The following is a 122,576-nucleotide window of genomic DNA, read 5'->3' as shown; positions in this document are numbered from 1 at the left end:
TTAGCACGGAATTATGTTTAATATATTTTCCTGTTTAACTGGAGTTCTCCCTGACCGGAGAACTGACTGATAAGGATTCATCAGCAGGAATTCACCAGTAGAAGTCGCCAATAGAAATCATTATAGTTTGGAACAGACCACTGCAAGAGAGAGGATTCGATTATATTTCTACCTGTTTAGAGAACATGTTAAGTTAAACTTCTAAGTTTAGTAACATGTTAAGAAGATAAAGATAAAGATCCGAGCTGAATCTACGTGTCAGTCAGAGGTTCCTGGGCATGATTCTGGCGTGTGTCTGTATGGAGTTTGCACGCGTTTGTGTGATTTTGCACTGGGATGCTCTGGTTTGCTTCCAAAGACACACTGGCTAGATTTTTTAGGAGTTTAAACTAATAGATTATGAGTTTAAATTAAAAAATAAAAAAATGAAAATGAAAACAGTAATTTAATGGCATAAAAGACAAGTACTGGAGCCATAGCCCACAAGTCTATCGTGAAATATTTGTGTTTTGTGTAGAAGACGGTCAGCAAACATGGATTGTAACAGCTGAGAAATTATACAGTACACTGCTGTAACAGTAGAACCAGGAGAACGAATCGGTCAGAATACAAAGAATGAAGAGCAGAGTTCAGAACAGAGAAGAAATATTTGTCCTTCCTAATGTACAGCATATCTGAACAATTCTTCTAATCTGTGCTAGTTGGTGCATTCAATAGTTATCTTAAATATACTCAAACTGTTCTATCTTGGCAGTGTCTAATATACATCCTCCTTAAGCTGTTGAACTCCTGCTGCTGAAACATTCCGGTCTGAAGCTCTATATTCCCAAGGGGGGTTCTTGGGAATAGTCCGTATGGACTCAGAAGAGGTTGGCATCGTGGTGGCGCAGTTGTTAGCATTGCTGCCTCACAGCGCTGGGGACTTGGTGTCACAATCATAATCCCTCCTCTTAAGGGCGCTCCTGTTCTTTCCTATTTTTCTAATTACGTGCACCTGCCCCTCCTCATTTAAACCGGGCGTTCTCCCTGCTCCGGTCCGCCTACCAGCAAGTCGCCCTACTGTACGTCCGCGGCTGTGAGTTATCTCTGTTACATACACCTTCCACACTACTAAAATTATAGGCAACTTTACAACTATACGATTTACAGTTTGAGATTTGCTTAACAGTGCCACCGCGTGGAAAACTACTAAAACACGCAGTGCCGTCTCGTGTGAAACATGTGTAAGTACAACTAATGGGCTGTTCTTAGCTAACATCATACGAATTGGCAGGATTAACTGGATTCAACCATGAATAATGCAAGTTCTGATTTAATCAGGTGTGCTAGGCATGGGGAATAGTTTATCTTCCAAGGTTTTTGAAAAATAACAATTGGGGAAACGGCAGAACGTCTAGATTTGCTTAAAGGTGTAGGACTAAGTTTAAAAATGTTTTACCTTCCGTCTCATTTACATAAATAACATCCTAAAATGCAACATGTAAGAAACTTGTGAAAGCAAGTGATGGGATAGTTGACAGTGTTATAGAAAGTGAAATCAGGATCAGCAGCTGATTAGCATTATTGTGTAGTCTGTTATGGACACATTGCGTGAATGTGTTACACTGTTGAGTGGGGAGCCGAAGTATTAACTGGCTTGAGAATTGCATTGGGGATTACCACAGTTTCTGAAAAGGCCTGGAATCGAAGCTCAACCGGGTAGCCAGAGCAACCATGAGAGACAGCCGTCGGTAAATGTCTGTCTTCCTCCACAGAATCTCCAGGTTCAATTTGTGTGAACATCCCATTATGAAAAACAGAATCCTCAGGCCAAACAGACTGTACTTGTGTACTGCATGACCGGGGTTTGTGATTGCTTTTGCTAGAACTAGTTGGATTTGCCATATATAGAGGTAAAGAAAAAGATTTTAAAAAATAAGAAAGTTAGAAAAAAGCAGGGGGACATTCAATTCCAGCAAACCAGCAAGACCTGTGGTCAGACTGTGTGTGTAAGCCCACAACACAATGCTTAGGGTGAGGCTTGGGCACACTTACTGTATGTACTGGGACGTTTGCATGCGCAGCAAACCAAAGACAAAACCAGCAGCAGCTGGGCAGTCGGGAGAATCCCTGTGAATGTCGACCCCTTATTCCAGAGGAGGTGGGAGGAAAGCCACATGCACTGTCCACTCACGAAGGACTGCGGGAATTGGAGCCAGGATACTTTGAGGCTGTGAGGCAGGTGTGTAACTGTTGTCAATTTAGAAATATGTATGTGATAAGTGAACAAAGCACTTGATTTGTCAGGTTCTCTAAGTCCAGCAGGGGGAGCTGGAGCACCAGAAAGAGTCACACTCCTCTTTAGCCTCTCTTGTGCTGTAGGCTGTGCAGCCATGAACACAGTGCAATATACCTGTCGAACTAAAGCATATAACACTGCTTCTTGGCACTTTCCTCCCACTGGGGAAAAATAATCACAGTTTCAGGTGAAGAAAATGTTCATCACTGAACCCTGGATATTCTCCATCTGTACTGTACAGTGCGCTGTGACAGTAGAGAGATTTGCATCAAACAGGCTGATATCAGGTACTGTTCTCAACACAAGGTTTTCCTTAATGTGTCAATTCACATTACTGGTTATTTCTTTGTCTTCTGTTTTTGAAACGCAAACAGCCAGGAATCCGTGTTCTGATCCTGAGGGGCTGGCGGCACTAGACCCGCTGGAGTCCTGGAGCTCCACACTCCTGCTGGGTTCTGCTCTCTTTACACTCTCGGCGTAAACGCAACTGAGGAGCTTTTGAGAGATGGACATTTGAAGTTACTTCTGAAACCCCAGCAGTGAGAAGGCCACCTCCAAAATGTTTTCTAGCTAAAAACAATGAAAGAATTCATATGAATTGGGCAGTTTGGTAAGATGGAATATTATTAGGCTAACTAAGAGTTCTACTATGCAATTGTGTTCTTCAGTTGGAACGAAAGCCAACAGGCATAGGATTGTCCAAAGGGTGTCTGGCACCCGAGCTGGATGGCCCTGCATTGTGGGGCTGCAGTGGTAGGGCCACAGTTTCGGGAGCCGCAGTCTGCAGGAACATTGAAAACTATCCAATGTGTGGTACAGAACATCTGGCATGAGAAGAATGAATCAGAGGGCCTCAATTGCTAAAGATTGTTAAGCATTGAGCTCCACCTAATCCAATGATATTCCTACGGCTAAAATTTCAAGAACCTCTTGTGAGTCAGGACCACTGTGCTACTCAACCTGTGGCCACTCCAACCCACCCTATCGCATGATTCCACTGCATGCAGGTCCTACATTAATTAGCATTAAAGACCAACATTCATGATACAGCAGTTTCTCATTTCTATATAAGACATGGGAATATAGGACTGATCAATTCAGGAACTGGTTGTGTAGGAGGTTTGCAGTGAGCTGCAAGCTGAGTAGTCCTGGTGTGATGGTGGAGTCCGAATGTTGAGGAGGCACAGGAAGGTGGTCGGAGGTGGACATCTGAAGGGCCACAGATGAGAGAGGAGCAACTGGCCCATTACATTCTCTATAGTCCAATAGCCAGTAATGGTTGAACTGGGTATGCAATTCCCTTGAAGAGGAAAGGGCCAATTTAGAGCAGCCTACTGCTCCAGGTGGCCTGAAACCTTACAGGGAATAAGTGCTTTTCTGATGGGTGGATAGATGGGTGTCTGGGTGGTAGTTGTCACAGTTCAGCAAATATTGAAAAAATGAGAAGGGGGACCATTATCTGTGAAGATGCATTTCAAGACCTTCTCAATACTAAAGAAGTGAACAGACCACTACACCACACAGAAATATCCAATGATGATTTCAACTGAGCCACACAGTAAGTCAGGGGTTTTAAGTCTTTCTGAGATGCACGCCCTCCCCCCGTTTGTCTAAGTTTGAACTTGCGTCCCCCCAACCAAAAACCCATCGAGAAAACAATGCGAACACCCGCGCCACACTCACTCACACATTATAATTGATATTGTGTACATGCATGCATTTCAGCGCCTTTCATTAATTTGCTTTAACACTTTAACGCTCACCGCTGTTGTTAGCTTTAGCAGTATGCCACCGGTCCATTTTTAAGTTTGTAATCGTGGTATAAGGCGAAGTCTAAATTCTGCTGTAGCCTTCGCCAACGAGAATAGACGGCAGGTAGCCTGCTCAGCCAGGGACATGAGCCAGATTGCAACACCCCCCTCTTGTGGATAAATAATGAATTGCTATTAACGACTGAAACAACATGTTCGCTGCAGTTGTTTCATTCTACGTGCGTGTTTGCGCCTAAATGTCTCGTAATCGCCCCACAGGTTGAAAAGCCCTGCAGTAGGAGATGATATATCACGGTCATATCTGACGTTGTCTCTTAGTGGGATGATTGTTTTGATTTCCTGTCATCCTAACAGAGTGAAAGCATGGTGTTTATAAAGGGGACCAGTGGTATTCATTAAGAAGTTTACCAGCATTTGGATGGGGTCTGCAGCACGTATTAGGAACATGCCACAGATTTGACTAGATCTAACGTTTAGTCATGACACTCGCAACAGCTATCTGTTGTGAAACCTACCCTACAATGAGAAATGCATATTTTACTGTGTTCTGTCCTGAATCTGCTCTCTTGTCACTTCCTGGCAGATAACTACAGCCCCTATAACCTTTGCAGATCTTATAGGCAGTGCACTGTTTGCAATTGAAGAGCTTTAAATAAATTTAAGAAATGTATGCATTTGTATCATATAGCATAATAATCATGCCTAGAAAAGTAAATGATGGGAGGTTTCCAAGGAAAACCAGGTTGCAGCAGAAAGCTGGGGAGGGGGAACAGCAGGGGGTGGTGATCCTCACAGTGGACTAGAATTTCCATTTCTAACGCCTCAGTATGACCATAAGGAGCCCTGTGCTGCAGGACCGTTAAAATGTGCATGGTACCTTTCAAAGGGCAAGTACGTTAACTCTAGTCTGCTAAGTCCAACCTCATGTTGCATAACCTGACCTCCTTTAATTGCTTCCCCTGTCTCTCTTAAAAGTTCCTCCTTAATTGGATTGGCGAAGCAACATTTCACTGTCTCATCTGATCTGCTGTGTAATGAGGCCACTGGCTCATAATGTCATGTATTACCCTAGGCAGGTGCTGGACGTATGTGGTAGATCAATGGTGTCGTATTCCATTCTATTTGGAACAAGTAATAGGTTTATTCCATGCTGAAAAAAAGTAGAAAGAGAACACAACGTTTCGGCCGTGGAGCCTTCTTCAGGTGTGAGAGAGACAGGGCAGTAGGCAAAGGTAAAGTAGCGGGAGAACAAAGGTTGAGAGGGAGGAGGAGTGAGAGGCGGGAGCAGGGGACAGAAAGAGAGGCCAATCAAGAGGTGTGAAGTCAGAATGGGTGCAGAGAGGTGTGAAATGAAACTTCTAATGAATGGAGAAAATTTAAAAGAACAGTAATCTGTCGTTAAGGGAAGGGAGAATGTGTGATCCTAGCTGCAGAATAATTTTAGTTTCGGTGGTCTTTCTGATGTATGAGTTCGGAAAACTGTCTTTGAGAACACAGACGGAGAGATTAGAGTGGTCGTGGCCGTCAGAGGTGAAATGAGAAACAATGGGCTTGGTGAGATCTTTAATCTTCACAGCCCTGACGTGTTCTCTGAAGCGGTCTCCGAGTCTCCTTCCTGTTTCCCCAATGTAGATGGCTGGGCATTTACTGCAAGAGATACAGTAAATAAGGTTGCTGGAGGTACAAGATGCTGTCTGGGTGATCCGGAATTGTCCTGAGGGGCCTTGAATGAGTGTGGTGGTGGCTGTGTACTTGCAGGTGATACAGCGAGAAGTATCCATTCTATTATACTTGTACTTGAATTTTATTGCCATATGTAACTGGTACTGGTACAATGGAATTCTTACTTACAGAAAGTCTCTCGATTGTAAAACAAGTGTAAATAACAAAAAATCCACCTATCTATCCACCCATCCAGAAGCATCTAACTGCTTCTGCCCATACAGGGGTGCAGGGGAGGCAGAACCTATCCTGGCAAGCAATGGGCACAGTACAGCCTGAATGAGATGGCAATCTATCACAGAAAGCACACACACTCTCATAAAGGGAATTAACCGACCAGTATGTCTGTGGGGGACTGTGCGGTGAAACTGGAACACCCGGCAGAAAATGACACGAACCTGGAGAGAACATGCAAACTCCAAACAGATAGCATGCCAGGAATCAAACCCAGAGCCCTAATCCTGTGTGAAGCATTAATGGCGACCACGGGGCTGCACATATTCTATTCCATTTAATAACAAACTCAATGTACTGTATAATCCATTATAAAGTCAACTTTCTGATTCTACTGGAAGATTAATTCAAAATCGCAGTCATATGAATAAATGCAAACTGACAGTGTTTGGACAGCTTCATCTCCATGCTCTAGAACATTATAAAAACTAACTAGGAGAGAGGAGGCTTTATTTCAGCCTGTCATTGGCCCAAAATGACATCAGAGGTTTTAATTGAATGAGTCCTTCTCATGCATGTTCTTTCTCTGTAGGTCATTTTGGGAATCCATCAGCTGCAACAGCAGTTGTTTCTGTTACAAGCCAATTTCCAAACACAGAAGCTGTAATAAACCTACGTGCATAAAGACACAAGTGAAGGGACTGAAGTGGAGTTATAGCTTTGGGATGGAAAATTCTTCTGTAAGAAGGAGATGTGAAACAATATAAAGAGTACCTGTTTTGCAGACTGTTCAAATATGTATTAATTTATAATAATGGGATCTTGGAATTAAATAGGTGCGTTCTTGGAGAACTTGTACTTAACTGAACAACTAAAAAATTTTGAATGCCTAAAGATGCTTTATATTTAGCTTTTGCAATCTCCAGCTTTGTTCCTTTTTGTTTTTTTATATAACTTAAAACTGGAACTAACTTATGGTGTTAGTTATGCTGTTTTTTTTTAAAAAAAAAAACCACAATGCTGACAGGGCAAATTTCCACTTCACTTATTAACTACCTTGTAAGCCTTCAAAATAAGGAATGGCCTGTTAGAAATGAAGTACTGTAGATGTTACTGCATTAAAAAATGAAGAAACTGCACAATGTGTTCAAAAATTGTATTCCAGTCTCCTCTCAGATCTGGGTTAATATTTGGTCCATCTGAACTTGACAACTTTTACAGTGATGGAACTTTTGAGGATGGTGACCACAAAATTACAGTTTGAATTTCTGCTTTTCAGTTATTGTAACATTAGTAGAAAACGTTAATTGCTAAATTCCTGTTAGTCAACAGGAAATTGCCCCTCGCTGTTTATTATTTGTTCTGACCGCCAGAAAATCAAGAGGAATTCTGTGGATAGAGGCGTTGTAATCACGGCCGTTTCTCTTCTTTCTCTGCTCTAATAAGGTTTCAGACAGGTGGAGTCCAGGCGGATTAGTGTACATGAATATAGTTTCCAAGGTAGAACCTGAGTGTTTACGTGAAGATTAATTTTTAACAAGCCCTTCATGACATTAATCTCTATAGATTGCGCAATGTGCAGCTCACGCAATATGTGGTTGGCGTGTTGACAATATCTTATTGTCTTGTATCCCTATGAATCCAACAGCGGGCAGCTTTTCACACCACTGTCACAGAGATGGGCTTTAAAGCCAGACCTCAAGACCTAAGTCCAGTCTAAATTACAACAGACCACCAAGCTGTTGTAAGCAGCTGAACACTCCGAGATGGCAGATCGTCCCCAGAGAAGATGACAAAGCTGGACTGAATTGTGTACCTGAATTCGTGGCACTAAAGGAGCAGTATGGAAGACAATAGTCCCACTTGCTGTCAGGGAGCTTGAGAGTTGCAATTAGTCAGGGAGCTGGAACTGTTTGTAACTTAATGTGAAGACGAGCATCAGAGTGCATTGCTATTATGTTTACTTTATTGTTAATGTAATATTATTACTGCTGCCTATTAGCTTAACAGGTGCTATATAAATGGATAATGCAATGAAGAAAATACAATAAATCAATAAGTAACAATATAATGACAGTATAATTAAGAGTGCTTTTCAAGACAAACCAGCAGGTAAAGTATATCACCCTGCATCTCACAACTGGTGGCCCACTGAAGCTAAGCAGGTGTGAGCCTGGTCAGTACCTGGATGGGAGACCTCCTGGAAAGCTATGGTTGCTGCTGGAAGAGGTGTTAGAGGGGCCTGTAGGGGGTGCTCACCCTGCAGTCTGTGTGGGTCCTAATGCACCAGTTTAATGATGGGGACACTATACTGTAAACAGGGGCTGTCCTTTGGATGAGAAGTAAAACCAAGGTCTTGACTCTCTTTGGTCATTATAAAATCCCAGGGTGTTTCTCAAAAAGAGTAGTGTCCTTATTATCTTCTGATTATCTTCATCTGTGAATTGGCTTCATCAGTCTGTTTGCCTCCCCAGCTGATAGCTGGTGTGTGGGGAGGGTACTGGCAAACTGTGGCTACTGTTACATCATCCAGGTGGGGGCTGGATGTTGGTGGTGGAGGAGGGGAGTCCCCATTACCTGTAAAACACTTTGAGTGGAGTGTCCAGAAAAGCACTATATATGTAAGGAATTATTATTATAACGTGCTCAAAGCACTTCACAACAGCACACATGGTAATGCACAAAATGGGAGTAAAAGGGGATTGAGCATTGAAAGTGATTTCACGGCAATAGTGACAGAGCAAAGTGTGGAGCCTGAATTAGCAGATCTTGGATTAGGTGCTGGATTATAAAAAAATCTCAAGACATTGTGGAGCATCTCAATTTTGCAGGGATCCAGTCTGATTTACAGAGGACGAGAGTCCTGTGCTGCTGAAGATTGCTCTTAGCACACAAACCACAGAAAGTCTGGCATGCTGAGAGCTCTTCCTTACCTGAGACTCCAGTAAGTCAAGTGGTCAGGTACTGCACAGCTCTGACATGTGTAGACAGGACATCCCACCACAGAGGGGGAAGGTTAGAGCAGGAAGGGGTTTGAAGAGAGGGTGAGCACAAGACATGGCCAATCTCCCAGTAGAGAAGGACCTACTTGGTGCAAAAAAGCACTTTTACCTATACAAACTTAATTGTCTAACTTTTACATCTAAAAAACATGAAAATTGTTACAATCATAGTAGAATACAAATGGTTATTAAAGATAAAATACAAAAATCTATCTACATACATTAGCGTGGGTACTGCATTTTTCCTTTTTCACACACTTAATTTAATAAGAATTTCACAATGTGCTTTAAAGACCTTACCAGGCCTTTCCTATTTCTACGACGCACAGAAGCTTTTCTTGGCTCGGTATACAACACTTTGAAGAAAATGTTCAACAGAGGAGCCACTGGTCTGTCCAAATATTTTGTTAGGTACACAAGGACATTTTAGGTGCTTTTCCCCTCATGGTTAACCTGCCATTTCTTTTACAAATAGCTTAATAAGCAAAATAATTGATTAACAAAACTGAATCATTAGTAAAAAGAGAAGAGCAAATTGAACGTTTCAATGTTCCTGCAAAAGATTACTGGAACTTCGTACTGTGTGGGTCTTAACAGGGCTATGAAAATGGTATGTGAAAAGAAAAGTAAATCAAATGTTTCTTAATCAAATCCCATTCTGGCAAATTGCCTCAGATTATGTTGTCTATAAATTACAGTAATCTTACAGTACATGCATGATGTAGGTCAGCTGCACCCTAGTTTTGTGGGGGGCAGTAGGGGTTTTTAAGCAAGTCAGATCTGATGTTCCTGCTTGATTTCTCTTACCGTGCTGTGTCTTGGAAGACATCCTGCTTCATCTGTCACACCACTGTAAGCAAGGGGCAAGCACTGAGGGCTTGTGCCATGTGTTAAAAACAGCCCATCTCCCTTGGGAGCAGGCAGAGAGATCCTTCGAGAGGCAGGCGAAACAAGTGTTGAATAAAAGATCGCTGACGCTGTTTACTGTGAGAGTGACGACCAGAAAGAATTTGCTCTTACTGGATCAACAGCTGTAAAGTAACACAACTGTCTTAAAACTCTTTACCTATACAGATCTCATCCAAAAACAGAAAACAAAGTGAACTTTGAAGCGGAGAGATCACATTTTAAATAGCTTTTCTCTAGAGAGGAACACTTGATCAATGTAAGTCTGCCTCGTGTTTCCTCAGATGTGTAAATTAGTGTGGTCTGTCTTCTTGTGTGTGTGTTTTACATCATACTGTTTCTATTTATGTTCAGTCTTAGCCACTTTTCTATTTCTACCTCTTTTCTATTTTATATAGTTCTATTTCACCTCTTTGGTAAAATGTCAGTTTCTGAATATACTGTAGACTGTATATCCAACTCATTTTAATACTTTCCCTTGTTGTGGGGAGTGGGGAAAAATAGTACCACAAGAAAGAACAATCGTTGAAAATAGGCCAAGTGAGATAACCAGGCAAAAATCAAATTGTTTACAGCTCTTTTGGGCAGTCTTTCTCATTGACATGGCACTGTCAGCTTCTTGAAAGTGAAGAAGAAGAATAGTTTTATAAATTTATTGGGGAAAAAAGTAATATCAAGAATAATGTTTTAGCACTTTGAGACTCTTCAGTGAGGGAATTTGAATCATTCACAAAAAGAAAACAGTGTGTCCCTGTTTTTTAATTGTAAAATGTAGTTGTTAATCTATTACTTTTACCTAGTTCCTTTAATTATTAGTTTTTCTTTAAAACTAGTTTTCTTTTTAATTTAACTGTGGATGCTCTTTGGGTTAATGCTCAATACTGTGGTACAAACCCAACTAGGTTTTTGTTCATCAGAGGATATTTTTTATGAAGATGGTGGTAACGGGTTTTTAAATCCCTGTTGTTTCAGATATACAGGAATGAAATTATCTGAGCACACAATCAGACAGGAACACACATCAGCATGTGGAACAATGTCCTATTGTTTTGGTAGAACAACTGACTGACATGTACAGTGTTTCCTTAAAGCACAGTGTCCTGACAGAATAAACTAGGCAACAATAACCTACTATTTCACTGAAAGCGAGTTTCCACACACAGGAGCCACTGTTTGGTTGTGTTGTCCTGTGTGCCGGATGTGGTGGGGTATCAATCAGTCCCTGTATAACACCTTGGTCCAGGTACTGCCTGGTGGGGAGCTGCCTGCTCTTCCACTGCTAAGGACTTGCTTTCCCTCGTTCCCTGTCCGGATTCTCACAAGTGTGCTCTAAGGGGGCTCGTGTCTGCATTCTGTGGAATGTGTGGCACAGGTTCAATGGCTTAATTCCTTTTCCACTCCACCGGTGTGTGGCGCAATGTACGTCGGCCGGAGAAGGCCATCGATGGGAGAGTGGCAGGGGGTTGTCCTGTGAAATAGTGAGGTTACTGGGCAGCAGTTAAATAACCAAACCAGATCTGTTTTTCCCCCATATTAAATGCCTTATTGGACCCAGCTGGCCACTGGCTGTGCTGCTTCAATTGCATCCTTGGCAGTCAATGCCACTGCCCTTAAACTGGTTTTGTCCATCCGTTTGACCAGTCAAGGGCTTGAGCAATGACTCACAGTTGCCTCATTTAAATGAGACTGCTTCATGGCCTCTGGTAAAGGTAAAATAATCATTAATGTTAACTGTGCTTGTCACTCAAACCACCCTGTAGTTTCCACTGGCAAGTGAAGGGAGGAGCAGTTCTGGTGTTTTCAGCACTGTTCATCCTATTCCGGAAAATATGTCTGCGACCTGTTTTTTCATTATGTTTCTCTTCCTTTGACGGGTTACTGTTCTTTTATGGAAGCTCTATTTTTCAGTGATTATTAAAATAAAACAAAGATAAGGATGATTGCAGATGGGAAATGTCGCTAATCTAACAAAGTTCGAGACGATACTTCCTTGTGGGGTTGTCAGTTCAAGGTTTTGCCAACGAAGAGATAAAACAATAAAGATAAGCCAACCACAGAATGAAAGGGAAAGAAGAAATGCAGTTACTTGATTTTGGGGAAAAAAAGGAAAGTGAAATAGATTAACTAATTAATAGTAATTATGTTATTGAATTATTTATTGAACCTTATTTAATAGTAATTATTTTATTAAGTCAATGATTGCAGCTGGTTTCCTGTCAGTGGATGAACTAGTGATAATGTGTGTTTACAAAGACAAGTTTAAATGGGACATCAAAGTTAAGAAAGGTGGGAAGAGGTCAGTGGAAAGTTATTTAAAACCAGCATTTGTCTGCAACGTTTGTCTGCAGACTGTGAATTGTCCAGGATGTAGAGAACAGAGAAAACAATAGGACTGGCAAATCCATGAAGGAACTGTGAAGAGACCATACAGAAAAACCACTGTGTGAAAAGATTTATAAAGTCAAATGCAGCAACCAACAATGAGAACCAATATCTTATCACTTTGGGTATGAACATTTATTTCTCACACCCTGTGAAAGTCTAGGTATTATAAACATCTAGGTGCTATAAAAGTCTAGGTATTATAAACATCTACAGTGGGTGCTGTAAAAGTCTAGATACTACAAGAGTCTTGGTACTGTAAAAGTCTTGGTACTATAAGAGTCTAGGTATTGTAATATGCAATAAATATACAAAAAATCAATATGTTTATTTTTACTTAATACATTAAAATAATGTTAGTATCTAAAATGTATTCTGATTCCAGAGCACAGACCCCAGCTCTGTCAAGAGGGGAAATCTGAATGTATGCACTATGCACTGTGAAAGCATCTTCAATTTCTTCAGTTTGCAATGCATGGAGTCCACCAGACAACACTGAAATGTGCAATAACTGAAAGGAAGCTGACCATCGAGTGTTCTGAAAATAAAATTCTTAGAAAAATATGTTGAAATGCACACAGCATTTCAACATTCTGGAATTGCAAACTTGAAGGTCCCTCCTGAACAGAGCCCAGGCTTTACTAAAAACATGCCTGTTTACACAAGACACTTCCTTCTTGGTTCATTTTAATATAGAAAAGTGCTATTTTTAGAAATTATTTAGAAATTTTAGATTCCATTGTGAGACATTGTTGCATTCGTACGTTCTGAGCCCATGAATAATGTATGATATAGGAAAAACATGGGAAATGTGCACAAATGTTCACATTTTTCAGTATATGAAGGAAGCAGACACCTTTGTTTAATATTTTTATTAAAGACGTCAATAGTTCAAAGTCCCTTAATTCCTTTGACTTTCACTAATTCAGCTGTTTTTTTTGTCTTCACGTTTTAATCCCTAAAATCAATAACAGTAGATTAAACTTTATTTAGGTACAGTTGATAACATATATGCACAGAGAGTGTTGTTCATAATAACTTCCCACAATTAACAGCAAGTTTAGCAACAAAAAGGTAAATGGTTCTGATAAAAGATTAGATTACTTTAATGAAATATAATTTTTATTGCTTAACTTATTACTCATACATTGTAGTACTGCTTTCTTTCATTAAGTAAAGTGGGGAATGACTTTTAGCACACATACTGTATGCAGAAAGAATAAGTATTTTCCAAAATATCTAATAAACTAGTTGTTTCTTCCACTGTTTTGTGTTTTTTTACAGTAATTGTGTTATCGGTATGGAGCAGCTGCAACAAATTTATACCAAATTTAGACTTGTAAATCTGCCAAGTTTCACTGCAATCTTTTTGGAACTCAGCCCCAAGATTTCTGACCTGGTCTCATTCCAGCTCACATGTAACTCCTGTCATGAGCCCCCTGCACTGGCAACCCACTGAATTTCACATGCACACGTACTGTACAGGGGTTCATGTGCAGTAATGCTTAGGGCAGCATTATGCTTTCAAATCTTGCATGGGTACCGCAGTACTTTTGGAATCTGATTTTTCTTTTCTCTTGCTACAGCTCTGTCCTCAATCACATTCATGTTTGAACTTAGTAGAATCCATTTAGCCATCATCTCCCACCTTGATCTCTATATACCTTCAGACAATACTCACGGGGTTTGATTAGTTATGTTGCCTGAAGTGAATCAGATGAAATTCCTGAAATGGAAAACCATGCTATTGCAAATTTCTGTAAGCGCTTTGGCGATGTGTAATAGTTTGTTTATTAATTACTACCCTTATGCCCCACAGGAGGTCTCTGTTCTCCTGATCTCGTTTAAGGACACTTGTGGAACGGTTTAACAGCTGAACCACCCTGGACAAGCTCTGTTTGGTTGTTTGGTTGGTTGTTTAGTAGGTGGGTTGTTTAAATAATTGGAATCACTACTTGATTTTCCATTTCATACCCTCCCAATTCAACAATTAACAATTGGTAGTAATTGGATATTGGCTTAAACACTTTGAGCAGAATCTGTACTAATGGGGGAATGATGCGTCTCCCACAGAAATTAAAACCTGTTGACAGATCTGCCGTAAATTACAGTATTGGCAAAAAAAATGTGAACTGCCTGGGTGGGTCTATATTCTCATATTTTATACCTGAAATGTAATTATGTGTTTTCATGAAAGTCATAATAAAATATGAGGATAACCTGATTACATTTATAACTTTAAGACATAAGATATGTTTGAATCGTGAAATTAACAAACTGATCCAACGGTAAATATCAGTAAAGACTTCTGTATGACAGGACATACACCTTAAACAAAACCACACTCTCCTGAGCCAGTCAGTAGAGTTCTTCACTCAGCTGCCCAGTTTCCAGTTCTACACAAAAACACGATATCTTTTCTTTGTGTTCTTGTCACGGCAGCGTGTGGGGTGTCCTTTGTTGGGATATGAACTGCATACTTTGGGTGAAATGTGAACTTTGGGTGAAATGGTCTGTGTCTGTCTCAAGGCAATGGGTTTAATTGCATGTCCTCCTCCTGTACACAGCCGATTAAAACATGCAGGGCAATTTCTGGGATGAAATGTATCTGACAAAGCTCCTGATTTTTCTGCTCAGTCCATTGTTATTAATAAAACATCAATTCAATAGTTGGCAAAGAACCTGTCTTGGAGATTCCTTCAGGGAATTAACACTGGAATGGAATTAACACTGTATACCCTGAGTATCATGATCAGATCTGGTTACAAGAAAAAGAACGAAACAACCAGCGTCGCATCTCCCCCTAGAGGAACTGTATTTGACTGCTAAGACACTGAATTTTTTCAGCAGCGCTGATGCAGTAGCATTGTCCGGACAGAAGAAAGATCATGCAGTATCAGAGGAAATCAACAGACATAAGAGATCAGCAACTAACATGAGCAAGCTGAAGAAATGTTTACTGCACCAATGACTACAAAGACACAATGTTGTGCATTTGTGTTCTCTTTCGTTACTGCAGTTTCCTTATAGTATGGAGAAAAGCCTAAAATGAAATTAAATTGAACTTTTACACATGCGCAGTTATAATCTGTTTTTCTTGGCTGCTTCTGGAGCCAGATCAAACACTACTATAAAATGGAATAACTTTAAAAAGCAATATATTCTTCCTCACTGACAATCTATAGTTATTTAATGGCCACCCTGAGTCTTGCTGGAGTGATCTTTGAGTCATTTTGCTAATCAAACTGGAAAATAGGATTGGATGTATACAACTCCAAATTAATTTTTCAATTTTACAGCCATGCACAGAAATATCAGCTATGCCAAGGCTAATATTTCTGTGGGTTGCTTTTAGCTATGCAGAATGTTATGAGAAATAACAGCAGTTTAGCAATTTCACTGCCAAGGTTGTAACAGTGGATTGTAAAACCAAGTGTCACTAGATTTGAGATAAGGATGCAAAACATCAGTTCAAACTATCTGACATCACAGAATAAAATATTAACTACACAGTTTGGGGTGGTATTTTTGTGCTCAAGAGAATGATTCAAGTAAGGAAGGAGGAAATATTGTTTTCAATAAGCAATGCACGACTCTCTTAAAGGGGGCTGTTTATGTACAGTACCAAGTCAATGTTTTCCTACACAGGGGGAGGGGCCACTAGACAGCATAAATAAAATGATGCTCTTCAGGAAGTTCTGCAGAGAGGGTCTTCAGGAGTGCAGGTAATGTATTCTTTTAGCTACATCTAACTGTATGTTATAACATGTTATCTGCTGAAGCTTAACTTGCATTTTATTTTACACCTGTGTGTTTGTGTAATATTGTGTTTTCCCCCCCTCACAGACAGGAAGACATCAACACAGTTTCAGCATATGTTTAGGCTTCCTTTTTTCAGAATGTATTTTGACAGCATATTTAGATTGGTGGGGGCACTGTTTTCTTGCAGCTGAGGATAAGAAAGTATTTTTAAAAACTGTTCTTATTTCCATAGAAAGGGATTCAGAATTTGAATCTGAGGTTGTTAACTTTCATTCAGGCTTCCTGATGATCAGGCTATGTGATTGGAGATCTTTGTTAACGAGATCTCTTGTGACATTAAACTCTGTTAGACTGTCACTCTTCGAAAGTAACATCCAGGTCAATGGTCTTCAGCTCTGGAGAGTGGCCAGTACTTCACAGATGAAGGTGCATAGCCGTGTTGAATCAAAGGCGGGAAATCACATTAATCGTTACTAACTAAACTGGCAATACTTTCAATTAAGTGAATGAGAGGTGAAGTGAAATAAAAAACTGAAGATCATTTTAGCTTTCTGGGAAAACGGGTAGTGATTCCTGATTTTAGTATTCGTTAAAAAAAATAGGTTGAGTGCAAACTCTATTTCAATCAGTGATAAACCATCATTCTGCTTTTCCTACAGTGTTTGACTGACACTGTACAAGCTGCTGCCTAGCGTTTATCCTCTCAATGATGAGCGGTTTCATCACTAACCACTAATTGTGGAGGAATAGTTCTTAACTAGTAATAAAAGCTGTCAAAAATTAAGCCCCCTCTGCAGCTGTATGACAGCCGAGCGAGTCTCGATTGTGTCTCTTCGGCAGCGGATCTGTAACTGGTTCTGTAATAACACCTCTCCTCTCCTTGTCTTGTGTGTTATAGAAATGTTTTCCATTTCGTGTCTGCTTGTTCTGGCGGTTTGGCTGACTGGCGTCGAGAACTCTTCTACTGGTGAGTGAATCACGAAAACAGAAATCATCTTGCAAAAAACAACGACACTACGCAGGTTTTTAGCTTTGATTTCTTTACAAGGTTATAATATTTTGCTTTCTCCTTTTGTGGTGATCTTCCCCAACTTGTTTCTGAAATAAACACAAAACTTTGGCTTTACTTTAAAAACCCTTGATACTTCATCTCATTTAATGATTAAGAAATGGTTTGTGAATTCTGCCCTGTAACCAAACCAGAACGGCAAACGTAGAAAATACCAATCCCCCCCAAAATACAAGCTGGTATCATCTTCTTTCAGAGTCGCGTCTTGATCGCGCTTTCATCAAGAGGGCTGTAGAAGATGCCATTCGCACTGTCGACGCCGCCTATAAGTATTCGCGAGAAGCGTAAGTGAAACGTAAACCGATCAATTTTCTTTCCTGAAGTAACAAATCCCATCCCAGCAAAAACTCCCACTCCCGCCAGAACAGCGTGAACAGCTCCAAGCCTTAACGACAAAGGCGTTGGAAACTCCGTAGAACTGCAGCCCAGTACTGGATCTCCAGTCGCTGCCGGAGGAACAGAGAGTGACCTTTGTTGTATAATGTCTCATAACACTGTTTTTGATGTAGATATTTTACTAATTATTATTGCTTTGGCAACGCTGTTATTCGTCGGCATTACCAACAGTGGTGCTTTTTTAAAACAAAAAGAATTTGAATTGAGATACACCAGGCGTTTTTAAAAAATATTACGCCTAGAACTAGAATTGCCAGTGGCAGCGAACCCCAACTCGGCACTGAAAAATTCGCTTTTAATTAGAAGACGCAATGTAGGGGGATCCTTTTCTTAGAAAACGAGCTTAGCTCCGCGACTGTCCGGATGTAACGGACGGCACATTCCTGAAAAGCCCTCCAAGACCGGCTTGAGAATCGACTCATAACAAAAAAGAAAAATTCTTACATGTCGAAATTATGTTTTACGGCTTCTAATGAAGCATGTAGTATATTGTGGCTGGCATATCAGTGGCTTACATCAAATCCAGTCATACAAAATAACCAAATTTACCAGTTAAAACGGTAAGGAATCAGCAACATCTGTCATTTCTTCGTTAACCAGTCTAGGTCATTCTAAAAATATGAATGAAGCCAGTATAACGACAACTGTAATGTGACATGAGAACCGTACCGCAGGGACGTGTCCAAGCTGCGGGAAAGCTTCTCGAAGCCCTCGGATCTCCTGGCGTTCCTCAAGCGCCCCTCCCGCGATACGCGCTCGGCGGTGCGCTCGGCCGAGTACATGGAAAACGCCTTGAGACTCATCCAGGAGAGAACCCACCATCTCCACAAGCGTGCTATCAACGCCACAGGTCAGCTCCAGAGACCGAGAGAGCACCGTTCTGGGTACACCAGAGAACACACCTCTTGCTCTTAAATGGCGCACATACAGTACGTCATGAATTCCTTGAGAACGGAGTAAGAAACAGATGTACCGTAGGAGCAAGCCTTACATGTCAAAGCGCCCTCTTAAATCAAATGTGTAATAAAAAAATATCTATTTTATTTTCCCTTCAGTGACGTAGAGGGGATTTGCAGGGTTGTTTTTGTTTCTTTAATAAACAAAGGCTTTTGACTTGAGCTTTCCCAGACAAGTCTTTAACTTCACTGTGGCCTCGCTGCTTGTCCTCACCTGCCTGTCTGCAGACCTGCTGTCGAAGGAAGACCTAGAGACGGTTGAAAGGCTGACTGGCTGTGCTGCCAGGGTTCAACCCCCGTCCTGCTTCACCACCCCTGAGGTCAATGAGTACAGGACCATCAACAGCGTGTGCAACAACAGGTCAGCACTGGACAGCTCCCCCTGCCCAAGCTTGCGCCGCCCACATCGCTGTGCCTTGAAGCCCTGCCAGCCTTTCCTGCAGAGGGGGCAGTTAGCAGGCATTCACTCTGTGTGCAAACGATACATGAAACAGATCTCCCTTTGCACAGCTCTAAACAAACCAGCCCGACTTGTCAGACTTGTCGTGCTTCAATTTAAAAGCAATCTTTTTTTTTCAGAAACGAATTGCTCCTTCTTTTTTTGCCCATAACACTGTGCACTCACCCTCCTATTGAAAAGATAATTCAGTAAATATCCATTTTCTCACTGCTTATCCCAGCAAGCAACAGGTGCAAAGCAGAATACACTCTTGAACAGGACCCCAGTCGGTCGCAGGGCACACACAGACACACACTCACACCAGGGCCAATTTCCCAGGAGACAGGTAACCTACCGGTATGTCTTTGGACTGTGGGAGGAAATCGGAGCACCCAGAAGAGACCCCAGCAAACACGGGGGGAACATACAAACTCCAAGCAGACAGCATCCCAGGAACTGATCCTGCACATTATACTATTACAAAAAAATAATAAAAACATTGCACATCATTCTATTGCACATATACAGTATAACACATAACAACATGTAACACTTATAACACATCACAAAAACATATTGCACTCAAGTGGGTTGTAAGAGTCAAAATTGTGTTTATCCTTGGCATTTGCGTTGACAACTTTAATGGGTAGTGGAACAAAGGAATGTTTGTATCTGTTTGACTTACATTTGGGAACCCTAAAACCATTTGCTAGAAGGAAGAAGTTGATATTCAGAGTTGAGGATGTGGGATGGATCTGATATCATTTTTCCTGCCTGTTTGATTATGGATTTTTCAAAGATTGTCTGCAGGGAGGGGTGCTGTTTCACTCCCATGACTTTCAAAGCTGTCTGGATGAGGCGGGTAATTTGCGATTTAAAATGAACTGATAGATTACTAAACCACACTACCTGATAATGCTCTCGATTATAGCACGGTAGAAGAGTAGCATTACCTCCTGTCGAACCCCAAACACTCTTAGTCTTCGCAGGAAATATAAGCGCTGCTGAACTTTGGAGCAAACACTCTCAACATGAGTAGACCAGCATGGGTTACGGTCTATGTCTACACCTAAGTATTTATTTGAGTCAACCTGAGTGATAAGTTTGTTGTGGATTACTACCTGTGAGTGATCACCAACTGTTCTGGGATCGAAAACTATTTCTTTTGTTTTATTAGCATTCAAAAGTAGGCTGTTGTTGTCACACCATTGCACAAATCTTTGGATTTGTGCATCTGACATGTACACAGATGAGCTGCTACCTCTATGCATTAAGCCAAGCACAGCTGTATCATCTGAGAATTTGAAAATGAAGTCGCTTTGACTACTGCTTGTACAATCACTTGTATAAAGTGTGAACAGAACTGGAGAGCACACACAGCCCTGAGGGGCACCTGTGCTAATAGATCGTGACTCGGAAAGAGTTCTGTTGACCCTGACATTCTGTGTGTGGTTTGTTAAAAATGAATGGTACCATCTTATAATGTTATGGTTAACGGACATTTGCTTCAGCTTACTAATCAATAGATAGTTTCGACACTCTTTCTCTCCTGCTCTGTCCTTTTGTTCGCCAGTGCTTCATATGCCTGCTCCCATCTCCACACCTGGAGAGGCTCAGCAGCTGGAACGTGATGTTTCTTCTCTCTTCTTTTCAGCGTGGAATTAACCTTTTCTTGTACCTTTTGCAGGAAAAACTCTCGTCTGGGTGCTGCAAACACTGCATTTACCCGCTGGCTGCCTGCGAATTATGACGATGGGGTTTATATCCCCCGCGGCTGGGATCCCTGTAAAACACATAATGGATTTGTCCTTCCACTGGTAACTATCAGCCTCTCTCCACCTTGCCCGCTGCACTAGATTCTGCAGTGACTATGGACTGTCCAGAACACCAGCACACCTTGCCCTAACAAAGGGGATCTCTTTAGGATTAATGTTTTGTATTGCCCATTTAGCGAGTGATGCATTATGCCATTCACATTAGGACACTAACTAGGACTTCGTACATTCAAACGCTACTTTCCCTGCAGTTTTTGGCTGTACAGTTTTATTTTCCCCAGTCATAGTATGAGACTGTAAGCAATTTGTATCATCATATCCATATGTCTTGTGTGAGTATTTGTTGATGTGGCACAGTAGCCTGGCAGTTATCACTGCAGTTCTTGGGTCCTTGGTTTCAGCTGATGGGTTGCTGGGGGATTCTGGCCTGGCACGCCTTCTGTGTGGAGTAGTGTGTCCCATTTGTCCATGTGGGCTTTTGTAGGGCTCTCTGGTGCTTCCTTCCAAAGACATGCTGACTAGGTTAAATGGCGCATCTAAATTGACCATGTGGGCCTGTGTGTGTGCCCTGTGCCTGTCCAGGCTGTCGTCCTGCCTCAGGCCCTGTGCCCATGGGATAGGCTCCAGCTTGCCACGAATCAGGGAAAGGGGGCTTCCCAATAATGGCTGGATCTCTTCACACTTGGGAAGATGTCTTTTATGAAGTTATTGTCCCATGGGTACGAGTGACCTGATCAGAGGCTCTTTATTTGTCCCACAGGTCCGTGAGGTCTCCAACAAGATTCTGAGCACTCGCAATGAAGAAATTGAAATTGATAGCGTTAACACCCACTTTATGGTCATCTTTGGTCAGTGGACTGACCACGACCTCACGCTCACTCCCTTTTCTCCCAGCATCCGCTCCTTCAGCAACGGCATCAACTGTGATGAGAGCTGTGAACGGGCAAGCCCCTGCTTCCCCATCAAGGTAGTGTACTGTGCAAGCCCTCCTGCTGTACTGAGCCTCCCCTGCAGGGGGCAGTGTGATTGTCCCATGACAATAACGTTCTACTGAAAGCAAGTCAGGAGCACATTCTGCTCAGAAGCTAAAAGCTTTGAAAATCTCCTGATTCGTTGGGTTCCCCGCTTTGCACTGGGACTGATCACTTCGATTTGTTTGTTCACAGGTCCCCAAAAATGACCCCAGAATTAAGAACCCCGCTGCCTGCATCGCTTTCTTCCGCTCGGCCCCAGCGTGCGCCACTGGGGACAGCGCATACATGTTCGGTGATCCCAACGTCCGCCAGCAGATCAACTCCCTCACCGCCTTCATCGACGTAGGCCAGGTGTACAGCCCTGAAGAGAGCTTAGCCAAGGGGCTGCGCAACCTGACCAATGATCTGGGCTTAATGGCCGTCAACCAGAACTTCACCGACAATGGGCTGGAGCTCCTGCCCTTCACGAACGTGTCCAGCAATATGTGTGCAACCCGGAGGAAAGGCACCAATAACAGCGCATTGAATGAAATCCCCTGCTTTGTGGCAGGTGAGTCCCACAGTGTTCCATACTGGTACCCCTGTCCAGTTGTATCCCATGCAACTTGTGGTCATTCGTCAGTCTGCTTTCTGCGTGGGTGTATTGTTTTTACTTCTTAGGTCATAGTTATATGAACTTATACGTTAAGCCAAACACTGGTTTTCAGTTTATATATGATGAAAGATGGGCAGCAAGAACAAAGAAACGTCAAAGTATATCAACAGCATTGCTGCATCCTGGAGCTTTCCGAAACTCAACCAGAGCTAATTGGCAAAAAAAAAAAAACCAAGGGACTTTAGATATCAACCAGACCACTTAGCAGTCATGGTCATCTGGCTGATGTCCTTCCTCCAACGCAGGTGATGAACGAGTCAATGAGAACATCGGCCTGACTGCTGTCCACACGCTGTTCGTCCGGGAACACAACCGCCTGGCACGTGCCCTCCGTGCACTCAACCCCCACTGGAGCGGGGAGAAACTCTACCAGGAGGCTCGGAAGATCATGGGAGGGTATCACCAGGTAGGGCCCGTGATATCCATAGCTACACCAGAGACACACAGCTCTGGTCCTCAGGGGTCTCATCCAGGCGGGTATTGAAAACCAACTTCAAAATCCTCATTCTCACTATAAGACTCTGGATGGCCTGGCACAGCAGTACCTGTCTGAGCTATTATTGCCCTACTCCCCACCTCGCAACCTTCACTCTTCTAATTCTGGTCTCCTATCTGTCCCCCAAGTCTGTCTGCACTTTATAGGTGAAAGGGCCTTCTCCTGTTATGCCCCAATCCCCAAGGATATCAGAGAGTCATCTTCTCTAAACTCCTTCAAATCCAGACTCAAAACCACCTTCTTTAGAAGAGCCTTTACTTAACTGGTTCTGTTCTTTACCCCTCTCCTCCTACTGTATTCAGTACCTCCGTCTATGGTCTTCTCTCTTTCTGTATTCTCATCTTGCATATCTTGTGTGTTCTTTTTATTGCTGTTGTCATTCTGTAAAGCACTTTGAGAAGCCATCTTTAAAGGTGCTATGTAAAATAAAGTTTTTTAATTCTTATTATTATTCATTCTAGGTGTTATCATTCTTTGATGACTTTCTAAATGTGGGCCATGTCTAAAAAGTTTCAAAGTGCCACTTGGCTTTCGGCAACAGCTCCTCAGTAAAGTGTAAAAACGGTCCGAAGAGTGGAGAGTGAAGAGTGCCTGGTTTTGTGCATTGCAGTCCACGTTCCCTTTCTCATCTTGGTGACCTTTCTGACCCCCCAATAGGTCATCACCTACCGCGACTATCTGCCGCGCATCCTGGGGGAGCGCATGATGCAGCTCCAAGTCGGCCCGTACACCGGCTACGACGAGAACGTCGACCCCCGAATCTCCAACGTCTTCGCCACTGCCGCCTTCCGCTTCGCCCACCTCACCATTCAGCCCTCCATGTTCCGGCTGGATGAAAACTACAACGAGCACCGCCAGTTCCCCAGCGTCCTGCTGCACAACGCCTTCTTTGCCAACTGGAGGCTGGTGTTCGAAGGTGCGCTTGTCCCCTGACCTCCCCTCCCACGGCAGAACCCAGCTGCGCCAGCTGTCGTGATTTCAAAACTAAGAGAGTCGCTTTGGTCTTTTTTTTTTCCCCACTCATTAACAGTCTAGGCCTTGAATTTCTTCATTCCTTTGACAGTCCTGTATATTCTGTGATTTTCTGGAATTCCGGAGTTTAGGAACCTACAGAAAACAGACTCAAAAGTTCTCTGAGAGAAGTTAAGCACGTGATCATTTCAAATTAAAGACGATGTTCTGCGTTTTCCTGAGCTGAATGCTTTTTGGAAACAGACCTGCACGGTTTGACAGTTATCGTGATTTGAAAGCGAGGATGACATTCAAAAAAATAAGTTTTCATAAGAAGTTTAATAAGTTTTGATATTTAATAATATAAAAGAATATGTCTGCAGTAGGGAGGACAGTAATTTCAGCTAACCTGCCACTAGAGGTTATTAAGGCCTCTGTTGTTTGTAGATAGTCACACTGGTGGTGCACTGACTGGGTTAGTTAATTGATGAAGTTCACATGGGGTTAATCTGGAATAGATTGGTATATAAATGGATATATAGTGACAGATGGTGTTGGGCTGGTGTAGAGCAGGTCTCTGTGTTGTGTAGTGAAGAGCCTTGTTAAGTAAGACGCATAATGAGTCTCTTGTCTTTGTCTTTGTGGTCCATGTGGTTTCCCACATGCTCAGGCTCATGAGCTGCCTGCTGAGAGGCAGGCCTGTCGCAACTTCCTACTGGCTACTTAGTATGGTAAGAGAATTTCACATGATGCTTACCTTCTGCGATCTCTTGCAGGTGGAATTGATCCTCTGATCAGGGGTCTCATTGGCCGTCAAGCCAAACTCAACACCCAGCAGCACATGTTGCACCAGGAGCTGAGAGACAGGCTCTTCGAGCTGACCAGCCACATCGCCCTGGACCTAGCGGCCCTCAACATGCAACGCTCCAGAGACCACGGGGTGCCAGGTGAGACCCTGCCGGCCCTGCAGCTCACTGTGATGAGGATGCAGTGTGGAATTCCTGATTGCTGCAGAAGCTCTAATCCCATGCACAGACCATCAGCTTCTGTGTTGGTCTTTTTGGTTTTGTAGTAGATATTGCTTTGGCACCAGTGCTAGGCTGTAGGTTGTACTGTCAAAAACCAGTTTCATGCTGGTTATAACAGCTTGGCAGAGAGCTAGCCTAAGACAGAACATGCACTGTGTACAATGGGTGGGCTGTGTTATTCTGTTCCTGAGCTCAGTTTAAATGCTGAGTAGAACTGAGAATCTCATCTCAGTTAATTGTATGGAGATTAAAACAGGATCTGTTCTAATCCCCGGGCTACTGGTCCTGAAGGGCAAGTGTGTCTCTAGGTTTTCTAAGATTCTTTAAAACAGGAGCACCTGAAGACCTGTGAAAAGATGTCAAACTGGTTCAATTAAGCCAGCAATGAGCTGATTCAGAGCCCACCTGGACTGACTCTGTAGACACTGTGGCCCTCCAGGACCAGGACAGAAGGTCTCTGCTTTAACTCATATGCCTGCCTGTGGTTTTGTCTGTATGAACAGGGTACAATGCCTGGAGGAAATTCTGTCGTCTCTCTCAGCCCAAGAACGTGCAGGAGCTGGGACTCGTGCTCAACAACACGGACCTGGCGAAGCGGCTGATTGACCTGTACGGGACTCCAGACAACATTGACATCTGGCTGGGCGGCATCTCCGAACCCTTCGTGCCAGGGGGGAGGGTGGGCCCACTCTTCGCCTGCATCATCGGCACACAGTTCCAGCGGATCCGAAACGGGGACAGGTAAGCCGGATTTCAGGAATGCGCTGCTGATTAGTGGCGACTGGGGTGAGATCCTGAACAAGGTGATCCGTGGCTGTCATTGCAGGTTCTGGTGGGAAAATCCCGGAGTGTTCACACAGAGGCAGAGGGAATCCTTGAACCGTGTCTCCTTGGCAAGGATCATCTGTGACAACACCCGGATTAGAGACGTACCAGCTCAGCCCTTCCAGTACCGGCCACGCGGATCAGGCTACACCAATTGCGGGCAGATCCCACAGTTTGACCTCTCCCCCTGGAATGAACCAAGTGAGTCTCCTTCCCAACTGCCTTTACTCTGCTTCCATAGAAAACTCCCACATACTCCTTTGATGTAGTTGGTTGTGGAACTGAACTTGCACCCTACCGCCATGTAGCTTTATTGACTTGTCTGTTTGTTTTTTCTTCATCCTTCGAAGTCAATCTTTTGCGTGATGTAATTTGGAACCAGCAGTTACTGTATTATTGAAGGTTCCCCGTGGTTCTGACCTAGAAGAGAACGGTCCTTCTCATGCATTCCTGGTCTGTCATCTCTTTTTGCCACACAGTTTGATAACAAATGGGTGCAAATTGACTTGTGTCACTCCAAATTCTGTATTCTGTAGGGCCTCCATGTTCTACTGTCTCATTCCACCACCCTTTGTATTCCAGTGGTTCACCTAGTTCCTGTATGAAGTGCTAATGCAACTGCATCCCGATTCCTGTTTTGCCCACTTACAAAAGATGCCTCCTGTCACTACAGGCCAGAGTTGGCCATCAGTGCAACAGGGATTGAGAGTTGGGACCTCTAAACTATAACATGTATTCCCTGCTCCAGTTGGAGGATGAGTCTCCCAAATGTTTAATAATGTTAAGGGGCCATAAGGAAGACAACTGGGCATCTCTAATTGGCTTTTCACCCTCTACCTGCCCCACCCTAGCCTGCTTCCCTTACTTCTCATGGTCCTGGATATTACTGTGACCGTTTTGTTCTTGTTACTGTCATATTTAACTTTGCAGACCCGGCGAGCAACAGCGTTGTTGAGACAGAAGATTCCTTTTCTGAGCAGAGCTCAAGATCTCAGGTTAGACAACAGTCAGAAACACTGACAAAACTCTACCTGCACTCCAGTCTCATAATTCCTGGTCTTTATTGTTTTGCAATTATAACGCTTTGTGCAACCTTACCAATTGTTCAGCGCACATAAAACCATGCACTTTTTAAGTGACTTACAGTATGTGCACAACTCAAGTCCTAAAGGCCTACGATCTGAGAGGATCTGCACTTCTGTTTATCTGTTTGAAAAAGAGACCTGGAATTAGTGATAAATTGTTCAGGATCCAGCTAATGATTCATTTCATTTGGTAATAAAGACCTCAGAGCTGTGAATCCTTAGTACTAATCCTAAATGAATGATTCTTGAGTTCTTGTTCAACTTTTTGTGTGAAATGAACAAAAATTTTGTTTGTGCTTTGTACACTTTACAGTGCTCTGTACCACATTCTAGACAATGACAACCAACCTGTTTTATGGATTTTAATCTGTTTGAACCTGTTTTATGTTTGTCCTAGAGCTACTTACTAGAATCATTCCCAGTAAATTCACGTTTTTATAGTTGAAGTTGTATACTTCGACTATGAATTACGTTTTAATAAGGCAATTCAAGTTTTTATAAGACAAAGACATAAGGCATTGTCTGTCAGAATCCCAAAATGTATGATCTCAAGTTCACTATTACTCCAGGAAAAAAAGAAAGAAAAGCGTTCTGAAGCATTTGCTTCTATTGTGTAGTGGTGTTGGTACACTAGAATGTGCAGAACGAATATGAATGTACAGAGTGGGGAAGAGATCAGCTTTATTCACAGATTTCTTATGCTGATCTGTCAACACAGGCCAATGAGATAACACTGGAGCACCAGGGCTCCCAGGACACTCAGAACAATCTGGATGCCAGGAACCAGGAGGACCCAGCAGAAATCCTGGACAACCAGGTAAGAGGTGACTGGCGGGCTGACTGGTATGGCATGAACACATCAGGGCTGACTGTGGCCATCCGTAAAGGAAGAGTTGCAGTGCTAAAGATGTCATTGCTTCGTCCAGTCTCCCTGTGGGTAACAGCCTAGGGATGGTGCTGGAATGAGTAACCCGCCTGTATGAAATGTTACAGAAGTAGCAGCTTGAGAAAACCACATGTCTCAGCTCTGATGAAAGCGGTGCATTGTGAAATCCAGTGCTTCTGTGTGTTAGGAACCAGGCTGTGCAGGAATGGCATGCTGACTTAATGCTGCTTTCAGGTGCCAGAGGGCAACCCGAGAAAAGAGGACAACCAGGCCTAAAGAGAGCCCCAGGGCAGGGGGGGGGGGGGAGACGCTGGACCTCCTGGGCGCCCTGGTGCTGCTACACAAAAACCTGCCCTTGCTGACAGACTGGGCTGCAACACCCCCCATCCCAGGGCCAGAGATCACGGACAGCTGGCAAGACCATCAGAGCAACCGGATTAGGATCTCCACCAGCAGCGTCCCTCCTCCTGCGTGCTGTGCAGGAAAACCGGGGAGCAGCAACCTCCTCTTCCACTCTGGAGTGGGCGGGGTGGGGTGGGGTGGGGGGTAGCATCTGCAAGCGGGGCTCCATTAACGGCAATAGCGCAGCTTCTTCGCTCTGCCTGCTCCTCACTGTCTAGACCTGCACAGACCTCGTCTCTTCCCAAACATCTCAGGTGGCTCACCTTCGCCACCATCGGTCTGGACAGTGGATACAGCAATTTAATCGCTCCTGCTAAGCCAGGAATGGTCATCTATGGGCCCTGTTCACTACAGGGAGATGGTATTGTCATTTCAAATGATCTTGGGACTAATGAAATGACCCACCTGCTTGAGTGCCCCAAATGAATGTGTTCTAAGTCTTTAGAACTGGTGATTTGAGAGTGACCCCTAAAACCCTATGGACCGTGGCTGGCAGGGACCATGGATGTCCTCCCCTGATTAACTATGATGAAGGCATAAGGTGAAATTGACTAGGAATCTCTGAAGCAGAAATAAAGAGACAAGTCCTTTATAGGTTCATAAGACAGAGTATTGTGCATATTTAGCGGCTTTGTGTTTTTGTTACCTGTGTCTCACAGAATATTAAATACCTTCCAGCACTCACCTCAGCCACACTAACTGGATCCTACCTGCTTTCTGTTTGACCATGTTTCCACGCCTTTGGTTTAAACATCATTGACATCTGTGGCGGTTTCAGACCAGCTCACCTTAAATGAGCTGAATGGAGCCGATGAGTGGCAATGGAAAGATAAAAATGCCACTTAGGATCCTGCAGTGAAACGCGCCGACTGAGGCCTTCAGACGCTACGTGCTTTTCAAAGCCAATCAAATAAATATGGATGTCATCTTGAGATTTAATTTTAAACTGTGCTTTAGTTTCAGCTTTCAGCCTTGGACATTGTCATTGCCATGCTAGCCCATAGCAGCTTTGCTCTGAAGAAAATAAACGTTTTGACATATTAAGGAGGCTGGTGGCTATTTAGACAAAGTCCTTGCAAAAATAATTCTGAGTCCCAGGTCTTTTGCCAAGTTTACTCAGCTGAGCTGAGAGTTCAAGAATTTTCAATGCTATTCTTATGGGTGCTTTAAAAATATTTTTACTCATAAAGCCTGTTATGTGAAACACTCCTTTCTCCCTCAAAATGACAGCAATTCACTAAGTTTAGTGAGTGTTACAATCCAAACTGCTTCCAAATTAAATATCTCAGGGCTGTTTAAAGTACAACTTCTATGAAATCCTGGTGTTGTACTTGTGTACTGACTGTATTTTCCTGGCAGAGGGAAGGAAAGGCAGATTCATTAAACCATTTGGGATTCTATGAGCCTGGAATTAACTATGATTTGTGGGATTTGAGGAATATTCATTTAGCAGATTATTAACAGAAAAGCTTACATCAGGCACTCGATTTGCAAATTGCCAAACTGAATGATACAGAATTTACTTTTTGTGTTCATAGCACTTGGGAAAGAGCTGGACTGTGCATATAATAGTTTGCACTGTTTCAATTAAGAAAAACACACTGCATCATTTGTCTATTGCTTTGTTGCTTTCTGTTTTTATTTCTTATTTTTTAAACCATTCTCAGTCTATCCGGTCATGCAAGTGTCTGATTTTGAAAAGAACTATATGTCTGGAATTTTGTTTTTGCATGTATGAAGTCTGAAAAGGAATCTAAAAAATAATAATGTAGCCCGCATTGAAATTGCAACGCATGCAAATATCTAATGCTAGGAAAACACCAAATAAAAATGTCCGTGATCAAAGTCGTTTCATTTATTAAATATCCCCCCTCCCCCCTTAGTGTTTCAACATTAAACTACAGTCTCTACCTCAGAATAGCCTGTTTCACAAGGATTATATTTATTATTGAATTTACTTCTTCGGTGTAATAAATCAAATGGCTTGGGAGTTTAGTGCTCATTGGAAGATTGCGTGGGGCGTGCTTGTAGTGAATTTTAAAATGTCATGGTACTGAGTGAGGTTTGATGGAGGGGGTTGGGTAACATGGAGAATGATCAGGTTAAAAACCGCCTCAGAAAACACTACACATGTGTGGCCTCCGTGACACGGGTAGAGAGTTGCTCACGTGGTCATTTATTCTGCAGATTAGTTTTAGGTTTTGCCCTGAGCTGCTTACCAAACTCATTCCCAGAAAATAACCAGGACCCCAGGCGCTCAGACTTTTTCTGGCGCAGGGCAAAGTCTGGTGATTGGCCAGGCGAAAATACGTTAGCGTTACCTGTATTAGTTTCTGCTGGGACTGAAGACGTTTTGAACAGCGCAGTACACAGCAAACGTGCTTCACATATACTGGTTTACGTGCGCCCTGTAAACCTGCAATGATTAAAAACAAATATAACAAGTACAAAATAAGACGCAGAGCAAAGGTTTCCGCTATCAAACGAAAAGTTCGAGCCCGCGATGTCGCCTGTTGACCACAAGGTGGCACTCTTGCCCGATCCTTCACCGGTGCATCCAGAGTGGTAACAAGATAATCCGGCACATGGTAACAACACTACTAGTTTTTAAAATATTGTCATAATTTATTACCAAGAACGTAAGCTTAAAGAAAAGTAAATGCATTGGATTAATATTTAAGGATATGTTTCCGAGAATAAAAGCAATCAGAGTATCATTGTATTACGTGTCTTCTTCACGATAAACCACAAATACTAGCTGACGCGTTTGTATAAAGAAAAATGAATGAGCGGGCCATACTGGTATGCGCTAAATTGCAACTTCTTTTAAAATCATCTTGTTTTTATACTAGCGCCTGTTTACTAGACCATATGGATTTGACAAGAGAAAATCCAGTGCTTTCGATTAACTGGACTCGCTAGAGTTTTTTGGGTTAAACTGAAGCTGCGATCCCACTGGGTATTCAGAAGACTTGTCATGATTTGAAAGCTAATATGAACTGCTGCTTAAAGACATAAAATGTGAAATAGTTTTCCGCGTGAGTAATTCTATGCACATTAGTGATGGATCGATTACAAGTTGAGCTTACAGACGGTTCGCGTCCTATCATTTATCCTGTAGTATTTTCCAAGTGAAGACGGGGGTAGGGAATTAGTCTTAAATTTGTGAAACGGTTTGAAAATGAATTAATTCGCATCTGTTTTCTGCGCAGACTCCTTCCTGTTCTTTTTTTCTCTTTCAAAGGTTTTGAGAGGCCGCCGTGTTGATGTAAGTATCGAACCTGATATCCGGTTAAAGGATTTCTATAAACATCAGCTAACAGCAGTTCTAGCTATCTCTTAGACGGAGGAGAGAAGCACAAAGTTGGTTGATCGGTTTGTTTTTTTTTCGTGCAGCTGCAGACATCCATTAAATCAGATGCGTGATGCTAAAATCTGACGCGAGTGAAAATGTTAAGATTTCTTTAGGCCGTGTTTTGGGTAATTTTATTAAAAGCTCCCGAAACCACTTCGGCATCAACGTACTTCGAGCATTTCGCGGGTGGGGATGGGGTAAGGGGCTTTCACATACTCTCAGGGGAAACTCACGGGCACTTTAATAAATAAACAAATAGATGGTTTCAATAAAGAAAAATCAATACGGCCAGCCCAGATTGTATGGGCCCGTTGTTCTAGGCGAAGCTTGGCTGGTGGCGGGGGGGGCGAACCAGCTGCTTAAGGTAGACCTGCCCCCGGTACCGCCCCTCAGGCCCTCAGCGGACCGGAGTGCCAAGTCGCTGCGATTCCCCTGGGGGGACAGAGCGGCACACGAGCTTCCATTGTCCACCTTAGCCCTCAGTGGTCCCCCCACCCCCTATCTCATCACCAACTGACCGCTGTCGTGGGCTAAATTGATTAGGCTTTCATTTCACACGCTGTGAGGGTTCTCGCAGTTTTAACTAATCCCCCCAACCAATCCGGAGTTTAGATGTATGCTAAAGATAAACGGAGGAAAAGGGATATATATATATTTAATATACACAACTCGCAAATATCTCAGCCGTCTTAAACCCAGTCTTTTAATCCACATTGATCAGGATCTTCAACCCAAGGTAAACTGTGAAATGACCATTCGAACTAATAGTGGCTAATCCATCACATTTGCCAATCAAGTCTAATTGGCTTATTGTCAGATGTTCCTCTCTGTACATCCTTAAAGCTAACGCGCTACTTTTTATTCTACAAAGTACAGTTTTCAACAACCGTGTGCTTTAAACATCTGTAGGATATCACAGTAGGACTGAGCTTCTGCATAAACGGGAATAAAAAGAAAACAGAGTTCAACGTTTAAGACTTTAAGAAAGCAGTGTAAAGAGAGAGTGATTTGATTTTATTAAAATATTAACTTATACACAAAGGTGCTTTTAAAAGCTGTTGATTGCAGTTACACGTTTCTTGTGTGAGGGATATCTTCTTATGATTAAAAAGATGCTGGGAGACTGTAATGGTAAAAAGCCCCCAGTAACAGTGATCTATGCTGTGTGTGTATAGGTACAACTGTATGTAAAGTTATACATTACCCCTTAAAACTAATATTCCCCAAATTCTTAATTTGTAATCCCTTAGGCATGCAACTTGTAACTGTAATTGATTACTTTTTAAACATCTTTTCCCAGCACAGCCTGTTCACAACCATAGTGTGTCTGTTGTACTACTCAGAACAAACAGGACAGGTTTTTGAAATTAATAATTAATAACACTAGACTCCAATTTTCTAGTGGAACTAAAAATACAAGTTTTTTTATATTTCCACCTCGAATATAATAACTAGTATATTTTAATGCCATGTGCACCAGTCCAACTGTCCTTGTTAGAGATGAAGTCACTTGCACACCTTACAGGACAGCAAACAGGGTTCGATTCCTAGTCTGATCTGCCTTTCTCCTCCTGAAAGGTGCTGCCTGCTGGTCTCTGTTGAGCTACCGAAAATTATTTGCCTCACTTTCTCCTCTGGAGGGTTACAGTAATGCTTATATCCTGTTAATTGCACCTTTGATACATTATTGATGCATTATACCATTCACTGGAAACTGATTAAATACTGTACATAGTCCCGTTTGTCCAGAAATATATTAAATTCTGGACTTACTTTGGCTGCCTTGTCTTGCAATGTGACACTACTTCACTTTGTCTTTCAGTTAACCTCTTTTTAACTATTTCTTTAACAATGTCGGCCCATAAGTGGATTGCGGATGTTATGTTTTTTTCACAATGTTTCACATCTTGATTCAAGACAATGAAGACAAGACCTAAAGTGCATCAGAAGAAGAGGTTAACGAGGTGATTTGCAGTTTAGAATAATAATTACAATGATATTCATCCTCTGGTGCAGTACGGTACCCTGAACATGGTACTACATGATTTCATAGAAAAACGCAATGTTGGGCTTTGGAGTAAAAAAGGAAATGATAGTCAAAAACTGGTTAGTTGTTTGATTTTAATGGAAGTGCACAGGTTCTCTTATTATTTAATTTTTTAGGCTGTGTAGTTCAGTGGTTGGTCTGCATATCCAGATTCCAGCCTGAGTATTTGGCTTGTATTCAATTGGACTTGTTAAACGTGTCTCAGGGATCCAGTTCTGCCAACACTGACTCGTCCCAGCTATTGAATATCTATCCACCCGATTGTCAGCAACAGGCACAAGGCAGGATACACCCCGGATGGGACACCAGTCCACCTCAGGGCACAGACACTCACACTGACACCAGGGCCAATTTTCCCTGATGCCAATTAACGTACCAGTATGTCCCTTGACTGCAGGAGGAAACCCACGCAAACACAAATATAATAAAAGCAAAACCAAATATAGAAATCGTATATTTTATTTTGTGCCTCTGCAGAGTTACCTGTCTGAAATGAGAAAGATCGTCGACTGGCATTGACTCCCTTACCCAGACTAGGAAAAGCCACATGGAGAATTAGTGTGCTGTTAGCAGTATGTTGGCTATGTCTTTGGTATAATGGTTCCAATGCTGGGAGAGGGTCTGATCAGCTTGGGGCAAACTTCCTCCTAATGGGCAAGGTTGAGAGGTGAGCAGTGGTGAAACTGATTCCTTGGCATTTGACAAATCACAGCAGGGAAGATGCTCTAGGACCGTTAAGCAAGTATAACGACATAGTGGACCAAATGTGCTCTCCCTGTGTTTAATCTAGCTCTCGGACTCTGAGGTGATGTTATACCCTGACACTCCAGTCAAAGTTAGATTTTTCTTGCTAAATACCCAAGTTCTAATAAAAACACAGTGCGTGTTCATGTTACTCTTCTTGTATTTTTTAAATGGCTAAGGTCGACCTGAGTTCAGAAGGGATCAATTGCTGACAGGGCATTCAGAACCTGCCCTGATATATCATTATGTCCGCTAAAGGTGATTCTCAGAAAACTCCCCTTTATCACCTTGATGGATTTTAATTCATGCAATTATTTTTTTCAGGCAAACATCCTGATTTCAGTAGGGCCATGCCTAAAAAAGTAATAAATGTAAAATGGGTGTGAATTTCTCATCTAAAGCTCTTCTTTTTACAGAATAGCACAGCTGATAAGAACTTAATTAACCTCAATTAGGCCAGTTGTAGGAGGGCAGGTCATACTAAAACATTCCTGTTTAAACTATTGTTTTCACAAAATAGCACAGTGCAGGATGGACTGAAAGAGTTTTGAAGAGAGGGATATTTATGGACCATGTGGAAAGTTTTGTGGAGCAAATCTGATATGAGACCACCTCCATCGCTCCAAGTGCTTAGTTAAAACTGCCACAGGTTTTCGAAGACAAAAGGAATTATTGAGCACGTAAGAACATTCCAGTATCACAATATGAGCTCAATGGAATACATTAGAACAGAGTGGAATTAAAAAAACAGATAACCTGCCTTGTCTAGTTACTTGCCTTCTGCAGCTTTTGACCTCTGTCCATTCGTAATGCCAGAACTGGCTCTATCACTATACACCATTCTTCCCTGTGCTGTTCAGAATTACTTCAGAGCTATGTGAAAGGGTTACGCGCACAGCTTGTAATGTACTCTTGTCTTCCTTGTGAAAAGGAGAAAGACAATATTAGAGGCACGTCACTTTCTCTCAATTCACAGCATCTAAAAAAAAAAACGCTGTAAAATAAGTACCTCGCATCCCAACAATTGCACTTAACAACGGTACCGGATCGATTTCAGAAACTGGGTGATGAGGAGATTGACTGCGGGCGTGGGTTGGAGGGGGGTGGCAATGGATTGGGAAAGCCCGTCTCCAAACATCTGTAGCTATTTAACGGTTTCGAGGTTAAGTGGACATGTCACTCAGGCAGGGGGAGCTGAGTGGCGTGGATTCCGCGAGACTGTCCCTTTAATTGGGGGAGCAGCTGACCTCGTGGGCTGGCAGATGGTCTGTGAGGGGAGATTTGCATTCATTGTTAGCCTGGATCTGTCTGGAGACAATACCCCGGCAGGAGCAAGAAACTTTCCTTTTCAAAAACCCCGAAACGGAAATTCAGGGAAAAAAACGGAGTTAGGCGATACATACAAGAGCCTTTTTGTATGCGCGTGTGTACGGTGAAAAGCCCACTAACAGCTGCCCTTTGTCGGTATAATTAAGTTTTAAAATTGTCATATCAGCTATAATAATTTCCATACAGGCAAGCCTGCACAGTCTGATCCACCCACCCCACAAATCTGAAGAGGCCGTTCTTGAAAGAGTTGATTTTTAATCATTGTGACTTGTTCCGAGATTGTAGTAGGACTGGCATACGCTGTTGATCAGGAACCAACTACTCGTTTAAAACTGTTTAAAAATGACAGCGATGCCGTTTGGAAAAGTTGTTCTCAGCTGATATAAATGGATTATGACGGCACATTGCTGGTATTTTAATTTGATATTAAACGGTATTATTTTTTTGATTGCTTTGTTTCTCCTTCGTTTCACGTCTCAGAATAAAATGAAGTTTTTCAGAGTGGGCCAAGTCTGTAACACGTAAACGCTTTGAGGAATTTTGTGATTAAACGGACACATCACACCTAACGTGTTAATATTAATTCATTTAATAACATTAAAAATAATAACGAAACGCAGTGGCGCACAACACATCTCAGTTACGAAAAGTGAGTTGGAAAAGGCAGGTTGTTGTCTTATTGTTTATGTGATGTTGACACAAAAATGTGTTGTTCTCATTGAACTCAATTTGTGTTGCACAACACCATTCCTCGTCAATGTTCAATTGGGTCAGTGTCAGTAAGAAACACCTCGTGTTTCCGTATACAGTGTAGGTATATGCAGCTTGCTCGCGGTATGGGTGTTCGAGTTATACTGTGTTCTATTTTTATTGTACTCAACTTGCCTAGAATAGCAATTGCACTTTACACGGGAACCCAGCAGCGATTTGCCTGCACGAGTCCGTTTGCAAGAACATCTTGACTTGTTTATCAGCGAGCAGCGATCGGGTGACGGGTAATCATTGCTCAGACTCCTGACACTGATACTCCGGCATCTTTTGAGACAGATTTTAAGGAACCTTCGTCGTTCATCGGGGGACCTGGGCTTGTTACCCGTCTCGCTCAGCGCCTGCTATAAACGGGCAACTGCCTGCGACTTCACGGGCACTCAGTAAGACGAATGTGGGATTCTTCCGGCCCGTAGGTTAAATAATTGCGTTGTCTGTCATTTGCCTGTGTCCTCTGTATTTTTTTTTTCTCTGAAGCGGTTCATTAATTAGCATTTTACAGTTGGCTTCATCCTCGGCATCATTATGCTCTACATGTAAATGTCACCCACCTACAGCCTCCCCCTTATCGTCCCGTTAAAATTGACTTGTTCCTTGGAAAGCATACAGCACGGGTGAAGAGCGGATATAATTAATAAATAGAAAAGGTCCGACGGAGGGCTGGGCCCAGTGATGTTTAACAGTTATTACAGAATCAAACTGTGTGTGATCAATTGTAAACGGTGACGACATGAAGGACACTCGTTTTTTATTGTGTTGTAACACCGGATCGCTCCGATAAAGGGATGGGTAATAATTAAAAACGGCAATGAAACAGCGATAATCCGAACGTGGCTTAATTGGATTCCATTAGCTAAATTTGTTTCATGGTGATACCAGGGAGCAGATGGAACTCAAGTCTGTTTTCGAGCGACATGAATTCTAGACACTAATTCTTGCTATGTACGCCGGAGAAAGTGCATTAAATATAACGCAAACTTGTGTTAAAAATGGCAACGACACGATTTCATGATTAAAATGAACATCGCTTTTCGTACCCAATAATGACCTGCTTCGAAAACAGATGCGTGTTAAAAAGATTGGATGTTTGTGAATTTTAACAATAAATTGCTTTGTTGCAATCTGAACAATTTGTATATCGCTGGGATTTTCAGAAGACTCATTTCAGACATCGAAAGGTGCTTTAAAAAATCATTTCATTTTAGTTTTGAAAGATTTTTGAAACGGGCACATTTCTCGGAGATTTTTAGTTTGCCTTTAATACCTTGTTTTTTCCCCCATTAAAAATCGTTTGTTTCCCCGAATACGATTGTTATTGAATATTCCACTGTGCTCTTAAAACGTTTCTTTGTGCAGTTAAACCCAGCATAGGGATCTATTTGTTTACAATTTATAGTCTAGTTCCCGATAATACTTCCACATATCTTTAATGACGTTAACAATACCGCCATTGTACAGTGTATTATTTATAACTTCTGACCCTATGTGGGGTCGCACAATCTATACCAATACCTATGAGAATCCGTTAAATGGTAACATTTTGAAATATTAATTCAGCATTTATATATATATTAGCATTATTACGACATTATAAGTTAGTCCACTACCTCAACACGGATTTTAAAATCTCGACTTTGATGGCCCTCTGTTTCCATTCATAGGTTTTTTAGGAGTTCAAAAAATGTGTTGTTTCCCGTTTTGAAACAACGATTTTGACTTAATCAATTATCCTCTCCTAAACTAAACAACATCAAAACACACGTCCGGGGAAACAAGATGCGTTTACACTGATTGTAGCCTGTGTCTCCCTACATACAGTTAATTAACGTGACCCATACTTAAAAGAAAAAAATGGATATGGGCGCATGATCAAATCTCCACGCTTCAAATCTGCGGTAATGCTGTGATTATCTAGTCGCTGTGGGGTTTTTACTTTTTTCATCCCGAAAAACTTGGGCTGCCCTGTTGTAGCAGGGCGCTCTGGCACCCCAGGAGAAGTTGGGACTTGGCAGAATTTGAGCAGGAATTGCTTCCTCGCTAGGGACACAGAGGTGGCATAATTCCGCCGACATCAGCTGTCCTCCAATCGGAATCCATATGCAAATGAGCACCCCCGCATTTGGTCAACGACCACCCCCCCCCCAAGCCCTTATCCAGGGGATGTAACTCATTCATGACTGAAACTCCTGGGGCATCAGCGTGCGGGCTTGCTCCATGCGCTCACACAACGGGTTCCTTCTATCAGTCTGTTTGATCCGGGATTAGAAAGCGCATAAGTCTCCTTTATGTCCTCTCGCTCGAGTGTGTGTTGTGTGTGTGTGTGTGCGTGTGCGTGCGAGCGAGCGCGCGTGTGTGTTCTTTTGCATGCGTGTATATATGTCCACGACAGAACAGGTGATCCTCGTTAACAGTGAAGCGATGCTGGACGCATTCCTGCTTTTCGTTTGAACAATGATAGCACCCAAAAGGGGAATAAATCTGTTGCATACCCTTTCACTTCAAGGAAACTTCAGAAGATAGACAATTATAGATTTTTGACAACTCCAGAACTTGTGTGCCTTTTTTTTTTTGCTCCTCGTTTCTTCGATTAAACGCGACGGCGGCCGTTTGGATCCACTTGAAATAGATCAAAACTGTGTCCCGTTTACTTTTTGGTTCAAATCCCGGTCCCAGTCATTTTTAAATGTTCGGGATTCAAGATCACTTAAGCAGAGGAGTATCCGGCATTAAAGAGAAAGAGCACGGGGGTGAGATGGATTCGGTCCGGTCTTGGGTCCGTAACGTTGGGGTCGTGGACGCTAACGTCGCCGCACAAAGGTAACGTACACTGTGTTCCTGGTTCGTGAACATTCATTTTTCTTTTTATTCACTTTCTCAAAACGCCACTGCATTCCTGGTTTTGATTCACTCTTGTTTTTTTTTTTTTTCCATGCGAGCGCGTAGCCTTTGGTTTGTAACGTAGGTGGTTAGAAATAGCTGTCAACGACGTATTTGCCTTCACCCACAGTGCAACTAAAAATACGCCGCTGATTCATCTTTTTCAGCGCGAAATATGAAGATATTCAGATAAAACGGGCTCGGGCAGTCCTGGAAGAAAAGTCACAGGAGAGAAGTTATGGAAGAACCATTTGTTTTAATCTCATTGGTTTGCTTTTGCTTTAGTTTCCGTTAGAAGGAGCGTAACAGTTGTGGCGCATATTCTTTGTAGCACATCGCAGTGGGGACGTGAGATTTTGTATGGGTTTTATCTGGTATGTTTAACGTTCTCTGATCGCCAAGACGTGTATATGTATGTCAACATAATCCAAACGCATTGGTAAACGCGATATAGCTAGTAAGATCTATGTGCAGTTAGCATTGCCCCCTCGCGGTGCTGGGGTCCCGGGTTCAATTCCTGGGGTGCTGTCTGCGTGGAGTTGGGTCCACCGGATTCCTCCCACAGTCCGAAGATATACTGGTATGTAAGTTGGCTGCTGGGAAAATTGCCCCTATTGATAGGTGTGTGTGTATCTGCGCTGCAAAGGACTGGCATCCAGTTCCGCGCATTCTGCCTTGTGCCCGCTTCCAGCCGGGATAGGCTCCGGCGGCTAGAAAGTGGATTAGTGAATGGATTCATGGATGTCGGTGTAGTATGCTGCGATAACGACAGTAGCAATAATAATCCCCTAAGTGTTTAAAAGCGCATCGCTCAGAGATGACACGCGGGACCTCAACCCCACGCTCACGTGTCAAGCAATATGTGCCGACTGCTGCGCTGGGTAACACTGCCAGCTCCGCAGTCAACAGGTCCCATCGCACTCCAGCTCTGAAGTTCACACCCGGAAAATAAATAAAAACAGCAGCCCTTTGTACTGATGACAAGCACGCGGCGCGTCCCGTCGACGGGGGTAGGTGTCTGTATCGCTTCAGAGACGAAATAACGCTGTCACCTCACGCAGACTGCTGGGGATCGAAACAGGGCGATATATTCTTTAAGGGGTTTGAATTTGTTGTCGGGTTTTTTTTTTGTAGTTAAAGTACGCGGTTTAAGTCGAGGTTATGGTAGACCCGAAAAGTCGGTGTACTGCAAAAGCCTACTCAGTAGCAGCTAAAGCTATTTAAATCGCACTAAAAGTGCCTTTGACAACACAGGCTAATTTGAAAAAAAAAATCGAGATTCATCAAATGCAAGCCACAAACTGCAAAGCCTGCATTAGAAATGGAAAATTTCATCCTATTTCGAACTGGTGTATAGTCGTTAATGTAGCAGCTATTATTGATATTGCTTTTGTCCTAAATGCAACTTTTATTTTTCTAAAAAGGGGAAAAGCACCTTAATATTCGTAACACGTTTGATCTGAATTTTAGACCTGTCCCCAAATCCCTGTGCTTTTCTAGATTTGACTATTATATGGAGTGGGACTCTGATTTGCCATTCAAATATAAATCTTAGAAAGTGTTAGGGTGACACTGTAAATGACTAGAAAAGGCAATAACAGTCAAAGCACGTCGTATTTCAACACATTCATATTAAACCGATATTTTTATTAGCTTAAGCGTCTGTCCCACAGTTAGGTATGAAACAGCGCACTGAACGTTTTGATGTGAAGTATTTCCTACAAGAAATGTTGATTCTTGCGCGTTTCGACGGTTTACTTACCGATTTTTCTAATTTTCCGAAGTTGATTTTGTTTCACTGTCTTATTAAATCGCGCCCTTCACGTTTCCTGGTGGCATACACACTAACATTTATAAATAAAAATATGCATTGCCTTAAAACGTAAAACAGAACAATATTAACGCGCAATTGCTTTAAAACACAACTTTAAAAATAAACAGATCAAAAGTAGAGGCAGAGGAAGTTACACATTCCTCTTCGAAGAAAAAAAAATATGAACCGTTCACGTTACGTACAGGCTCTCGTTCAGAAATAAAGGGTGATATTTAAATTATACTTAACCGTAGTTACACTGAATCTTTATTCTGTGCGTGTTCGTCATGACAAATGTCTTACTAAAGACTGTCTTCCCGAAAGTGTGACAGTCACAGACCTGTGCCAACCTTACCCAGAGTAATTATCAGGGGGGCAGAGGAGGCGAGTTCGAAGTTCGGTGTGGTCTGAGCAGAATTGGTAGAAAAGCATTTCAGAACGAACCAAAATGAGCAAATACAATCGATTAAGTATCCGTCTCGTATTGCATAGAGCGGTGTGATCAACGCAGCATTTTAATGACCATAAAAATCGAAAAGATAAACCTAACAATGCAAAAGGAGAACTAGCAAGTGGTTCTAGTGTTTAGTTTTCTAGTGTTTAAAACCCTTCTTTCGTTCGAAGCCCTTTCAGAGCTGCGTTTTGAAGTGTTGACAGTTGTTTTAATAAGCAGACGTGTTATTTACTCACAGCATGTATTTGTGTCAAATTGTAATAATACACCGCTCGATATGATGCGTCTCATACAGAGAAACAATTCAGAATGAAATAATGCTCATATACATTTCAGAAGAAACCAACGAATTTCGAATGCGATTTAAAACTTGACGTTTTATTTTTATTTTTAAGGCGTAAACTATGAATGTGTTCGAACCTTGGGTTTCGCGGGGATGATATTTTGATAACAAAATAAAATGTCGTGTTTGCACAGCGGAGTGGATTCAAGGGAATATTTTTAAAAAGGCACAATGTTATTCATCGGTTTGGGTTTCTATTTGTTTTATACCAATATCGTTCTTTCTCTTCCAAAAATCGAAAACAGTTCAAACCGAAATAAAAGACGTTTAAATAAAGTAGTTAAGTCGTTTAAATCGAAGCACGATAATAGCCCACACAGAGGTGATTTTATGGACGGAAATCTTGTTCAGTGTGATTCACCGGTCAGTTCAAATAATCCAAATCGCAAATATTGTTTCTTAAAAAAAAGTTTACTCTTCATTCTCAAAATGTTAGACAACATTTTTCTGTAGCACTATGTACCACTGTAACTTTGGGACACTACTCAAGGCTTTGAAACAGGCTAAATACGGGCTTTAGGGATTAAAAATCACAGGGTATCTCACAGACAGCAGCACACAAGCTGAAGTAAATAACATTATGAAAAATTGCAGCGAAACGTCTGGAAGGATAATTTTGTTGGTGCTGATGTGTTGGTAAGGTTTAGATGGTGGGGGAGTTGCAATTTATAAACAATTTATAAACGTTTTCTCAAACGGAACACGTAAACAAAGTAGTCGCAGAGTGACAAACCTGTCATAAAAAAAAAAAACATCTACTGTCGAATACTTGCATCTTGGTAAGCAAACTATAAACCTTGTCACAGTCTGGTCCATACGCCTGAACCTCTAAATCCCAGCTATACGCACCGGCCAATTCTGACAAGAAACTGGTGTGGACACTGGTCTTGTTTAGTCTGCCTTGCATTCGTTTAAATTCTACGAAAAATAGGTCATTTTGTCATTGTTTTTTTCTTCTTCATTTATCTGCATCTTAACGACCTCGGATCGAGATAAGAAAAGTCATTTAAGTTCTAAAAACTTCATGGCGTGGTGCTGAGGATTTTTGAAGTATCCAAGGTGAAGGTTTAAAGTTTCTGTAAGCGAATTTAAAATGAAAAGGGGAAACGAGAGAAAAAAAATCACTGTCAGGTATTTTCCCCCAAATATTATCTGCTGTAAGAAGCGTTTTCACTTAATGTTTTAAAGGTGTTACAAATAGAGCATAGAGATTTTTACCTGTACAAATCGCCGTCCACAACACCTAGTGTTCTGTAATTTTGTCTTTATAATTATCTTAAACCAAAAAACCGATTAGGAAACGCCACGGTACGTTGAGACGTCAAGTCTGACAGTTGTCGCACCGACCGCACAGGCTTGGGGTCTAGTCTGAGGGATCGTTTTGAGAGATGACTTCATCCGGACCCCAGGCTGTACCAAGATGTGCGTGCTCACGCGTCACGCGGTCCGTGTTCGTCAGCCGGAATATTCTTCACGAATGTGTGTATACTTGTCTCTTTTGTCAGAAAGACGTCTAAGATGGACAGCCTTTTAATGATTTAACTTCGATATATCTACACGTGGCACTTAGGGCTGGTATCTGATTTTATGGCTGGATAACGAGTTTACCGTTACAGCGTAAAACAATCACCCCGCTGGTTTAGATTAAGTTAAATTATGGATGTCTAAATCCAATGCTATTAATTGAAACCAATTCAAATGTATTTGACTCTTTCTAATAGTCCGTGAAGGCTCACCAACTCGTCAAACCCCGTGTATTGTAAACGTGAATTTGATCTCGGGTGTCTTAGCTGGATAAATAACGGATTATATTTTTTTGCGCAGATCTGTGGAGAAGTTGTTGGAGCTCTAGAGTGATGAAAGAGGAAGTGCAGATGTACTCTTGACAAAGTACTTCTATTAGACTTTTTCCTCTAAAAAACCCTAATGTATTAATGGAGAGATATACACGTCAATATGAATAAGCCAAACAAATTAATAATAATATCAATGTTAACAGTAAACAACTTCATATATTACTTTTGGTTCTCAAGGAAGCCACGTTTCCTACGACATATTTCAATTCACTACGAATCTTTTTAGGTTTTAAGCTATCAAACTGAACTCTTTTACTTTGAAAGACAAGAATATATACATTATGTGCTTTTTTTTTTACAAAATCCTGTTGAGATCTATAGGACAGGTTACTGCCTAGTTTACAAATGAAGAAAATGCGGCGCACCGGACTTAAATATATATAAGATATAAAATATACGACTTTTTCGTAGCGTTTATCTGTCTTTGAGAGGTCGTTAACTTTTACTTTCCAAAGTCACGGATATACGGGCATAAACTCACCGCTCAAAAGTGTTGTCTGCTATTATACTGTACTGAGCGAAGTGAGGACCGCAGTCGGTAGCCCAGTCTCAATGTATATGCGCGTGTGCACCTACCTCAGAATGACATCGGATTATACAGTATATCTCTGAAGGACATGGACATGTAGTACATTTATTTCAAAATCGATACTAACTCCATCACGAAACAAAATAGTCCGAATGATTTTATTTTCAAGGGGCCAGTCCACCTTACTGTACGCGTTCACTTGGGAAAGCTATTTTCTGTTTAACAGCATCACCTTTCACGTTTGAGTTCTGTTTTAGATGTCGTTACTTTATTATTTTGAGCCAGCCGTGTCCGATTTATATCTTTTAATTATTTCTATAGACTGTTCTAAAGACTATATTTGTTGTAGACTGTATTTCCCATTGCTCTTCAAGGGCTTGTTTTGGAAATAATTATTGTACTTTCGGGTTTCGTGTTTAGGAGTCCCCCCATAAGGCTGTTCTTTATAAGTTAATTTAACATCTTATTACAGTTCGACTCGAGCAGTTAGTTACTTAAATTAATTATATTTATGTGCTTTTAAGTGACTCTAACACAGCATCTGAATTGGAAAGCTGGAAAGCAGTTTTACAGTATACGTATTCAGAAGCGGCGTCTGTATAAAAGCGTAGTGAGATTGCATATACAGTATTATACTGTATCTGTACACAAACATACGTAAAAACATACAACTAAAAAGCACATAACTGAAATCTAAAACTCAGCTAGCTGAACAACGGCCGCGTATTTTACGGTGAGCTCATTAATAAATCAAACAAAAGGTCTGATTCTGGACCTGCTCTGTCAAAATGTCACTATTTTCCAAGAGAAAACCTTTAAACAATAATATATGAATTGATATCTGCTCCTATAAGGGGTACTGCAGGAGTCAAGGTGTAAATTCCATGGAACATACAGCAGCAGTAATTAAAAACTATCATTGAGGTGCAAAGGCCATTCTGAAAAAGCTCATCTGATTTCATGCCTAATAAGGTAAAGCAAAATAGATGCAGTATGATCCAGATTTGCATGTAGCATTCATTGCAAGTACATATCAATACCTGACTTATTAAATTAAATACAGTAGTAGTTTTTGCATAAGATCATTAGCTGCAAACCCCTTCGCTAAGCCCATTACCAGGGCTGGAGGCATAATCTCCATGAGTAATCAGGGCTGCCTAAAAAACAACAGATACTAATCCGGCATAAATGTTTACTTTCTAAGGAAAATCAGGATTTTAATTTTAAATCGCAAGGCTTTGGTATGCAGCTGCAGCTAATGTTTACCTAAAGTGTGCATCAGTCTTCCCTGGGCTTTCCAGTGGTGCTTCTCTCCTGCAACAGTTGGTCATTAATGGCACACACACTGCAAGCAAGCTGCCTTCATGGTCATTTGCAGCAGTATTCGGCCTTTTTAAATCTGTGTGGGTGCCCTTCAGAACATACAGGGGAGGTCAGATTCTCTTAAGCCTTTTGCTTTTACTTAAAATGTATTCCAGGGTTACAAATCGACGCCCAAAATGGCCCAATATTGCTTGCAGCGGCAAGTAAATCCGACAGGTGTGGAGAGCTCAGGGGCCCAGACCTTTTTCAATCAGGAATTCCGTGTTGCAGTTTGAAGTGGAAGAGCAAACAAGACCACCCCTGTATCCTGTCAAATGGGGGGAAATTTAGCTTCCTGCTGGAATAGCTGGAAATTTGCTTCCGGAGGAGGTCATAAGATCGGAGATAAAAATCTGTGACATTTATGTAGTGCGAGCCGCTGGCTTGCAACACCGCTGTAGGAGCGCTTTGTTTCGGCATTGGAGTGGGTTGCATTAACTCTGCGCCCGAGATTGCAAAAGAAAGTAAAAGCACTTCAAACAATATGAGGGCCGTGGAGCAGAACGTCGCTTCTTAATGAATTGAGAACTATTGATTGCGGGAAGAGGGCTGCCGCACAGGGCAGATCACGCAGCCAGTGTGAGGGTCTGGGTGTCCGTGCCCTTTTGTTCCATCTCTCTGTGTTCTCCTCTGCAGCGGGGTGGCTCTGTCCCGGGCGCACTTCGAGAAGCAGCCGCCCTCCAACCTGCGCAAGTCCAACTTCTTCCACTTTGTCCTGGCGCTGTACGACCGGCAGGGGCAGCCCGTGGAGGTGGAGAGGACGGCGTTCGTGGACTTCGTGGAGCACGACAAGGTCTTCTGTCTCTGTCCTCGCTGCTCGTTGGCGCCGGTCTGGGGCGGGGGGCTGGTGCCTCAGTGGCAGAGGCACTAGAAGGCTGTGTGGGACAGTGGCTAAGGGGACACGACCGGCAGGGAGGAAGTCTGGGCTTGAGGTTAGAGATGAGCGAGTGTCAGATTAGAGGGAGTGAGGCAGTAATAAGAGGAGAAGGGAGGCAGGAATTGGGGCGTTGCGGTGGCACTGTGGCTAAGTAAGGATCTGTGCCTGTGGCTAGAAGGTTACAAGTTGGGATATGCAAAAAGACAAATTCCTTATACAAGAAGTGATCTTATTCTTATTATATCTTATAACAGTAAAGCCGAGGGGCTTTAAAGTAGCGTAAGGCAGAGGAAAAGGATATAAAATTCAACAATCCAGTGTGTGAACATTCTCTGAGAGAGGTCTAGGGCACGTGGACCTTTCCAGCAGGGGACACGAATGAGCTTGATCATGCTGCAGGGTCACCCAGAGAGACTTGCTCTGCCAGACCGAACGTTACAGGACCGTTCCACTGCCAGGACTCCAGTGCAGGGCGCTCACACAACAACAGGCCACCTCCAGCTCCCTCACAGCCAGCCACAGCACGCAGGATTGCAAAGTGTTCATTTTCTGCTCGGTTGCCTGGCATCTGTTTAGGGGCAGCCCTTCGGTATGAATTTATATTGCATCTCTGGCCCCTGAGGAAATCCAAGCCCAGGCTTGCGGCGAGCTCCCCGGCCCTCTCTGGATGAAGCTATTTGGGCTCTCTGGTTCGAAAGCTCCTTGGAGGCCAGTAACAGCGAGCGAGATTGATGGAGTTGCTGAAGGAAGGGGGTGGGGGGTTTGTGCGGGGGCTGGTGGGAGTCGAAGGGGAAGGGGAGAGGAACGGGGTAAATATTTTTACGGTCAAGGTCAACTGCTACTTGCACTCTATCAGTGCTAAGGTTTTTTTTTTATGCTGAAGAACCCTTCAAGTGCTGAACAACAAAAGACGGGTCACACACCCATTCATAGGCACCAGAATTCACACTTAATTGAAGTGAGCAAAGCTACCTTGATGTTGTGCTCTAGCTTTTGAAAAACACAGAAGGAATAGCATTGCAACTCGGATCCTTAGTGCTGTCCTTGTGCAAGCAAGCTTTCCTGAATGCACCCTGCTGGTTTCTGGAGACCACCACCTCGGGCAGCGCTCCTGCACACTTGTGGTGTGCTCAGGCTGGAGATATTTTAGTGCCTATGCTTTATAATGCATTAAAAAAATTAGCGAGGTTGCAGGAGGCAGAGAGGGAGGGCCTCGGGTTATTTTTGATTTGAAGGACACCGTATAAAGATTGTGCGTGTGGAGATGCACGATTTAGATGTGGAAAGTAACACTATCTCTGATTCTGTTTAAAGGAACACAGTGGAGAGAAAACGAACAATGGAACACACTACAAACTCCAGCTCCTGTACAGCAATGGTGAGACTGCTGACCCCTGTCTGTTTGTCTGTCTGCTGCTTGCCTGTTCCAGTTGTGCGTCTGCTCAACTGTATGCAAACCACATATGTTAGACTCTTACTTTGACTTCTGCTTCATTGCTTTTTATTCTTGATTTGATATCGGAAAACATTTCAGTACTGCCATGACTATGGAATGTAATAATTTTCTAATGCTTCTGCAAAAACAAACAAACAAATAAACAAAAAATGCTGTGAGTGCGCTCTGCCCTTATTCACACGCTATATTTAAGATAAATCATTGCACATGCACAGAACTTGAAAGCCACCGCAGTTTTCCTATGGGCTCAATAAACTAATTGGATAAGAGCTTTTTTGTAGGCCACAGAGGGCCATCCTTTCCAATGTGAGCATATGAGAAAATACGCTTAATTTCATACTGTTGCACATGGAAGTGAGGCTTGAAGAATAATGGTCTTGTGAATTTTGAATTTATTTTGCTTTACGAAGGAAGTATTGTTTTTTACACACGTACTTGAATCTGAGAACTAATCTGAGCAGCCCACTGTTTGTTAGCCTCAAGCAATCCATTGTTGAAAACATGATTAACCAATATAAAGTAACTCTTCTACTGTCGGCCCTCTTGCAGCACGGCTTTGTAAAAGCCTTGAGATGGTTTTCAGTCTGAAAAGGCACAATTTCAAATAAAAAAAAAAATCCTCAGATGAAAAGTGATATTCTGTGTAGCCTAATGAATTGAATAATGCTAAGTCTGTAGTTACAAAACATATGACTGGATGCAAGTAGTCTTCTGTTCCCTGGAGTCTCTGAAGACTTGTTTTTAACTACCTCTGGGAGTGAGATGAAAGCAAACTGAGAAGACAGCCCTTCCCCCCTCACATTCAAGCCTCCAAAGCTCAAAGTGAAACCAAAGTGCTTTGTATTGACACTCTAATGCTCCTAGCGCTTTAAATGTTATTGAGCAGCAGCAGTACGATGTCTTAGGTACTCTAAAAAACACTTTGAATACTGGTGATCGGGCATTGTATCATTCCCTGATGGGGATTCGTTCAAGTGCGATCCTTTAAAAACACTGTGTCATTTTCATCTCGGGAACTGCTCCAGCCGTGCAGGTAGATGCTGGCGTGTAGCAAGCACATCTGCACACGCCTTGCTTCACATGTTCCGACAGTCGACACAGGTAGTACCCACTTGTAGCGAGGGGGCAGAGGCCAGCAAGTGAACCCAGATAGACTTTAAAGTTGCCAAAGCCAACCCAGAGTCTGCAAACCAACAGCCTGGTCAGTATTTTCAGGCACGCAAAGGCCTTAATGAGAACAATAAGGATTTTGACCAATGGGTCAATTGGTTCCATTTGGTAAAGTAGTATGAGAACAGCAGGGCTGTCATAGACTGTGAGGGCCAGAGCTGGCTGCTGTTGGGTGTTATAATTGACGGCACTCTAATCCACTGTCCTGTGGGCTTTTTTGTGTCCCTAGGTGTGCGAACAGAGCAGGACCTGTATGCACGGCTCATTGACTCGGTCACCAAACAGGTGAGGGAACTCCACCACTGTCATGTCCAAGACACATGTCTTCAGGGTTGCTGCCTATAGTGCATAGTACTTGTCCAACAAGGAGTTTGCCAAGCTTTCAGCTTTGCTGGTGTCCATAACATGGTTTGCTGGTTTGTTCCACACTCCCAGAAAGCTTTGTGTGAGCGGACGGACTCAGTCCTGAATGGAGCTGCCTGGAAAGGACCTTGGGATGCAACACAAGATCATTGATGTCCATAACATTATTTTTTCTGAAGACCTTTAGGTGTCTCATAGTAAGGAGGCTTAGGAAAAAGCAAAGTACACGTCAGAGTGCAAACCCTGAATAAAGACATTGACATAGAAAAGGGAAGGAGCTCTGTACTGAATGAACTGTGCCTGCTGAGGCTTTCACTGGGTCCCAGACATTTTGCCACAGCACACCCAGATGAGCCCACGTTTGTACATGGATGTGGGTGCTGATCGAAGACTAGGTTAGCGATGAGCAAAAACTATTCAGGTCACCTCCCCCGTCAGCAGCATAGTGACCCAAGAGATCTCATCATCAAATCAGCCATCTGCGATTTTTGAAAGCCTCTTAGAAATAATACATCTTCCTATCAATGTTCTTCTGGGTTGCACTGGAGATGATGCAGGTTCCCCTGGCTGTTTAACAGCTGTCCTCCACACAGACATGATGAGATTTCTAGGCTTTGCATTCGAAACCAGGCTTGACGTAACTTCGTTTTGAAAGATGTTCCTCTTGTGGGAATTAGAAAAACAAGATAAAAAAACAAAAATAAAGGAAGAAAGACTGTACATTTCCTAAGTAATTATTTATTTTGCTCGAATGAATGCCCTGGTTTCTTTTTTTAAATATAAGCACAAAAGGAGTTTAGATCAACGAACACTGGTTTTCCGGTGTATACGTCGTTAATTCAATCATTTGACTTACACCCTTCAAAGTGCCCCACTTTGTCTTGTTTGAAAAAAAAAGGAGCTCATGGAAAAGATGGTAGGGCTGAAAAAAAGCTGCTTATCTTAAGTAAATTGATATTTGTGTAGACTGAGCTGGCCAGTGCAAGCTATCCGTGAAGAAAAATAGATCAAATGGGATATTACGTTAGTTAATTCATGATCCATTTAATCAGCATCAACAATAAATGCTTAAAAAGAGGGCTATGTATTTCCATTTTTAATAGCTAATCAATTTCCGTACCACAAGGTGGGAAATTTATATTAAAAGCTGCAGTTGATCCCTTGGGCAAATTTGCTATATTCTTTTTCTGCAGCTATTCCTTTTTCTTACCGTACATTACCATATCTTTTTCTCTTATACCATGCTTTTACGATGATATAACGTTGGTCCATTTATCTGCACTCTGCTTTTACCATGGTACACTGTAGTGAACGTATACAAAAAGCTCTTTGTACTGAAGGCCTAAAATATCCCAGTTAATGCTGTTAATAATTCTGATAGATAGAAATGACAAAAGATCCTAACATATCTGTGTTTTGTTCCTTTAGCCGATTGCGTACGAGGGACAGAACAAAAACCCAGAGATGTGCAGAGTCCTGCTCACCCACGAGGTTATGTGCAGGTACGATATCTCCACTCCCAGCCTCTTTATCTGCATCTTCTCATTGACGCCACCTCAGCCTAAGAGCTAAACTAAAAATTGGTGGGAGCAAATAATCCCCATCTTGCCATCCCCATCCTATTGGCAGATGAGGAGTTGAAGTTCCAGTAGCAGGGCCATTAACCCTGGTGTCATGGCCAGACCCCCTTATTGAAATGTGATAGAATTTAAAATGGAGAATTCTTGTCTACACACAAGAATCTCCTTTTATAGCCCAAGAACATACTAGTTTTGGTCCTCTGTTGGCAATTCTAAAGGAGATTGAGGATGAAGGTAGTTTTTAACAGAAGTCTGTTACACACCCTATTCTCACCCACTTCTGCTTAAATATCGCGTCGCTTGCTGACTCACTTGCGCAGGTTTAGTTTTCGGACACCTCCCTCCTCCCCATCTGCGCCCATGGAGCAGCTCCCTGGTTCATCCTGCATAGAAGGGGTCAGGGGGTTCATGATTCCAGATGGGATCCTCAGAGAGGGAAGTCACCCTCTCTTCTCCCAGCATGGGCAGGGTTTGTCCAGACTACTGAACTGTCTTATTTTCATGTTGATGGGAAACACAGAATGTTTCTGTTATTTAGAAACTGTACAGTGGACTGGTGTGGATTTCTTGATCATTGTTCATGCCAATGTCTTGAAGAGATGCGCAAGCTGGGCATTTCTTTTAAATAATGTCATGTCCAACTTCAGATTTCCCTTGTTTTACGATGTCAGTATACTGCTATATGTATTTTGTGTAGCCTTGAACTCTTACGCAAAGTCAAGGACTGATCCAGACTTGAACTCAATTTTTGAGACTCACACCAACTGTGAGTTCATATCTGGTTTCTCCTGCTGTAAACTGTAGGCTTCTTCCTGTACTTCTGATTATATTTTATTAGGTCTATTCAAACCTTCCCTATGTACTGTACAAGGCTAGGGTGTAACAATGCCTGAACACGAGGTGTAAAACTTTCTTCAGCCTGTCATTTTGTGGGCTTCCTTCCAAGAATTCAGAAGATCTGGCATTCTGAAAGCTTGCTCAGTGTTACAGTGTTCAAAGAGCCCGGAACAAACAGCCGGTAGGGGCTCATGTTTTTCCCAAAAATAAGGAGAATGTCTTAACCTTGACAATAAAGGTTAAGCGGGCGTTTAAAAAAGAACGAGGAAAGAATATGCAAACTCAGAACTGCAATTCCAAATGAAAGAAGTCCCTCAAAATAAATTCCCATAAATCACAAGAAAAAAAAAACACTTTTTAACTCTAAGCCACCAAGCACTCGCACTCCCTGTTCCTACTACGTTACGCTGAAAAACAGGGGAAGAGGGCCAAGAAGAAAATAAAGCTCATGTCTTATTTATAGTCGGCTCTCTGATAATGAAGCCGTGCTGGAATAAAGGGGCTGCTGTCAGTGGCCATGCTGGGACACAGTGTCTCGGTCGGCTACTCGGGGTTAGAAGCCATTGTGCTCCCAGCAGATGCCCGTGCTGACTCACAGCTGGCTAATAACGGCCTGCAGAGGGAGAGGGCAAGCCTCACAGCTGGGAACTGAGCCACCGGGCTGGGAGGGTGGGAGTATCGGGCCAGGCAAGCTGGGCTGTCAGTCGGGGAGGCTGGGTGGGAGGGGGTTGTAGGTGGCAGATGGCGTGGATTGAGGTACTTTTGTTATGCAGCAATGAGGAGGTGTCTCTCTCGACTGACACAAAGCCAAGCTGGCCGGGGAGGGGACCTGTGTGTGTATGTACGTGTGTGTTTGTGTGTGCAGTGGGTGTGTTGGGGGGCTATGTGTGTTTTAGAGGAGGAGGGTGCGGCTGCAGCAGGGGGGGAGGGGGGGTGGGCTGTATTTGATTTCAAAATCAGTGACAGATTGCTGGGGTGCCAGATTACTTTCTGTTGCTTTTGTTTCGTTCTTGGGGAGTCACGCTCTTTTCTGTATGAGTGCGTCGCCTCTGCTTCACATATTTAAAAGAAAGAGAGCTTGGCTTTCGTTAAAGGAACTGACGAAAGTGTGGCTGGATCACGGCTTGTAGGGATAGGATCCATTTTTATTGCTGTTACCTGCTTAGCATATGCCCTTATCCTTATCCATGCCTGCAAAGTTGACATGCCGAAAAAGCAGATTAAATGAGTAAAATGACAACATTGCTAGCACAGGAAAAGGTGTGAGACTCAAACACCATGGAAATCTAAAATACTCAAAGGGATATTAAAGTAAGCACCTATCTGGTACATTTACAGAGATTAAGTGCAATTTAGAAACTTCATCATCAGCTTGACAATTAAAAACAAAGCACAATACAGTGTAGGAGCTACAGAAGGGTGTATCTGAGAGGTTTAGAACAGACAAGTCCTGAGCCTGTTGCAGAAAGGAGGTCTGGGACTGAGCAGTGCCACTCCTGTGGGTGGTTCATGTTACTATGATCGCTGTTTCAGGCTTCGATATGCTTTCACGGCGGTCTACTCTGGGGGTGACTACTGACAGAGATGCTGTTAGAACGTGGGTGAGGGGTGCATGGGGATACTTCATTTTAATCTGGAGGTGTCTGCTGAGTTAGAAAGTGGTGTCTGGGGCGTGGGGGCTCTCTGGTCTAATCTGGAGGTGCCGGCTGACAGAGACGGCTTTGGAAAATGGGTGCCTGGGGTGCTTGGTCTTGATCTCAGGGTACCTACTGACAGAGGTGGCTTTGGAACGTGGGTGTGTGGGGTGCGTAGGGGTGCTTGGTCTTGATCTCGGGGTACCTACTGACAGAGGTGGCTGTGGAATGTGGGTGTGTGGGGTGCGTGGGGGTGCTTGGTCTTGATCTCGGGGTACCTACTGACAGAGATGGCCGTGGAACGTGGGGGTGCTCTGGTCCTGATCTGACGAGCTGTGCCTGTGTTGTGTCTGCAGCCGCTGCTGTGAAAAGAAGAGCTGTGGAAATCGCAACGAGACGCCCTCTGACCCCGTGATCATTGACAGGTAGGAGAAACTGGGGTCCCCCTCTTTTTCGGGGAACGCCGCGTCCCCTTGACAGCGTGTCTGTTGCGGGTCACTTTGGGAAAAGGCCACATCGGGGGTCCTTCTTCCTGTCTTTTCCTACTGTAGCTTGTCAGCTTCGTTGGCAGCTTCCGAGAGCCGTCTCACAGATGCTGTGTCTGTAGATATGGACTTTTAAAAATCAAAACCTCTTTAGACCAGTTTCAAACTTCTACGCAATTTCAGCACTGCAGAAACAAAAATGTGTATTTAGCATCTCATTTCAGCTCTAGTGAGTTTTTCCAGTGTAATGGCTTAAATGTTTATTTTCTTCTTACTGTGCAAAACTGGGCTTCCCTGACCCATCCCGTATTGTCATCTGGGAAGATGACTGTGTGGTTTTTATTCACACAACTAATTCTTTCCCACGGTGCAGTGTTTCACAACCTACACAACACATTGGAGAAGGGGTTGTTTGCTGAGGGACACGGGTGTCCTTGTCATCTGCCAGGGACAGACAATGGTAACATCCTGTTGCACGATTTGTAAAGAGCCTCTGACCAGAATTCTGTTCAGAATTTAATTCTGTTGACGGTGTTACCACAAGCTAGAGACCCGAACTGCAAGGCTATTTTGACTTTTGTTTCAGGGCTAGTGTAATTTGATCGAACCTATCTTCCGAACGCAAAGCAAATCCCACCATGTATAGCAACAAGAACCTGAGTGAAACGGATTATGACAAAAAACGTTTCAGCTTCAGTCTTCCTTGTGACACTGGGAAGGTCGAAGGCAAAACTTTTGTCGTTTCCCAGCTTCGCTGTTTTCTTTAGTCTTAACAAAAGACAAACGGGAAGCATAAACAGCATTAGGCTGACACTGTTTTTATGTGGAAGCTCCTTTTGCTTTCCACAGACACACGACTACTGCGTTCTGGCCTTTTTTTATCGCAAACGTTGAAAAAACAGCAACTGCTCCCAGCCCCAAAAGAAGTTCTTTATTCCACTCCAAGCACTACCCAAGAATCAGACATAATCCGCTAATTAACAAAGGCTTAAATAAAATCTCCGAGCAAGACACAAGCTTAGGAAAAGGGACCTGTTGGAAGAGGGAACATGGCTTGGGTATTAGCTTCTGGCAGCTCGTCTACTGGGAGCGCTCTGCGGATCAGACTCTGACCAGACTACCTTCTTAGAGGTGTCTTGTACCACTGCACCTTGGCTCTTAGGAAGAAGAAGAGGGTATTTAAAATACACTTTCCCCCAGCGTGGGTCAACGCTGATGGTAAGTGGCAGCAGCGCACTAATAGAGCTGGGAATGAACTCGGTCCCACATTAATTTATTGTGCCTTTAGCGGTGCCTCTGTAATGTGCTGTGGAAGTGGGTGGGTGGGAGAGCTGGAGTGTGGCTGGCTGGCTGTGTAATAAGGGCCTGCAAATCACTGGCCGGTTTATTGGCCATAAAGGCAGTGGGCCTGGGGACTGGGGTGGGTTATCAGGGCGGGGGAGTGTGTGTGTGTGTGCGTGTGCGTGTGGGTGTGTGGGGGGGATGGCCTGCAGCTATACATAGTCAGGAGCCAGCCGGCTGTGTAAAACAGAAGAGAGGGTCCTGACACCTACAGGCGTATTTATCAAAGCTCCACACATGTATTCATAAGGACACCCCACTTGGCCTCGTTGTGCATGCTGTCTGGAAATCTGCAAAACTACCCACAAAACTGCAGAGCCTTTTCATGCATCTAGTTACCCTGTTGTGGTAATAAGATTTTACACACCGAAGACCTCGACAGGGCAAATTGTTCTTGGTCGGCACGCGCTGATGACAGTTTGCGTGCTCTTCTCAAGCAATTGAATCTGAATTATCTTCTTCACGGGACACTTCTTATGCCCGAATATCATTGAAGCAGAAAAAAACCTGATTGAAACCAGTGTGACAGAGTTTTTTTTTTGTAAATATACAGCCCAAGTACATTGTTTTATTCATTAAATCAATTTCAGAGAAAAAATACAACTTTTACATTATTTACTTTCCAAATTTCTTACTTACATTTAACGACTTGTTACATTTTCCTGGAGCTGTGTGAAGAGTTCTGTCTCCTGTATCAGACTGATATGAGACATCGATCGTTTTATCATTTTACCTCACTTTCTTTTCAGCTACTGTTTGAATTTTGTATTTCCTGTGATAGGTGTGGTATTCAATGAAAGAAAATTTGTTTAGCTCTTTGGAGAGAAAAAAAAACTCTTCGAAGGCTCCCAAGTTTTGTGTTAACTGAAGTTAAGCACACCACTGACAGTACAGTTGACAAGAAAAACATGTCTCGTTTGATATGATGTTGTCATGACAATTGCATTTCCCTCTCTCGAAGACCGTCTCTCTCTCTTTCCCTCCATCTCTCCCTTCTCTGTTCGAGCTGGCTGCTTTGTTGACAGTACGTCTCTAAGGATCGCTCAAGATAGTTTTCTTTTAACGGAAAAAAAAGATGAAAAAAAAAGAAAAGGCTGTTGTCTTTTGAGTTTCCCAGAATTCCTTTGCACAGATGTTTTTCTCATTTTTGGAATAACTTTCCCAATAACCCCCCTTTCCCTCCCCCCTCCCCAAAAACCCAAAGAAAAAAACATTTATAAGTAACCTGGGGGTTTTATAGTTTTATATATCTTTACATTTTAAATTGAAGTATGTCTTTTTCTTGGGTGGCTAATAAGCTTCTCTATGTATTGTAGATGAACTGTTTTGTGCATATTGCTGCTTAGAGATAGATCTGAGGGCTTGGACAGTGTCCTCAAACTGGAGAGGAAAACGGCTGGAAAATGTGTAGATTCCACTCCTTGTGGATGCTGTAATTTTGGCAAGGTTGAAAGGTTTCACCTAATGGTTCTCACCTGGAAACAGTGGCCTGCGCTGTGCGGCTGTTAATGCTTTATTTAATTCGACGCGTTTGCAAAGATTTGAAGTGATTAAGCGCTGAGCAGGCTGCTGATTCCGGTCAGGACACACATGTCCGTTTTGTCCGGGCCTTGTTCTAGTACCTTTTCGCTCTCCTTGTGTGTGTGCGTGCGTGCGTGCGTGCGTGTGTGTGTGTGTGAGTGAAAGTCAGAACTCGTCGCTGACTTCTGCTCGCATGTGGTTTTGTGTTTCTGCAAAAGGGATGAGCTGTTGCTTGAATTGGCCTTGCTGGACTGACAGTATTTTTGCTGGTGTTTGTGCCTTGAGGGCTCTTCCTCTCTGTTTTGCAGGGCCGGGGATGGGGGCCGGGGGGTGGGAGTTAGTAAGACCGTGTGTGTGTGTGTGTGTGTGTGTGTGTGTGTGTGTGTGTGTGTGTGTGTGTGTGTGTGTGTGTGTGTGTGTGCAGGAGAGGAGATGGGGGGCGGGTGTGTATGGTTTTGGGTGTGCGTGTGTGTATCTGTGTGTATGACCCCTAGCTTGACCTTTCCCTCATCGCTCCTTGCAGCCTAAATTATTCATGTTATTGAAGCCGAGCTGCTGAGGCCATTTGTTTCCCTGGCTGTAGTAATCAGAAGCCTCATTTTGAGAAGCTTCAACACCTGTTCTCCAATTAACATTCAGCAAGCTGGGGGCCTGTCCTCCCTCCGAACCCATCTGATATCGAAGTAATTAGGCAGGGTTATTAAAACACATTAGAAACACTGGGGGTACAATTCCCCAGCCTTCTTTTAATCTCCTTCCCATATTGCAAAGCTAACCCCCTCAGCCTCTGACCCACCCCCTCCACTGCTTCGTCTCCTTCCCTTTCTCCGGCGCCGCTCCGAATACTCTATCTTACCCTAATCCCAGATTCATTCAGAAAGACCGATAATCTTTAACAAGGGAAAGTCTTGGACACCAGCGCCAGGAGCAGAGGGCTTTCTGCTGGCTTGGCTTTGAATGACAGAATCTGCCGTTGCTCTTTTTTCTCTTCTTGCGAGCAAGAATAACGCTTACGGGGGCCAATGTGCTCGGGCTCTTGGGACCCCCTGACCTGCTGACTTGCTCCAGCCCGTCCGGAGAAATTTCTCTGCAGCCCGTTTGGGTTTTTTAAGGTCCTCTGACTGTGCATAATTACAAGCCCAACAGGACGATAGCACTGCACAGACATGGAAAGAGAGATGGTCAGTACGATAATCAATAATTCCTAGATTTTCACCCTGGATCCCGAAGTGTCCTGCTTATAGGGGGGACCCACTGCATTCAGCACTGTGCCTGAGTGATGCCGTCAGCTGAAAGAGTCACACTCTATTTTAAACACATCAGTACGGCTAGCTACTGCGTCTCCAAGGCAATGATTATGTTGAATCTATGGCCCATCTGGGTGCTGGTCAGGTAGGGCTGCTAGGCTTTAGAAAATGGTCCTATTTCTAGTGTGAGAAACCACATCAGGTCTCTAACCCACTGAAGGGTTCCTGGCTGTTAGGATCTATTCTGAACACTGAAATCACCAATACATTTTTTATGTGCTATTGGGAGTTTTGTGGCTTCTTCACCATTTTTCGTTAGAGTCCACATTGTAGGTGGATTGTGTGGTGTGGAGGGGAGTGGCTCTTGATTTTTATCTAGAAGTTTGTGGGTTCACATCTCCAGTGGAACGCAGCTGTTAAATCCTTCATTTATTAGACCGCCACTGCTATCCAATGCAAATTGCTTTTGAATTAATTTATGCGGCCGGGGTATTTTCTCTTGCCCACAAGGGGGCGCCTCTCCCACAACATCCAGTTACAAAGTCCCTAAACTGCTGCCTGTCCTGAACTGCTGCCTGCTGCCTGCAAAGCACCTCTTCTGGAAAACCCCAGAAAATGGAATAACCACTGAATTTGAAAAATGTCGCTGTTAAAGCTGGTTCCAGTGCATGGCAGAACATTTCTTCAGGTTTGTTAAGGGGTTTTTACTAAGTACACGCTACATTGCAACCAGCCTTGACTTGATATGAACACATCCTTGCAGAATTAAGAAGGTACACTGGAACTAATGAAAGTACGTAAGTACTGTATTTTTAAAATATATTACATATTTGTATATAATATATATCTGTACAAAACTTATCAACAGTACAGTACTTTCTGCCCTAAAGTGAGCTGCTGACACTTTTCCAGTGTAATGGCTTCTCTCTGTACTTCATTCTTTTAGGGTTAATTTATCATACATTTTCATCACTCTTTCACCATGGTGCACCACAGTTCTCTGTGCTCTGGACATGACGTCTCAGTGCTTTGCGTCTTGCACTTTGTACCATGGTTTATGTGAGCACACCTCTACAGGAAGCCCAGGACCACTGAATTTCTTCATTGAACAAATTGTATTTGTAATCATTCAAGACGTATAAGTGATTTATCAGCACCACTAGCAAACAAGCAAGGATGGATCTCTGAAGGATCAGCATTTTTATGTACAATAATTAATGTTGTGTGTGTTTTGTGTGTGGAGAGAAGCATGGTGCACTGCCTAATCTGTTGTCGCTTGTGGGAGAATGCAGGGAGATAGTGAGGCCAGGAATTAAAACGATGACGCAATTGCGTTGGGGAGCCCTGAGTGCCAATTACCCATCTTGGATCAATATATGGACACAGTGAGAACGAAAGCCATCGAAAGAAAAAAAATCAATGCAATGTTCTATCTCCTTAATTGATCACGTTTGGCATTCCTGTCTTTTTAACAACCAGAAGTTCAGGGGATGGAGAACAATCAATGGAATTCACAATCCCATTGATTCAAGATCCTGGGCCATTTTCCTTTAAATTAACAACAATTACTTTGGGGTAACAATCCGAAGGAGGATTATTTTGGGATCTATCCTGTAATAAGTGGCTAGCATTAAAATATTGACCCTAAGGAAAAAAACATTCAACCTTCCTAAGAGACCACATTCATCCTGTATTTGAATACAATGTGGTGATCTAATTTGTGTTCTATTTTGGGTTGTCTGCTTTTTTAATCCTGTATCTCCTCCAGATTTAATTGATCCAATCCACACCATGGAGTTCAATATGCATTGTAATGCCAGTCTACCCATAATTTTCTGTGAGACTTTAAAAATAAAATGGCTTCTACTGGTTAATGTGCATATATTATTACATCTTATTGTTTTTACACATCCTATTATTTAGTGCAGCTTATTTTGGCAAGCAATTTTCAAAGGCATTTGTAAGGAAAAGCCTACTTACTGTACCTACAGTACCTGCCTGAGTGTGCAGCTGCAAATAGTTCTCTACCAGCAAATAATTCCCTTAGAAAGGTTACAAAGGAGAAGAAGCCATCTGGCCCTTCTAATTGTGGACCAAGCTAATTGATTCTTGGATGTCATCCAGCTGCTTCTTGAATGTTTGTTTTCAACAAAATGACTGGGTAGTTTGTTCCATACTCCCACTGCCCTTTGCGTAAAGAAATGGCTACTGTTCCCAGATTTAAATGGAGTCCTCTGGAGGTTCCACTTGTGTCCTCTGTATTGTGTGTCTCTGTTCGTTGTGAAGTCCTCTAGGCTGGGTTTGTCAAAGACCTCTACTCTTCTCGAGATTAAAAACGTTCCGTTCCGTCACCCTGTCAGTGTTGGAACATTCCATTAAGCCCTTCAGAATTGAACTGGTTGCTCTTCTGTGGACCAATTACAGAGCTGCAAATTATTTTCTATAATATAGTGACCAAATTTGTACACAGTATTCTACTACACCAATGGTATGTTGGCAATGCTTTGCTTCCTTAAGAAAAAGAGTCCTCCTGTAATTTAATGGAGAAGAACATTGTTTTCCCCTCCCCAAAGCCCCCTGGGGAGATTAGCCTAGAAAAATCTGCAAAACTGCACAAGAACGCTCCGCGAAAATCTCCAAACTGTAAGATTTTTTTGGGGGTGGGAGGGTGTCAAAGTTCACATTCTTTCCTTTCCCAAAAGTATACTCAGTAGCAATCTTAAACCTTATTACATCATTATCGTGTATGTTCTTGTTGACATAAAGATTGTGCCTGAATATTTGAAGACTGGTCTGGGTCTGATATCCGAATGGGTTTTTCAGTGTTTCAGCTCAAGTCTTTTTTTTTCCCCCATTTGCTATCGCCGTATCTTTTTTCATCTTACAGTCCCGTTTTGGAATAATTAATTATTTATCAACTTGACTCATTGCTACAAACCTGCATGGAGCGAGGAGCACCGTGCACACTTCCCCCTGCTACATGAGCTGTGGGAGCCTTACACAGTGCACACAGCTGAGGCAGAGCCAGCTGGAGGAGTGGTGCACATCCTTCTGACTGCGTGATCCTTCTGGCTTTTGGGGGGCAGTTCTCGGAGAATGACCCCAGGGAAAACTGGCTGGTGGCGGCTGAGCATTTATAGGGTCATCCGTTTTTCATCCTTGGATGTCTGCCCTTCCTGTCATTCAGAAGAATTTACCAAGAAGTTGGATTGTTCTCCCACTCACTGGGATCATGAGCTGGGAATAAGTTGCCATGAGACGGCTTAGTTTCAATATACTGATGATGTGTTCCTACAACAATGAGATGAGATGAACCGCAGGGTGGTTAGATGAGGAGCCAGTGGTGGGAAACTGTGGAATTATGATTGAATGCTTTAAAATCAACCCCCCCCCCCCAAATTAAATTTGGCACAAACTACCAAGAGCTTGGAAAGTCCCATTGCTGGCTCAATCCCACCCAACAAACTCTCCCCTACCCAGGAGGCCCGGCACCAGATTGCAGTATATTACTGGTGGGGTAATAAGTGTTTTTGGGGGTGAATTAGGAGTGGCCCTCAATGAATTTCCCACAGGGTTGGGAGGCCCCCTCTTGTATTGTGTGATCCAGGTGGGGCACAGTACTCCTCTCTCATTGCGTGCATGCCAGGAGGTAGCTCCACTATCATTTCTGGAGGACAAATTATTTTCTATGGTTTTTGGATGTGAAACTGGGGAGGTAAGGAGCATCCCTTTCCCCTTAGTGTGATGCTACAATCCCAGTTACAGCCATCATAGCCCAGGCATAAGTGACTACAGGGCTTGATCTGCACTCTTGCAGGAAGTGCATGAGCATCATCAAAGCACTCCAAAGGGCCGGTTGGCTGTGTTGTTGATTTATTGTTGTGATTGTGACCCATATTTTCTCTAATTAGGCTTGTACTTAATTCTAAGAGCACATTGATCACCCAGTCCTTTTAGTAGTGCAGTCATACCTTAATTAAGGCAGGTTTGCATAATGAGCTGGGGTACCTCACCAGGTGGAGGGGAATGACAGTGAATATTGGAACACCCTCTTCAATGACCCAGGGAGCAGCTTTAACGGAGGTGCTGGGGTGGAGGGAGAGAGGTTAAAATAGTGGGCAGATGGGAAATGGGTGAGATTAGGGTTTGATCTTTTCCTGAACTTTGGTTTTCCGCTCAATTTGTCTGTAAAAGTTTACCATGATAACCTACTGTACCATGGTAGTTTAGCTTTCCTGTTCTTTAACCAGGTGAGCACAGTGGCACAGTGGTGATCCTTGCTGCCTTGCAGTGCTGGGGTCCCGTGTTAAATTCCTGGGGTGCTATATGCATGAAGTTTGTATGTTTGCATGGGTTTCCTTCAGATGCTCTGGTTTCCTCCAGGGAAATTGGTAGGTTAACTGGCTTCTGGGAAAACTGGCCCTGGTGTGTGTGAGTGCATCTGTCTGTGTGTGCCCTGTGATAGACTGGCTCCCTGTCTATGGTGTATCCTGCCTTCTGCCCTTTGCTTGCTGGGATAGGCTTGGATAAAGTATTGGATAAAGTGCAAATAGATGGACGTAATTTAACTACAGTTTCACTCTGCACCACGCCATTGTGCTTACCAAAAACACGATGTGAACAGAAAGAATGCTCATTTCACCATAGTATCTAGATTATAAAAATATCCGGTTAGGTCTAAAAAAAGTGCTACTCTGACACGTTCCTCTTCTAGGCAATCGAAACGGCATAAAAGAACAAATAAACAAGCAAACAGCGACGATCACTCTGTCTTTTCTTAGACCCCATCACTGGTCAAGATGCGCTCCTCAAGGTGAGGACCTGCAGGAAATTAATTGACAGGAAATGATCATAGTCTGTGATCCACAAATTAAGAGGGCTCGTTTTTCACCGTCAGGTGGGTCCACCTACCAGTTAATGCTGTGGCTCCTGAAGACATCTCAAAGACCTCTGACTTCTGAGAGGCATTAGATTACTACACCCAATTGAGCATTTTTGAGCAGGCAATCGCCCCATTTGTCTTGCCCACTAATAGGTTTCACCTTTGGTGGCCCAGAGCAGTGCTTAAGAGACATCTAAGGCTTAGTTTATAGGGTTAGATCTGCAGAACTGCACGTCTGAGCGAATTAGGAGGCAGTGCTAATAAACAGTCATTTATTTTTAAAGGGCACGTTATTGCATGGATCAATCACGATAAACAGTTATTCATGAATGAACGACTCTGCTGCTTAGATCCCTTTGCAACATAAAGATATTAATGCGGTGTACACCCTACACTTGACTTGTCTGTGTTACTTGCTGATCGATGCTCCTGGTGTGCTTTAATGATAGGGTTTATGTATCATAACTAAATGATTTGTGTTGTGTACACTCCTAATAAGGTAGACTGGAAGCACAATTAGCAAAGTATCAGTTTAAGCTCTTAAATGACTTGTAAGCAGTTGGCATTCAGAGAAATTTCCCTAGTTGGGCAAAAATAGCTGAAGATGAATAGTTTCCTGTTACCTTGAGGAAAAAGCAATGGACTGCATTTGCAATTTGCAAATTCCATTTTTTGTTGTTTGATTGTGGGCGGCATAGTAGAACAGTGTTGAGCATTGTTGCCTCACCATGCTGGTGTCCTGGGTTCAATTCCTGGAGATCTATCTTTATGGAGTTTGTATGTTCTCCAAGTGTCTGTGGGGGCTTCCGCCATGTGCCCCAGTATCTTCCCACAGTCCAAAGACATGCTGGTAGGTTAATTGGCTTCTGGGCAAATACTGGGCTTGGTGTGAGTGCATTTGTGTCTTTGTGTGCCCTGTGATAGACTTGAATCCTGTCTAGGGTGTATCTTACCTAGCGCCATTTACTTGCCAGGATAGGCTCTGGCTCCCCTGTGACCCTTAGGGGATTGGATAAAGCAGTTAGAGAATATGGATGTTGTTTTTTGGGGGGGCTCCCAGTTCCAGCTTTCTCACGTGTTTGAAAAAGACTGCAAGCACACGAGTGTCTCATGGCATCGATGATCAGCTAATTCTTCTGTCAAGCTGTTAAGCCCTGGAAGACAGAGCTCAACCTAGGCGATCTCTGCATGGCCTGTGAGGACAGCTAGTCCACTGGGATCACTGTGTTGTGATTAGGCTAATTAGCACACATTACCCCTTCCAAACCTTTGGGAATATAGCTTTGACATACTGGGCTCCAGGCAAAATCAGTGACCTATTCTCAAAGTGAAGATATCCAATAATCTCCCCTGTCGCAGTTTTATAAAGCACTTTTGAAACCTGGTGGAGGACCTTCTGGCCCTCAGCCTCCACTTCATGGCTCATTTGTTTTACCTTCCATAACAGGTCATGCTACAGTCCAGAGTGGTTTAACAGGAGATCATCCCAGATCGCAGCAACACAGATATGCTTAACACAAAACACCCCAGGAGCTATTGCAGGCAACGAGCCACTGGAGAGCAGCTAGATCAGCTGTTATCAATTATTAGTGATGGGTGCAGTATATTTAGAATGCACCTTGAAGTTGCTTGGCCATGAGGGCTTTTAACGCCTGAAGGTCAGGCACCAGTCTGACACTGAGAGGAAGGTCTCCATAGACTGGCGAGTGAGAAATTTCACAAGGTGGGGAGCACTGGCCTTTCAGAATCCGCAAATAAAACATGCTCATGCAGTGCTGCATATTATTACACTAGTAATAATGATTACAATAGTAATAATATCACGGATGGAAATCATGAGTGTGCATGTGTACAGAAGACGTTAGGAAAACAGGAGTCATTGCTGGTATAAGCAGCTAAACGAATTAAATGCATAAGAAACATCCAAGTCAAACAGGAATTAAAGACACTAGTGAAAATGATCAACTTTGCATGTTTTGGGTATGCTTTGATTTTGAATTCAAAGTAGTCTCGAATTGTCCTCCTAATTGGTGGACATCTTGAGAGGCCAGCCATACCGTAGACAGAGGGAAGACTGAGTGAGATTGTGCAGCTGTCCGTGATTGTACAGCTGCATGTGAAATGGAAGACACGGGGGTGTGCGTTTGGAATATTGGGGTTCACAGATCCACAAGGCAGCAAAAATAAAACCGCTTATGAGCACAACGCAAAGAGTGTGAACTTCTAACTTACTGTTCCCTTTTCAAAACAATAATTCCTGCAAGGTTTCAGTTCATTAAACGGATTACCTCCACATGATCACTAAATCCCAGTTCCTTCCTTTGATCTAACAGGGAACATTTGAGGAATCTCGGTGGATTTAATTTATTTTGTAGAGGGCTGCCTTTCTAGTTTGGTAATATGAACTGTTTGTTTTCTCTGCATGACCTGGAGAAGATGAGCGTGGGGTGAGTTTCAGGCGTCCATCGAAAACATCTTGGATTTCCTTAATAGTTTTACCCCCTGTCGGACTCCCTGCTGTCTGTTTGTTTATTTGTTTGTTTGTCAGGAATCTGGAAGGAATTCCTTGTGTTTTCCCAGGATGACACAATTGCTTTTTATCCCTTACTTTCTGGAGGGGAATTATATTTCTTCTCAGTAAGGAGTTGTGGTTTTAAAAAAAAAAACACATTGTCTTCTTACCGGTATTTTTAAGGCACTCCAGTATTTTTAATTTTAAATGTAAAATACTGGTAAAAAAGAAGGTTAAATTGATATTGAGCGGAATTATCCAGCACTTCGCTATTACATGCAGATTGAGCAGTTATTATCCATAAATAACTTAGAATGATCATTTTCACCTGTGAACGTTTTCACTGGTTCATTAATTTCGCTAAAAAATGAACAGTAACAATCGTTTTCACTAGTGTCTTGAATTTCTGTTTGGGTTGGATGTTTCTCATGCATTAAATTTAAAAATACTGGTAAAAAACAAGGTTAAATTGATTTTGAGCCGAGTTACTCAGCTTTTTGCTGTTGCATGCAGATTGTGCAGCAATTATACATAAATAACTTAGAAAAGACTGTGCTTATATTTACCCTAGAATCAACATCAAGATAACACTGTATCAGTTAACGATGCTTGTACTTACACAATCAGGACATCCTGCATTGTCTGAACTACATTGTTCCTGGTTGGTAGAATAGTGTAAATACCTGGAAGAATCATGCAGTAATAATATAATAATGTACAGATCTGTATATCATTAGGCTGGGGCAATGCTCTTCATTTTGCAATAGTGAAACGAATTAGCCCTGTATTAGTACTGTATATTGAATTGGCCTTCACCTTCCTGAGGATGAGCTTAGGTTGTTCAGGTTTATGAACTCAAACTCAGCTCAGTGTCACCTGCAGGTTAGCTCATCTGGTGGTAAGGGGGTCTGCTGTGGTGTTTAGTGACCCTCCTTTCCTTCTTGGGGGCTTCATTGCTGGGAGCACTTCGAAGATGCCTGGGAAGGAAGCCAGGAGAAAGGGGAAAAGAAGGGGCTACTTGGTGTTGGTGACTGTGAATCGTCTTGTGCTACACTTGCTGTCAAATTGTCTGGCTGTTTGGTGCCACACAGACAGCCTAGGAAACCGCTTGTCACCCAGATGATAGGAAGTTACTTTCACACCTGCTGGCCATGCTGGGTGGAAAGATGATTGCTATACCGGTTTCCAGTATGACCTAGTTAGAAACATCTCTGAGTCTCGTTGCAGACTCTTGGTGCTGTGGAAGGGTGTGACGTTTTACTGCTTCCCTTAAACGGTAGTGCAAAAACAAGCTGAAAAATTCAACACAGGGCTTTCTTGGCCCAAAAGTCCTCTTGAAGCCATAGCCAGACTCTCTCCAGGATCTGCTGAGCTGGTACCAGTCAAGCTAGAAGAAGGCTGGCTGACTGAATTGCTCCCAGGTTGATCTCTTGATGAATGGCGGAGCTGAAGGTGTTCCCAGCCCCTGTGTTAGTGGGTGTGAAGATTATTGATGAATTAGTTAAGCTGGGTAGCGTGGCTGCTGACAGTCTCTCAGCATGCCTGCTGGGCTCCAGACAGACTGCTCCTCTCCTCGCCTGCGGACATTTGCTGCAGATTAGCAACGGGCTGTAAATTACGACAGTGTGGGGTTTGATTTCAGAGGCCTGAGTGATTCCATTCCCATCTCTTAACACATCCCCCCCCTCCTACCGGATCCTAAATCACCGGGCAGAGATTCCTCGCTCTCCCACACCGCGCCCCACGCTGGGACTCCCCACAGCGCCTCCCCCTGGCTTTCTGTCTCCCCCTTACCCTTCTGTCCTTGCCTTTCTCTTTTCCTCCTCGTGTGCTTCCTCCTTCCTCAAGCCCTGCTTCCCCGTGTGCCTCTGTCAGGCCCCTCTCATTTCTGTCTTCCGCATCGCTGCAGAACTTTTTTCTTCCTGTTTATTTCACTCTCTCCCCTCCGCAGTGCTACAGTACTTCACTTTTCCCGAGTCCAATTCTTTCTCTCTCCACCTCACCGTCCCTCTCTAGCCTGCCCGCCATCTTTGTGCTTCTCTCTCTACCCTTGTTCTTGGTCTCTTCCCCTCTTTGCTCCTGTTCCTCCTTCCGTTCCAGCTCTTCCTTCTCCATTGTCGGAAGGAGCTGTACTTTCCCTGAGCCTCCTTCCTGCTGTCCCTCTCTCTGATCTCTCCTTCTCTAGTGCGGATAGTAAACAGCAGCTGTTGTTTGTCAGATTGTATCATTACTGGCTAATTAATGAGCCATCGTTTTCTGCGTTGTGTTACTACTTCTCTTTTGCCATTTTGGAGAGATTTGTTTCTTTTTGACTTTCATGCCTTAGCTTTTTGCGTGTAGCCTTTGTCTCCAGTTTATTCGCCTTATTCCTTCCTGGTGTGTTCTTACATTTGAAATTCGACATGACCTAGCAGTCTACATTATTTTGTCTGAGGTTAATCTTAACTTCCTTCTGTTCGTTTTCTCACCACGTCTTCCAGTCTGCAAGGTGGGATACATCCTGGATGGGACACCAGTCCAGTCCATTGTTAGGGCGCAGACAGACACAAATACACATACTCACATTAGGGGCTATTTTCCCAGATGCCAATTAACCTGCCGGTTTGTCTTTGGACGGTAGGAAGATACTGGAGCACCCACAGAAAACCCTCACAAACACAGGGAGAACACACAAACTCCACACAGACAGCATGTTGGGAGCTGAGCCCAGGTCCTCAGAGCTGCAATGCTAACGACTGCATTGTAAGATAAAAGGTAATTGTGCCTCTTCCTCTGTCTGCTGTAATGAGTGTGAGGTGAAAGACTCTAGTGACATGTTGGATTTAAGGGCTAAGCTCAGTCCTTCCTGGCTTGACTTTGTTGATGTCCTTAAGGACTTTGGATACTTGGATCAGGTCCTCTTTTAATCTTCTCTGTTCAAGACTATGAAGGCGGAGTTTATTCAGTCTGTCAGTGTAGGACATTTCCTTCAGTCCCAGAATGGCTGTTCTTCTTTGGACTGATTCCATAGGAGCAAAATCTTTTTTACAAAGTAGTGACCAAAACTGAACACGATATTCTAAATGGGGCCTTACTAATGTGTTATAGAATTTAAATACGCTTTTTATACATTCTGCATTCTCTGGGATATACAGATCATGATACTCCAATTTCACCCTTTCTGGCCAGATTTTCCTTTTCCCTGCCAAACGTGTCAAGTGGGAGAACTAGTGAGACCCGGTGGCTTCTTCCAAATGAACAGAGCAACATGAAATAGGGTGTGCAAGTGGAGACTATGTGGAAGTGCATTTAAAAAAGAGAACAGATTTCCACCAAGAGCTGAGAAAGAGTCCCATGTGGCAGCAGCTCAAAGTCAGACAGATTCAGGTCAGGACAGCTATGAGAAGAGTCTGTCAGTTGTGGTGCAGCTTGGCTTCCCTGGTCTCCAGAACACGTCCATGACCTCCTAGTGCTTTGGAAGACTGTAGGTATCTTTTTTACGCTGCCTGGGTTGTGGTGGACTCACAGTGAGAAATGGACGAGTGAGTTTTAGAGGACCAGAGTGCGTCTAGAATTCTGTAAGACCAGTGCCTGGCTGCACACATGACAACTGCAAACTGTGCGATAATAACAATTTGCTTCTGCTGTAAAACAAGGGTAGTAATTTGGCCTTGGGTATTGGAAAGCTAAGAACACAGATATCGCATTGCAAAATAAGTGAGTGCCTGCAGTTAGAGAAGTCAGAGGGGTGCAAAGCACCATTGCATTTTAAAATGTAATCCTGACAGCATGCGTGATATGTGATCTGTGCACATGGTCCGATCAGTACAGCTGGTCTGCCATGCCTTTGGTCAGCTTGGCTCGGGCGATCATATTAACAACCCAAATACTCTTCACCAGTGCTGTCTGAAGCTGGCTGGTCATACATCACTGTCCCTGCAGCTTCCTGAGCTTGGAGAACAGAGCAGGAGGGCTCTGCTAACTTCATTATACTTCTAGAAATATTTGCATTTTGCTACAGGGCTTTTCTGACCCTACCTCAGCAGTACTGCCACAGTAAATCAGATTTTTACAATCCTGGTAAAGGGATGAGACCACATCGAATCCTTCTGTCAAACTTTAAAAGCCCCGGGTCTTATTGTAGTGTTTGCCAATTCCGAGAGCAACCCTTTGAGTTATTACAAAGATTGGGAATCTTGCTGTCTGGTTTACTCAATGATGGATTGTCCCTGAACTTCTTTGTTTTTCTCTCTGTGTGACCTGAGCTGTATTTGGGAACTTCTCAATTCATGGTTTTTTTTCCCTTGCATTGTTGAGAATATACGATTTTTAAACCAAGCCTTTGGACTGTAAAGAAATGTGCTGAATGCAAACACATTTAAAAGTAATTAAAATGCGTAGTAATGTTGCCTTTGTAGTCAAATTGTTAAAGTATATTTTATAGCAGAACATTAGCTTTTCAGGTAGATTTGGTTAAAGTACATCAGATGCATAGTTCATGGCCTTGACAAGAATTGGGATCATTCCACAAACATTTCTGATATATATGGGTATTTCAAGTCCGGAATAAGTCAGAGATATTATTTTCTAAGGTTTGTCCCATCGTGGCCAGTGTTGTGTTAGAGAACACAATGAACTGAGCTTCACTACATGATCCTTGTTCAGTAATTGTTCAACAAATTTAAGAAAGGTCATTTTAACTTTTGATCACCTTACTTTCTCTTGAGTAGCAGCTGCGTTCCTGTGGGATCATTTTCTCCCTGTCAGTTTTGGTTTTTGAGCTCCTGCGATTGGTGAAAAACCATTTGCAATCCCTGGGAATATTCCAGGTGGCAAGAGTTTCCATCGCCACCCTGTTTCATTGTTAGAATTAAGAATTGTTTTCCCCTGACTAGGGTTTATATTCATACAGCCTTTTAATACCATGTGAAGTTTGTATCTGCTTTTTCCCAATTTCAAAACAACAGAAATGAGCTTATGAACCATCATATAGCTTTTTCAGGAGGCCAGCTGAAGCCACCAAAGGCAGTGTGAATCATGCTTTTTAATTTTGTAATATTGGACTTAATTTTGTCTTTTTTCCTTCAAATCCAACTGGAAGATTAGTGCAAAGCACTGGGTTCCCTTTCTTTTTTGCCTGTAATCCCTAATGGCTTTCATTTCACTGTTTGTGTCTGAAGTTATGGATACTCCCTGAATCCCTGTCAATCAGTTCCTGTTCATTTGTATCAAGGGGAAGAAGTGATCGGAGAGCTGACATGGAATGGGGGGGGGGGGGGGGGGGCTTTTTACAGGGTCAGAAAGAAAACCTTTCTAAATTGGCCCCCAGGGGTTCCTAACAGGCTTGAGCTCTTAGAAAAAGAGAGGTGTGTGTGCGAGGGGTGTTCTTCAGCAGAAAGGTGAGACCCAGAGGGGGGCAGGGGTAGGGGGGGCCCCCGTGGTGTTTGTGCGGTGTGAAAGGTCCCAGTGTGGTATGCGATGGAGGGGTTTCATTTCGTGGAGGGCTCTGTGCCCCATTAGCAGGGTCAAAGGTCACACGCCCTGTGTGTTGACCCTAATGACCAGTCTACCCTTCAGTCTGCCAGGGGATCTCTGGGACTTTTGTATTTATTGCTGTGCTCCCTCCTCTTTTTAACCCCCCATCCTGAAAGAAGAAAAAACCTCTTCCACCTCCCTTCCTAGCGATCCGCAAGCTGACAGTCTGGATTTGCACATCTCCATAACTCTCACTGACCCGAACTCCACCAGCCACTGCCGAATGAGATCTGCAGGCAGTGTGCGCTGCACCACACAGACCTAAAGCGCTGTGGTACTGAGGCCAGAGTTCACTCCACCTTCTCAATAAAATACAGTCCCTTCATACTTTTTTGATAGACATGTGTGGGGAAGAATACCTCCGAGAGACACTCAAAGACTTTGCTACACGGATTCCAAGCTAAAACAAACATCTCTGGAACAACACAGGAAACGACGAGGCAGTAGAAGATCATCGCCAGATAAAAAGTGCTCTTCTGAGTCGGTCTTTGTGGAAAAACAGGATTGGGAGCATTGTGTTAATGGGCCAGGCTCTCTGTGCTGAGATTCCCAGCTAGTCTTTCTCTGCCTTGCACACAGTGGCAAGCTTCGTTATACATTGGCAGTAACAAGGGGGTGGCGGGGAAGCAGTAGCCTAGCGATACAGATGAGCAATCAGCCAGTCCCCTGGTGCCCCCTCCTCCGCCTGACCTTCGACCTGTGGCAGGGCTGAGGGAGGGGAAGCTAGGAGTCCCGTGAGGGTAGCAGACACAGAGGCACAGCTGAGCGATGCCACAACTGACTCTGTGCAGAGCTACAGCCACTGCCACTGTACTCAACGACGGCTTAGCTTTTGTCCTCAGCACACATTTGCACAACAAGAAAAGCCAGACAGAACAGTGCACTATACAGCAATATATATAGCAGTAAACAAGACTAGTAAGACTCTTCTGTTGCACATGGGCTTAAAAGCATAGCACCTACACAAGTAAACAGGAAATGGGAAATTCAATGCTTTTGAAAAGAGTAGATTGTCTGCAACTTTGGAATCTTTTTAAGAATCTGATTTTTCTAAGCTTCTAAGAATTCCTATTATTTTCCCACAGGGAATTTTTGTTCTTATTCAGATAACTTTGCCGCATTTAATCATGTGAAAACTTTCCACCCAGAATGGATGGGCATCCCTTGATTTGTGCAAGGAGCCTGTGGAAAGCTTTCGGTGCCCTTAAAGAGATCAGACAAATCCTTCCACAATGTGTCATCCCTGACATTGGACTTGCTTTCATTTCCTGTGTCTTTTTCTTTGTGTTCTATAATCATTGTCTAACTTTTTTCAGAAATTCAGAAATACAACAATATGTCAGTCTGCAATGGGTTTCTGTTGTGTTGTTGAGCCTAGGCATATTAATCAGATGCATGACGCTAAGGACATGCACTGTCCTTAACTTCATTTCCATGAGACAGTGAGTAGTCATGAAGCTGGGACTGTCCACTTACAAGGTGGATCTGTGTAGCTCTAAAGACCCAGAGCTTTTGTGGCTAAACATCAGATAAACCTTTGTATTTTTCTGCCTCTGGCAAGTTCATTACAAGGTGATGCAATGTAGAAGCTTTCTTCTCTTTATCTATCCATCCATCCAGTTTCTGACCACTTCTTCCAATTCAGGGTCAGGGGAGAGCTGGAGCTTATCTTGGCAAGCAGTGGGCACAAGGCAGGGTACACCCTCGACGGGATGCCAGTCTATCACTGGGCAGACACACAGACACAAACACACTCACCAGGGCCTATTTTCCCAGAAGCCAATTGACCTGCCAGACAATTGTTGAACTGTGAGAAAGAGGAGCACAAGGAGGAAACCCATGCAAACTCAGGGAGAACATACAAACTCCACACAGATAATTGAACCCTGGGTCTCAGTGCTGCAAGGCAGCAATGCTGACCACTGCGCCACAGTCCTGCTCTCCCTTGTGCTCATATGTTCTGATATACATCGTTACATGACACACATAGTCATATTTTTGGGCAGTGTGGTAGCTCTGTGGCTAAGGGTCTGCGCCTGTGGCAGAGAAATCCTACTTTGTTGGGCCCCTGAGCAAGTCTCTTAACCCCAACTGCTCCAGGGGTGCCATATAAACGGCTGACCCTGCGCTCTGACCCCAAGCTTCTCTCTGTCTGTCTGTGTGTCTCATGGAGAGAAATTTGGGGTATGCGAAAAGACAAATTCCTAAAACAAGAAATTGTATATGACCAATAAAGTGATCTTATCTTATATTTTTTGCAAGGGTGTCTCAGAGATATTACATTAAGTCAAAGCAATTATATGCGGATGTGAAGCAAACAGCCAACAACCTTAACTGCTAATAAATTATAAAAAAATCCTACAATGAATGAATTAGATGCAATGTGGCCCCTCCCACATGTCTTGTGCCACTCCCCATTTGTGTGCCCCTCCTCCTGGCTGGTAACCATGGAGAGGATGGGAGTGCTGCCGTGTGTGTGTTTTGTGTGTTTGAAGGCAGGGGGTTGCGCTCAGCCCCTGAGTGTGTTTTAATGTTTCACATCTGGTTTTCTAGTTTTCCGCCTTCCCTCTGTCAGGGAATAAGTTTTCTTGGTGAGCTGATGAATGATGGCCATGAGCCAGAACACCCACTTTCTGTATCTCCCCCTCCTTCCCTTCTTCTTATCCTCCTCGTCTCTCATTGTTTCTCTCCGATATTCCCCTCACCTATTTTTCCATCATGCCCTCTTAAACTACAACTTCTCTCTTGCCTGTCTGCCTCTCTTTCTGTCCACTTTTCAGTACGAATGAAGAAGGCGCTTTATTGGCATGGGAGTCACAGAGGTTTGCCTGAACATTTATTGGAGTGATCTGCACTTCGTTTTTCTCTTTCTGCGTGCTGTCCACATCTCCCCAGGCCTCTCCCTGCATCTAGTTTGAATCCAGTCCCAGGAGATCCACTCAATGCCCTGTCTGTCTAATCAAGTGTGTCTTGGTGATGTGACCCTCTCTCCGATAGGATACAGCGTTCCCATACATTTTTGTCCTAATTAAATCCACTAGATCTGTCATGCCAGTGACAAAGCGCAGAAAGACTCTCAAACCAGCCACATTTTTTTTCGTTTGCGGTCATTTTCTTCCACTCACAAAACATAAAATCATTAATACCGTTTCTAAAACTGGCTGCCTCAACGCAGCTCTCTGAAACATTTCCCAAAGCTCCTGGGCTGGAGAATCACTTCATGCTAATGATGTTGCTGTCTCAAGCACTGTCTCAAATTAATATTTGCGCACAAATACTTTTCAAATAGTGTACACACACAAGATTGTGTAATAAAAAGTGAGGTTGAGTTCCCTAGTTTTCCATCTTTTTTCATTTCCTCTTTACAGTGGTCTTTGATATTTGGACATGTGCTGAGGCAGCTGTGGAAGGATCGATTAAGTAGCCAAGATCTCTAACACTGGACAGTTGCTTCAGTGCCCCCCCGCAGTGCTCATTTCTAGACGGGTCATTATTCACAAAGAGCCACCTCAAAATCCGTTTTGATGCGGGTGGCAGAAGGACCCTGCTTTCCAAACCTTCGCTGCAGGGCTCGTCCCACAAGTGGCCCAAACGGTTTAATGAATTTTATCTGGAAAACAAACATAAAAAGGGCAGCGTGCTGGCGCAGTGGGGGACATTGCTGCCTCACAGTGCTGGGGCCCTGGGATCAGTTCCTGGGGTGCCGTCTGCTTGGAGTTTGTATGTTCTCCCCGTGTTCATGTGGGTTTCCTCTGGGTGCCTCTTGCAGTCTAAAGACATAGTGGTGGGTTAATTGGGTTCTGGGAAAATTGGCCCTGGTGTGTCTCTGTGTGTGTGTTTGTGTCTGTCTGCCCTGCGATGGACCAGTTTCCCTTCCAGGGAGTGCCCTGGCTTGCACCCATTGCTTGCCGGGATGGGCTCCAGCTCCCCTGTGACCCTGTATTGAAAGAAGCAGTTAGAAAATGGATGGATGGAAAATATAAGGAGAAAGACAGCAAGCACATTATGAAATATATAAAAAGAACTGGATCCATTTAAAGACTGAATTGCAAGCACAATCAAAAAGAAATCTTACAAAGGCAAGGTATTGTTACAATTACCAGAAGCATTTAATATAAACAATGTCAAGGGCCTGGTAGCATTCTACCAGTTGAACATAAGAACACGTTATTCGTAGGCCATTAACAAACCTCTGCAAGCAGTGACTCAAGGCAGTGGTAATACCCACTTGGGGGGGAAATTGCTAATGTAACTCCCACCCATAATGGGATAAAATAATTTTAGATAATACATCTATCACAAAAGGATACTTCTATCATAACATAAGGTTATGGAGGCTGTCTTTATTATCCACATGACAACAGGGTACTAAAGGTTGGACAACATTTAGATTTTGAAAAGGTAGGTCTTGCTTCATTAACTTTGAATGAGCAACAGCAATAATGGATTGAGAACTTGTTAATGCATATTATAAAACAGAATACAGATAAGGCATAAAGTCTCAAATTCAGGAAAAATAAGTAGAGGGGTACCACAGAGATGAGTACTAGGGCCACCTTTCCACACTGTATAGCAATAATCTAGACACTGGTATAGTCAGTAAACTAGTTAGGTTTGTAGATGAGGCCAAAACAGGAGGATCAGCAAACACTGTAGAAGTAGCAAATCCAATTCAGAAAGATTCTGAATTCAAGACTGGACAAACTCCTAGTAGATGATGTCTAATGTAGGCAGGTGGAGTGTTGCATGCAGGTAACAAAAAGCATAACATTGAAATAGATAAAGAGGAAACACTACGCTTGTAAAAGCTACTTATGTAAAAGGACTTAGTTATTAACTGCATGTTTCTGCTTCATTTACAGAATGATGGGATATAGTTAAGAGCAGAACATAATTTGAGGGAGGTTAAAATTGTACAATACACAAGTAAGACTTAATTTGTACAATTTTAGTCATCATATTTCAAAGAATAAACTGTGTCTCTAGAACAGTCCAGAGGAGCTAAAATAATTAAGTCATAAATTTAAAGTAATGTTCTAATCTCACAGTTTAAAAGAGATTAGATTAGCCTTGAAGAGACTACAGGGTCACCTGATTGAGGATTTCAAGATTCTGTAGAGCCCTGTCAAAGTCCCAAGGACACCTTCAGAATCAACAGTTCGTAGAAGGATGAACAAGTGCATTTAAAACTGTGAAGAGGAGGCACTTCTTCACACAATGAGTGGTGGGAGTCTGGAACAAGCCACCCAGCCATGATCACTGGTGTCTTTCAATGGCTGGATGAGATCCTTGGGTTACTTTGCTGCTAGCAACCAAATAAGTTAGATGAGCCAAATGGTCTCCTCTTTGTTGTAACATTTTTATGTTCTTGTGTTCTTATGATCCTTTTGTGGAAGCCAGTACAGAATATGTATACAGACTAGTTAAACTGACATGTGTTGGTTTATGAACAGCATTCTTATCCCTTGTACCTTTCTTGATTTTGCTGTTAGGATACAGTTTTTCACTTATAGTACTGCCTTGTCTGTGCATGTTCTCATATTGTTCTGATTTATTTGTGTTTTGTGAAGCATGTGCCATTCTAGGGAATGTTTCCACTGTAAACCATAGTTTTAATGGGGCTCAGAGCCTTGTGCTCGTCCGTTTCCACTCCCCCACACACTCTCTTGCAGTCAGTTCAGAGACGCTGCCTTTAGAAGCCGGGTTAGCTGAGATAGGTAATTAGCAAGGCTCAGCACAGGCTGCAGCACAGAAGACACATCACACGCAGCAACAAGTAATAAGAGAGACAACCAGTCAGCACTGATGATGTACACTAGCCCTTAAATGGAACAACAAGTAAACAACACTAATGACAAACGATTGTCTGAATGATCTCTCCGGCACCTGCTGCTGTGATGCTAATTAATGGCTGTCTCAGGGGGGCGTGGCTCGTCTCCACTGTGACGGGGCGTGACTGACGTGTGGACATTCGCCATCTTGCTGCTTGGCTCTGTGTTATTTTTAGCTGCGACGGCGACAGTAGGAGTGCATCGTCAGGGGAGGAAACCCACCGGTTTGGAAAGCTTTGCTGTCTCTCTTGGTCGTTTCAGCATGGCAGTAAGATGACAATGCTTTTGCTTGGGTTTCTGGGTGAGCCAAACAAAGCCCTGTGGATCCATCCAGGTGAAGGCTGCGAACCTACTGATATCTGATAGGAAGACGGGTTTCAGGTCAAGGATGAGGTGTTGTTATTATTTATGTACTGTTGAAGAACAACATGGCAGAAGGGCGCTTAGCACTGTTGACTCAATACTCCAGGATTCTGCGTTTCCTTCCATCTTTGAGTGCCTGTCTGTGTGGAGTCTGCATGGTCTTTTACGGTTTGGGTTTTTAATGGGTGCTATAGTGTTCTGACACTTTCCAGAGGCAGGCAGGTTAGGATTGATTGGCCAGTCCAAGGTGTCACTCTGGGCTTTAACTTCATGAGGAGAGTGGCAAGACGGTGGATGTTTTTATCCCTTGATGGTTTGTGAATGGCAATTTACTACCTTTTCTCTGTAGTGGCGTCCTGAGCAAAATAAAGTTCTTGTCTTCAATATCTCACTTGCGGTAAAGACCAGAGATCACAACTTCTTTGCTCATTTGAAGACCACATTGCTCGTATCTTTCACAAGAAAGACCCTCACTTAAAAAAAAGGAGAAGGCACTTTTGATCTTTTAAAAATTATTTTAGAAATGATCAGCTTTGAGAAACCCCTCGATACCACCTGCATGCCCAATTTGTTTTCGCTTTGCTTGGGCAATAGCTCTCAAATGCAGCCCATAGTTTGGCCTGAAAAGGGCTCCCTGTTGACTGAGCCTGGAAATTGATCCCCAGGCTTGGACAGAGGCCTACCACTGTTTGTGTTTCTTAACAACCATTGCACTGCAGGGGCCTGTGTGTCAGTATTGCTGCACAGCCCTGTTTTAGATTAAATGAATAAACATGTGTGCCCTCTGCTCATACAATGTCACCTACATGTGATGTATGTTTCTATATACCTATTGTTTTATAAAGGGTTTTAACTTTAAAAAATACTATTTAACCAAAATCCTGCATCTGTATCAGGTTAGCTCTGTGAGTCAGAATTCAGCAAGGAAAAACAGCTCCTGCACTGATACACATTCAACCTGGATTGTTATTCTTCACTGCATTAAGTTCATTAAGTTAATTCCCACTTGACTGAGGAGCAGCCAAGCCTTTAGAGGTCACCAGTTACTGATGGAGCAACAAATTCATAATTGTCTGTAGTTCAGCAGAACAAACGCATCTTATAATGGGTTGATGTTGTGATCAGCGATCACCTGCACCATAATTGTTGTGGCATTTTCAGTAAGGGTCGAATATACCATTTTTATTCCCATAAGTATTTGCCTGGTCACTGTTTTCCTCATGCTTGGGGAAAGTCTTTCTAGAGAACAGACTCTATGACACAGTGCTTTATTGAAAGTAAATGTGGGAGGCTCTCATATGGGAAGATACAGACTGTGAAAATGGAAGCTGCTGCTGCTTCCTAATGTCCTGCATGAACTCAAACATTTAGAGCAGATTATTTTTTCTGGAGCAGGCGAGCATGCCAGATCAGAGTTGTGTTTTCCCTGCAGTGATTTAAGATTTTTGGGGGTTTTCAAACTTGCAAATAAGGAAACATCTTGTCACGCTCCCTGTGTGTTACAGATGTTGCAGTTGTGCTGTGGGTGAAGAGCGCTGGAGCTGGAAATGTGCAGGAGAGACGGTGCTAATGAGATCGCGATTCTGGCTGAAACACGGCCCAGATGTTCCGCCACAGCCGCATGTTGATGTTGGCTGCTGGTGAAGCACATCTCCTTGCACGGTTTCCAAACTTGGCACCTTCTTCCTGGGCTGTGTGTGATTGTTACTGTTCACAGCCCAGCCCAGCCCAGTAGCCCTGAGAGAGTTACAGGGCTCCAGAGAAATGACTCGTCCTCACTATTTCATTCTTGCAAACAAAGTTTTAAGGAGTGGTATGAAAAGCACTTAATATAAAACATGTTTCGGGATACAGGGAAGACACTGAGTTAGACCAAACTGAAGACGAAAAGACACTGAAATACAGCGCCTGCACAGCAACTATGTTGATATGCATTCAGTGTAATCTCACCTTCACCATTTTTATTTGGTGGTGCACTTGTGTTTCCTGTCTCAGTGCCAGACACTGTATTTTTTTTTTAAATATACATACAAGTAATAGGTGTCCCACAGCAAAGTTGCAGCCATTCATGTGCACGGAAACGTTTGCATCCATGTGCAAAATGATTGACCACCATAAAAAAACAAAATCAGTTGGCCCTTGCTGTGCCCCAGCTGTGCCTGGGAGGTAGTCGAACCCAGGACCTCCCTGACGGGACTATGAATATCAAAAGAAGTGTGTGGCAGAGCAGCACGACTGCGGTGGGGACAACGGGCACAGAGCCACAAAGTCCCTCTCGTGCCCCCCAACACAGGCTAATGGGGAACCACACAGCAGGTAGTTTCCCCTCCTGGTTTCAGCTTCCCGTCTAGTTTGGATCTGTCAGAGAGCGATTGTCTCTCGTTTGCGGGGTGTGGGAAGCAAGGCTTACTGTTATGGGGCAAGACTCTGAGCACGGGTCCCTTGGAACGTATGTGCTTAAAGAGTTACAGTATCAGACTGAAGCAGAGAACCTCCCTACCTCCAGTGCTCCAGTGTAAAACTGGAAGCAGCATGATTCAGTGGTTAGTGGTTAGAGCTGAGGGGACTGAGGTTTACTTTTGAATTGAAGGAGCTAGGCGATTTGGAAGCAGGGAAGACTGTGAGAGAGAGACATTATGTCCTTTCAAACACATATGACACTTTAAAGTGAGGCTGGAGGATTAGAGAATTATTAGAATAATGATGAATCATCCAGTGGGGAGCTGCTTCAGCTTGCATTTGCTGCAGAGGAACGAGTAAAAGTTATTTCCAGGCTGCAAACTAGAAAGAAGAAAGACCTTGTTTCCGCAGCTAAGCCTTCTTTCCTGGAGACGTTTGAAGCATTTTAAATCATTGCTATCCCTTGCACAGTCGGAGACAGGGGTAGAAGCCGATAATGAGGGGTGGAGGAGTTGGAATAAGGGCTTTCGGACGAGTGATACGGGACAGAAAGAGCGAGGGGTGATCATGGGGGCGCAGGGGGAGAGACCGAGTGAGATAGAGATAGGGAGGATGGCAGGATGGAGAGATAAAGGCCCAAGAACAAAAGACAAGGAAACAAAGAGGCAGTGAGGGCTAGATTTCATCGCAGGGATGAGGAGAAGCAGTGGGGAGAGCTGGGGCCAGTGAGGACGAGGAGGAGGATGAGCATGGAAGGTAGAGACGAAGTCAGAATCCACGAAGGCAACTTACATGTCTCTTACTAAACATTTTGCAGCATGAGAGTTGAATCCTTTTAAAAAAAGCTATGTGGTATGTTCTGTGTGCCAGAATATCAACGTGGTTTAGAAAGAGAGAGAAAAGAACTCTTCATTCAGAGTTCCTTTCCATGATGCTAAGTTTACACTTAGGTTCCCAAGAAGATAACAGTGCAATTAAGCTTTTAAAGTGTCCTGTAAAATTATCGAGGTGCTAATTTAGGGTCCCTGCAGGCATCTTAAATGTTACCTAGATTAGGCCTTTTGCTTTCCGTTCTGGTTTTTGTTGAAGAAAAGGCTTGGCAGAGTTTGCATGGCGGGGCATGCTTCATTATTACCGCCCTGAGAGAGAGAGCGGAGAGGGATGGACGAGCTACTGTACCTGCTGTGGCATGGCCTCAAGCTGTCACGTCCCGGTCTCTGTCTGGGGCTCCCCTGGAGACTGTCTTTCCACTGGCTGGGCTGCTGAGCAATCCCCCCGCCCCCCCCCAAACCCAGCCATGATCCTGACAGCCTGTCACCTCCTCATCCTGAGCACAGATGAGAGCAGGCAGTGTCCTGGTCCTCTGCTCTCTGCCAGTCTCCCACACCCCCAGAGAGACACGACCTGTGGCAGTGAGTGGTAGGAAAGGTGGGGAGCGGGGGTCATTCTGACAGCAAAATTAAGGGAATTGAGGGACTTAAATTACTGTGACATTTTTATGTTAAAATAGATGCACCATTCTCCAGTTATTAAGGCACTAAGTATGATCACTTACACAACTGCTTTGAAAATCCCTTGTGAATATGGTGACCTTGCCAAATGGCGTACTATTTTTGGGGGATTAAAAGCAAAGGTGAGGTAAACCAAACTCTGTTCTCCATCAATACTTACCCCTTACATTAAAAGTGGTTCACCTGGGTTGTTCAATAGAAGAGGGAAATATGTCCCGGAGTCCAGGAATCAATGACAGAAGCCTCCATATGTCATAATAAAATGAGTTAATCCACCTGATAAAATGTATTTGTTGCACAGAGTGGATTCCTTCAGCGACTAGAAATTGTGCTCCCTGAAAAACGAATTCTTCCCCTTTTTTCCATTTTCCTCCATTTTCTAACCACTTCATCCAAAATTCATGGTCACAGGGGAGCCTGAGCCTATCCCAGCAAGCAATGGGCACGAGGCAGAGGACCCTGGATGGGACATCAGTTCATCACAGGGCGGGCAGACTCATACACACCAGGACCTGTTTTTCCAGAGTCTACTAGTATTGTTTGCACTATGGGAGGTAACCCACACACACATGGGGAGATCATACAAGCTCCACACAGACAGCACTCCAGGTCTGGAATTGAACCCTGGGCCATAGGGCTTTTTGGTAGTAATGCTATGACCACTGTGTCATCCACACATCTATTTGTGGTTGCAAAATCCAAATGATATAATTTAAAATATAATTTAGACACTTGCATTTCATTTATACTTAACGTTAGACGTAGAGTTGCGTATATTACTCCATTTTGCAGACTGTGTTGCCTGCTCCACTAGATTAGGGATACGTTTCAATGTTGTTTTAAGGTCTTAGTTGTCTTTTTGTCTCTTCTCTGGATGCACATGTGTGTTAACGCACCATGACCCTACAGTGTCTGCAAAATGAAGCTTTTAGCTTCGGGAAAATACGTCTTAATCCTCTGAGTCACTCCCCTCGCCTCCAGAAAAAGGAAGAAGTCATGTTTTTGCAAAAAAGACACCAAATTGTAGGAGTTATAAAAATGTTTTCAAGGTGACTCGGATGACGTGGCGGTTGTCTGTTGTGTGTACGGGCAGGCTCATTGTCTGCTACAGCTTGGCTGAGGTTCACTAATGTGGATTCAACACAATGTCCTCTCCTCCTACTGTTAGGCATGTCACCCACAAACTCTGCTGACTAGACTCCCCAATAAATACAGTACATCTGAAAAAAAAGCTCACAACTACAACACAAACAAAAAGTGTGAAAGAGGGTCCCCTACTTATTAATTATGCAAGATTAGTCTAATTATAATTCAGCAAATGAATGTGTGGCAGAAGGTGTTGGGAAACATTGCGGTAGATTTGCATGTTAAGTGGGTAGGGGGACCCGCTAATGTATGCTAATGTATGCGGGCTCTTCTCGCTTTAATTTGAAAATTTGCAGCTGTGCGTCTGTGCTGGGGGAGGAGGTGAAAAGTTGAGTTTAGCTTTAATAACAGCAACAAGAGACCAACAGGAGGTCCCTTGCCGAGGAGCTGATGCTGCTGCCCTTTTGAAGCCTTGTCGTACCCACAGCCATCCACCAGGGGCCGAGAATAACAACACCATAACCTGGTGGAATATACAGTATCAAGAGACAGGTGCTGTGGGCTAATGGGGTAGTGGGCAGAGCTGGGACAGAGGCGGTGTGAGACAGTGGGTAGAGCTGGGAAAGAGGCAATGTGAGACAGTGGGTAGAGCTGAGAACGGTGCAGTGTGGGACAATGTGGGACAGTGGGTAGAGCTGAGAACGGTGCAGTGTGGGACAGTGGGTAGATCTGAGACAGAGGCAGTGTGGGACAGTGGGTAGAGCTGAGAACGGTGCAGTGTGGGACAGTGGGTAGATCTGAGACAGAGGCAGTGTGGGACAGTGGGTAGAGCTGAGAACAGTGCAGTGTGGGACAGTGGGTAGAGCTGTGACAGAGGCGGTGTGAGACAGTGGGTAGAGCTGGGACAGAGGCAATGTGAGACAGTGGGTAGAGCTGAGAACGGTGCAGTGTGGGACAATGTGGGACAGTGGGTAGAGCTGAGAACAGTGCAGTGTGAGACAGTGGGTAGAGCTGAAAACGGTGCAGTGTGGGACAGTGGGTAGAGCTGAGACAGAGGCAGTGTGGGACAGTGGGTAGAGCTGAGAACAGTGCAGTGTGAGACAGTGGGTAGAGCTGAAAACGGTGCAGTGTGGGACAGTGGGTAGAGCTGAGACAGAGGCAGTGTGGGACAGTGGGTAGAGCTGAGAACAGTGCAGTGTGAGACAGTGGGTAGAGCTGAGAACAGTGCAGTGTGGGACAGTGGGTAGAGCTGAGAACAGTGCAGTGTGGGACAGTGGGTAGAGCTGAGAACAGTGCAGTGTGGGACAGTGGGTAGAGCTGAAACAGAGGCGGTGTGAGACAGTGGGTAGAGCTGTGACAGAGGCGGTGTGGGACAGTGGGTAGAGCTGAGAACAGTGCAGTGTGGGACAGTGGGTAGAGCTGTGACAGAGGCGGTGTGAGACAGTGGGTAGAGCTGAGAACAGTGCAGTGTGGGACAGTGGGTAGAGCTGAGAACAGTGCAGTGTGGGACAGTGGGTAGAGCTGTGACAGAGGCGGTGTGAGACAGTGGGTAGAGCTGAGACAGAGGCGGTGTGAGACAGTGGGTAGACCTGCGGCAGAGGAAGTTTGGGACAGTGGGTAGACCTGCGGCAGAGGAAGTTTGGGACAGTGGGTAGACCTGCGACAGAGGTAGTTTGGGACAGTGGGTAGACCTGCGGCAGAGGAAGTTTGGGACAGTGGGTAGACCTGCGGCAGAGGAAGTTTGGGACAGTGGGTAGACCTGCGGCAGAGGTAGTTTGGGACAGTGGGTAGACCTGCGGCAGAGGTAGTTTGGGACAGTGGGTAGACCTGCGGCAGAGGTAGTTTGGGCTACTGATTCAAGTTCAGACAGAGGTAATGTTGGCTAGTAGTTAGAAATGAGGGACTGAAAGAAAGGCACTGAGGGTAAATGGTCAGAATGGATGGGTTTGCATCTTTAGTGTTAATCTGCAGCTCTGCCTCTACATAATGTAGTGCTGAAATAAAATGTTGCCTGGTGGTTTGAACCAAGGAACCGAGGGGGGAGGAAACATGGGTTAGTGGTTAGAGCCGAGGGACTGAGGGAGTGTGGTTTATGTTTTGGATTGAAGGAGCTAGGTAATGTTGAAGCAGAGAAGGGAGTGAGAGAAAGGCATAGTGTCCCTTTACATACATATGAAACTTTTATGTGAGGTTGGAGGTCTTGTTATTAGAATAATGATAAATCACGCTATCCCTTTGCCAACAACAATATTGATTGTTCTTGGTTTAAATAGTTCAAATCAAGAAATATTGCACACTATTTCTGAAGCAACCTCCAAGCCCAGTTTGTCTGAGTGAAGCGAAGACTTTGCAGTGAGTTAAGAGATGGAAGCTCAGCGTGAGGCCAATTTCCAGACTCAATTCTCAGGAATTTTTTCATGTTAAAAAGCTATCAAGCTATTTCCTACAAGTTTCAACTCTTTTTGTTCCTCAGGACGGTTTATTGAGAATCGGAAACCATAACTCAGAACTTGGTGCAGAGACTGACTTCATATTGGCAGGATCTGACATCTCTCCACGCAGGAAAAAAAAGACAAAGTTTTTATGAAGCTGCAAAACTGACAATTGTCAAACAATGTCAAAAACGTAAAATGTGTATTTTTATTTCACCAAAGCAATGTAGCTGACCCTGTCTGGTCTGGGTTCAGTAAATGTAGTTTGGAAATACCACCTGGGGATTCTGGGGTTTTTTCCTCTGTCACTCCCACTCTGTCCTTCTCCCAGCGTCTCTCAGTATCTGTCTCTATCTGGGCCGCTTTGTCTCGCTGTCCCTGTCTGTCCTTCTCTCTCTGCCTGCCTTGCTTTCTCTGGCTTTCTCATGCTCTGTCTTCTCTTACTGTGTCTTTGTGTCTGTCTGTGCCGCGGTCCCTACCCTCCCTCCCTGCCTTCTCCCCTCTCCCCGTCTCTCGCTCCGCGCTGGAATCCGGTTCCACCGGCTCCTCCACACGTGAGCAGCGAGGGGACTTTGGGATTGCGGCAGAACTCCGTTGCCATGGCAGCGTGCAGGAGAGCCGCGCCGAGCTCACCTGGGATTTGGAGTCTCTCCGCACCGCTGGAATCATTGTCAGTGACCACCAGTCACCCAAAGCACATCACACATCATAAAGGGAAAAAAAAAAAACCACGCACACAGCACTCTCCTACTGAATGCTGAAACCGCGAAAAGCTGGGCTCTTTTCAATCTGACAGAAGACAACCACACCCCAAAAATACACAGCAAATGTTCTTGGGTTCTTGTGCTAGAAGTGTTTTGTTTGTTCTTTAGGAAACACCACAACATATCAGCATCCTATCTGTAGCTGCTCTGTAAAATGCCTTTTGTCACTGACTACAACGGCACCTCAGGGATTGGGCAATAGCCATGACATGCCGTAATGCGCTGCCGAAATGAGGTTTTATTTTCATTGTTCTCCAAAATAAAAAAAAAACAACCTTTCTCATCTAGTTGGACTCCCCCAGCCCTCATCCCCCTGGAGTGAGGGTGGTGGGATGGCAGACAGCCTGAGTCTAGTCCTCCCCGTCAATGGACGTCAGTGATCCTGTACGGTCAGAACCATAACACAGTCATCCGATAAAAGATAATTTGACAAAGTCAATGGTGTTTGAAAGAGCAGCCCTTGATGCCCTCTGTCGTGGGGAAGCCAGAACATAGACACCTGTGTGCTCTCCAGCTTCTCTGTTGATTTCAGTGTCATTAGTTCCATATTGACAGACACGTCTGTTGTTGTTTGCTGTTTTAAACATTCCTAAAAAAATAACGTCTTCATTAAGGCGTTGCTGCAATTTTTTTTCCTTTTTTTTTGTTGTCGTTGAGCACAAACAGGCTTTAACAGATACGATCTTCTGTTTTTTTTTCTCCCAAAGGTTTTTCTTGAAGTTTTTTCTCAAATGTAACCAGAACTGTCTGAAGACGGCAGGGAACCCCAGAGACATGAGGAGATTCCAGGTATGGAGGAAGGAGAGAGAGGCGCAGGAGTGGTCACTCTCTCGTTGTGGCCATCCGTGCTGGTGCACGTTGTCTGTGCCTCTGATATACTTGTGCTTTACTTTTAATCTGAATCTGTTATTTCCATCAGTCTTACTGCTTGTCTTGCATCTGTAAAATGTGCATTTGTCTACTTGTTTACAAAATCTATACATTTTCTCTTTTGTAATCTATAGTTTCTTTGTCTGTGGGACAGTAGGTTGCATTTCCATATGGCGTCCATTTGCAATACAAATCTGTCTGCTGGTTTGTCTCTGCTTAAATTTATTTATTAAGCTTTTATGACCTGCCATCAATGACTGCAATCATGTCATTTATTTATCTCCTGTCCTGTCTCAGTCGGTCTGTCTAGAAGGCTACTTTACACTGTGAGGTCTAATGTCCTTGCACTGGAAAACACTATAACATTCTACTGCTGTGCCAACACAAATAAATCCCTGGTAGCAAATTTATATGCGCACCTAGGGATTTATGAATACATGTTATAAAACTGAAGCAATCCTCCTCCCTGCGACACACAGTTTTACCAGTACAGATTTTTTTCTATCTTTTTTAAGGAGACCACTTCAATGCAGAGGTTTCAATTTCAAAATGTAATTTAATTACCAATGGGGCTAGATGAGCCAAATAGCCTTTTCTTAACTGTAACCTTTCTTATATCATTAAATGCAGTATTCAATTGCTGGAGACATGTTCTGTAATTGTTTTGTGCATGCGATTGTGCTATTGTGTATGTGTCTGTGAATAAGACAACATTTTCCTTCATACGACATGACAGTGTGGGATGTTAGAAATTGCTGTAGTTATGTGAGTTTCCAGTAGTGCCAATTTTGTGATTCTGTTTATTGGAAAACATATGTGTCTGTAAGGTGGTATTTGAGTGTATTTGAAGGTGGGTGTACAGTGACTGAGAGTGTGTGTGTGTATCTGTGTGTCCCCGACTCTCGACCTTGTTGTTTCCAGAAGAGCAGTTTAAGGGAAAACAGGGGAGAGAGAGACAGGAAATAGGCCGAGGTGTTTCAGGAAGTTGTCAAGAGTTGAGTGATTGGCTCCAGATGGAGAGGTCAGGCTCTGTGACCCAGGAAGTGGTCACTGGGGAGACTCCCGCCTCACTTCCTCTGTCTTTCAGCACCACTTGATGCCTTGGATTTTCTCCTGTTTTTATGTGTTTGTGTTAACTCCTTCAGAGTGACACATCCTAAATTATAGGTTAAAGGTACACAGCTTTGTGGTCCATCATCTCCAGAGGTTAAACGGAAATCTGTCTAGTAGGCACTTACAGTACCACTGGCTGATACTCACTTGTCTTTGATCGATACTTTACTTTACTCACTGTTCTCCCTTTTCTTTTATCCCTGCACTGTATTCACTCTAAACCTCACCTCAAGTTGAAATTTTCACCTTCCTTGCCAACTCCCTGCCTCTAATCAGTGATCCTTACTTACCCTTGGAAGTGCCTCAGCTTCTTTTACCTCAGGGTGTCCAGCTATGATATTCCTTGGCCCTCCATTAAAACAAGCAGTCCCCATCTATTGTGCGTCCCAGTTCAGTAGTGCTAACCTCAATCCCACCAGTAACGCGCCAGTAACAGTTAAACTGGGCGGCACTGCGCAGATCCCTGTGAAGAAGTAATGGAACATACTGGTGGGGGAGAGGAGCATGCAGTGTACTCCAGAAGTTAAATTGCTTCCACAATTTATCAAAAAAAAATATTCCTTCCATATGTTTAATATCAGTGAGAGATTTTTTTCCTCCCCTCTGATCAGTGGTGGAATGAGGTTCCTTGTTTGCTGGCCAGGATTTGTACAGTGCAGATTTACAACAGTATGGGGGTGGGTGGGTTTGGTAACTGGACTTCAGCAGCTGTACAAGAAAAAAAACGAATTCAGCAATGCGGTCACACAGACCAACGGACAGCAGCCTGGTCCCCTTTCTTTCAGTTTACAGCTTCTTCCTCTTTTCACGATGAGTCCACTGTTTCTGAAAGCAGACTGACACCTAAGAACACGAGAAAGGTTACAAACTAGAGGATGCCATTTGACCCATCTGGCCCGTTTGATAATAGTTAATAGGATAGAATATTATCTGGCTATTGGCAAAAACTGGGATATCAGCTTTAACAACATGCAGCGTGCTCCAGACACCCACAACCCTTTGTGTAAAGATGTGCCTCCCTTTCTCATTTTTAAGTTCACTTTCATGTAGTTTCCTCTTGTGTTCTCTGGTTCGTGTTTCTCTGTTCATTCTGATGAAATCTGCTGGTTTGGCTTTGTGCATGCCTTGAGCATTTAAACATGAAGGTGGGGTTGGGTGGTAATTTGCGCTGCAAAGAGATTGGCTATATATTATTATGGATGCTGACTGAAGAATATCATGTTCCTCTTCTCTTCTCTGTGTGTGCTTCTACATTGTGAACTGTAGGTGGTGCTGTCTACAACAGTGAGTGTGGATGGGCACGTCTTGGCTGTGTCTGACAACATGTTTGTCCACAATAACTCCAAACATGGGCGGCGGGCAAGGAGGCTAGACCCCTCTGACTCTGCAGAGCCTGGCATGGAGTATGGTATGTATCTGCTATGCTGGGGCTTGTGTGTGGCTTGGGGTGGGGAGCAACTTCACAGATTCACTAAACCCAGAGTGAAGTAAAAGTAAGAACACAACAAGTTGGATGTGAGGATAACATGGATTTGCGATCACACCAAGTACACAAGCGAAGAGACGCCAGCACACCCACAGACTGGTCTCGTGCAGGGCCAGCTGCAGATGATCTTGCCCAAGGCTGAGGCTGATTCTGCAAGCACAGAAAGATATTAGAGGAGATTTGTTTGGAGGTGTGCTCACTGCTAATTGCTGGGTGGAATAACATCATGCTCCTCTCTCCCCTCACACAGCCACACCCTGTATCAAGGCCATCAGCCCCAGCGAGGGCTGGACAACAGGGGGCGCCATGGTCATTGTGATCGGGGAGAACTTCTTTGACGGCCTGCAGGTGGTTTTTGGAAGCATGCTGGTGTGGAGCGAGGTAAGTAGTGGAAGGAACGGAGATACAGCCATCTACAATGGTGGCTGCGCACCAGAAGTACTGCGGCCCTAGTAAGCTTTCATACACCTGGCATTGAAACGTGCCATTGAAAACAAGCATTCCTTGTTTCTTTCTCGTGGATCTTTCGGAGATTGAGTTTGGAAGTTGCGTCCTACACACCCCCCAGTGATTTATTTGAGTCAGGTAACCTTCAGCTTAATAACGGAAGATGGCGATTGCAGCAGAGAGGTTGAGTGTGACTTGACGGATATTGTGGCCCCGGTTCATGCGTGATGTCCTCTGTCTCCTGCGTTCCAGCTGATCACTCCACACGCCATCCGAGTGCAGACGCCCCCTCGCCACATCCCCGGAGTTGTGGAGGTGACGCTGTCCTACAAGTCCAAGCAGTTCTGCAAAGGGGCTCCAGGCCGTTTCATCTACACAGGTGAGCTGCCGCACGCGAGCCCCCAGAGCTGCCTCCCCCTGTTGTCCTGGAAATGTTGCCTGCTCTGGGGGGGTTCGTTTTGGCAGTTGCTGGCTTGTGAAACCATTCCCAAGCAGATTCAGTCAGTGATGAGAGACAGGGAAAAGGGGGTCATGTGCTGAAAAATGACTGAATGAACGAACCCATGATTGCAAACAGAAAAGCTGTCATTTTGTGGAAGATTATCCCAGTGTTGTTGGGTTTTTTTTCCCTGGAAACTGAGATTCTACCTCTAACAAATGAGTGTGTGAACTGGGGGCTCCAGAGGTGAAAAGCCCAGGAGTTTGGCGAACGACCCCCCCCCCCCCTCCCGGGTGAAGCAGATGCCTTCACTTCTCATCGGCCCGGCGGGGAATTAGTGCCAGAGTCAGCTTTCGAAAAGTCCTTGATGGAGTGCCATGGAAGCCCAGAGTGAAATCCGACTCGGAGAGAGAATTGGGGTCTCCTGTGCCCCGAGCGATCGGGGGGCTTGTTGAATGACGCTTCCGCCGCCTCAGCCAGCGGGATTCAGTTGTCTTTTCTGGGGGATCTGTAAAGCCTGGGATACAGTTCCGTCGAGGGGCTCCCTGGGCTCTGTTATGCTCCCGACTCACATTCCAACACCATGGGATTCGGCCGCACTGTGGGAGTGTTATTCCCGAGTCAGAAAGGCTCCGGACACAGAACTGGGTCATTGGATCTGCACTCTGAGGGAGGCTCGAGGGCAGACGAATGAGGAGAAATTAGGTCTATGGTTCTGTGAATGAACTGCTGGATTTTAGTTGGGAGTGTTCTTAACCCGAACCTGTTTAACCTTTTGCAGATGATACAATTAGCTATTTATGGGGGTAATACTATATTGAAAGTAAGAGCATGGGGAAAAAAATGATATGACGTGGCTTAAGCTTTTCATCTCTTTGTGTTTGAGTTCAGCCTGTGTGGAGAAAGAGAGGTAGTGATGCTTTCTTGGGCTCCTCTCTTTTTTTAACGTCCTTCTTCCACAAATACAACCAGCTTTTCTTTCTCTTCAGCACTGAACGAGCCCACGATCGATTACGGCTTTCAGCGTCTTCAGAAAGTCATTCCCAGACATCCAGGGGACCCGGATAAATTGGCCAAGGTGAGAGAACACTGTCTCCAGGTGGAAACCTGCTTTTCCTTATCGTCCTGTTTGTACTGCGGTGTGTTTAACAATCTCCTGTACTGGTGGCCACAGTCCAGCAGATTTTTCAGGACCTGTAAATCTGGATGCCTGAAAGTTCTAGGAAATTGTGGTGGGTAGATTAATTGAGCATCCCCTGAGAGCGATCATTTAAAAAAATAATAAAATGTATGTAGAGATTTTACACACAATAAATGTTGTGTGCTAGCATACCTGTCATTGATTTAGTGTCACCATTTTGTTTGAGAATGCCAGTGAGAGAAAAAAAACCCACTATCACTGGGAAGGAATAATGCATGCAAGCATATTCCGACTAAATGCGGACGGAAGTTTTGAGAAACAGTGGTAACAGTAATGAAGCTCTTGAAGGTTAATCCCAGCAGGATTTCAGCACCAAGAGGAGATCCTGAGGGACTGCAGCAAGGAGAGTCTCGCTGTCGACCACATCTGCACATCTCACTGGAATGCACCAAATCTGCTCCGTCTGGCAGGAGTATCCATGTGGAAAACTTTCTGCATTGCACTGTTCTGAACCGCGCAGTCATCTCCCTGCCTTTCTCTCCTCTGCTCCTCTGTCCAGGAGATGTTACTGAAGAGGGCCGCTGACTTGGTGGAAGCTCTGTATGGCAGCCCGCACAGCAACCAGGTACTGTACCCCTACGCAGAGCCAGCCCCTGTGCTACTGTCTGCAAGCTGGCACCAGGGTCTGTGTGTCTGGCATGAAGCAGTGCGTGCCAGTTCTGGTCACAACACATAGCTGCCCTAGCAGGAGCACAGAGCTGAGACCCTAAAACAATCTTGGGTCTGAAAGAAAGGACATAGGCATAGGTAGCATAAAGGAACTGAATCTCTTCACTCTTGGGTAGCAGAGAAAACAATACTTAATACAGCCACTCGGCATCCGGAAGGGTACTCACACAGCTAACCCAACGGATGGCATTTTTCTCAGCAATGAGACCAGCACACGAGGGCGCCACTGAAAGTTACGTGGAAGTCTATTTAGGAGTGAGAACGGTATGCACAACTTTAAATATAAAAAGTGCAGGGTGCCTAGAACAAGCTGTCAGCTCCTGCTACCTTCACGAATAGGCTGGATGGGATCCGTGGATCAATAAGCTAATATAAACCAACAGTTAATAAGCATTATGAGCTGAATGGCCTCTTCTCCTTGTGTGCAGCACTCTGGGCCCGTGTTGCGTCTCATACTGTACTTCCATTTCCTAATTCAGCCTGCTCTGATGCTGAGTCCCTGCCTCCCTCTCTCTGCCAGGACATGCTGCTGAAGCGCGCGGCCGACATCGCCGAGGCGCTGTACAGCGTGCCCCGCTCTCACAGCCAGCTGCAGGCCCTGCCCAGCTCGCCCGCCCACGGCAGCGTCATGGGGCTCAACTCCTACAGCAGCCAGCTGGGTGTCAGCATCGGGGAGCCCGGCCAGGCCAGCGGTCAAGGTACCTGCCCGGCACGCGCACCGTCCCGCGACACACACACACACACACACACACACACACACACACACACACACACACACACACACACGCCGAGCCCGCCCGCCGTCACCACACAGCTCACCCTCTGATGGGTCCCCTCCCAGTGTCCGTAACTGTGCTTGCATGGATCCGCAGGCTACATCCGGAACTCCAGCAGCCTGTCCCCTCGGGGGTACCCCTCAGCGTCCACGCCCCAGCAGTCAGGGTACGGCAGCTCAGGGGGCATGAACGGCTACGGTGCGGTGCCCATGTCCAGCCTGGGGGTGCCAGGATCTCCAGGCTTCAACAGCGCCTCGCCCACGGGCTCCCCCTACGGCAGTAAGTGCCCCTCCCCCTGCCCGCCCCAACACTCATCATTGTCATCCACTGGACCTCCTGAGAGAATTCGGATTTAGAATACGCTAAGAGATCAACAGCCTTATTTCCTGTGCGGCTGTCCTGCTGGCCATCTATCAACGATCGATATGCATTAACGCTTTACTACAAAAAATAAAGAGCTTTATACTTTTAATAGAATATCAAACGACATAAAAACTGCTGTTGCGCACAATAAATGAAAATGGGAATAATCTCAGTGGCCTTAGACAAAAGCAACGGGAAATTCATTTCCATTTAATTAACGACCCTCCGGATTAAAAAGAAGAAATGGAACTGCAAACAATACATGCTTGTTCACATCAGGCACCCCCTTAACACTGTAATAATTATAACCATTTATCTGCCATATACAGTACAAAAACTGGGTGGCACGGTTAGCTTTGTTCCAGTGCAGCACTGGTGCCCTGGGTTCAATTCCAGACCTGGGGTGCTGTCTGTGTGGAGTTTGTATGGTTCTCTCCTTGTTCGTGTGGGTTTCTTCGAGTGCTCCGGTTTCTTCCCACAGATTGGCAGGTTAATTGGCTCCTGGGAAAACTGCTTCTGGAGTGAGTGTGTGCACTTGTGTCTGTCTGCCCCTGTGAGGGACTGGCCTCCTGCCCAGGCTGTACCCTGTCTTGAGCCCGTTGCTTGCTGGGATAGGCTCCGGCTCCGTGTTGCGACACTGAATTGGAAGAAGCAGTTGGAAAACGGATGGGTGGTCAAAAGGCATTCAGCTTCTGTTCATTTACTACTGATTTATAACCCAGACACGATTCTGAAACAAAAGTAGGTAGATTAGCATAAGTAGCTCAAGATGTGTTAGCACTGTATAAAAAAATCATAGACTCACCAGTAAGCTTCTCAAAACAAGAAATATGATTTTTAATTGGGGCTGCTCTCTACCTGTAGTATATTATGCTATGTCTATATTTTAAATCAAAAATAGCTGCAAAACAGCATTTCCTGGGTTAGTCCAGATTCTGCTGTTGTGACAATCCGAGCAGAAGGAGAAGTCTCACCAGGCACATGTACTGTTGGCACATTCAGGGAAACCTGAGCAATGCGCCTGTACTTCCAAGAGATTCTGTTTTTTTTTCTGTATTTAAGGAAAAAGAAAACAATTGTAAAATTTGACCCATAGACCTATTCATCATCCAGCGAGACCGAGTGTGAGAATGCTAGGCACACGCTTGCATTATACAGTACCTTACCACCACTGAAAGAAATGCCATCTCTCACCCACTCCCAAGTTTTTAACAGGAACTGGTAACAGGTACCGTCAAAACAGGTTATACTTTTATGAACTGATTCATCCAAAAGTAATGGAAGAGTTTTATAACAGGTAATCGATAATTGCTGCATTAATTAATTAATTGCAGCACAAGGATCTAGATATTTTAGTCATTTCCATTGTATTGATGCCCTATGTTGGAGTTGCTTGCTTGCATCTGCCCAGAAGTCCATAATAATCATTTTCTTTCTTTCCATACTTCTATTCATTTTGACCCCCTGTTTCCTCCCTTACATAGTTCTTTCACTGATTCATAATGTCTGAGTGACTTCAGCTAACAGATCGGTGTCTCTGTGTGCGTGTCTGTGTGTCTGTCTGTGCGTCCGTGCAGTCATGCCCTCTAGCCCCACGGTGCCCGGCTCCAGCTCCTCATCCATCCTGCCCTTCTCCTCGTTCCCCTCCGTCAAGCAGAAGAGTGCCTTCGCCCCAGTCATCCGACCCCAGGGCTCCCCCTCCCCGGCCTGCCCGGCCACAGGGGGCAACAGTTTCCGAGGTACCCCTGCCCGAGCCAGAGAACCACATGTGTAGATCGCTACCAGCACCACAGAGGTTCAGAACAGTAACAGCACCTGCAGAGAAAACAGCCAGACATCCCGATGGCTTACAGTGCCTGCATCATTTCTTGGTGCATGGTGTGGACATTTCAATGGGATTTCAGTTTTTTTTTCTTAAGTAAAGAAGCTGTCCAAAAGACTGCTAGTTAGGGTCCTTTAAAAAAAAAACATGCAGTTCTTAGTGAAAATAAAGTGGAATTTCCAAGCACAAAATCTAAGTCCTATTAAAATCCTGTTAGAACTTAATAGTTCTGCAGTTCAAAAGATATTTTGGATTGCTTTTGATGCATCATTTTTAAACAAGAGCGTGCAGAAAATTAATCAGTTCACCTCATTTTGGATGATCATTAATTTAATTTAGTTTTCATGCTCCCAGTCTGATAATGTCTTAACATTTGTTAAACTGGTGGGTTTGCCTAATGACTGTAAAAGCAAACACACAGTATTTACAAATTACCGTGTAACACTGAGCAGAGTGTGTCTAATAGTTCTCACTTGGTGTTTCTCAGACTCCTCGCACAGTTATTGGCAGATCTTAACATGGCCAAGGTGTTCTGAAAGAAAGCTGAGCACACACACAACCACAGACACACACGCACCCACGCTTGCACAACCACACACAACCTCAGACACATGCACAACCGCACACAACCACACACACACATACACAACTACATGCACGCGTACAGAGCCAAAAACACACGGACACTCACACAATTACACTTGCGCAGAGCCACATGCACACACACAACCACAACCTCACTTACATTAACGCACAAACAACCACACACACACAACCAACCACACGCACAAAGTGCACACACTCACTCACATGTGCACACACACATAAAGGAAGGAAGGATTTCAAAGCTGTGTGCAGTACACGAGCTGGGCCTCCTTTTCCTTTGCTTTGAAGGTGACCTGTCGAGGGGTGAGAAAGTCCCAGGGTCTCTGGGGCTGTATAGGATTGAGTTGCTGTCGTCCAGTGTTGTCTGTCAACACTACATAACCCCTTGGGTGTCTGCTTGCAGCCTTTCACCAGCACAGCTTTCTCCTAAAAGAACACGTTTGCCCCCCCACCTGCCATATTTATACCCCTTTCCTCCCATTATCCTCCTCTGGACAATGTGGGGAAGCAATAAAAAAGGCAAACAGAATGTTTGGACACCTAGTTTAGATCAAGGGATGTTGTACAACGCATTACCAAGACCTCTTTCAAAATGTTCTGTACAATTTTGCTCACCATGTCCCAGAACAGAAACATTTCCTGGCCTGAAGGAGTATCTTACCTTGACTCTCAAAAATAACTGAAGCTCTTTATTCTTGAAAAGAGGTGACGATGAGGAAGGAGAGCAGATTCAAGAACTCAGAATCTGCCCAGGCCTTGACAAAGTCAAGCCACTGAACTTTTCCTGACCCCAGAGTAAAACACACACCAGATAAACACGTGTTCTAACTGTGCACTGAAAACTGCTTTACACAAAAGGTTGTGGGAGACTGGCACAAGCTACCCAGCCATGTTCTTAAAGCTGTTATTCTATTACTTTTTTCAAGAAGCAGTTGGATGACAGCTTGAGATCACTGTTTTACCTCCTAGTCTTCAATGGGCTGAATGGCCTCCACATGTACGAAACCTTTTTTATGATATGATATTCTTGACACCAATCGACAGTGAGCACCTCCCCAGTTTGACTGCAGCCTCCTAAAGGTCTGTATGTAGCAGGGTCTGGAAACCAGTTTGTATGAATGGTTGCCATTGTTCAGTAAAAGCACAGCTACCTTTCATCAACATTACAAGTAATGTTCCATTCCCAAGCTGTCTTAACTCTTTCTCAAAGCACTTAAACACATTTCATCACGCCTCTTTCGTAAGAGAGTCCTGCTCCACAAAGGTGTGGAGTTATAGGAAGTGATCTGACAGACAGACCGCAGTCAGAGCCCATCAGAGCTTTATCATGTAATATGAGCCAGGTGCATAAGCCAGTTTGAATTGCTGGATATATTTATGTTCAAGAGAAATGTATTTAAATGAACAAATAGAATTAGATTCCTTTGTTTGCAGATTCATTGGATAAGGGTCTTTTGTAGAACATCTGGGCAAATTTTGGTATCATTTTGGGGTAAATTTGGGAATGGGCTTCCTTTTTTTGTCATTTCTTACATACAGTGAGATCTGAAATACACAAGGGTGTGTGCAAAAAGAAGAATCTTTGCACTAGATGTCAAGTGCTGAATATTACAGCCGCGGCAGAAACAAATGGATGATACCAAAAACTTTAGCTTCCACCTACTTGAAAAAAAGAAAAGAAAATTGAAACAGTTGTCACTTTATCTGCATACCAGCGGTAGACTGGAGTGCTTGACGCTATATGAAAAGCAAACTAATAAATCTTTTGGTTCTCTTCCTTTAATTCAGAGACTGCTTGACTTTCTTCTCTTGCTCTGCTGTACACAAACACCTGTGTATGACTGAGATTTTCTCTGTCTCTCTCCAGCTATGACCGGCTTGGTTGTCCCACCCATGTAGGAGCCACACCCACCACCCCTGAGTCAGGTTGTCTGCTTGTCGGACAGGCTTCGCCCCCAACGGCGGCCATGTTTTTTGGCATTTTTGACCCCACCTCTGACCTTTCACCTCAGCTCCTGCTTCTTGGCACACCGGGCAGTGACAGACAACGGCCACACCAGGGCCCTTTTCTGCTCCAGAAGCTGGAATCAGATTGTTTCAAATAAATAAATAAATAAGCGACCGCTTGAGCAGTCCAAACGAAGGGGGCTAGGAGGCCTTTGACTTGCTGGCTTCAGAGCCGACCTCTGAACAAAAACCTTCTTGCTTCCTGGAGACTTCCTGCATCACCACCTGACACACACACACACAAAAACACCCTTCCGCCTGCTAAGGAAGAGGCCAGACAAAACGTTCTAGGTCTTCACCACAGACGTCCAGTGCTCGGGACTGCAGACACTCGGGCTTCGAAGGACATGGAGGAACTGGCCAGTCACAGAGCCCGCCTCTGTGCCAACTTTCTGAGAGACAAACAAGAAGGTGCCGGGATTTCAGCAGCTTGTCTCAGATCGCAGACTTCTGAACAGACGGCCGCCTTCAAAAAAACTCTGAAACCAAGTCTGTATTGGTAGACATTTCAGAAACGATTGCCGTTCCTAGGAAGAAACGGACGGAATGCTGGGAACGCAGGCAGGCTCTGGACTTTGAAAGTCGACACATTCCAGAATCTCGTGGTCTCTTCCCTTATAGCGTATCTTTATGATTCCGACTCCGAGATTCCAGACTCCGGGGCACACAAATACCCAGGGCTACGGCGGACCACTACATACACCTTTTTATTTAAATGAGCAATTTAACTTATTATTATAGTTAGATTTAGGAATAATATAAAATTCCTTCATTTTGTAATTATTATTATAATTATTATTGTTATAATATTTTTTATCATTATTGTTGTCATTATTACTGCTACTCTTTCGGCAAGGTATTTCACTTGGTATATTAAAATAAATAGAAGTATTAATAAAACGAAGCAAAATATGAACTGTTTTCCTACAGCAAAAGTATTTAAACATGATGTAATGTTCTAAGAAACCGAAACACAGTTCCAAACCAAATGCTATTGAAGATGGATGATTATGACATTGAAATGCCTTTTTTTCATCAGATACAGCACTTTCACAGAATTTATGTTGTTATTACAGTTCAGTACTGCTAAGGTGACAGCAGCTCTCATCCATTTGACAGATTTATGTTTTTATTCCTTATAACCTTAAGTGATTTGACTTTTTCTGTGTATATTTGTTTTATATGCATGGTCACATTTTTAAAACACTTTATTTTACATTGAGAAATATTGTTAATTTTGTACCATAATGTTGTGTTAATTTGAAGTACCTAATCTCCCCCCCCCACCACCACACCGTTGCTATGCAGTAATATAAGCACAAAAAAGCTTTTATATAGATAACAAAACTTAATTGTCAGAAAACATCATGACGTACAGCCATTTTACTCCATTTCTGAACATGGTCTATATGATCAAAGTGATTTTTTTAAAATGCAAATTTATGTCACTCGAGGTAAATTATCAGACTAATTTTCAAATAAAAGTTTCTTATTGCAAGAACTAGTTCTAAGGTTTTTTATTGTTGTTTGTGCACACGCAAAGACAAAAACACCAACAGGATTTCAGTGTAATATTTCAGGAGTTAAAGACAATATGCCAAAATTAAATGAAGACACGAGAGCATGACTGGCTTTAATCCATGTGTCTTCAGGTTTGAAAAATATGTGTGTGGGGTGGAGGGGGCAGTCTGACATAATAAACATAGGGGTGCTACCCTAGGTGTGAGATTAGTGCAGTGGTGTTCGTGTTTGGAGTTCTGGGAAGGAAAATCTGAAGTCTGGTATTGAAGTCCTAGAGAACAAGTGATTGGCTGGATTTGAGGCACTATCTCTGTCCTGAATATGAGTTGAGATCTCCATTTACATTATTTATCTTCTAATCTGGGTATTTTAGTAAGTGACTTACAGTATACAACTTGAGCTCCACTTGCTTTGATTGACACATCCAAGATTTACCATTCCAACATGTCACAAGACTTTTGTCTTCTGCTGGATGTTTTTTTTTTCTTTTTTTCTTTCTGCTCCAAGCAGATCTTGGACATTGTAGATGACACCTTCTTTGTCGGCTCCCCCTGACGTGGTGCCTTTTTGCAAAAAAGTTCAATTTTCCTGTAGACAGCAGCATCTGCATACAGTATGTACAGGATACACACCTGTCTTCAAGATCATCTATTGTGTTCTGGGGTGTTTTGCAGTAAAGAAGCGAGCTACAGTATGCAGTGGTGTAGATAGCTGTTAAAAAGGCCATAGACTCTCAGACAATCTAGGTCTGTTAGGAAATTGTGCCAGTGAGAAAAAAAAACACCAGATCTGCCTTCTGCCTCAGTGGTCTTGTTACTAGAGCTGGGCATTGAACTTTCTATGCTTTTCAGGAAATCTTGCAGTGGCTAGCCTAGCCCCACCAGGGGCCGAGGATAGGGACAGCTTGGCATAGGCAATCAAACTTAACCTGCTTCCATCGGAGAACTTGAAAAAACCCATGAAAACATGGGGAGAACATACAAACTTCACAGAGAAAGTCTGCAATTGAACCCGGGACCTTGGAGCTGTGAGGTAGCAATGTTCAGCACCACTATACTGTGCTACCCTGTTAAATGCCTAAATAAGATAAAATAATTAAGAAGACATTACTGGTATATTCAGTAAATGTGCACAGAGCATGGGTGTCTTTAAAACACTTGAGATGCTGGGAGAAGCTGTAAAATTGGTTCCATCCATCCATTTTGTGGATCATAGGGGAGCTGGAGAGTAACCCAACAAGCAACTGGCACAAGGAAGAATACACCTTGGACAGGACACCAGTCCATCACAGGGCAGACACGTACAGTACGTGCACACACACGCACGCACACACACACCAGGGTTAATTTGCCTAGAAGCCAATTAACCTACCAGTATGACATTTTAGTGTGAGAGCAAAACCACTGGCACATGGGGAGAACACACAAGCTCCTCACAGATAGTACCCCAGTTCCAGATTTGAACTAGGGGCCCCAGTGCTTCAAGGTAGCAATACTAATAACTTGTGCTACTAAATAGGCTCCATTAAGCCAGTAATAAACTGATTTTAAGGTCCGATATGAGGCTCCTACAGACTCCTGTGTGCAGTATAGCGCATAAAAATCCTTCTCTACAACCTACAAGGCCTCATGACAGACACAGAGCAGGCGAGATAGATAAAACATTAAGTGCAAAGGCCAAAGCAGTCTCTGTTTTAAGTAGCTCAGTCAAACCCTCATTAAGGCGGACTAGAGGTGTGATGCGCAGACTGGAGTGAGCTTTACTGGAGTAACTCGCCTGGCAGAGGAGACCTACAGCCTGCCGGCGAGGAAGGGGCTGTCAGAACCCCCCTTTCATGCAGAACGAGCCAGGGAGCTGGAGCAAGAGTGAAGATGGGGCGGAAGGAGGGAGGTGAAAACAACAAGAGTAAGTAAACAAGAAGCGCGATGTTTTTAAGTAGGTGGGCGGAAGTGGATGAAATTGAGGTTTGAACTCCGCGGAACTGTTATTGAAAATTCCATTAATGTATACCGTCTACATATTTGTTAGACCATGCGAAGATAAAAATCCCTCCAGTTCCTTTATTGTCCCTTACGATACCGGGGGACATTAATCTTCACGCGGATGCACTTTATTAAATCCCCCCCCATTTCTACAGCAGGTAGACAGGGTTACCAGTCAGCAGTGACGGAGATGGCACGCTTGCCGAGTCCTCCGAGAGTGTCTGGGACTGGGACACTGAGCCGCGTGAAGTGTTTTCCTCTTCCCTCAGAAAAGGCTTCTTACCGCTAATGTAATTAGCGTTGATACGAAGGGCGCTTAATTACCGGGTCCTTAGATCAAGTAATTAATGTTGTGCCAGCAAAACAGCAACTGTTTCATTAACACGCCGCTCAAAGCCGGGAGCCGAAACTCATTCCAAGGTACACATGTTGTGTGTGTGAAACTGTATTAAGCAAGAACGGGTGATCTTTCAGCTGCCTGTTCTCACACGATCTTCAAACACATCAACAGCCTCGTCGACAGCTGCAGGCTTGTTGAATTATAAATATTATTATCAATAATAAAAAGAGAATCAGAAGGGAGCAGATAAACAACGACGACCTTCCTCTGCCCGTTTTCTTTCTCTCCCTCTGCTGTTTTCAAGTGGCACTTGTGATGGGAGCCTAATATGGCTAACACGCCTCCTGCTAATTCGGCGAGTGAAGTTTTTGTCTTATTATCAACACCTTTGCGTTTGTCACCATAAGCTCTTCCGGGCGACGCACGAACCGCGGCCATATGCTCATTTCGCTGCTGTTGTTTTAGCAGCTTAATCCTGCCGCCGTGCACGAAAGATTAATATTCAGAATAATGAGGTGTGAAGGTTTATCTGAGCCCTTTCACTTTAAAGGAGCGCCGCCGGTGGTTAAATGTCTTTTCCCTGTTCAGTTCGGTTCGAAACCCTTAATGGTCGAACACTACTGGAGGTTTGCCGTAATCGATCATCCGAAAAAGAGGACACTCCGTGGACGGAGTATTTATAAAATCGCGTGTCTGGTCAGAAAGAAAACCGCGGGGAAGAAGAATAAGGAGAAGATCCCTGACGTTTTAAGGTATTTGAAAATTCCTCCCGGACGGAGATTTAAACACCAAAAAGGAGGACGTGTCCGGGCAAAACCGCACATATGGTAACCCCGAACACGATTTGTGTGGCTCAGACCTCACCACCTCAATCTCTGCGCGGTGTGCTTTTGTGGGCATCCCAAACCTGAAGGCAGGGGGTAGACTGTCACAGCGGGCGTGACTTCAGACTTTGCTGGGCTGTGTTGCGAGTCTGTAGTTTTAAGATGAACACCCGATTACTGCCACAGGGCCTGTTTAGACCTTTGGAAAGTCTGGGCCTTAGATTGTGCTGCCCAAACAGTGCGCTGACATACGGTACGGAAACCTGCCCGTCAGCAGTGGAACTTTATAGGTGGGGGCCCTGTACTGAACCGTGGACAAGAAGCAGATCCCATTAAAAACTGAATAAATACAAATGCAAGTTTCACTCCAGACCTAATGCAATTATTGCTGCGGTCCTCTGGGGAACGGCTGTGTTTATAAAGCCAATTAGCCCAGTGGCCACTTTGTCGCAGTATGGGTTGGTGTGAGTCCGGAGGGCTTTTATCAGTTGAGGAAAGACACAATATTCCTACCCCCCCCCCTTAAAAAAAAAGGACCACAACCAACCCCTCCCTTCCTTAGACTCTCTTTTGCTCTTTCTTTTTCTTTCTCTTTTTTTCCATGCTCTCCATCTCTCTCCCCCCCCACCCCCCCTTCCCTCCTGTAGTCCCCCGGGTGGCAATTTGCGGGGAAGCAGGCCGGCAGATGGGATTGGCAGAGAGCCCCCCCTGGGATCCCTGTCCTGTCCTCGTCTGCGCGGTTTGATTTTGTTAAATTGCACGCTGGCAACAAAGCAGGCCCAGCCCCTCGCAGTGGGTAAGTGACATATGTCAGGAATATGGCAACAGACACTGGGGGAGGAGAAGGAGGAGGAAGGCGAGAGGTGCTCTGGCCGTGTGAGGAAGGGTTTGCGCCGGGAATAAGCGGATGTGGCCAGGTGCTGACCGCTACAGAGCCACCGAGGGAACGCCGGGGCCACCAACGTTTCGGCGCCTGTCTGCACGTTACAATCTCCTGGCTCATCCGGGCAAGACCTCTGGCTGCTGGCAGGGACTCTCCATCAAGCCGCATAATTGCCTGTGACCTGGAAAAAACTGTAAAACTGCCTCATCAAGCAATGCATTTCCTCAATGAGCATGTACTGTATAGGGATCAGACCCCAGCCAAAATACGGAGCATTATTAATGTCATTTTGTAGCTTGAATTTAACCTGGTGCAGGCAAGCATTCACTATGAAACCTTTCCCCTTATCTAATGGCACTACATGTGCAAATGGCTTTCAAGATCTGAGACTTTGTATATGCATACAAACATGGTTAATGGTGGCACAGGCAGTGGGCACTACTGCCTCACAAACTCTGGAGTCCAGACTGGGGCTGACTCCTTCCAGTGTCCTCCCACCTCCTGAAAGACATGCGGATAAGGATTGTGTGGCTACTGTACTGTAATCTGACCTTTGTTGAAGAAGGGGGGTTTAATGGGATTTTATACTGTAGGAGGGTGGTTCACAGTACAGCTTTTACTGGCTAAGGAACTGTAGGGAAACAGTGGCCTCCTCTTGTCTAGAGCTGTCCCGATCTATCTATCCAAGAATTCAAATGGGAATATTGAGATTGAGAGTCTCAATATTCAATATTCAATATTGAGATTCCACAAGTGTGTGCTTAAAGTTTGGAATGTGTAGCTATGGTTGTCCAGAGGAGGGAAACACACCAGTGGATTATTGAAGGTCAGCTTGGGGAATTCTGGAAAGCACTTTTCAATCATGAACTGAGCCCTGTGGGTCTTACAGGTACAGTGTAGTTAGAAGGTTTATATAATCTGCTGTGCTGTGACTGCACACCATGAAACAATGAATTTTTGGTGCACTCAAATGGGACCATGAGGATAGTGTTCAGAGGGCACTAGATTCGCCAGTTGCACATTCTGCAAACAGTGTTCACACAGACTTGGACTAACACTGTCAGGTGTGCACTGTACTTGTGTATTTAATTCTGTCCTTGTGTAACAGACCTTTTTAAGATTGTGTTATTAATACCAGCAGTGCTGCCTGATAGCACCAGGGTCCCGGGTTTGATTCTGACCTCAGGTGCCTTCCTGTCTGTGTGGAGTTTGCATGTTGTCCCTGAGCTCACTTGGGAGTTTTTCCTTGTTTTCTTCAGACCTCCCCAAGACAGGAGGCACAGGATACACCAGAATGAGAGGAGGCACACAACCTAGACTGAAATCCAGTGGCTGTAGCAGTGATTTGTAAATTGCATTCAGAGTAGAAAAGAGACAGAGCCTACAGGACAGGGCCTCCTTCTGCCACCACAGTATTTCTTGAGCTCAGGATCTCCCACTCCTTCACCTGAGCTCTCTTCTTCCAGCCTATATCACATCTGACAATTCAGTCAGCACACGCAGATCCCCGAGTCTGAACATTCACTTTCATACTTCAGCTTTTCCCGAGGAATTCCTTCCCCAGCATCTACCAGCCATCTCCATTCTTAGTTTGGAATGGGTAAGAGTATTTGCAATCTGAGCTACACCCCCAGGTGATAATGGATTGTGTTCTGTGAGTACAGTATGTATGCTTACTCAATCATTATACTGTATTACTATCAAAGAGCAAGACAGCAAAGCATTTCTAACACAACATCCAATTCAGGAGATATGACAGAAAACCCTGGCACCTCATATAGCCCCCATGCTAATTTTAGATTAATTTGTACATAACGCCATATATAATTCCTTCACACCATGGTAAATGAGTATACATGGATTGAGATAACGGTTTGACAACACCACTACAGTCCCTACACACAATTAACACATTTAAAGTGATAACATACGGCCCGATTTCAATTACCACTTCGAAAAGGCGTTTCAGAGCACTTCATACTCGACATTGTTCTAGTATTGTATGCGATTCCTTTTTTTAATAGAAAAGAAGCGCCTCGCAGTTTCCGAAAAAGCCGAACACCGCAGAAGGAGCAAGTGTTAAAACGTTGCCTACAAGTCCACAACTGTAAGACAAATTTGCATAAGATAGTTTGGTGCAATTTGCATTAGCCCGTTATTACACTTTTATGTTTTTCTCTCGGGTGATAAATTCTGATTAACACCTTTTTCAAAAGTTTTCCAAAGAAATTTCATTTCAGTCCCGAAAGCACACAGGTGAACGTTAACAACCGCTCCGCTGGCCATCGATGTTGTTTGCACATGACCGGAAGTGCAGTTTGTTTTTGAGCCAGCACAGGGAAGGATTCAGTCGTAAATAAGTAGTTTACCAAATAGTTTTGGCGGAAATATCACTTTTTCCATTGTCGTGTATGGCGATGTTATCTTTGTACATTTTCATGGACTTGCAAAGGTATTTACCAGTAAGCAGGTATTTTAATTGAATAATTGTGTTGACAAACGTGAAACGATTTCAAAGTAACCTCAGCATAGCTGAGGATTTATGTGAAGCTCCGCCGAAACGAGTACCAACTTTCACGGGCTTTTTATAACTGCCGTGGCACTATGCGTTGTTTGTTTAATCAGCTGTGAAAGGTGGTCTAATTTATTATCTTTTCCCCTATTGCCTAATTTAATGGCGGCGGAGGTACGAGGTGAGGGACCCGAGCCCCAATGATTAATCACGGAGAATGCAGGTGACAGGAGCGGAGCGTGCTGTCCCGAACTCGCCTTCGACTGAAATTCAGCCCGGCTAATTGACCCTCCCTCGGTTCGGCAATTAATCATCTCCATAGCCCCCTCTCCCCCCCCCTTCACCTTACCTTACTCGGTTTTAAAAACAACAGACACCCCAGGGAGGAGGCTGCTGAGGGTAGCTTTAATAAACGTAACTGCATCTGTCGCGTTAGTGGCAATTGGGTAAAAACGTAGTGCACCATTATCCATACCGTATAGATAACGTAAACAGTATGTATAAAGAGACCCGCATACAGTAACAAGACGACGAAAGAACCACCTCTTGTCAGAAGCACACTGTGTTCGGGTTTAGGCCAAGCTTGAAGATTGTCTTGGCCCAGCACTTGTGGCTCAAAATATGTGGCTGTTTGACAGATAAAATCTGTAATTTACACGCGCAGACTGCTCGTGGTTGTATGGTGGCTGTAAAATACTTTGGAACAAGTAAAGGTTAATTGCACGCTGAAAAGCATAAAAAACAACAACAATTTAATCTGTTAAGCCTTCTTCCTTGCATCTGAAGAAAACCCAGTACCCGAAACATTGTATTTCTTCTTTCTGTACATCACTTGCATCACTGCCAGACGTCCCATAGAACGTGCAGGTACTGTACAGAATGTTGAACTGGCTCAGGTAAGTAGTTTCCCAGTGAGTCTCTGCTAGTCTTAACAGTATTAACAGAGGCTCAGTGGGTCCGGCAGCGTTTACAGGTAACCTTTAATGTCCTGTAGTGCCCAGCCAGTGTGTCTATTAACCCCTCTCTCTCAGTGCAGTGTTAATGTACTGGAGTGTCCAGTCAGTGTGTCTGTATTAACTCCTCTCTCTCTCAGTGCAGTGTTAATGTACTGGTGTGTCCAGTCAGTGTGTCTGTATTATCCCCTCTCTCTCTCAGTGCAGTGTTAAACAATTTCTAAAGGACCAAAACAATTTAACTATGATCAGTTACCAAGGTAGCATGTTCAATTAAGAGATCACTTAGAGTAAAAATCCGAAAAGCCTTCAGCCTTCAAGGACCAGTGTTCTCTTTGTTGAAAGATTTCTTAAAAATTGATTGGTGGCTTAAACTAGTGTTCCTGATCTTAAAGCAACAGGTGACCTAGGGTGACCTAGAAGAATAAATGGGGTTGGAGCTCTCCAGATCCAGGGTTTGAGACCCTGTGCTGTACTTCTGTGTTACCGATAGAGCCTGAACTGAATCTGTAATTTGAATATAAAGTAGTCTAAAAATCTAGCTTGGTAGTTGAAAAGATTTTAGTTTCTGAAAGATGAGAATCTAATTACAGAGGCAAGATGTGATGTTTCTGAATCTATAAAGAGCCCATCATCAAATATAATGGCCATCTCGTTTTCTGTCATTCTATGTAGTCATCCATATGTTCTTTGTCAGGATTTAGATTCATCAGGCTCCAAATGTTGCCTAGTACAGTATATATCAAATGGATCACAGAAACCCTTCTTGGTTTGATTTCTTTGTGCCCTGTTGTGAAGCCTGTGCCAATTTTCTGATTTAAGTACATCAGGACAGAAATGGGAGGTATGTTGGCTGAGCATGGTCCTGGGTTCACGTCTGTCCTGTGGCACCCTGTGTGTGGAGTTTGCATGTTCTCCCTAAGTTTTTACATCAGCTTTCTCCAGGTACTCCGGTTACAGGTACAAAAACAAGCTTAAGTTAAATATGTTGATTGGCTTGGTTAGGTTACCCATTCTGTGAGGAGCAGGAGCAGGGTCTTTGTCATGAGTACAGTGGCTCTGCAGGTTTTTGATCATTTTCAGGTGAAGGGGTTTAAGTTAAGTCGGTGCTATTCTAACAGAACAAGTGTGTAAAAATGGTTGCCTTTAGGACAATGCAGAAAGCACTAAAACCTTTGTTTAACAGTAGAAATTAATTTGTGAACCAATTTGTGCAGATTGGTTTGTGTTGTATTCCAACAGTAACACTAACTTACACGATCACCAGTTTAACTTTTTTGCTTTTGAGAGGTGGATTGCTTTCTGACAGCTGGCGTTTTCCCACACATCAGCCAAATCATCTTCTCACGCTGGATGAGAAAGAGCAGGGCATTTTTCCCTCTGAGCTGCTTGACTGAAACCACTGCTGATCATCGGCCATCTTTGTTGGAAAAGTACTGTGCTCTGATCTGGGGAGTCCTGCAGTGGGACTGGGTCGTCACCTTCTCTGGTTATGACTGTAGACCAGCTTTAAATTACTTTTACAAGCAGGAGTATTGGTTTAATTAATGGAGGTTAAGAAGAAAGTAAGACATCTTGCACACCCAAAGGATGTGTACCAGGCCTGGGGGCTGTTTTTATCAACAACAAATCGCCACTGTAGAGCAAATCTGTTGTTAATGCCAGCTCCTCATTTCTAAAAGGCTGGTCGGACTGTCTCATCAACCGAGTGACCGCTGTTGGTGGTTCTAAAATGAAAAGGCTTTAAAAAAAAAAATCAAAATCCTGGTTTAATACCCCTTTGTCATCAGCTGTGGAAGCCTGTAGGATTGTGCAGCTGGGTGAATGAGGGGGTGCAGACACACATCGATCATCACGAGCTTCGCCAGCAGTTCCAGCGCGGCGTGGCCTGGGCCTGCAGGTGACACCGCAGAAGCCGCGAGGCCACTCAGGCCCCATCCGAGTCAACCTAGACCATCTGTGTGTAATTCCAGCCCGGCTAACGAAGCGCCTGCTGCTGCCAACTAATTACTGAGCGACAGCAGCACCTTGTAAACAGGAAGAGGCAGAGTGGCATGGTGGAGCTGCGGGCTAGTGGGTGTTAATCAAGGCACATGTTATGCTTCTTCAGTGGGGCCGCCCTCTGGAAAAAGAGGTGTCAATAGTCCAGCAGGGTGTCACGGAATCGGGGTTCCATCTACCCTGCTCTGGTAGTGTTTGCTACTCCCAGTTTTAAATGCCCGTCCACGCTACTTCCACTTGTGAAGAAGTCCACTGGCTTGACCTTGTCAGTGCTTCTGAGGATTTTTCATATTTGGATCAGGTCCCCTTGCAGTCTTCTCTGTGCAAAACTGAAAAGGTCCCATCCCTTCAGCATGTCAGTATAGGACTTTTCTTAAAGGGCCTGGAACATATCTTTTGTTCTCTCTGGGCTTATTCCGAAGAAGCAATAGCATTTCTAGATTGTTAGGTCTCGCCATTTTTCATCTTTGGTTTATGCCTTCCATTACGGCATTATCATTCATCATATCAGACACCCATAAAGTAGACAGGACGCCACAAGACATGGGTTGGGGTATTTCTTGTATTTGAGGTTGAACCAGAGTGCTCACAATAAAAGACTGTAGGGTTTCAAAAGCAAAAGAAAGACTGGATACAGCACTTAATGCCCTAGTATTTTGCATTGATTCTATTAAATGTTTCAACCAAGACCAGTCCTGGAGAGCTAGGGTCTGTATTCAAAGAGAGTATCTCCCTATGGATAACAATGCTAATGTATAGGCTTGTGTTGGCCAAGATGCCAGGACTATTATTCGATTATTTCGATTCATCATGCTGTTCACAGAATATTAAGGTTTCATTGAGGGGCGAGAATTTCAGGTGTGAGAATTGTGTTTTCTGCGATGGATGCATCCCTTTCCACTGCCATTCCAGCCCTTTACTGTCGATTAGATCCATCACAGTGCTTAATAGTCGACTACAGTCTGCTAACTCAGGCTTGCAGTTACATGCTGGATATTTCTCTCCTTGTGCAAACAGGAGAACACCCCCCTCAGCTTCTAGCCTTTGTTTCAACCTGTTTTTGAAATGATGTGTTGTGGCTGAGAGTGTATATACAGTATGTCTCTCTAATTAACACCAGCTCTCAGAAGTCATAAGCAGTAAGGGGAGGATCTGTTTGAGGTATCTGAGAATGACGCAGGAGCTGCTAACGAGATGCACAGGAGCAAGACCAGTTGCGCCACAAATAGGGCTAGAAGACATTTGAGTCGAGTGAGGTTTGGAGCCAGAAACGATACACACAATGGGCAAAAGTGAGCTGCTTGTTTGAGAACGTGAGCCTGTAACTGCACAAACATAATGGACGTACCCCTGAACTTTCTTACACAACACTTCCCACACGCATGCAACTGAAACCCATTCATAATAGTAATAAGAACACTGTGCAGTACAGAAGGAGCAGGCAGTATCGTGCTGAAGAATACAGTTCAGTGGGGTCTCGTCATTCATGAGGGTTCAGTGCATTGAACCACATAAAACCAAGTCCACTCCTATACCGTCACATAATGTACTGCAGTATATGTACATAGTATGTAATATGCATGTATGGGTAAAAGAGACACAAGTATCGCTTTTTTATATGATAATTAAAGTACGAATGCAAGGGCAGTAGAACTGTCAGGAGCCTGTAAAGTCCTCTCCAGCATGTCATTCCCCACACTGCCGACACAGAGCCATCATTTCAACACGACAATGAGACCACATGCTGATGCAGATGCTGGGTAGTGGATACTTGCGCAGGGGTCAGAGAGAGGCTTATTCACTCTCTAGATTCATCTCATGATCCTAGTCTGTCACGCAGCTACTTTGAAAGTTGCAGTTAAGCTTCACTTCAGTTTCAGCCAGCTTTTCTTTTCTTCTAATATGAGAGCCGGTTGGCCAGACCGAATCACGATAAGCCAGTTTGTAGATGTTGAGACCCTACCGTACAGAGTACTGTATATGTATATTTCAGTTGATATAAATGAAACGCATACAGGGGTTTGACTATACTTTTTAAAAGATGAGTTGGACATTGGTGGTCGACTTCCACCATGTAGCCCAAGCTCCAATACACACGCATACACACGCATGTATGCACACACTTATACATGCACACACACACACGCACACACACACGCTTGCACATACAGACACCGCATGTCAGAATGCAGATCTCTCTTCTCTGCGGTACGTCCCCTCACACCAGCCATGTGAACATGTGGTTTCGCTTTCTGCACCAGGAAATGGCAGGACAGAGAGAGCAGAGGGGAAAAAAAAAACGCAAGAAACTGGGAGCAGGATAAATGATTTCTCCTCCCAGAGGGTGCCTTGGCCATGCCAGGCCACTCCAAAAATAACTGCCTTTCCTCCTCGTGAGAAGCTCGGAGTATCTGGGAGAGAGGGTGGGAAGAGAGACTGGGCGGCTCGGGCAGGAGAAGCGAGAGAGGGGCAGAGGGAAGAGAAAACGAGGGAGGGAGGATGGGGAAGACGCCAGCACGAGGGAAAAGAAGGAAATGAATAAAGGAGAAGCTTAGAGCCAGGGAAACGGGGCAAAAGCACTGGAGCTGGCCAGAGTCTAGGGAAGAGTCAGGCAAGGAGAGGAATGGGAATGCGGAAAAGGTAGTCAGGAGTGACAGGAGGAAGGTGGGGAGCAGAAACTACGACTTGCACAGCGGTGGGGTACAGTGCCTACCGCCACAGTCTCAATCAAATTCTTTACTCTTGCACAGAAGGCCTGGAGGTGACCCTGATCACCCCCCTGTAAGTACACTTCCTGGCAGAGAACTGTGAGAATGCAGAAGCTGTTTTCACTGGTGTGTAGTGATAGCAAGATGAATGGCAGTCTAAGGTCCAAAAAGAACTTCTAATCATGTGTCACACATGCTAATAGATCATTTGCCCGATAGTTAAGTCCATGCATCCTGTAGGCATAGCTTCCAAACTTCCTTTTCAGGGTGAGTGGAGTCTGTAGGTGTGAGCCCAGGTCCTCTGTGAACAGGAAGAGCAGATTCGGTGCACGAAACGTGCGCCTTTTGGGGAGGGTTCAGCTTAACAGGTCTTCTGGACATTTCGCTGATGCACTAACAAGGGAATCTGCAACACCAGAGATTTTATCTCTGATTGGACCTTCTATCACTCCAACATTATAGGCAGACCAGAGTACCGCAGCTTGAGACACTTCTGCATCACAGCACAAAGCAGCATTGATTTTGTGGCGGTTCTGTGTCTTTCTGTGTTACTTTTAATTATCCTGTCTCTGTCTTGGAAAACAGGGCTCAGTCACGCTTGGTTCCCTCACTTGTAGCGGGTTCAGGTATTGCACAGTACCTCTGCATGTTAGAAATAAAGCAGGCTGGGGCAAGGCGAGGGCGTTAGCAGTGGAATAATCCGCATTATGCCATGCTTTTCTATTGCTGCGCCTTCACGGTGATTCGACATGGCTGGTTATATGGTTTAAGTTAAAATGTTTCGCCTGCTGTGTCCTACAGTAAGTTCATTGCGCCTAATTTAGTTGAACGGTGCATAGAACAGGAAGAGCCCTTTGGCGCCACCTTTTGGTATCGCCTGCAATCTCCCCAGATTTTGCCTTTTTAGTTCTGTTATTACTGTTAACATTGTTTGCTTCATTTTCTGCATGTTCTAAGTTCATATCACACCAGGGAGAGTTGGTGATTGTATTATGACCTCCAGTCTCTGTCATCAACTCTGTTTATTTTACTTGATAAACATAAATATTGGCAACAGCAGCGTTGCCATGTGGTGGCCACATTTCAGAAGCTAAGCACAACAAGACCTGGCATAGGAGACCTTTAACAAGAATAAGGTGCTGCTTTAACTATTTCTGGTTGACCAGTAGGGGACGGTCTACCTTCTGGATAAGAATTTTCTAAACATCCCAGTACGGTGGGGAAACACTATGCTGTAGGGGGGTCCCACCTTCCAGATGAGACGTTAAACCAAGATCTTGATTACTGTACGTGCAGGGGTGTGAACCCCAATGTCATGGCTAAATCCTACTCTGGGCTTGTGCAATCTGGCTGACCTAAAGTTCCCCTTGTAAGCAGTTTCTCATGTCTTCACTTGATCTCCTGTTTGGAGCTGCTGTTTCAGAATGGCCTGTCAGGTGGACATTGTCTTTCAGACGCGGATGAAGGGAGGTGCCTGCTGTATGTGGAGTGCTTTGGGGTTTTTGGTATGAAAATTCTACAGATGAGCTTCTCAGTCCTTTGATAAGACGTTTCCAGCTTCAGGTATCTTTATCGTACTGTCAGCACTGTGAATTAGGTTGGCTAACACACAATGAACAACCAGGACTGAAACAATGAATCCACAATAGACCAGTACTGTAAAACAGCACTCAGCCACACTGGTGAATGAGAATTGATCTTTTTAATTGTAGTCATTTTTGTCAAATTCCGAGAAGGTTCATTTTTGGATCTTAGCATTAAAACTATAAACGTCCTCAAGCATTAAATCGTAATCATACTAATATGGATTTTTACAATCAGCAATTAGGAGTATACCTACTACTGTCCATTTTTTGTTGCTGGTTTGGAAAGGATGTACATGTAGTACACTGTGGAAGAAATTTCAACCTGTTTCAGGTACCTGGAGGTCAGTGTTTGGAGGGGGAACAGAAGGTATTAATTTAACCATGATTCCTATCAGCACCGATTCAATTGCAGGTCAGCAAGAGTATCTGTGAGAGGATCTGGTCTATTCAGGCTTGATACTTCTGTTTTTGTTCTAGTCTGCTAAGAGACTTGCATGGACTGTCATCTCTGGGGACTTCCCTCACCAACTCAGCCCCTCACCACACGAGAGAGAAATATCAAACGAATACTATACTGTAAAGACAAAGCACGAAACAATGTTGCAATCTGAGCACGCCTTCCACGATAAGATCATCTTAAAAATGACTTGATGAAATCCACAGCGCAAACAAACAAGTAGATCCTGTAAGCGAATAAATAAATAAATTAACATGAATAGGTAATTCTGAATTAATTAAGGAGTCATTACCATATTAATTAGCAGAATCAGAGATCATGTAATTAAAGTTTAACCGCACACCTGCTAACCCTCTGTTTTCTTTAATCTGCCATTGTCTTAGAACAGGCCTCCTTTCATCACAATAAATTGTGGGTAGATTTGGGAAGTGTCACTGTGCAATCTAGTTGATGGGCAGGACCGGTTTAATTGCACAATACATGTGGAGAGCACCTCTCGGTGTGATGCTTGATCATGATTAGCACAGAGCTTTGCATAAGTTAATCACTGCGTGCATGAATTTTAATTGTGTTTCCAGTTTCGAATATGAAACAACAAGAGAATAGCTTGCACAGAATGAGGAAACAAAGTGGGTTGCCCATCTGACTGATTGGACACTCTCAATGTGGGATTTGCTCAAGATCCAGGCATAATGCATTGTCTGTCCTTGGCAGTGTGGCAGCTTTGGTGTTTGGCAACATGTCAATCCAAACCCCACTCAGAAATTCCAAATGCAAGACACTCTGTGGCCAACAGAACAGCTAGCCAGTGCTGCCTCTCACTTTGCAGATGAAGTTCTAGCCTCGTGAAGCACAGCTATGTGATTGCGTCCCTAATGATGGCACAGTGATGCAGTTGGGGCCCTGGGTTCAGGTATGGACCCGGGGTGCTGTCTGCGTGGAGTTTGTATGTTCTCCTCATATTCACGTGGATTTTCCTTCGAGTGCTTCAGTTTCCTCCCACTGTCCCAAGAGTAGGTAGGTTAATGGGCTTCTGGGAAAGTTGGCCCGGGTGTGATTGTGTGTTTGTGTCTGTGTGTGCCCTGAAATGGACTGATGTCCATTGTGTACCATGCTTGTGCCAATTGCATGCTGGGATAGGCTCTGGCTCCCCCGGCAGCCCTGAATTGGAAGAAGCAGTTAGAAAATAAATGGATGGAGGCTTTGATTTTGTCCTATTTTCGTTTTTACCCTGTTATTTGCTTGCAGTCCACTTTTTGATAAACTGCTGGGTTTCCACTGGACGTGCTGTCTGTCTAGGACCCTGGCACCGATGGGTGAAGTGGCACGTCTCTCTGATCCCCAGAGAGGGCTGCTGTGTGGGGAGCAGAGAGCACCGGGGGCCTACTGAAGCTCGCTCACGGGGGCTTTGGGGATCCCAGTCGCCATACTCCAGCCTGACATGGTAATCGCTGGGCTGAAGGGCTTATTCTGTGCTTGGAGTAAACGTCTTCACTGGCAGCCTCACCTTTGCTTCATTTTTTTTCTAAAATCATGAATTCGGCTTTAGTACGAAAAGAGCTAAGTAGTTCTTTTTATGGTCCTGCTTGTATTTTGTATGAACCTTGGGTCCTGCGTTATTAAAGTTTTAATACATTCACTCTTTCTCAGTGAAAGTTAATACTGTACTGTAATCGGTGTCTGTCCTTTTTTATCATATCAGTGCTGTACCAGTATGAGAAAGGAGGAGGAAGACTCCTCAGCATAACGCTACGATGTGTGAGACTTCAGACCCAGGCAACGAGTCCTGTTAAATTTCTCTTTGCCTTCGGATTTGGAGCTGCGGATAAGTGTCGTGGATCTGGGACCAGGCTGCCAGGGACAGGGAATGGCGAACAGGGGGAGACGTTACTGAGCTCGAGAGGGAGTGAGAATGTCAGGCAGCGGGTGCAGGAAAAAGGATGGAATAAAACATCTCTGGGAGAAGGAAGCGAAGGCTCTTTGAGAAAGAAAAACACTCAGAGGAAAAACTGGCTGACGGGGGGAGAGGGGAGGAGGAAGGAGGGGGAAAAAAGAGGTTGGTGAGGGGCGGAGAGGGCAGAGCAAATTCGGAATGGGGCTCCTGGGGCACCCTGTCCCGGATTCCTAGGCCATGAGGCCGGAGCAGTGCTCCCCTGCTCCTGGTACCTGTGGATCAGTCTCAGCAGTGGGACAAGCCCTTTGGCTGCTCCCCTCTGACAGCTCAGGAAGCCTCCCTGGTATATTTCATATCCTCTGGCCAACTGTAAAAACATGCAATAAATCCATCACCTTTCAGAGCAGAGCTAGGCCGCCTGGCTCAGGGGGAAGAGCAGAGACGGAGCTACGCTGGAGGGCTGAAAGGGCGAAAGAGGAGAAATGCACACACCGGGCCGATTAACTTCAGTTTCCCTAACTTTCAAAATGTTCTTCCTGTGTCTTTCCCAACATCAGCCCTGCCTGCTGTGCTCGCGCCTCATGACATTGATTCTCTGTTTGATTCTCGGTGGCTTTGGTTCCCTGACTTCAGAAAGGATCTCTCAAAGCTGGTCGCCAGGAAGTGGCATAGGGAGCAAAGTCTTGATGTACACTGCACTAAAGCACTGTGTGACGTCTTTATGCATCCCCAGACCACATCCTCTCTTGTCCTCCATCGGGGAAAAACAAATGCTGTAAATAGCTGGGCAGCATGAAAACAGAACAATGCCAGGAGAATGAGCTACAGGGGTAGCTCAGTTCAGAACTCCATTTTCAGGCATGGCTCACATGTAACCCGGTGTTTTCTGGTTGATAATGCAGTGCTCAGGATGTCAGGTGATCGAATGGATGAAGTTAAAGGGCTGAGATATTAACAACAATTCTTTGCCTTGATATAGAGCTGTTCATCCAAAAGGATCCTAGGGCACTCTCCTCATAGAAGAGTACCCAAGTCATCCATCCCTGAGGTGCAGTAACCACCTGGTTGACATGAGGGAGCTGTAAAGGACCAGCAGATCAGGTAGAAACATGAGTAATTGCTTTCCTAGTGGAACTAGCCGCGGTAATTTGGGGGAGGCCAGATTGTGCAAACAGGACAGTGATGTCAATAATATCCTTCCTCTTCCAAAAAGGGCTGTGGTATCTTTAATTACTAAAATGTTACGGCCTTGGTCTACCATCTCATGTGAAGGACAGCACCTTGAGAGCGATCAAGAGGGAAGGGCACCATCTACTGGTTCTCCAAAATTACTCACATTAGCAACCTGGTTTTCCTTAAGAGTTCCCCCATCCCAGTACTGACCAGCCCCATTCCCATTCCTACTAATCTTCCCAGATCTCCAGGTACAAACTCTCCTTTTGCAGCTGAGTTCAAGGGTAACCAATGAAAAAGGCCTGTCGAGAAAGGTATTAGTTCAACCTCAGAGTTCAAGAGGAAGTGAAGAACAGTGTCAGAGCAGGGTTTTGAATTCCAGTCCTGTTTTTTTTACAACTGAGCTCTGTCACATACCTGATCCCTTAATTAAAACAACAATCTGATTAATTTGAACTCATTGGAGGTTTCCTTTTGCCTGTTCTATTTTCTCAGATGCATTCTGTATTTTGTTCTTGTCACATGATGTCCTTTTGCCTGTAGCCAATCCTGTTTACAGTTAAAAACTAAAAAAATCCCATTAAAATCCTCATTTCAGTCCTGTGGTTTACGGAGCTCTGTGTAGTTGAGTGCCCGTTTACTTTCACAAGTTGTTGAAAGAAGACGCCTCATCGGTTCTTTTCAAGAGAATAGAGGTGTACTGTATGTAGAGTACACTTGCAACTGCAACTCTGCAAAAAATGATGGTAAATAATGATAAGAAAGCATTCCATATCAAGAATAAGCTTTGCTGAACTGCTGGAATTGTATGTGTTTGTGAAATAAGTACCAGAAGTGCAGAACACTTTCTAAATAACATGGCACTTTGAGCTTAACTCCTGCTTGCAAGAAGCCGAAAGACTTAAAATTACAAATTCTTAAAAAATTGAAGGGATCCGTTATGTGATTGAGCTCAGCCAGAAAGCCTACCAACAAGTCTGGGGGTCCAGAGGACCAGAATTGGGCGGCCCTGGTCCAGATGATTGGTTCTGAGCCCTAATTCTGAAGGAGCTCGGCCTATTCTGTTTTCTATTCCAGCTGATCTCTCGATAACTGGACTGGTAATTGACTTACTGTATTTAAGCCTTTTCAGTTGTAGCAGTTGGGAAAAGGTGTTATAACTGATCCTTATCAAAATGCTGCTTATTTCTGGAATCCTGTGTCCAAACAGGCACAGGAAACAAAGAGGAACCCCTCCCTGGTCCAGAAGATCACACACACTTCGTCACACAGTGACAATTCAGAGATGCGGAGATGGAGGAAGGAAACCAGTGGTACTGCAGCAAACCCTAAAAGAACGTGGAGACTCCACACAGAATACAGACTCTGCAGTCTAGAATCGAAACCTAGAACCAAACACCTGTAAGACAGAAGTGCTCATTTCACAGCACTGTGCCATCCTTGCCTTGTTGAAAACTGGCCCCAAAACACATGCTGGCCCACAAGAGTAGGGATGACCTTGAACGAGTGCAGCAGCTGGGTTTACCAGTCGCAACGCTGAAGGAAAAAGGCAAAGTGGCATTTCAGCTTCAGGATGATTAGTGAGTTCTGCTTGTATACATCAACACTCTGTATCATGAAAGCATAAAACATCTTACTATTTATTTTTGAAATGTTAAATTAATCTAAATGTGCCCCCGTGAGACTTGAATAATATGCAGCTTACGGGTCTGCCAAAAGACGAAATGTGATAGAAAATGCAAATATCTGCATTGTTTGAAACATCAGACAGTGCATTTTATAATGTGAATGAAGAGGAGTGTCATGCTACTTTAATGTAATTGATAATACAAAAGCTCTTACGTGGTTCCTTCTAATTCGTTCACGCATTTCTAATATTCAGACAAAAAATGAAAGCTTTTTTTTTTCAAGACACGTTGTCCCCCCCCCTTCAAACATTTAATTTAACATGTGGCGCGGGATGATAGCTCTCGTTTTGCCGTTTTGCCTGACGTGGGAGTATGTCATTGTGGCCACCAGATGGCGCCAGCACATTTTGCAATCGTTCTCGTCAGCCCAGGAGCGTAAAACTGGGGCACCGGTTACAGCAAATATTTGGGTTCCTATTTCCTTTCTGTCGCTTGTACGCTTCGATGGCCCTGAATGGTTCAGTTCTTTAGTACAATAAGACACAGGAAAGTGTTGGTTTGTTTTGTAATGCCGTTGTCAATTGTTTGAGAAGCTCCTTTTCAAAACATGACACAGCTGCATGTGTATGTGTATTTTCCCGATCACTCTGGAATATCGCAAGGCAGTGAGAACAATCTTACTTTAGAGAACGTCACAGGCGATTTATAAGGTAATTCAGGTAGGGCTGCAGTTGGAGTTGGATACACTGGCTCTCCTCCTATATGTTAAGCAATCTGGAAGTCGTTTGGGATGGAAAGGTCTGTATCAATGCAACATTCTTTTTGTTTTACATCTTCATCTTGTCCAACATCTTTTCGTTCACTTTCACAAACATGTATTTGGGTTGTCGTATATTTTCCCCAATATGAAGCCTGTAGTTGTACCACGCTACTGGTATGAGGTCCTAGTGGTCAAATTAAGCCACATTAAGAGCAGCCCGTCCAGGGAGAGCCGGACATTTCCTCTGCAATTTCCTTCCCAGCTTTCTGTCCATGATCGTGTTTTTTTCTGGCGGGAAAAACGCAGGGTGATGAGAGCCCCATGAATCCAGCCCTGGATTTGAGAAGATACTGACATCTAGGAAACTGCCAGTGTATCTTAGTTTAAGCGGTCAATGCACTGCTAATTTTATCAATTCCTTAATGAGTTTTGTGCACCCAGCTCCTCGCTGGAGACGGATTGCTATCGACATTTTCTACCATGCACAGTCTGGACACGTGATTGATTTCCTGGAAAGAGAAGCGATTTTCTAGGAAGCAGCGCTCTGTAGCCCTCAGGACAAGTGTGTTACCTGCCATCTCCCCCAGCTCGATCTCTCACAACTCCAGGTGTTCAATTATATCATCCTCTCCTAAGGTTTTGGGGAGTAAAGTCAAAACTCTTATTTCTGCCTTTCAGTTAAGTGATCTGTGTTTGGATCATGAGATTAATACGAATGATAAGTGCAATACAATGTAGGTTTTAATTCTGGGTAATTACAAACATACATTTGATCATATAACAAAACATACATTGACTTCAATCCAGTGATTTCTAGTGGCCTTAAGTATAGAGATGTTAACTCTTAAGTACATTTCAGAGTGCAGAAGTCAGTATTTGGTTGTACAGTATGTGCCTTCAGCATATAATTGCATCAAGTCACTGACTCACTGAGCTCATAAAACTTTTGGAGCTACTTGGAGTTCTTTCTCTGTTCTTGGCCTGCTCAGTGTTCAGTGTGCAAAATGCTGTTCAACTGGATTTAAATCTGGAGTTTGACCAGTTGCACTGGTGTATGTTCGGGGTCATTGGTTATTGTCATGCTTTGTGGTGAAGCACCACCCAGTATGTGTTCTCTCTCATGCACAACAAGAGCTGTGAGCTGCATCACGGTTGAAGATCAGCGAGCCAGTTCCGGAGGCAGCTCTTCGTACCCAGACAAGGCACGGCTTCACAGGTGAGGTAGTGTTCTCTGGAACTCACCCAGTTTCTTTCATTCTCCATACTTCTTCTCATTCGTCCATTAAACTTAATGACAAAAATCTCCTTCTGTGTACTTCCAGGCAAATTCTGAAGCAGAAGTGGAGGTAATGTAGTGACAGTATAACCCACTGCTTGATAAGCAAAACACAAACAGGCCCTGAAGAAGGTCTGTTCGTGTACTGTTAGGTATAAACTCCTCATCACCCTATAGCCTGAGCAGTGCTGAGGTTCCCCTGTCTGTGCATGTTGTGGTAGCCCAAGGTCCTGGACGTGGGGTGTAGATAAGATCACTTTTATTAGCCATATACAATTTTTTGCATTAGGAATTTGTGTTTTTACATACCCCAGCTTGCTCTCCATGAGAGACACAGGTATACAGACGGAGAGAGAGAAGCTTGGGGTCAGAGTGTGGGGTCAGTTGGAGCCCCTGGAGCAGTTGGGGTTAAGGGCCTTGCTCAGGGGCCCAACGGAGTAGGATTCCTCTGCAGGCCGCGGGATACGAACCGGCAACCTTCCAGCCACAGGTGCAGATCCTGAGCCACAGAGCCACTGTTCCGCCCCATAGTTGAAGAAAGATGAAGTCCTGCTGCAGGGGCGCTCTGAGTGGCTGTGGGGGTGCCCTGTGTGAGGACCCCAGCTCTGGGGGGTGCAGCTCGCGGTTGACTCCGCCGGCCCTCCCTCCCCGCTCCTGGTGCCGACATGCCGGACCCGGGCCGCGGCCCGACACACAGGCAGGTGCTCTCCTCTGGCGATGTCATCACCACCCATCTCTCCTGCGCCTTCGCTCTGGCGGTGGGGATTACAAGCTACGAAGAACAGCTACATTATTCTAAAGCCCAGACCTCCTACAGAATTCTCCCGGCGAGCCAGGAAACGTGCGTGAGGGATAGAGTTTTAAACGTTTGCCAGTTCTCTTACCTGAGAAGCCTTGTTTGGTCTGGAGTCTTCAGAGACCGGGGAAGCATGTCACTGCTCTGTCATTCGCGACAGATTAGGATCCCAAACTGACTGGAGCTTCTGAAAATGAATTGTGCCACAGGCAAATCCCGGGTTTGAATTTTGAGGCCCTGATTGCAATGGCATCTCTGTCGTTTCAAGGTAACGGCTGATGATTTTACAAAAGCTTTTTTATGTTTTGCTTTTGGCGGCATTTTTTTAAGCGGCATTTACTTCTTTTGAAGTATTATTAAGGTTCCTTTATAGGACAGAGGATATTCCAGATGAATTCTTTGAGGTTCTTTAAAAAGGGTTTTTTGTTACCAACTGTGCTTCCTGTAAGATCTGTACTTACAGTAGGCCCTCATTGTGTTTCCTGTATCTACACCTACATGTCTCTCCGACCATGTGGTTCTGGGTTAAGTGTTCAGTGCTTTCTGTCGCATTTCTCCAGACCTGCCATTCCTCTGATGAAACGCTAGGGGGAGACAATTACAGCATTTCGGCATTGATCCAGAGAAGAGTCGAAACATTTTTGCTTCACGGCACTTTTAAAGCGCATTCACCGACGTCACCGCCAGGTGTCTGACCAGATTTCTCTTTGTCACAGCTGCCTTCCCTTTCCTCCAATCCAAACAACTATCCTGTTTGTAAACTGAGCTCCCAATAAGTAACGGTTCTGTGTATTATTTTTTTTAAATAACTGTGCCTGGTGTACTGGCTTGATAAATCATAACAATATAATTTCTCACCTCTCCACTCAGATTAAAGGCCTCTGAGATGAAGTCTTAATTCTCAAAAAGATTTAAGTTTAGGATTCCGGCCCATTAGATTTTGCAGATAGGCTACAGTGACGCAGTGGTCAGCATTGATGCCTCACAGTGCTGGAACCCTAGATAGAGTTCCTGACCTGGGCTGCTGTCTGTGTGGAGCTTGCATGTTCTCTCTGTATTCAAGTTTGTTTCCTCTGGTTTGCTCCCAGAATTGGATTCTGGGAAAACTGGCCCTGGTGTGAGTATGTCTGTGTGTCTGCCCTGCGATGGACTGGTGTCTCGTCCCGGGTGTACCCTGCCTTGCGCCTGTTGCTTGATGAGATAGGCTTCCTCTCCCCTGTGATACTGAATTGATAGAAGTAGTTAGTAAATGGGGGGATGGATAGACTATATACGATTAAGGCTGTATATGCATAAAAAATATTTGTACAAATATTGGCTGTGGCTCCTTTAAAGCTCTCTGCAGGTGCTTGTCCTTATTATACCTTAATATTGAGTTTTAACCTCCAGGAGCCAGGATTTGGGACAGCTGGCCACATTTTAAAGCTTTTTTTGTTGTTGTATAGATAGAAGGCACTGTACCCCAGGCATTCCACTGAGACTCGTTGTCTCAGGCTTTTCTCTTCTTTAATTAACAGGCTACTCACAGAGACTCCACTCTCTGTCCCAGCTCTGGGGAGCGGCAGAGAACAGAACGAAACCACCAAAGCTGTAGTATTTATGTAGATAGAAAAAGAAATCCCCCTGCTGCAGCTCACGCCATTTGAAGTGGAACTCGTTAATTAATTAATTGGAGTCTCGGCTCAGATTGTGTGGGTCCTGGTTAGCAGCTGTCCCTCAGCGCCTCTGTACTGACTCAGCAGCCATTGGCAGGGCAGCTGTGTTAGATCAGTGAGATCGCACAGATCCTGTGAATAGTGGCACTCTCTTCACAGGACACCATGCCCTGAATGTGCAAAAATAAAGCAAAGGAATACAGGACAGCATACTTCCAATTTGCTCTTGCCTTGCTAAAGTATTCAGACCAGTTTTCACAGTTTGTTGCTTTGTAGCTTGCAGTCATCAAAAGTTGTTACATACACAACCTACTGCACGCATTCAGAGCAAGAAAAACGTAAAACAATCATATGAAAGAAAATTTGAATGTCACGATGTGGTCATTCAGACGCTTGTCAGTCAGGCAGCTGTGATGAACCTAAATTAATTTAGGTGCATAAACTTAACTTTACAAGTTAAGCTGAATACCCTTTATCTGCGTGCAATCATAGCAGTTCACATGATTTCAGAATAAACACACCTGTCTGAAAGGTCCCTCAGTCAGGTAGTGAATTTCAAGAGACGACTCATCCATGAAGACCAAGGAGCTTTCAGAACTAATCGGGGATA

The 122,576-nt window shown here is 44.0% G+C and overlaps 2 protein-coding genes across 3 annotated transcripts; both read left to right on the top strand.

Moving 5' to 3' along the window:
* Positions 1-15,864: 15,864 nt before the first annotated feature.
* LOC102682954 (eosinophil peroxidase-like) lies at positions 15,865-29,780 on the top strand. Its single transcript, XM_069182276.1, has 16 exons — positions 15,865-15,961; positions 16,897-16,965; positions 17,264-17,351; positions 18,138-18,313; positions 18,648-18,780; positions 20,546-20,675; positions 21,394-21,600; positions 21,800-22,157; positions 22,508-22,668; positions 23,416-23,674; positions 24,486-24,656; positions 25,241-25,478; positions 25,564-25,763; positions 26,493-26,557; positions 27,366-27,464; positions 27,768-29,780. Exons 2-16 carry the CDS (start codon positions 16,899-16,901, stop codon positions 27,807-27,809), a joined length of 2,394 nt encoding a protein of 797 aa, XP_069038377.1. The 5' UTR covers positions 15,865-15,961; positions 16,897-16,898; the 3' UTR covers positions 27,810-29,780.
* Positions 29,781-38,372: 8,592 nt separating this feature from the next.
* Positions 38,373-98,509, top strand: ebf2 (EBF transcription factor 2). Of its 2 annotated transcripts, XM_006625330.3 has the most exons (16): positions 38,373-38,995; positions 46,049-46,205; positions 47,604-47,667; positions 49,145-49,200; positions 50,707-50,780; positions 53,686-53,754; positions 85,926-86,007; positions 88,468-88,609; positions 88,938-89,068; positions 89,387-89,513; positions 90,563-90,651; positions 91,274-91,339; positions 91,964-92,141; positions 92,316-92,498; positions 94,160-94,321; positions 96,878-98,509. In XM_006625330.3, exons 1-16 carry the CDS (start codon positions 38,862-38,864, stop codon positions 96,907-96,909), a joined length of 1,746 nt encoding a protein of 581 aa, XP_006625393.1. In that variant the 5' UTR covers positions 38,373-38,861; the 3' UTR covers positions 96,910-98,509. The 2 variants fall into 2 exon arrangements, with proteins under 2 accessions (XP_006625393.1, XP_015199267.1); XM_015343781.2 differs by lacking the exon at positions 94,160-94,321.
* Positions 98,510-122,576: the final 24,067 nt, after the last annotated feature.

Source organism: Lepisosteus oculatus, chromosome 2, assembly GCF_040954835.1.
Source record: "Lepisosteus oculatus isolate fLepOcu1 chromosome 2, fLepOcu1.hap2, whole genome shotgun sequence".
In the NCBI taxonomy this organism is placed as follows: Eukaryota; Metazoa; Chordata; class Actinopteri; order Semionotiformes; family Lepisosteidae; genus Lepisosteus; species Lepisosteus oculatus.
The sequence above is the reverse complement of the archived record's forward strand: the minus strand, read 5'-3'. Positions and strand labels throughout refer to the sequence as shown.

Coding starts and splice junctions, on each gene's coding strand:
- LOC102682954 (XM_069182276.1), top strand. CDS start 16,899: ATGTTTTCCATTTCGTGTCTGCTTGTTCTGGCGGTTTGGCTGACTGGC. Junction 23,675..24,485: donor CTGGAGGCTGGTGTTCGAAG/GTGCGCTTGTCC, acceptor GATCTCTTGCAG/GTGGAATTGATCCTCTGATC. Junction 25,764..26,492: donor CTCCCCCTGGAATGAACCAA/GTGAGTCTCCTT, acceptor TTAACTTTGCAG/ACCCGGCGAGCAACAGCGTT.
- ebf2 (XM_006625330.3), top strand. CDS start 38,862: ATGTTCGGGATTCAAGATCACTTAAGCAGAGGAGTATCCGGCATTAAA. Junction 89,514..90,562: donor AGGCCGTTTCATCTACACAG/GTGAGCTGCCGC, acceptor CTTTCTCTTCAG/CACTGAACGAGCCCACGATC. Junction 92,499..94,159: donor CACGGGCTCCCCCTACGGCA/GTAAGTGCCCCT, acceptor GCGTCCGTGCAG/TCATGCCCTCTAGCCCCACG.